At 45.5% G+C, this 128394-nt stretch overlaps 2 protein-coding genes across 5 annotated transcripts; one reads left to right on the forward strand and one right to left on the reverse strand.

The window, feature by feature from the left end:
• Window positions 1-30180: 30180 nt before the first annotated feature.
• Window positions 30181-54210, forward strand: PNOC (prepronociceptin). Its single transcript, XM_004775135.3, has 4 exons — window positions 30181-30267; window positions 39786-39935; window positions 50518-50968; window positions 53805-54210. The coding sequence occupies exons 2-3, from the start codon at window positions 39810-39812 to the stop codon at window positions 50917-50919; spliced, it is 528 nt and encodes a 175-aa protein (XP_004775192.1). The 5' UTR covers window positions 30181-30267; window positions 39786-39809; the 3' UTR covers window positions 50920-50968; window positions 53805-54210.
• Window positions 54211-55836: 1626 nt separating this feature from the next.
• ZNF395 (zinc finger protein 395) lies at window positions 55837-100287 on the reverse strand. 4 transcript variants are annotated; one of them, XM_004775140.3, is made up of 10 exons: window positions 100267-100287; window positions 71181-71427; window positions 69150-69382; window positions 67210-67319; window positions 63561-63796; window positions 62996-63096; window positions 62016-62295; window positions 60550-60642; window positions 59639-59742; window positions 55837-59414 (listed from the first exon to the last, which is right to left on the reverse strand). In XM_004775140.3, the coding sequence occupies exons 2-10, from the start codon at window positions 71412-71414 to the stop codon at window positions 59303-59305; spliced, it is 1503 nt and encodes a 500-aa protein (XP_004775197.1). In that variant the 5' UTR covers window positions 71415-71427; window positions 100267-100287; the 3' UTR covers window positions 55837-59302. The 4 variants fall into 4 exon arrangements, with proteins under 4 accessions (XP_004775197.1, XP_004775195.1, XP_044934309.1 ...); XM_004775138.3 differs by lacking the exon at window positions 100267-100287 and adding an exon at window positions 100019-100116; XM_045078374.1 differs by lacking the exon at window positions 100267-100287 and adding an exon at window positions 99856-100086 and having other exon boundaries at window positions 62241-62295.
• Window positions 100288-128394: the final 28107 nt, after the last annotated feature.

Below are 128394 nucleotides of genomic sequence, written 5' to 3' on the forward strand. Positions count from 1 at the left end.
GTGCTATGGTGGGTGCTGTGACGTGTGTAAACTAGGCAATTCACAAACCTGTACCCCTGGGGCTAATAATACATTATATGTTTATTAAAAGTTTTTTAATATTTTAAAAATAAATAAATAAATAAATAAATAAAATGGAGTCAAGAGGGCAGGAAGGGGAGCTCTCACACCTTTCCACACGTTGCAGCCCTTTGCAGACTCAACAGGAAGAAGTCTATGTTTTACTATCCCACTGGAGGAAGGAAGATTTTCTCCTTGCCTGCCAATAGCCCAGCCAATGAAGAACTTTCACAACTCAGCCAATGAGAAGCTGCTATACTTCAAGCTCCTAGTTTATGCCAAAGAATTTTTTTGTTTGTAGCAGCCCCTCCCAACATCCCCATTTCCTCTATAGAAGAACATCCTCTTTTGTTCTTTGGACTTGCCCATGGCTTTTGCTATAGCTTGCTTTTCCTGAATTGCAGTTCCTCTGCTATTCCCAAATAAACCCATTTTGCTGGTAAAACAGCTGGATGTTTTGCTTTTACCAAATAATGGTATCAGAGCCTCCAGAAAAGATCCCCCCAACAACTCTGAGGCCAGTGAGCAAACAGATGGCAGTATCCACTGAGCCCACTGAGTTCACTTCCTTCTCATAGACTCTTGAATTTGAGGATAATTTTTCTTCTGAATTCAAGCCCTGACCTCTTCGCATCTAAGCTCTCCAGGCTTTATTTTGGGACCTGTTTTGGGGCTAGAGGAGGGTGGGAAATTAAGGGTGTTGTCTCTTTTGTGAGTACTCATTTCACACTGTCCTGACTCCTTTGGAATCAGGCTGTTCCCACTGGAACTGTGCTTGCATTTGGCCCAAATGCTTTGGAATCAGGCTGTTCCTATTGGAACTATGCTGATATTTGGCTTCACTCCCTCAGAACCAGGCTGTTTAGTTTTTCTTTTGCTCTAGAGAAAAACCCTGGGAAACCCTAGAGAAAATCCCAGTCATCTAAATGCTCTGAGGGCATACCCCTTCAGGGACATTTGACCAGCTTTATGTTTGTAAACAATGGTATCTCCTCATGTTCATACTTAACTAAATGGACCAAGTTGGCTAAAGATGATTTAGAACTTAAATGACCATTATGGGGAACTTTTGATCTTCCCAAACTTGTTTTTCTCAAAATTAAATTAGAAAGCTCCAAAATTAAACACACACACACACACACACACACACATTGAAAGGGATGCCTATTTTTATTGGTACATTGGTACATGCCTATTTTATTGGTGCAAATATTTTCAGGATTCTAAATTGCCTCTTTTCAAAATACTATTTCTAAATTAACTGAGACAAATAAATAATCAAAAGAAGTCAAGGGGGACCTGGATGACTCAGTTGGTTAAACAGCTGACTCTTGATTTTGGCTCCAGTCATGATCTCAGGGCCCTGAGATAGAGCCCTGTGTTGGGCTCCATATTCAATGCATAGTCTGCTTGAGATTCTCTCTCTTCCTCTCCCTTCGCCACTACTCCTGTTCTCTCTATATATAAAATAAATAAATAAATAAATAAATAAATAAATGCTAAGAAGAGGAAGAAGAAGGAGGAGGAGGAGAAAGATGGGGATGAGGAGGAGGGAGAGGAGAAGAAGTAGTCATCAACAAAATGGCTCCTGAGGCCTTCCCCCTTCCCTTGCAGCAGTCATCCTGTACTCACACCCCATCTCTGATGCCACTTTCTCTGTCTCCTCTGCACTGTCCCACTTCTTCTATAACTCCACTCCTTCATTCTAATCCTTTCACCAAACTTCCCTTTTCCTCCAAAATTCACCCGGCTTCCTCTTTTCCTGAACCCATTAAAACATTGTTCCTTTAGAGTTAAGTCTTCTGAGGATCCAAATAAATCCCGAACTTGTGCTCCCTAGACTAAAGCTGAACTATAAGTCATCAAGAGTGTCCAAAAGTAACTAAGGACTCCCACAGGTCTGCTGAAGAATTCAGCATAGTCAAACTTACCAACATGGTTTCTTAGAGTATATTAATTAGTCCACGTGCTTGTTTGTAAGGGTCAGGTCAAACATCAGATGAAATTAGCCCCAGTGGGAATATCCTCAAAGGGATTTAAAGAAAATGACCCCTACCTTTTGGCAAGATACTAGAACACTTGCCAGAAATCTCCAGCAAGCAATTAACATTACCTTGCCCTAAGCCTTGATTGAAACAAATTCAGGCTTGGACACAAAAGCCTGATGAAGCTTTCATGACAATTACAAATCTAGTCTTCCTTTCAATGTTGAATTCCCTGTGGTAGCTTAGGTCTCTGTGTATTGAGAGGCTAAATCAGGATCTTTGTCTTTTAGTTAAAAGGATCAGGATAGAATAGGAAATTATATCCACTCCAGATTTAGTTAATTTGACAAATCACCCTACCCACACCCTAGATGATTCAACTAAAAGGGAGACCCCAAAATTCTTAATTTTCAATTCTGGCAAATGGAGACCCCAAATAAAGCCAAAAACCTCATGGTCTCCACCATTATTGCAAAAACCACCAGGACAATGGGGAAAAGATTTTTTTTTTAAAGGGAAATTTTAATTTTTAATTTTTTTTAATTTTTTATTTTTTATAAACATATATTTTTATCCCCAGGGGTATAGGTCTGTGAATCACCAGGTTTACACACTTCACAGCACTCACTAAAGCACATACCCTCCCCAATGTCCATAATCCCACCCCCTTCTCCCAAACCCCCTCCCCCCAGCAACCCTCAGTTTGTTTTGTGAGATTAAGAGTCACTTATGGTTAAGTGCTCCAGGAGCCTTCAACCCTCTAACCAGCCTTTGCAACATCCTCCTAATTCCCAATGATGAAGTTTGAGGAACAACAAGAGCTTTTCCCAATCTTCCATCTTAATCAACTTGGAGAAACAACTCTCCAGATTGGGAACTAATCTCTCTCCTATCTCTTGGTGTCTTACTGACACTGGAGCTATACTCTTGGTGCTCAACCTAACTTCTCAAAGCAACCCCTGCATTACAGTACTAAAATGGCCCAAAAACTGGAGTTCTCTAATAAACCTCAACAGGTCCCTGTCTCTGAACTATTCCCTTTGGTTTATGCCCTTTGAGAGATATCCATCTTCTTCCCCTTAGTTCCTCTGCCACTATTCATTTCTTGGGTCCAGATTTCTTAGAAAAATATTGTGCTGTAACTTCTTTCTCCCAAAGGGAGGTAACAGTTCTAGAATTTGACAGTAATAATCAAAATAGCCAACCAGGTGAGTTAAATGACCCCTTGACATCTTTTATTTGCTCCATCTCTGACAGCATTATGGCTGAGTCTGGAAGTACTGGTCATTTGTCCCTATTAGATCAGCTACTATCCTCTTTCTGGGCAAAATCTTCAACCAATATTCAGCTGCTACTTTACTACCCCAGCAGAAGGAAAGAAGACTTTTCCTTGCCCAGTAAAAGCCCAGGCACTGAGAAACTGTCACAACTCAGCCAAAGAAAAGTCACTACATTTCAAACTTCTAGTCTATCCCAATGGACTTTTTGTTTATAATTACCCCTCCCAATTCCCTGCTTTTACTATAGATTGTCCCAAATTGCAATTCCTCTACTAGTCCCAAATAAGCCCATTTTCCTGATAAAATAAGTGGCTGTTTTACTTTTAAGGTCCACAGTACCAATGTTAATTCCTTACTTTGGGCAAATGTACCATGATTATATAAAATGTGAAAGTTGGGAGAAATTTGAGTGAGGAGACTGCAGGAACACTACCACCTCTGCAACTTTTCTGTAAATCTAAAATTATTCCAAAATTAAGTTACATTAGAAAGAAAAGGCTTGGGTAAGAAGTTTTCAGTTTAAAAAAAAAAAAAAAACTCCCAAGAGAGTTCTGTATGCTTCCTTCTTTTCTAACAATAAGTAACCACAAGTTATTGTCCTTTTGTTTTTACTTTTGCTGTTCAGATGCCCAGAGCCAAATTCTATGCTGGATTACATCAGCTGCTTTAGTCCTTAGAGCTCTCGTATTGTTTTCTTCATTTCCTTTTTTCCTGATTTCCCTTTAATATAAGGAATAAAACCTAACCTTATAACATCTTTTGACTGATGTCATCACAAACCACTTCTAATCCTTTTAGGAAGGAGGCTTTCCATTAATTAGGGACCTAAAAATTGTCCAAAGGCAGGGAAGGAAGAGTGTGAAGGCTCAGGAAGTCATGGGTCACGATGAACAACTGAAGGGATCAGCCTCCTTTAGGCAGAAAAAAGACTCAGAGGAAAGATGATGGTTGTCGCCAAATAACTGAAAGATTGCCCTTGAAGAAAGCAGGGAAGACCATGTTTGTGTGGCACCAAAAGGCCAAACCCTAACCAATGGGGTACACATCACTAGAGGAAGACTTAGACTCAGCATAAGGAGGAACTAACAAAGCCAACCAGTGGGGGAGTAGTTAGAACCACTGCCCTACTCAAGGGTGTCTAGATTGTTTTAACAGGATCTCCTATTTTAGAAATCCTACTAAAATGCAATAGGTCTGATTCAATGGATAGCAAGACTCGAGTCTAGACTATTTGCTAGGAATTCCTCTTTGAATAGGTTAAACTATACCCCTGGGGATAAAAATGTATGTTTATAAAAAATAAAAAATTATATTAAAAAAAAATGAATAGGTTAAACTAGATCTCAAAAGTTTCTTCCAGCTCCATATTCTGAGGTGATAGAAAAGTAGTTCACACTACAGTTCTGTAATGTGGAGTGAAAAAACAGAACAGTGGGTGACATTCATTAAATGCTTACTCTGTGCTCGGAGCTAATGAGTGCATTTCGAACCCACTACCTCTTAACCTTTCAACAACTCTTCAAGCGGGCAACAGGAGAGCTTATGTCTTCCTGGCCATGCCTTTTCACACTGCTGTCATCTGTAGCAGCAGCATTTGTAAGCTAGCTGCATCATGATACCCCAAAGGCTGAGTCTAAATAGTTGTGTCAGTTGGAGAGAGGTACAGGTGAGTCAAGTGACCCATTTAATCAATAGCCATGGCCTCAGCAATCAGCTTAATAACCTGTTGAGAAGATGCCAGATCTAACTGTTCAGGAAGGAAATCTTGATGTTAGCACAGCTAGCTTCAATCATAACTTCCTTCTTTCTGTATTTGGGTTAATATTGTGTATATATATATATATATATATATATATATATATAGTGCAACACCCACTAGCTCTGTGACTCTGCGCCAGTCCCCTAACTTCTGTCCACCCCTCACACTCTCCAGAGGGGGGTCAGACAATTCTTCCTAGGATCCTGAATTCTAACATTATAGATGATAAATGGAGGTGAATACTTTCAATAGCACCCAAAAATCAAACGATGAGCCAAGGATCATCTAAATGTTTTATCTTGAGGTTTAAACTTTTATTTGTAAGTGCTTGTTTGCCCATAATTTTATTGTTATCCTTAATACCCACTGAGAAGCAGTTACCAATGTCCATTTTTAACATCTGCATATTGGGGATAGGGTCCTTGTCCAGTGATTCATCCCTTCTGACCCTGGTGGGTTACCACGTGGAACTAAAGATATCATCTCTTATCATACATACAAGGGAACACTGGAAACACAGTAGCATTGGCCCTGTGGAGAATCAGGACTTTGCGAAGGGACCTTGGTCCCCAAGATGAATAGCATGTAGGACAAAAATAAATGATGCTAAAGTTTCAAGGCAGAGAGTAGTAACAGTTATAATGATTTGTCCCAGAGACCCCAGATACTGTGTGCATACAGAGATCAATCAGATACCAACCCTGTCCTCAATTACCAGCACTTCGTGAAGGAGAGAGAATAGAACCAATAAACAAAGCAAACTGGGCTACATGCAAAAATAGTGCTATGGCAGCAGAGGAGCGAAAAAAGAAAACGAATTCTGCCCAAAGAAGTTGGTCAGCTTTTTGAATAAAGTATCATAAGAACTTGCCCTTAGGGATGGTAAGAGTTCTATAGCTGAGGTTGGAGGGAGGGAGGAAAAAGGGGGTTCTAATCTAGAGGACAAGCTATAAATTAGGACACAGAAGCAGCAAAATTAAAATTGTGACTTTCTGTAAGACCAGGGAGAGAAAGCATACAGGACCTATGAAGGAAAAAGTAATCTGGAGGGCTTAGTGCTTGCTAAGGAAATCAGCCACACTTGAAGGGGTTGGGGAAATGTGAAGAGGTTGTCAGCCAGAGGGGAGAAATCACAACTGTATTTTAGGAAGACTGCTCCAGACACTGTGAAGAAGTCATAATCAGAAGAAGGAACTGAGGCAGGAAGCCCATAGAAGAGTCCAAATCACATTATTAATGGACTCAATTAGAGGCAAGGCAGTGAAATTGGATATGGTTCATTATGGAGCTCTTTGGGATATTACCAGGGTTTGAGGTCCAGCTTTGAAGGTATTGATGACATTAAGCAAGAGTGGACACGTTCATGCAGCACCTCCCCTTCCCTTTTCTCCTAGCTATGTTCCACCACTTTCCCTCGTGTGCCACTCCCCTACCCATCAATCTTTTCCACATGTGGTCCATTCCCAAGAGGCTGCTAGAGCCACACTTCAAATGCATGTTCCCACTGGTTCAAGAACCTCAAGTGGTTCTCACTTCAACCTCTCAGATTCCTGGCAGAAAATGGAGAGGAAGGACTTCTGATTACAGTCAGAAGGGCTGTCCTATTTCATCCATGTTCTGTGCCCCCTTGGCTTTGCTGACCGCTAAGGTACATTTTCCAACATATATGAATGACTGGCTGGGTCCTGCAACTGGTATTTCTTTATGTCATTTGCCTGACTCCCTTTTATTAGTCTACATTCCTCTTCCTCAAAATCCAGCCTGCAACTCACCTCCAGGAAACCTAGGATTAACATACAGATGACAATTATCAACTGGACATGCCCCCACTTTTGGCTTCCTTTCTCCCCTCCCATCACTGAAGACCAGCAGCACTAGAGATTGCCCTTCCACCAAGAGAGACTTGTTCTACTCTCCCCAACCCGGCAGGAATCTCAGCTCCCTGAATCTCTCCCCAGCAGAACTCCGCATGCTACAGAGGCTTCCATTTCTCAAAGTCCCTGGTTTCCCCTTTATCTTCCACCTGTTCTCAGGGGCGACAGGAGACAGAATGTTCTAGGACGCCAGCCAAGGCTCCCACCTCAACTTCATTTCAACCTGACTGCCCAGAGAACTCGCAGGTCCCAGGATGACCTGCCATCCTTCCCACCAGCAACCTGCCAAAAATAGTGACGATGCCAAAGTTTCTTCAGCTAGAGGAAAGAGGATATTCAGCCACACAGAGAAAGATAAAAACTGTAGATAAAGGGATGAAGCGCTTGAAATCACTCAATGGCACAGCCATCTTTTAATTACCTCGGGAACAGGAGATAAGAATAATGGAAAGCTACAGATAATCCATTCAGTTAAAAAAAAAAACCTTCCACATCAAATGTGCAATTTAAAGTTGATGCTTACAAGACACAAAAGAGGCCAGTGACAGGTTTTCAGGAAGTAAGTAAAATCCAAAGGACAGGAAAGACACAAAAACATTGTCAGTAAATGCTAAGGACGGGACACTGCAGTTATTAACCACAACTCTACACCCTTTCCCATTAATGGAAAGGCTAAATCTTTTCCAAGTGTGACAAGTGGCGTCTGATCACTCCCTAGGGATTCTCTGTTCTTTAGCCACTTAACAGTCAGAGTAAATTTTCTGTGGTTCCATTTAAAACATTATTCTCCAGGGGGTATTCTAGTTTACTTTGAACAGCCAGTGACAAATATCCCCAACCAAAAGCAAAAATGCTTAATTCAACCCACCATAGGAGGCAGAAAAGTCTGCCTAGCCCAGGTAACTTTGAGCTGGGAGTGCCTTGCTTGGAGGCTGGCTCCAACTCCTACTGGGCTCTCTCACTTTTGCAGGTGGGAAGGATGAGTCTGAGGAGAGGCAAAGACGTGCCCGGGGTCACACAACTAATGAGCAGCAAGTCTGCACCAGGATCTGCACCAGATCTGGGTCTCTTAAATCTGAAATCACACCTAATTTAATATAGAAGTTTCCCCTTCATTTTCTGTTCCTCCTACAATAGCCAAGGATAGTCATGGACATGCACACCCAGACTCCCTTTCAGAAAAGACTGCTGGTCCAGTTGTGGGAAGCATGGTCAGCACACAGCCTACAGTTCTCAGTGCCTTCAGGGTCTGCCTCAGAGGTAGAAGTCCATGCCACCCAAGGTCACACCCTTCCCAGGGCAGCCTGAATCCACTAAATGAGGCAGGGTATAAAGACCAAGACATTTCTGCCTAACAGGGCCAATGCTGGTGGACAGGATTCACTCCAGAACTTCCAGTGAGCTTGTTAGGGTTTTATCAGACCTGCATCACACTGTGACTTCTTCCTCTGCCCAATCTGGCTTTCTTCCTTCTCTTTCACAGATGCTGGTTCCTAATAAATATCTCACACCCCGGACTCCTCTTCAGCCTCTCCTTCTGAAGCAGCCAAGCTGCCCCACCTGCTTCTCCCCGCAATGCCACACCCACACTCAACTGGCAACCACCTTGTCCTTGACTTTTATTCATCCCTGACTTGCCCACCCTAATTCTTGGCATGAGCTATAGGCCACCCATTCAGGGCAGGATTTCTTTTCCCACCCTTACCTCATGTCACTCCCTTCACCTTCAACTCCAGCTCTCGAGATTATGGTCTTCCTGCTTCCCCAGCCCACAATGCAGCACAAAAGAGAAGCCTAGGACAACTGGACAGTCTCTCTATAGGCCTCTGCCCATTGACCCAAACCCATTCTGGGGCTTCCACTCACATGGGATGAGCCAGGCTCTGGGAGATGATCAGGTAGTTGTGTGTAAGTAGGCAGGTGCCCCTGTGCCTTATGGTGAGAAGCTGTAGATCACTCATATGCTGATGGTTCTTTTAGCAGTTGTGGGGTTCACTTTAAGAGATGAGAAGTTTAAAAATTAAGCCAGGATGTTGGTGGAAAAACATAGGACTCTTGGGGTGCCAATGAAGTTTGACTATGTGGATAGGGTGACCATATACCCTGATTACCGGGAACATTTCTGATCTACGCCTGTCATCACAGTATAATTATTAGTAGTATTGTTTTTCCACTCCCAAGTGTTTCTTTTTGGTGTTGCCTTTCGGTCTCAAGTGTCCCATAATGTGGTCACCCAGTACATAGGACATGTTGACTTCAGAGCAAGTCTGTCTGGCAGTCTGCCCCCTTCCCCAATGTTAGACACACTGGGAGAAAGGGATATGGTGGTGGTGTGGGTGGTAAGGGGAAAGAACATTGTCCCAGAGCAGACTTGGGTTTGAATGACCTCTGGGCCAGGCACCAGCTAGGGACCCTATGGATGAGTTCCTTACTCTGTTGCTTTCTCTGAAAAAACTGAAGTAATAAAATATGCTCAGTGTATTATACTTGGCTGTTGAGAGTACCAAGTGAAAAAATAGATAATGCTTTGAAACAATAAGGCCCCATTGGGATGTCAAAAATGGACAAAATACCAACACAATAAATATTTGGTGAATGAATGATCGATTGACTGGCAAGAGAGAAATGTTAAGTATAATGATTATCAATATGTGGTAATGTAAAGCAGCATTTTTTTAAGTCAGTGAGCCTCCTGTCAAGAGGTAGAGTCTACTTCCCCTGTCCTGGAATTGGGCTGGACTTAGGGACCCACTTCTAATGAAGAGATGGGCAAATGTGGCATTGTATGACTTCCAAGGCTAGGTCATAAAAAGTGCTTTAGCCTGGCTCTTCCTCTCTTGGGGTGCTCTTCAAGCCCAGCCACGATAATGGGAGAAAACCCAAGCAAAATTGAAGAGGCCAAGTCCTCAGCCCCAGTCTCGGTCCTAACAGAGAACATTAACATCCTTTGAGATAACTCCAGCTCCAGTCACTATCTGATGGCAACCTTGTGAGGTACCCCAAGTAGGAACCACCTCCGAAGTCCAGTTAACAATAAATGATTGTTTGGGGGAGGAAGGGAGCGAGGGAGGCAGGGAGGATAAGTGGGAGGGAGGGAGAGATATGAGAAAGAAAAGAAAAAGAGAAGAAGAAACGAAAAGGGAAAAAGAAAGAGAGGGAGGAAGAACAGGAGGGAGGGAGAAAGAAAGAAATGGGCCTGCGTTCTGAGTTGCCCCTCTTGAGGCAGACTGCCTCCCAAGAATGTGAGAAGGGCCACTGTAGGCTTGACTCTGCCTAAGCAGCTGGAAATTCTGGCCCAGACAATAGCTTCTAGGGGAGTGCCACTCAAGGCACTTGGTTTTCTGTAAGAGCCAATTATGACTGTCATCTCCACATTTATCTTAATCTTTGAAATTACTTTGTCAGGCACTACCACCTCTTGGGATAATGGTTCCATAAGCTTCTTCCCTATGAAACTCTTCCAGAACTGGAAAACAAATGCATATTCAATTGATCTACCACTCCTACCATTTCAGAACTTAAAATCACATTCACTCTTTTTTTTTAATTAAATTAATTTATTTATTTTCAGAAACACAGTATTCATTATTTTTTTTTACCACACCCAGTGCTCCATGCAATCTGTGCCCTCTATAATACCCACCACCTGGTCCCCCAACCTCCCACCCCCCTCCCCCCGCCACTTCAGACCCCTCAGTTGTTTTTCAGAGTCCATAGTCTCTCATGATTCACCTCCCCTTCCAATTCATTCACTCTTAAGCTTCACCTTTGCAAGTTAAAGAGTCTAGAATCTCTCATCACATCCCCTACTGGCAAAACAATTTGGCACCTGAAACATTCAAGGCCTGTGGAGTCCGTGCAAATTCCCAAAGAAATGGGGTATAACTTAGAAATGGATTTGTTAGTATGTGTATGGTTTTAAATGGCTTTGAAGACAGCATGTGGGTTTTTACTTTATTGAAAAGAATGAAATACAGGGACGTCTGGGTGGCTCAGTCATTAAGCCTTCAGCTCAGGTCATGATCCCAGGTGCTGGGATTGAGCCCCGCAACAGGCTCTGCTACCCACTCAATGGGGAGTCTGCTTTTCTGTCTCCCACTCTCCCTCCTACTCCCCCTGCTTGTGTTCCCTCTCTTGCTAACTCTCTGCCAAATAAATAAATAAAATCTTAAAAAAAAAAAAAAAGAATGAAACACATATTGAAGGACTAGAAAATAAATACATAATTCTCTGAACTCAATATTAAGATTCTTAGGTGCAATTTTTATTACATGTCAAAAACTAATTTTGTTCCTTGGGAATACAGCTTCACAATTATAATAGAAAGCACCCAGGGACTGTTTGCACGCCATCATGCCACCCCTGCTCAAAACCTTTTGGAATTACTGTGTCATGACTTATAGGATAGAGCCCACATTACTCAAGTGGCTGGTAGCCATCATCAGCCCCCTATTTTCTAACAAAACGTCAGTTGTGATAAATCCGATCTACTCACCAACTCCCATTATGCAGCACTGTGTTGCCTTTCCCTGTTGTGTTTCCTAGCCCTGACCCACACAGCTGGAAATCCCCTTTCGTGTTTTTCTGAATTCTAACTATTTATGAGGATTGGTACTTTATGACTGCCTTCTTTCCTAGAGGTCTTCCAAAGATTAAAAATGGGATTTACATATTTTTTAATTACACAAAACTTATTCTAGCTTGCAATTACCATATGAAGTGTTTTATCCAAGAGCTATGTGTGTCAGATCAAATGTGGGATCTTAATGATCTTATTTTTTCCTGTATTTTTGAACACATTACTATTCCATTACCTGGAATTATTGTTACTCATCATCCCTCATCATTACTCATAACTGTTCCCAACTATACTAAAAATAATCATAATTTTTACATGGGCAAATGATGGAATTGTCAAGAAAGATGAACCAGTAGTGAGGAAATCACCATCCTTCAGTTTTTCTTACTGCTAAAAGAAATGTATTATCTTTCAAAGGGCATAAAAGTAGGCAGTACATACCATCTTTGTAGTCTGCATTTAGCCTTCACTGAAAACAAATGACAATTCAAATTTTTTCATTTTCTACTCTTAAAGGCAAAGAAAAGAAAATGCACAGGGGAAGACACTTCAAATAGACAACCAGAAGATGAAATGAAAAGAGACAGTAGCACTCTAGACTCTAATAATGATAGTAAAATTTATCCTTTAAGTGAAATCTCAGACAGCGAGTCCTCAGATGGCAGTATTCTAATTCTAATGATCTTTCTCAAATTTAAGAATCAACATATGAAAATGTATTTTTTTTAAGATTTCTTTATTTGAGATAGAAAGTGAGTGGAGGGAGGGGCAGAGGGGAGAGAAAGAATTTCCAGCAGATTCCCTGCTGAGCACAGAACCCAACATGTGTCTCCATCCTAGACCCCAAGATCATGACCCGAGCCAAAATCAAGAGTCCAATGCTTAACCAACTGAGCCACCCAGGCACCCCTGAATGATGTATTTTTAAAGACATGATGGGAATACAGTATTTTCATCCAGTTAGTCAATCATAGGAAGGACTTCTTCATGCAATAATTTGTGACAAGAATCTGGCCTATCCCATTTTGCTAAAAGGATATGTAATAGCATTGTTTCGTTTTCAATGACGTTTGTGCCTCAAAATTTACTTGCTATGAAGAGGTTTACCATGTTTTGATTCTTTTTAAAAATCTAATAAAGCTGTTTCTCACTATCCCTTTATTGTCACTTCTGTATTCACAGAATGACTTAAAAGATAAATAAGCCATTGAGCCTTCTTGATGATGACTATTTTTCCTTGTGTCTTGAGAGTTCAGGTCCTGCTAGAGCTCCACCTACCTTCTGAAACCTTCCCTTCTGTTCCAGCCCACCCTGAACTTTCCCTCTCCAGAATTAATGTTCCAAGAAGCTCCTCCATTGATCGAAGGAGAGTGCAGTGAAAAAAAGTCATAGCTTCAGGGTGCAACAGAATTGGATTTGAATTCTTGCTCTCACTACTTCCTATTTGTAGGAACTTAGGGAAGTTTCTTTGTGCCTCTGAACCTTGTTCTCTGAGTCTGAAAAGTAGAGGTTCTATTGCCTTCCTTGAATAGGTCTGCATTAGCTTGCTAGGGTTGCCGTAACAAAAATACCACAGACTGGCTACCTTAAAAAAGAGAAATTCATTGTCTCACAGTTCTGGAGGCTGAAAGTACAAGAGCAAGGTGGCAGCAAGGTTGGTTTCTCCTGAGGCCTCTCTCCTTGCCTTGTGTCTTCTCCCTGGGTCCTCACATGGCCTTTACTCCAAGGGCACGCAACTCCAATGTCTTTTCTTCTTCTTATGGGGACACCAGTCATGTTAGATCAAGGCTCCACCCTTACAACCTCATTTAACTTTAACTACCTCTTTAAAGGCCCTACCTCTAAATACGGTTACATTGTGGGTTAAGGTTTCGACATATAAACTCTGGAAAGACACACCCCATCCAGAGCAGGGTGCCATGAGAATTAGGGAATATGCCATATATTACATACCTGTTTGTAGTGTAAGCCCTGACCATTGGCTTTTCTTTTTTTTGTAAGCTTTGACTTTGGAAGCATCTTCAGAAGATGGCTATCTCGAATAAACACATCGCCAGCCGCATGAGTAGAGGAAGAGCCAGGCCACCTCCTGCAAATGAGGCTACTTTGTTTTAGATATCTAGGTTGCTTTCAATAACTGATCATTTAGGCCACTTGCTTTTTTCTCTTCTCTCACTTTAAATTCCCACTCATACTTTAAAATCACCAATAGACGTGAACCTGTAAAACCCTAGGCCCCCACCCTTTACCCCAATGAAAGCTGAACCCCAGGCCCCACTCTCTCTACCTATGACCTCATTTTGTGGCCCTGGGTATGCTATGAAATTTCCAGGTCCTATAAATAATAAACATCTGTTTTGGGTTTTTTTTTTTTTAAGTTTCCTGATGGTTATTGCTAAAGGGCATCTTGCAATCATAATAAGAACCACAAGGGCTGGTCCAGCCACAACAGTGGTTATTGATAGGCTCAGATTAGCACACAACACTGGTACACAGAAGATGCTCGATTTAAAAGTATCTAAAAATAAATAAGTAAGCAAATAAATAAATAAAGTATCTAATTTATATACAACATTTTCTTTACCCATTCTTCTAAGGATGGACATTTGGAGGGGTGTTATTTGCAATAGACAATATGGAGGTAACCTAAGTGTCCACCAATACATGAATGGGTTAAAAAAAGATGTTGTATATATAAAGCAGAATGTTACTTAGCCATAAAAAAAAAAGAATGCCATTTGTGGCAATATGGAGGACCTATAAAGTATTAATCTAAGTGAAATAAGTCAAACAGAGAAAGACTAATACCATATGATTTCACTTATAAATGGGACCTTTAAAAAAAATCAAATGAATGAAAAAAACACAAACACACACACACAAAATTGAACAAACAACAAAAAATACAGAAAACAAATTGGAGGTTGTCGGAGAAATGATTGGGGGATGAGCAAAATAGATAAAGAGGGTTAAGAGGTATAAACTTTCACTTACAAAATAAGTAAGTCACAGAGATGAAAGATAGAGAAAGGAAATAGAGTCAATAATATTATAATAACATTGCATGGTGACTACACTTATCATGGTGAGCAGTGAGTAGTATATAGAATTGCCAAACCAATATGGTGTGCACCTGAAGCTAGCATTACATGGTATGTTAATTATATTTCAATTAAAAAGAGGGGAGTATCTAATTATCATTAAAGTCTTTTGGCTCATAGGTCAATAAATTTTTTTCAAAATCTTCAAACAAGTTGAAGTTGTAATAACCATGGTTATTACAGAATCTATTTGTTAGACATTCTTGTGACACATTTTTCCCATTAACCTGCACTTGTTTCCTTATACGAATCTTTCCATGTTTGTCTCTCCTCACTCCCAGTGAGGAGAGTATAAAGTTCTGAATAGTGGGAATCATGCCTTCCACTCATTTGCTATATTAATGAATTTAACACTCTGCACACACTCAGTGCCTAATAAATGATATATCCTTGAACATGCCTGATACATGGGTAAACACCTAGTAGGTACTCAGAACATACTTGGTGATTGACTTTATCAGGGCATCAGGTTGTTTTCACATACAGGGTTCCAAGATACAGGAGACCCCCACATTTGGGGTCTGAAGAATGGGTTTAAGTCTGGACTTTGCTACTTACTAGCAAGTGACTTTAAGCATGTTACTTAACCTGACACTCCTTTGCTCACATGTAAAATGACAACAACAGTATGTATTTGGCATGGTTGCTTTCAAGTCTAAATGAGATAATGTCTATGAAATCACCCATCAAGGGATGCAGTGGGAGATCAGCAAATACTAGTCTAGTTTCTGAGAGCCTGTCTGAATGTGGATCCCTACGGAGGTGAGGGGCCCAAATAAATAAAACTATTGTGCTCCCATCAGCATTTTCAAACAGGTAAAACACAGTTCAGATGAAATTCAAAAGTAGGTTTGACATGGAAAGATGGGTTGGAGATGTCCCAAAAAGGTAACAAGAGGAACACTTGGGCTAGGCACTGGCCTCAATCTTGGTGTCCTGGAATGTTAAACCTTCAGATTTTTCCAGCACTCAAGGGTATCCCTATTCCCACCAGAGAGACCCACACACACCCATGCACACTTACATACACATACATATACACACTCAACACACTCATATACATATAGGCAGGAAGATTTGTTCTATGGGGCCCTTACTCCATTTCCCATGCCCTCCATAGCCACTGGGGCCAAAGATGAGGGGTAACAGATTCATGTAAAGTCATTTAGATTCTCTCTTTTGGTTGATTCCTGATCTGGGGCAAGGAACTGCAAATAGTTCTGGAACATTTTGTGCCAGACCACACAGTGTTCAAAGATTAACAGCATTGGCTCAGAACATGAAGGACTCTCACTGGCCAAATTTGGAAGAAATCTGAGTATCCAAAAAGAAAAATTAATGTGAGTGTTTACAATACTTTGAGGTTGGGTTTGTTTGTTTTTTTTAAGATATACATTCTAAAACACTCTTAAAGAAGAGGCAGGCGGTGTGTAAGAGAAGGAAAATAGCGGACAGCTCTTCAATAAGAATGCCATTTTAAAATAAAGAAGGAATGATAGACGGGCGCCTGGGTGGCTCAGTGGGTTAAGCCGCTGCCTTCGGCTCAGGTCATGATCTCAGAGTCCTGGGATCGAGTCCCACATCGGGCTCTCTGCTCAGTGGAGAGCCTGCTTCCCTCTCTCTCTCTCTGCCTGCCTCTCCATCTACTTGTGATTTCTCTCTGTCAAATAAATAAATAAATAAAAATCTTTAAAAAAAAAAAAAGATTCTTTAAAAAAAAAAAAAAGAAGGAATGATGGAAAATTATTATTTTGCAACCTCCAAAATAATAACTGATTCAGGCAAATATCATCAAAAAATATCTGCTAAAACTTGTAAGGACACAGTCTCAAAGTTATCACCCCACATATTTCTTATTGATTTGAAGGTCAAAATGTATCATTACAATGGAAAGGCTTCACCAAGCCTTATTACTTATATTACTTATTATTACTTAGTACTTATTACTTATATATTACTTATGTTACTTATTACTATATTAACCCTGTAATCAAACTTGGTATCACCAGAAGTTGCCTCCTGATGTGATAAAATAAGAAGTGCACAGTATCACCTAGATAGCTATTCTACCAAAAAAAATATGTTTAATCTGGATCTAATCATGAAGAAACACCAGTCAAAACCGGAATCCAGGATATTGTATATGACAACTGGACACAATGTTTCAAAGCAATCGATATCAAGAAACACAAGAAGGCAGGATGACTGTTCTAAATTTTTAAATGACCAAAATATACAATATAAAAACTTTTATTGGATCCTTGATTTAAAAAAAAAAAAAATTGTAGGGGCACCTGGATAGCTCAGTCAGTTAAGTATCCAACTCTCGATTTTGGCTCGGATCCTCATCTCAGGTCCTGGGATTGAGCCCCGTATCAGACTCTGTGCTTAGCATGGAGTCTGCTTCAGGATTCTCTCTACCTCTGCCCCTTCCCCTGCTCTCTCTTTCTCTATCTAAAATAAATAAATATTTTTTAAAATTACAAAGGAAAATGTTTGACTCTTGGGAAATTTTTAAATCTTTTTTTTTAATTTATTTATTTGACAGATAGATCACAAGTAGGCAGAGAGATAGGCAGAGAGAGGAAGGGAAGCAGGCTCCCTGCTGAACAGAGAGCCCAATGCGGGGCTCGATCCCAGGACGCCAGGACCATGACCCGAGCCGAAGGCAGAGGCCCCAACCCACTGAGCCACCCAGGCGCCCCGACTCTTGGGAAATTTTTAACATATGCCAGACTTCAAATGACGTTGTTTAATTACTGTTAATTTTCTTAGGTGCAATAAAGATATAGTTCAAAAGACCATCTCTCCCTTAGGAGATCATGCTGAAGGATTCAGGGGAGAAGTGTCATGGTATCTACAACATACTCTCAAATGGTTCAGCCAGCCACAGACCTCTCTGGCCAGACCACCTTGAATGTACCTGATTATAAATGTTTCACCCAAAAAGCAGTGTGTTTGTGTTTGGGGAAAGAGAAAGCACATGAACATGGAAAAATGCTAACAATTGATTAATTTGATAGAAGGCTTATTGTTCTGTTCTTTCCAATTTTCTATGGGTTTGAAATTTTTTTTTAATAATAAACGAGATCAATAACCTCTTTCTTGGGTATTTGTAATTGGGATTTAGAAATGTTAAGTCATTCTAGGTTGGTCACTTAAACCTAAAAATTGAGTTTTTGTTTTTGTTGTTGTTGTTGTTGTTGTTTTTAAGAAAAAAAAATTATAGGGGCAGCTGGGTGGCTCAGTGAGTAAAGCCTCTACCTTCATGGTCTCAGGGTACTGGGATTGAGCCCCGCATCAGGCTCTCTGCTCAGCTGGGAGCCTGCTTCTCCCTCTCTCTCTGCCTGCCTTTCTGCCTACTTGTGATCTCTCTCTCAAATAAATAAATAAAATCTTTTAAAAATAAAAAAAGAAAAAAGATTTAAAGGACAAGTCAACCCAGAAGCTGAGGGCAGCCACCTTCTACCACATGCTTGGAAAATCAGAGAAAACAAGCCCCAATCAAAAGATGAAAGAAAGAGATACCCAGAATGATGCTGAAAAGAGAGAGACCATGTAATCCCAAATGTAGAAAAGACAAAGATCCCTAGAGAGTTGCTCCTTGTTTCTGAAGCTTTGGTTCTTGGTCTCTGTACCCTAGAAAGCTAGTGGCAGTCCTTCCATCAGGTTCTTGGAAGTGTTTCTGTATCCGAAGTCCTCCTCTTTGTTAAAACCAATTTGAGTGAGGTTTTCTGGCATTTGTAACCAAGGTGTGTGTGTGTGTGTGTTTGTGTGTGTGTGTGGTGGGGAGGATGTGGTACAGTTTTATTTTAATTGAACATATTTTTTTGTTGTGATGGTAAAATACACATAACATGAATTTTACCACATACATAGCCTCCCCCACTATCAACATCCCCTACCAGAGTGATACCTTTGGCATAATCAATGAACCTACTACTCTGACACATCATAATTGTCCAAATTCCACAGTTGACTTTGAAGTTCGCTCTTGGTGTTGTATATTCTATGGGGTTAGACACATGTAAATGCTGTGCATCTGTTATTTTAGTATCATACAGAGTATCTTCACTGTCCTGAAATCCTTTGTGCTCCACCTGTTCATGCCTCCTCCTCCATCCCAACCCCTAACAACCACTGATCTTTTCACAGTCCCCACAGTTTTGCCTTTTCCAAAATGTCTTGTAGTTGAACTCATAAAGTAAATAGTTTTTTCAGATTGGCTTCTTACACTTAGTATTAGGCATTTAAGCTTCCTCCGTATCTTTTCATGGCTTGAATGCTTTTTTTTTTTTTAAGCACTGAGTAATATTCTGTAATATTGTCTGGATGTGCCACATCCATTCACCTACTGAAGGGCATCTTGGCTGCTTCAGGTTTTGGCAATTACGAATAAACTTGCTATAACCATCTGTATGCAGGTTTTTGTAAGGACAGGTGTTTTCTTTTTTTTTTTTTTTAAAGATTTTATTTATTTGACAGAGAGAGATCACAAGTAGGCAGAGGCAGGCAGAGAGAGAGGAAGTGAAGCAGGCTCCCCACCAAGGAGAGAGCCCGATGCGGGGCTCGATCCCAGGACTCTGGGATCATGACCTGAGCTGAAAGCAGAGGCTTTAACCCACTGAGCCACACAGGCGCCCCGGGACAGATGTTTTCAGTTGCTTTGGAGAAATACCAAAGAACACGACTGTTGCATTATATGGTAAAAGTATATCTAGTTTTGTAAGAAACCGCCAACCTGTCTTCCAAATTGGCTGTATCATTTTGCATTCCCACCAGCAATGAATGAGAGTTCCTGTTGCTCCATGTCCTCACCAGCATTTGGTGATGTCAGTGTTCTGGATTTTGACCATTCCAGGAAGAATGTAGTGGCATCTCATTGTTGTTTTAGTCTGCATTTCATTGATGACATATGGTGTGGAACATCTTTTCATGTGCTTGTTTGCCATCTATATATCTTGGTGAGGTATCTATTGAAGTCTTTGGCTCATATTGTAATCAGGTTGTTTGTTACCTTATTGTTGAGTTTTAAGAGTTCTTCGTATGTTACAGGTAGTAGTCCTTTATCAAATGTGTCTTTTGCAAATATTTTCTTCCAGTCTGTTGCTTTTTTTCTCATTCTTGACATTGTCTTTTGCAGAAAAGAAACTTTTAGTTGTAATGAAGTCCAGCTTACCAGTTCTTTCTTTCATGGACTGTTCCTTTGTACCATAGCTAAAATGTCATCTACATATTGAAGGTCATCAAAGTTTTCTCCTTTGTTATTTTCTTGGAGTTTTATGGCTTTGTGTTTTACATTTAGGTCTACGATGGATTTTGAGTTAATTTTTGTGATGGGTGTAAGGTCTATGTCTGCATTTATTTTTTGCATGCAAATGTCAAGTTATTCCAACACCGTTTGTTGAAAAGACTATCTTTGTTCCATTGTATTGCCTTTGCTTCCTTGTCAAAGATCAGTTGACTTATATCTATGTGGGTTTCCGGATGTATTTTTACTTTTGTTTTTATGCTTTTTTGGGGTATAGTCTATTTTTTTTTAGCATACTTTCCTTATGGAGTCAGAAAAATGACAGTGTTCATTTTGGGGGAAAATACCACTTTCTATTTCATAAGTTGTCTTTCCATCTCTGGAAATGATTGAGATAATTGTTTGTGTGATGAAACATTCATTTAGCAAATATTTCAGTATGAGAGGATACTATGTTGCTTGCAAAGACTCTGGATAGATCTTGAAGGTCTTCTCACCTAACCTTAAGTATTTTCTTCCCATTTTACTATGTAAATGTTACTGTAGCAGCATGAAACAAAATTGTAAAAGGAAGGAAAAATTACTATATCAATGATTTCCTTCTTCTTTCCTCCAATCGGTAACTATATCATTTATCCAGTTGTAATCATCTGGCCTTCCTTTGACTTCTCTCCTCAGAATATTGTTTATTAAGTTAAAACCCTCTGCAATCTATGAATATTTGGCACATATACTGCTTTGCATTAATCCTAAATGCCTTTTTCAAGCTTCAAGGGATCCTGCAGCCAGGATCCCATCTCAGTCTCCTCAGTGCCCAGCTCCTAGCATAGCGCCTGCCCCTGAGTCCATGCTTGTTGAATGAATGAACCAGAATATGTACAGTTATGTTGGCAGGGAGGGAATGGTCCATGTATGTTTAAACTGTGCATACACACAAAGCTATGGGATGCAAATAAGCATGTTTCCACCCCAACCCTGAGCCCTGACTCAGAGCCCTCTGGTGCCTTTTGTCTCCAAGCAGCAAGGAATCCAAGCAGAAAATTCACTATTAATGCCTCAATAAAACATTCAGGTCCTGGATGCAGCCCCATGGAGGCCGTGTGGCAGCCTGGAATACAGATGTGCTACCTCAGGGGGGAGTCCCATTCTCATTTAGTCTTATCTGTCATTAGGATAGGAGCCTGAACTCCTGGGGCCTTGGCCTGGATAACTCTCACATTGGTGGGCAACGTGACAAAAGAAGGCAGAGTCAAGGTTTGGCAAGCACCAGTTAGCTTCTGAAAAATTTCCTCTCCTGGCGATCTGCTCTCAGTTATGTTATTATGTGACACAAGAGGTTAATCACCTACCTTTCCCTCAGAGAAACAATTTCATTATCCTAAGCGACCAAGGGGCTTTGGATTTTTTTTAGGCACTGTGCTCTTGTGATTCAACAAGATATAATTTGCAAGCAATTCTAATGGCACCCGCTCATGTGAATGCTGGCAAAAGCTCTTTGATTGTAATGATGGCAGACAGAGATGGAAGTACCAGCTGTGTGTGTGTGTGTGAGTGTGTGGCCAGCAGAGACCCTGGGTGGGCAGAGGGCATGCAGGAGGGAGAGGTTACAACAAGGTTCTTAGGAAATGTCTTTTAACTGATGCAGAAAAATTGGACTTGGAGATCCATTATTTTATTTTACAAAGGACTAAAATAATTTTCTTTCTCAAAAAAAAAAAAACTATTTTGTGTTTTCCCCTTCCAGAGCCATGTAATGGCTTTGGAAAGATAGTCATCTTGCCTGAACAACAACACAATTTCATGAAATGGCATTCTACAATCCTTAAGCCAGGAACTGTTTGGAGAGAGGGAGGAAGGCCCTTCTCCAGTAGGCACAGGCTCAGACTGTGCCTGACTCTTAGGGCTCTGATAGTGGTGGTGAAGAGAGAGGTAAGTTGGTCTAGAAACTGGAAATGTCAAGAGATTAGGAGATTTTCATGTGGCATTATTTGCTTAAAAAAAAATAGAAAGCTTTCAGTGTGATTGCTTGACTATTTCAATGGGGATTCTGAGGCTGCAGTCATCCACACAGAACCAGCCACATGGAGATGGACGAACACCTACTCAGAAAGACATTCTCCTGCTTTCTCCGATCACAAAGTATTTAGTTCCATACTCCCAAAAGACTGCCCTGAGCATATCACCCCTTGTGCAAAAATCTTCAATCTTTTCTGATTGTCAAGGTACCAGTTATTGAGGCCACCATTCAAGGCCTTCTGCTGTCTCTCCCAGTCTGCATGTGCAGCCCCTTCCCCTGCTTCTACAAAGACTCCCCAGCTCAGTCCCCCCAGCCTGCCCACCGTCTCCTATATTCCCCCGTCTTCACCTATCCGGATGTCAGCCATCTTTCAAGGCGCAGCTCAAATCTTCCCTGGTGGCCAGAGCTCTTGTGCCATTCCAGCCAGCGGGGTGTTCATCACCCTTCAATGCCCACGTGGCTTTTGCCGACACTGTTACAGCCTTATACAGTTCACCCTGGAACAATACAGATTTGAACTGTTCAGGTCCACTCATACATAGGTCCACTTATATGCAGGGTTTTTTTTTACAGTACAGTACCATAAGTATATTTCTCTCTTCTTTATGATTTTCTTAAAAATAGTTCCTTTTCCTATAGCTTACTCTATTGAAAGGAATACCGTATGTAATCCATATCACACATAAAATATGAGCTGTTTATGCTATTAGTAAGGCTTCTGGTCAACAGGAGGCGATCAGTAGTTTTGAGAGAGTTGGAAGTTACACGTGGATTTTCAATTCCATGAAGGGGGACAGTTGGCATCCCCACCCCCCATGTTGTTCAACGGTCAACTCTATATCCTTTTTAGTTCTTGCAGCTCATCTTCCAAGCTGGACTGTGAGCTCTCTGAGTGCTGGGATTTTTACTCTCTGTCATTCAGTCTCTTGTCTAAGACCCTGTGCCTTGTGTGTATCAACAAGGAACTGGTGCTCAACCAATGGTGTGTGGGACGGGTTGAGCTCAGAGTGCTTGGCACTGTGCTCAATCGGAGAGAAATAGAAGAGAATATAACTTGCTTCCCTTGGGTGGTTTACAGTCCTCCTGGACAGGCAAGATGTGACCCACCACCCCCAACCCTCCAACCTCACCTCACCAGAGAACTGTGGTGGCAGGGGGAGTCACAACACAAACAGCAAATCTGAATATAAGCAACTGTCCAGAAAAACGCCATGTAAGTGAAGTTCAGGAAAGGAAAAGGCCAATTTTTTTTAAGATTTTATTTATTTATTTGACAGAGAGAGATCACAAGTAGGCAGAGAGGCAGGCAGAGAGAGAGGAGGAGGCAGGCTCCCTGCTAAGCAGAGAGCCCGATGCCAGGCTCCATCCCAGGACCCTGGGATCATGACCTGAGCCAAAGGCAGAGGCTTTAACCCACTGAGCCACCCAGGTGTCCCGAAAAGGCCAATTTTTAACTAGTTATAAAAGCTAGTGGTATTTGAGGGGTGCCTGGGTGGCTCATTGGTTGCGTGTCCAGTGGCTGGCTCTTGGTTTTGGCTCAGGTCACGAACTCAGTGTCCTAGGATTGAACTGGAGTTGGGGGATTTGGCTCTGCACTCAGTGGGGACTTGGTTTGAGGATTCTCTCTCTGCTCCCTTCCCTGCTCACACACACCCTCTCTCTCTCTCTCTCTCAGATAAATTAACAAAACTTTTTTTAAAAAAAGAGGTAGTTGTACTTGAGACAGTCTGGAGGGGTAATCATTATATTTTGTATTTGTGAGGTAACTTAGAGTTTTCAAAGTCTCTTCATTTCAATTAACTGTATAAATTTCACAGCACTGTTGTTAGGTATCACTATGCCCATTTTAAACACCCCCCCCCCACCGTTAGAGGTTGAATCAGGCTCTCCCCACAAAAAAAAAAAAAAATCATATGTTGAAATCCTAACCCCCAGTATTCAGAATGTGACCGTATTTGGAGATCAGGTTTTTCTAGGGGTGATTAAAGTTAAAGTCGCTAGGATGGGCCCTGATCCAATAGGGTTAGTGCCCTTGTAAGAAGAGGACATTAGGACACAGACACACACAGAGGGAAGACCATGGGGGACACAGGGAGAAAACAGCCACCTGCAAGCTGAAGAGAGAGGCCTCAGGAGGAACCAACCCTGAGGACACCTTGATTTTAGATTTCCAGCTTCCAGAACTGTGAAAAAATAAATGCCCCCACCCCCACTCCAGTCCGTAGCACTTTGCAGTGACAGCTCTAGCGACAGCTCTCCCCCCTAATGCTCATACTCAGTCTTATTGAAGCCCTGCTGTCACTTTCCTGCCCACTCAGATCCTACTAGGAACCCTTGACATCTTAATTAACATTTCCTTCAAAACAGAAGATAAACAACACAGGCATCTTCTCCTTTTCACTGAGCGTCTATTTAACTTCCAATCTAATCTACAATTAGTACCGTATTGTGCGCTTTCTAATTCCTAAGTTGTCTGGATTACAATCGTAGATGCTGTCCAGGCCACCATTCATTAGCCTGTCTTGTCCTCCAGGACACCTCTCCAGGGCAAGGACATCCAGGCCCTTCCCTCACTCTCACCTCACCTAGCACAGCACTCAGCTGGACATTCTGAGTAGTTCAACCTATGCCAGTGAAGTATAATTGGTTGTTTGCCTTGAAATTATATTTGATTAACTCTTCATTTAAAACTTATCTCTTACTGATCACTAAAATTCAACTTTCCCTCAATAGCTCAAAAGCCCATTCATGATTGGAAGCAAAGTTGTGGAGAAATAGGAGTGCTTCTTCATTTTAAAAATCCATTTGTCCAGGGGTACCTGGACACCTGGTGCAGTCGGTGAAGCATCCAACTCTTGGTTTTGGCTCAGGTTGTGACCTCAGGGTCGTGAGACTGAGCCCCGTGTTGGGCTCCATGCTCAGCACGGAGTCTGCTTGAGTTTCTCTCTCCCTCTCCTTCTACTCCTCCCACCCCTCTCTCAAATAAATAAATTTTAAAAATCCATTTGTCCATTATGGACATTGGGGAGGGTATGAAGTGTGTAAACCTGGCGATTCAGAGACCTGTACCCCTGGGGCTAAAAATACATTATATGTTTATAAAAAATATATATATATTAATGAATCAAATCCAACTATGTATAAAATGCCCACTATGTATTACATAAATACATAAACAAACAAAATCCATTTGTCCATAGCAACATTTTTCTAGATATGTCTCCAAAGAGAAAAGAAACAAAAGCAAATATAAACCACCCCCAAAAAATACACCAAAATACAAAGCTTTTGCACAACAGAAGAAATCATCAACAAATGAAAAGGCAACCTATTGAATGAATTGCTCAAGTATATTCAATAAGGGGTTAGTATCCAAAGTATATAAAGAACTTACACAACTCAACGCCAATAATAATAATAATAATAATAATCCAATTAAAAATAGAGAACCTGAATAGACAGTTTCCAAAGAAGGCTGATGGCCAACAGACACATGAAAAGACGCTCACTATCACTAATCATCAGGGAAATGCATTCAAAATCACAATGAGATAATACCTTACACTTATGAGAGTGTAAAAAGAGAATCAAAAAGAGAAATAACAAGGGTTAGTGAGGATGTGAAGAAAAAGGAACCCACATTGTTGGGAATGTAAACTGGTGTAGCCACTATGGAGAAGAGTACAGAGTTTCCTCAGAAAATTAAAGATAGAGTTACCCTATGATCCAGTAATTCCAGTACTGGGTATTTTACCCAAAAAAAAAAAAACAAAAACACTAATTAAAAATACATATGCACCCTATGTTTGTTGCAGCATTATTTGCCATAGCCAAGATATGGAAGCAACCCAAGTGTCCATCCACAGATGAATGGTTAAAGAAGATGTGGGATTTATATACAATAGAATATTACCCAGCCACAAAAAAACGATGAGATCTTGCCATTTGCAACAACGTGGCTGGAACTAGAGGGCATTATGCTAAGTGAAATAAGCCAGACAAAGACAAATACTATATGATTTCACTTATAAGTGGAATCTAAAAAAAACAAAGGAATAGACTTTAAAAAAGCAGAAACCTACCTATAAATACAGGGAACAAACTGGTGGTTGCCAGAGGGGTGTGGGGTTTATGGGGGATTGGCAAAATGGGTGAAGGGGAGTGGGAGGCACAAGCTTCCAGTTACACTATTGACTATTGTCAATGGTGTTGTAATAGCGCGGTGCGGTGACAGATGCCAGCGACACTTGTGAGCACAGCGTAACCTACAGAGCTGTCCAACCACATGTTGTACAGGTGAAACTAATGTAACATTGTGTGTCCACTGTCCTTTAGAAAAAAGAAAACGTAAATACTTGAAAGTTCTCTGTAGCAATGAGGACACTGTTTTTCTCTTTAGAAAAAAGTAATTAATTAACTAAAAGTCTGTTTGTGTTCAGATTGGCGGGGTTTTAAAATGTGAAGAGGGAAATAAGATGCCGGTTTCCCAGCTGGGACCCTGCTCGCGTGGTTACTAAGGAGACCAACTGGCTACAGGTACTATAATTAATCAGGGGATTCTGAGCAGCCAAACACCTGATGGTGAGAGGCTCTTTACTTTGAGAGGGGAGACTTGCTGGGTGGGTGGAGGTTCCAGGAGTTCAGCTTGGGAGCCTAGCTACGACCGCCGTCTTGCCCTTATACTCCCTCTACTGAAATTTTCAGGTGGCTGTTTTAAAAGCCCCTAAAGCAGCCTCAAAACTTACCCATCTGAATGGAATGGAGTCTAATTCTTGCAGCCACCTTAGCTTGGGTGTCTCTCCTGCAAGAGGACAGCAAGCCGGCATGAGCAGAAGGGAATGACCGTGGCCTCCTGATCACTAGAGATAGGCTTACATCACCTTTCCTCTCCAACAATTTTAATGCATGTATACTGTCAGAAGAACAGAGGGCAGCTTGCTTCTCTAGGACCAGTTATCACACCCAAGGGAAGCCCATGGACCTGGAGGGGCCATGATCTGGGGGCAAAGTGCCCAGGCGAAAACCTTTACCTGACTGTGAGGACCATGTGGTTTGCACCCTTTCTACTTTGCTCTGGCTTTTCTGAGAGGCAAGGTTCTTATGCCCCCCACACAGCAATGGTTGTAAAGTCTCTTCCTAGACTCGTCCCTGCCCTTCCCCTGCATGCCTTATACAAGACAGCCTATCAGAATATGTGGCTTCATTTAACCCAAAGAGAACTCCCAAGTCATTTGGCAAATGACGAAAGAAAAGTTCAGAGAAGTGGTGGCTTTTAGCCCTTACTTTTCCTTTCCCGTAGCTGCACGGGGGAGAAAAGCACTTGGCTACCAAAACTGTGGGAATGACAAGGTGCTCAAAGGCAGGTATGTCATTTAAGATGATTTTCTTACTGGATGTAACAAAAAATCAAAATCAGTGGCTTAAACAAAAACATGGTAGATTAAAGATCAATGGCTCAGGGGCACCTGGGTGGCTCAATCATTTAAGCATCTGCCTGGCTCAGGTCTTGACCCCAGGGTCCTGGGATGGAGCCCCCGTGTCAGGCTCCCTGCTCAGCAGAGAGTCTGCTTCTCCCTCTCCCTCTGCCTCTCCCCCCAGCTCATGCCCGCTCTCTCTCACTCTCTCTCTCAAATAAATAAAATCTTGAAAACAATAGGAAAGTTATCAATTGCTCCAGCGAACAGCCCCTGTGTAGCCACCCCCTCGGTTCTGTAACTCTGTAGTCTCCACCCAGTTTGGGTCTGGACTGTCCTTGGGACCACCTTGAGCCAGTAAATGCAGCAAAAGCAATGGGGTGCCAGCTCTGAGCTTGAGTCTTAAGGGATACTACCTTGTCTCCTTGCCTGATTGTGCTTGCTTTGGTTTGCACCTCGGCCTGGCTATGAGACCATGCCAGACCAGCCTGTTGAAGAGATACGAGAGACACCTGAAGGTGAAGGATAAGACACATGGAGATCAAAGTGCCCCCAGCTGACTGCAGGTTCTCGGGGAAGCCAAATGGAGCCAAAAGAATCAGCCTGCTGACCCCGGCCTAAATTGCCAGTTTGCAATGTCACGAGCCAAATAAAGGATTTGCTGTTCAAGCCCCTGGCTTTGGTGTGACTTGTTAGGAAGCAAAGGTAACTGAACTCTGGCTGATATTTGAAATAGATACCTGAAGTTTCTCTCTTTAAAAAAAAAAAAAGTTGGAGGTCAGAAATCCAGGATTGGCGTGGCATCTGCAGACTTATGAGGGACCCAGAATCACCCTGTCTTTACTCTTCATTATCTTTCGTTCATGGCTTTCATCCTCAAAGTTGTCTCATGACCAAGAGAGCTACTAGAGCTCCAGCCATCACATTCTTAATCTCAGCAAGCAGGTCGGAGGACAAAGAAGGGGCTCCTTCTAATGGAATTGGCCCCCTTTAGAAGAGCTTTCCTGGAAGCCCCACCCAATGACTAGCAGCTTGATTCTCACTGGCTACCTTGAGCTGGGAGGAAGGCTGAGACATGGAGCCTTTTAGCAGAACACGTTGCCCCCTAGAATAAAATCAAGGGTGCTGTTTAGTAAGGAAGGATAGAGGAATGAGTACCAGGAAGGCAATCAGGAATATCTGCCCCAGTATGCATGAAATCAAGCTCCAAGCCTCAGATCCCCCCCACCCATACACCAGGATGTAAAACTGACTACAAGTCATGCTAATTTCTGAGTTCATAGTGATGGCTTTGACCTGTAATAATAAAGTGTAAGCTTTGGGCAATCAAGGTCTAAGTGGAAAATCACGGGTGTGTTGGTCTCCCGGACCCTTTTGCTGTGAATCCAGATGGCAGAGAAATGTTATTCTTAGAACTTGTTGCTCTTCCCTTAAAGCAGGTGCTTTCTTACTTGCTTACTTTCTATTTTTTTCTTTTTTTTTGATCGAGATGTAATTTACATAGCATTAAATTCACTATTTTAAAGGCCATAATTCAGTAGTTTTTAGTACATCCCCTACATTGTGCAACTCTCAGCACTATCTAATTCCAGAGCATTTCCACCACCCCCCTCCTAGAAAAACAACAACAACAACAAAAATCAACCCAATATTGGGTTAGCAGTCAAGCAGTCAAAGCAGATGAATTCTTTCATCCTTCCCCGCTGATCTCAGGTCCATGAAAGAGCCAGACTTGCGCCACAAGAGGGTACCTGAGCTCCTTGTACAACATGGGCTCAAATCTTGGGATTCTGTAATATTTTTGCATCTTTTTGGGAGGGCCGAGGAGAAAGTCATGTTGCAATTTTCCTGGGACAAAGAGAAGCACAGCATAACCTGGGGACGCTGGGGACCTAAGCATCGCCTTCCTGGGCTAACCGTGATCTACCTCCCCACGGGGAAGGGAAGGGGGATCGGTCCTGAGAGGTGCGGGCATCTTCAACAGCATCTGAGACTCCAAGGGAGATGACAGCAGCTTTTAAAGTACTCTGTTGTGACACTAGATGTTGACAGGGGATTTTTAGATTTGGTGGGTATTATTTAATGTGAAAAGGGTGAAGGGGGTGCAGAACTCATTTATTAAAGGTCTCATATGTTCCAAATACTAATAGAATCTCATTTTTCTCCCCACAATGGTCCTGGGAGGTATCACACCCATTTTACAGAAGGAGGACCCGAGGTTCCCCAAGAGAAGTAACTTGTTCTGACAGTAGAGACAGAATTTCAGACACTTCCTTCTGAGTGTAAAGGCTCAGAGTTTTACATTGTGTCATGCTGTGAGCACCTGCGAAAGTGCCTCCTGGCATGACCCATGGCAGGTAAGATCCTCTCCCCTGAGTGGCCTAGTTGCTGCCGCCTGGGTAGGGACAGTGGAAGGGGCTTGGCTTAGCTCAGTTCTGGGCTTCCCTGTGCCGGGGGGAGCTTGGCGTGAGATTCCTCTCCTTCTGCCCTGTCCCTCTTCTTTACTCCTCAGTCTAAAAGGTTGTTCAAGGAGACTCCAGGATTGGGGTCCACCTCGTCACTTTCACCAGGAGCCTTTTTTTCTGACTGACTTGCCAGAGCTCCCCATCAGTCCTCACCGTGCCTCTGGAAGCAAAGGGAAAGCAGCTGGGGGATCCTGGCAGAAGAGAGTCCAGGTAAAGCAGGCTTGAGAATGGATGGGGGGGGCAGTCACAGGTCTGAGCACAGAGCCAGGGTTGGGGTGGGGGGAGCAGGGAGCAGCCAGGAAGGATTGTAGGTTCTGCTGCTCGCTTGATTAAGGGGGTCAGCGTGTGTATGTGTCATCGAGGTGGGCAGGGAAGGGGAGGGCTGTGCGTGGGGTGGGGGGAGGATATATATACGCTGGTGTGGCTGATACGGCAGAAACGAGCCTCCCAGCCGAAGGAGCCAGGCTACCCACAGCTCTCAGGTAGGCAGCTGCATGCGAACCCCAGCCCCAAGACAAACAGCTGGGAGCCCCGGGAAGGAGCACAGCAGCCAGTGGCTCTTTCCTCACCCTCTCTCCTTTGTCCAGGGTGGATGCTGCTGGCCTCCTGGAAAATTATTTCTCCATTCCTCTTACTTTCAGTGCTCAGCCAAGGGGTGGGAGGGGGGACGGCTGAGGTTTTTATCCTGAAGAGAGAGATGCAGAAGAGCTGAACTTGGAGATGAGAAAAAGTTTTGATTCCCCGGTTGTGGCCCTGACTATGTCGTTGTTATCTGCTGGGAAAAGGTGGATGCAGGAGTGAGATGAGGGGAGGAGCAGGCACTGGGGCAGGGGGCTTGTGCGTGGTTCCTGTGCGTGGCTGACTTCCTTTCTTCCCTTGCCTCGGAGTGCAGAGTGCGTTCAGGCTGGTTTTCAGCATACCCCTGAACTTGATTTGGAGTGGGATTTTTCCGTCCTACGGGAACCCTTCTCCCTTACGCACTGAATAGAAATTGCTGGTAATGCTGTGGGGGAAGTGGGACCCGGGGCGTCACGCTCGACCGGTACAGCGCGGAACGCGGCCACTGTGTGTGAGACCCATGTAGATTTCCGCAGGGATGACCTTGGACGTCCAGACCCTGAATTATGTGGTGGTTTCTTCTTTTTCTTTGCATGTTTCTCCTCCTGCCCATCTCTCCCACTTAAAGGTCTCTGCTGAGTCCTGCTGAATATGACGCTCAGAAGTCATCCAAACTCTCGCTCTTTCTCAGCCTCCTTTTCTGTCTCCTTTGTGCGTCTCTCTCCCTCTCTCTCTCTCATACACACACACACACACAAATACTCTCTCACTCTCTCTCTCTATCTCTCTGCATATCTTGCTTCCCCTCCCTTCATTACCCATGCTTTCCTCCCCACATTTCACTCTGAACACGGGTAAGTTCTGGGGGAATTTCAAGTGAAGCAGGATGTTTCGGGAGATGGACTATTTAAAGCAAGCTGCTTTGGACTTGAATACCCTGATCCTAGGCTTAAACATCTGTGTTTCGCTTCCTCGAGCAGCCCATAATTGCCCCAATTATAACCAATAACATTGTTCGGCAGACTAACAAAAGATGAGCTTTGCATGGCATTCGCCAGCAAGCCTAAACCGGAGTTTTCAACATAGATGGGGGGGGGGGGAGAGTAACTGCCTGGCTTCTTATCAAAACCTCCCAAAGAAATTGCTGCTCTTTCTCACTGCCTGTGGGTAGCTGCCGCACGCACACTCCTTTTTCCCATTTATAAAGTGAGGCAGGGAAATAGTCAATACACTTCCACTGATGCTGTGATACCTTGAACAGAAAAGATCAGTGTTCCTCTGGGCTTGCTGAGTCCTCTGCAGGCGAGGGTGCCTGGAGAGACCGTTCTCAACCACCATCTCAGTAAAAGGAGCAGCTTCCACCCGCCCATGTGTGCTGCCCCGTCGAGGGTCCTATGCTGCAGCCTGGGGTCTAGGGATGCAGTTCTGTTCTCCGTGCCCCTGCTTCAGCAGCTGAAGGCTGAAGGTACTCAGGGATTCAGAGAATGCGGGAGATCTTGCATTGTCAATGAAGGGAGTCATTGCAGGATTAGGCTCAAACCTGTGCTCTCTGGAGCCGATGACAGGAGCTGTCACAAAGCCATTCTGCATTCAATCAATCCGTTATTTATCATCCACACTCCACCAGGCAGGAGAGGCGGGGGGGTGTGTTCTGGTGGATTCAACAGAGGTGATGATAACAACCCTTTATGCTCATGCAACGATTTACGTCTTCGCGCTTTTGCACCCATTATCCCCAGCAAACAGCCCGGTGAGCTGGTGTCATTGTCTCCGCGTTGCAGGTGGTGAAACTGAAGCTGAGAGCTCGGCTCCGCACCGTGTCTGGGAGTCTGAGCCCTGGGAGGACTGAGTCCAGCCTTCCTGGCTTCTGCACACCACCCCCTCTGGGCCAAGGGTGCTCACCAGTTAATGGGGGCGAGGGTCAGACAACACAAACACAGTGAAACAATTAGAGGACAACGCAAGGTTGGGTGTAATTAAGTCCTAAATTGCATGGTCCAGACAGTGAGTGCTGGGGGAATTTGGAAGAAGGGGCACTTGCTCCCGGATTCCGGAGATTCGAACTGGGCAGTCAAGGAGGGTTGAGGCTTTGGGGAGGGAGGTGGCAGCCAGGACAAAGCCACAAAAGGAGGGCAAGGGAATCAGCCTTGATTGAAACCTACTGTGTGCCAGGAAGGGAACTAAACTTGTCCACATGTTTATTTTATGCTAACACCCCCTCCCCAATGCACACACATCCAGGCATGGTAGAGGTGTGAAGGTTACGGTGAGTGTTCTATGCTTTTATCAACAGGGTTCAATGAGCTCCACTCCATAGCCCCACGGCTCCTGAAGCCCAGGACAGAAATTTTGCAACTGCATCTGGGGGGAGCTACTCATCAGACATTGTAGGAAGGGAATGGGCCCTTCTCAGGAAACAGGAGTCCTTCCGACAGCATCTTGGAGCGGTTTCAATGGCTGAGAACTCATTAAGCAAATTGGATTTTCTCGACGCTTTTATTTCAACGCGCATAGGTGCTCCCACTCTCTATTCTGAGGGTTTCTTACTAACCACAGACCTTGAGATCTGGGGCACACCCATTTTGGGGGCAAGCCAATTTTCTGGGCATCTCCCTAGATAGGCTCCAATCACGTTTGGTCTTGACAGTCTGTGATCTTGTGGTTTTTCAACTGTTAGCTGCTCCCTCAGCATTGCAGAAACGAGGCCTGCCCAGCTCTGAAGGGCCTGGTGTGGCAGATGAAGTGAAAGGTTTGCTCCCCAGGAGTCTAAGTCTGGGTGAAAATGTCAGTGAATCATAGAGCCAAGGCTCAGAGCCAAGCTCCGCTCTTCCCACACTCATCCTGTGCTTCCTCCTCACCCCCATCCTCATTCATCATTTCATTCGTTCAGCCAAGAAGCACATGTGACACTCATGATAGGAGGCTTGTAGTGCTAAGTGTCAGAATGTCCTCAGCTTCGTAGGAACTCACATCCCTGCAGCTGAGCGCTAACTGAACGAGTTTAGGCCCACGGTCTCCCAAAGGGGTGTGGATGCCCCCCATGATCCGCTGGGCTTTGGGAAACGGAAGCCTTGTTTTCTGTTATCTTTCCTAATTGGCACTTTAGTGGGTTTTAGAATGTATATAACTTACGAGTCAGTTGGGAATGTGTGCTCACAACTGTTTGATTGCTGGGGGCAGAAGGCTAAAGAAGTCTGGAGAGTGCTGTTCTGGATTCATGGCTCTTTGGCTTATGGGTATTTTCTAATCTTTATGAAAGAACATTCAGTGATTTTAATATAAAAGTAAATGAAAGCTTTTAAACATCCATTTAAATTATTTTGACCGGGGGCACCTGGGTGGCTCAGTGGGTTAAGCCACTGCCTTCAGTTCAGGTCATGATCCCAGGGTCCTGGGATCGAGCCTCGCATCCATCTGGCTCTCTGCTCAGCAGGGAGCCTGTCTCCTCCTCCTCTCTCTCTCTGCCTGCCTCTCTGCCTATTTCTGATCTGTCTGTCAAATAAGTAAAAATCTTTAAAAAAAAAAAGTTATTTTGACCGCCTATGTGGAACCATGGGCCAGAATCAGGAAGATCAAAGTTCAGAGGGACCCCTTTCCAGCTTTGAGGCAGCCCTGACAAGAAATATGTCTGTGGTGCCTCTCTAGGTCCTCACCGGAGCCCGGGCTGCTGCCCTGAGGCCACTTCCTCAGGAAACCCTCATCTTCCCTTCCTCTTCCCTCCCCCCTTCTTGCTTCCCCTTCCCAGGACAGCACACATATCCGGCCACTTAACAAATTAAAAATACTAACCATCTCACCCAACTGCCCCTTTCTGGAGAAGGGGAAGCTGAGGCCCGGAGAAAGAAAGGGCCTTGCTCCAGATCCCACAGGGAAACAGAGAGCAGAGGCTGGAGCCCAGGACTCTCTCGTTTCTAAGCCCAGGGCTCTGGCTCATTCATTGCTCACCAGCACCAACCCTATTTGGTCTGTTGTAGGGGGTGCAGGACACGCTTTGCCCTCCACCTCCTCTATGCTCGCTCCCTCTTCGCAGGTGGAAATTCAGAGCAGAAGGAGGACCTTTTTGAATGTAAGTGAAAGGAGAAAAGGCCACTAAAGAGGCCTCCCTCAGTAACAGCTGGTGAACTAGCAAAATCCCATGTAGGACTCCTGTCTAAGATGAGTCAAAGAAATGAGGCGTGTGGAAGACACACCCCTGTGCCTATGGGCAATAAGAAACTCCTTTGGGAAGGACAGGCAATAATAAGGACGTTGCAATAGGTGAGAGGGAGCCCAGAGCTCAGGATAAAGGGGGATCGTTAGGATGAACTCGCCTACCCAGAAACAGACAGCAGCAGAGATCCTGAGTGGCCTAGTGAGAGCAGGAGCTCGGGGATCAGATGGGCTTGAGGCTCCCCTCTGCCACTCTGAGTCATTACTCCTCTGTCTTCTCAACTGTAAAATGGGGATAATAGCACTTACCCCACAGGATGGAGCTTACAAAGCAATTAGCCCAGCACTGGCTCATCATACATACTCTAAATATGAGAGTAAGGTGATGACGGTTGAAGACAGAGACTGGCCCAGGGAGATCCCTCCAGAACTGGCCAACCGTTCTGAAGCAGAAGCAGTATGTAGAGTTTATGGTTTTCCAGAACACGCCGTTTGACGTCAGCACGTCAGAGTTTGAGTTCTGGCTCTGCTATTTATAAGCTAGATGGTCTTAGCCCAGTTGCTTAACCCCTATGAACTTACGTTCCTCTCAAAAAGAAGTATGGTCTTAACCCTTGGTTCGAGGATTGTAGAAGAATATAAAAATCTTTTGTGACTTGTAAAGAATAATATCTACACACAAGGTTGCTGAAAAGAACAGAGACCACGTACATGCCTCTAGAAGGAAGGCCGTCCCTCCCCCCTTCTCCACTAAAAGCACCAAACTTAAACAGGCTTTCTCAGAGGCCATAAGATGAAACTCAATTAACTTCCAGCTTCATACGTAATCCTCCAAACAGATAAGCAACTAATTATATTGCCCTGGGAAGCAAGATTACATGCAAATAGATTAAGGCTAAAACACAGTGGTATTTTATCTCCATAAGCAACAAGGCACAATTAAATTTATGAGGTGTCGTTACCAAAATAAGAGGTAATTAAACATTTCTTTATTCAATAAGAGATGTCCAGATTATAGCAGCACCACATGAAAGTGTTAGCTGAGTGTATTTCGCTTGGTTCACCAAGTGAAATACAAGCCAGGTGAAATTCATACATATTCTGGGCAGTTCTATTTACTGATGGTCGTTTTCTTGCAATAAACCACCTCCACCGCCTGTCCTGATCCCCATTTTGCAGTTGAGAAGACAAACACTTGCAGGTAAAATAACTCACCCAGAATCACACCGAGGGTAAAGATTAAATGTATATTTATTTATATTTATGAATATATTAATCATGAATCAATTAGCTACCCACCCCTCACCTTACTTGGCATTAACTGATACACAGAGCTACAAGAAAAAGCACATCGATTTCGTGGAGATTTCTTAAAAATGAAAAACTTCTACTGAGCTTCCAGAATTCAACCTAGAACACAATGGTACTCGGTGTTGTGAGGAGTACCAAAAAAACAAAATACAGTCCGCTCTGTGAGGATAATTAGATTTATTTTGAGCTTTCACTTATATTGGCCTCACCAAAATATGACAGCCTTGGAGATAGACCTTGGAGATAGTCCCATTTTAAGGATTCTTGGAATTGCTGAGAATAAAGAGCTTTGTGTATGAATGGGTTTTAAACAAGAGATGGAGTCACTTGTTCAGAGTGAGGGGTGGGGGGACAGAGAGGGTAGGGAGGTTGGAGCCTGAAAGAGAGGTGTCCCATGAACCCGCCGGGAAGGCCAAACTAATGCCAAGTAGATTCAAGAAGGTTTGCCAAGTGCCAGACCAAGGACAGCTCATGTTTTATATGCGGGAAAGCTACCAGACGCATTTTACATGCTAAATGTCCCAGGAGCTCATCTTCTTTCTTCACCTCACCCTAAAAACCCATTTACCCAGAATATGAGATAACAAACATCAGTCAGTCCACTGGGCATTTCCTGAATGTGCAAGTAGCCGCGGTTAATGAGGTTCATGAAAAACCTCAACCGGAGAGCATTTCATTAACAGCTGTCACAACTTATCAGCTCAGCCTATGCAAACATTATGTATTGCAATTGTGTATGAGGAAGAAACCCGTCCCTCTTCTCCTAGCCTTCCCTTTCCTCTGCGACATGCAGACACTGCCACCATGTGCCCAGAGAGGGCACAGCCATGCCATTCTGGACAAACGTTACAAAAATGTCTCCCAAAGAGAAGGATTGAAATTTAGTAGGATAAGAAATGGTAAGGCAAGTCTCAAATTAAACAAAAGACATAGGCAGTCCTCCGTTTAAGACTCGTGTTTATATGGCGGCTGTTTGAAATTCAAGACACATTTTCTCTTCAAAAGGACCTGTGTGATGAGGTTCTATAGCTTGTGTACCGACACCTATTTGACCTGCAAACTTCACATAGGACACTACTCCAACCGTGCCTCACAGCCCTTTGTAACCAGGCTTCTGCTGGAGCGTGCGTGGGGCTCAGGATGAGAATGGCATCTTGCCTCACTCTGGAAGACCCTGTTCCCACCCCAACCCCCTCAAACTCAACACTCACCTAAGAGACATGCTGTCAGCCCCACAGATCCTGAAGCCCCACAGATCCTGTGCCATTAGATTCCTGGGCCCTGTGAGGCCGAGGCTCCTGGACACTCCTCAACTCTCCGTGAGCTAGGGAGAAAAAGAATGCTCCTGAGATACTTAGCAAACATTCTGAGCACATCTTAAGTGCCAGAAATACATGGAACTATAGAACATGGTCTCTGCCCTTCAGAAGTCACCATCCAGTGGGACAGACAGACACAGAAGTCCAAGCTTACAGTACAATGTCACAAGTGCCATGCAAGGGACGATGACAATATCATACAGTGAAGGCTATGCTTTGAGCTCTTCCTTTTATAACTTTTTATTCAGGACTGGTTATGTGCCAAGGGCTGGCACAAACAGCCTATAAACACCAACTGCCTACAAACACCAACACGTTCATGACCGTGTGAGACAAGTACTGTGATTGTGCAAGTTTTACGGATGAGAAGCTGAGGGGTTGAGTTACGATATGGGATCTGGACCCAGTCGGTCTGTAGTGAGGAGCAGATGAGAAAATGCGAATCACAGCTCAGGGACACAGGTCTGTTGTGCCTGGTTGACAGGTCCCTGAGGCTTTCTTCCTTCCCATTGTGATGTGTTGCTTCCCCATGCCTTGAAGCAGAGGAAATTCATTCAACTCCATCCAGGGGTCGGAGCTGGCTTCCCAGAGGGGATAATTCTTGAGGTGTGTACCAATATGAGTGGGAGACAGGTATTCTGGGCAGAAGGAAGAACATGTGCCAAGGTCCAAAGGCATTAAAAACAGGATAGAAATGGGAACTCTCCATGTTTCACTAGGACCAGAGGGGATGCCAGTGTGAACAACAGGAGACAAAGTTAGAAAATTGGGGCAGGAGCAGTACGCAGTCCCAGTGGGGTTTCAGTATGAAGTGACATCATCAGATCTGGAGATGTCTTGGTGGGAGGCCAGATCATTAGCTGGACTAATTAGAAGGTCATCACAATAACCAAGATAGGAAGTCTCAACTAAGGCACTGGCCCTTGGAATAGAGAAGAAAATGCATATGAGAGGTTTCTTTGTATCAGGGTTTGTCTTCATTGTTCATTAGCCCTGGAGCCCCATTATCTGGAGGGTAGAGTCCAAATCCTTTGGATGGCAAACAAGGGCCAGTTCCATCTGAGCGAAACTTCTCTTTCCACAAGGAGCTTCCCTTAGGCCGTGAAGGCAGGTGGCCCTGGGACACCAGCGCACTCACCACCCCCTCACAGGCTGTGGTCCTAACACAGCCTTTCCAAAGGCTGTTTCCTGGTCCTCTCACATGCCCTCTTCTTTCTCCTCTTGGCAAACTGTTACTCATTCAAAACCCATCTCAAATGTCCCCTCATGGACTTAACAAACACGACTGAGTATCTTTTCGTGGACAACCTCTTGTTATGAGCTACTTGGATGACACAGAACAAGGCCAGTGGTGAATTCAACTGCAAGACCCCCTTCCTTCTCTTGACATGCTCCATTCCACGCCCATCTTCCACCGGGGATTCTCAGACTTTAGCATGTATCTGGATGTCCTGAGGATCCTGCTAAAAAAGCAGCTCCAACTTTTCAGGAGTTAGGTCCCGGGTTAGGTTGAGCGTTAGGACCCTACATTCTGGTCCCTTGTGATGCTAAAGCTGGTCTGTAGGCTGCATTTAACAAACAAGGCTTATTTCTCAGTAGAGTCTGATGAAAAAGCAATAAGACAATAATTTTTATTTTTCTAGGCCGGGCTCTTTGTTGGAGGTCAAATTTATGCACAGTGAAATGCACAGGATTTAAATGTACAATTCCATGGGATTCAGCAAATGTACAGACCCCTGTGACCCATACCTCAGTCAAGAACATTCACAACGTTCCCAGAAAGTTCCCTTGCTCCCCTTTCCACTTAATCCTCCAAGTAAAGCTGTTTCTACAGGGACACAAACCGATGCAGTCCAAGGAAATAGCTTTCTGATTCAGGAGGCTTGATCACAGAGTAAATTTAAAGAGAAGCAGGAAAAACTGTACATCTCTCAGGCAATCCCACATAAAGAATGTCAATGACTGATCTAACTAATGATGGTTGGAGCTATTATCTTCATGTCTTGGTTCATTTTTCAATAAAGAACCACACATACCCAGACCTGTGTTTTGCATGGACGAGCGTGGTGAGCACAGAGTCCCTGGGATCAGGAAGCTAGCTCACACCTCGCCCAGGAAACAGACAAAGGGCCCAGAGTGGGGAGGCTTCTGGGAAGAGCAAATTCTGGCACGCCGGTCATCCCTGGCTGAGACAGAAGGCTGGTGGGGGGAGAGACAAACAAAGTACACAAGTCATTCATAAATCTCACTCTCGCATGGCACTTTGCAAACCTTCCCTTACGGATCTCATGTCTTTGCAACCGCCCTGTGCCAAGACAGGTACCGCCATTCCCCTTTCATAGGTATGAAAACTGAAGCTTGGAGAGACCATCTAAGGTCCCACATTGGTAAGTGGCAAAGTGAGGCCTTTAGCTCCCTGGAAACGCTTACGCAGGTTGAAGCCAGCTATGTGGCAAGGATCACAAGGGTGCTCTCCTTAGGGGCCCAGACACTAGCCTCTGCCCCAAGGGGCAGGCTCCCTGTATCCTCCATGACCCATATCCTTCTGGGAGGGGAAACTTGGGCTCTGGTGCTATCTCCTCTGGTGCGTCCCCCCATGTGAGGCCCCCACAGAATAGCTCTTCTAATGGCCGCCCACCCTCCCTTGTGTTTTGGCATTTTAGCCCCCGGCTTCCTGCTCCTGCACCATGAAAATCCTGCTTTGTGACCTCCTGCTGCTCAGCCTCATCTCCAGTGTGTCCAGCAGCTGCCAGAAGGACTGTCTGACCTGCCGAGAGAAGCTCCGCCCGGCTCTCGACAGCTTCAGCCTTGAGGTAGGCCCTGGAGCATCCCCCTCTTCTCCTCTCTCCTTCCTCCAGACCTAGAATGAGAAGTTCCGGCCTTGCCCAGAGGTCACGTGACTCGCCTGGTGTCACGTGGTCAGCAGGCCCCAGAAGCCGGGCCTCCGCATCTTCTAAGTGCACACCCTGACATCTTTCCACTTCTCCACATTCAAATAACGGCCTGCGTGTGCTGCTATTTTGTTCCCATTATTAAAATAATGCACACTCATGTTGGAGGTTTTGGCAAATTCAGAGAAGCCTATAAGAAAGAGAATTACCTTTAATCCCACCTGTCAGAGAAAGAACCCTAGTTTTTTCACTTGCTATATTATACCAGCATAATTTCCCCCACGTTATTTTACTTTAAGTTCTTTCTTACTATGAATACGGCTTAGTTTGTTTAACTCTTCCCCTCCCGTTGAACATGTACGTTGACCTTCATTTTTGGTATTATAGGTAATTCTACAATGAATCCTAAATGTTTCCTCATACTTTAAGGTTTGAATTTGAGATGCTAATCTGGCATTAGATTTCTTTTCACTAAATAAATTGCTTTCTCAATGCTTTCATGTCAGTCTAAATAGTTATTCCTCTATGACATTCAGTATAACTCAATTATTTTTTCTTGGTAGTCAGACTTCTTTCTTTTTTTTTTTTTTTAAAGATTTTTTATTTGTTTATTTGACAGACAGAGATTACAAGTAGACAGAGAAGCAGGCAGAGAGAGAGAGAGGGAAGCAGGCTCCCTGCTGAGCAGAGAGCCCGATGCGGGACTCTATCCCAGGACCCTGGGATCATGACCTGAGCCGAAGGCAGCGGCTTAACCCACTGAGCCACCCAGGCGCCCCAAGTCAGACTTCTTTCAAAAGATGTTGTATTTGGGGGCACCTAGGTGGCTGAGTCTTTAAGCATCTGCATTTGGCTCAGGTCATGATCCCAAGGTCCTGAGATCGAGCCCCGCATCAGGGTCCCTGGTCAGCGGGGTAGCCTGCTTCTCCCTCTCCCTCTCTCCTGCTTGTGTTCCCTCTCTTACTGTTTCTCTGTCAAATAAATAAATAAAATCTTTTTTAAAAAAGATGTCATATTTCAAACGTTTCAATCTTTTTTTACTTTGATTTCTTTATTCATTACTTTTTTAAATTTCTTTTTTATTTATTTTCAGCATAACAGTATTCATTATTTTTGCATCACACCCAGTGCTCCATGCAATCCGTGCCCTCTATAATACCCACCACCTGGTACCCCGACCTCCCACCCCCTGCCCCTTCAAAACCCTCAGATTGTTTTTCAGAGTTCATAGTCTCTCATGGTTCACCTCCCCTTCCAATTTCCCCCAACTCCCTTCTCCTCTCTATCTCCCCATGTCCTCCATGCTATTTGTTATGCTCCACAAATAAGTGAAACCGTATGATAATTGACTCTCTCTGCTTGACTTATTTCACTCAGCATAATCTCTACCAGTCCCGTCCATGTTGCTACAAAAGTTGGGTATTCGTCCTTTCTGATGGAGGCATAATACTCCATAGTGTATATGGACCACATCTTCCTTATCCATTCGTCCGTTGAAGGGCATCTTGGTTCTTTCCACAGTTTGGCGACCGTAGCCATTGCTGCTATAAACATTGGGGTACAGATGGCCCTTCTTTTCACTACATCTGTATCTTTGGGGTAAATATCCAGTAGTGCAATTGCAGGATCATAGGGTAGCTCTATTTTTAATTTCTTAAGGAACCTACACACTGTTTTCCAAACTGGCTGCACCAACTTGCATTCCCACCAGCAGTGTAAGAGGGCTCCCCTATCTCCACATCCTCTCCAACACTTGCTCATTTTGGCCATTCTAACTGGTATAAGGTGGTATCTCAATGTGGTTTTAATTTGAATCTCCCTGAGGGCTAGTGATGATGAACATTTTTTCATGTGTCTGATAGCCATTTGTATGTCTTCATTGGAGAAATGTCTGTTCATATCTTCTGCCCATTTTTTGATATGATTGTCTGTTTTGTGTGTGTTGAGTTTGAGGAATTCTTTATAGATCCTGGATATCAACCTTTTGTCTGTACTGTCATTTGCAAATATCTTCTCTCATTCCGTGGGTTGCCTCTTTGTTTTCTTGACTGTTTTTTTTTTTTTTTTTTTTTTTTTTTTTTTTTTTTTGCTGTGCAGAAACTTTTGATTTTGATGAAGTCCCGAAAGTTCATCTTCACTTTTGTTTCCTTTGCCTTTGGAGACATATCTTGAAAGAAGTTGCTGTGGCTGATATCGAAGAGATTACTGCCTATGTTCTCCTCTAGGATTCTGATGGATTCCTATCTCACATTGAGGTCTTTTATCCATTTTGAGTTTATCTTTGTGTACAGTGTAAGAGAATGGTCGAGTTTCATTCTTCTACAGATAGCTGCCCAGTTTTCCCAGCACCATTTATTGAAGAGACTGTCTTTTTTCCACTGTATATTTTTTCCTGTTTGGTCGAAGATTATTTGACCATAGAGTTGAGGGACCATTATCTGGGCTCTCTACTCTGTTCCACTGGTCTATGTGTCTGTTTTTATGCCAGTACCATGCTGTCTTGGTGATCACAGCTTTGTAGTAAAACTTGAAATCAGGTAACGTGATGCCCCCCATTTTATTTTTGTTTTTCAACATTTCCTTAGCGATTCAGGGTCTCTTCTGATTCCATACAAATTTTTGGATTCTTTGCTCCAGCTCTTTGAAGAATACCGGTGGAATTTTGATCGGAATGGCATTAAAAGTATAGATTGCTCTAGGCAGTATAGACATTTTAACAATGTTTATTCTTCCGATCCAAAAGCATGGAATGGTCTTCCAACTTTTTGTGTCTTCTTCAATTTCTTTCATGAGTGTTCTGTAGTTCCTCGAGTACAGATCCTTTACCTCTTTGGTTAGGTTTATTCCCAGGTATCTTATGGTTCTTGGTGCTATAGTAAATAGAATCAATTCTCTAATTTCCCTTTCTGTATTTTCATTATTAGTGTATAAGAAAGCCATTGATTTCTGTACATTGACTTTGTATCCTGTCACATTGCTGAATTGTATCTATGAAAGACCCACAGCAAATATCATCCTCAATGGGAAAAAACTTGCAGCCTTCCCATTGAGATCAGGAACACGACGAGGATGCCCACTCTCACCACTCTTGTTCAACATAGTATTAGAAGTCCTAGCAACAGCAATCAGACAACAAAGAGAAATAAAAGGTATCCAAATTGGTAATGAAGAAGTCAAACTCTCTCTCTTCACAGGTGACATAATTCTTTATATGGAAAACCCAAAAGACTCCACCCCCAAACTACTAGAACTCATACAACAATCTTTATTTTTTTAAGATTTATTTTTTAAAAGATGTTTTTATTTATTCATTTGAGAGGGAGAGCATGAGTGCAAGCAGGTAGAAGGTCAGAGGGAAAAGCAGAAGCAGACTCCCAGCTGAGCTGGGAGCCCCAGTGCACGGTTCAATCCCAGGACCCCGGGATCAACACCTGAGCCCAAGGCAGCCACTTAACTGATTGAGCCACCGAGGCGTCCCTCAAACTCCTCAGCCTTTAAAAACAACCAAAAGTAATGACAGTCCCTTAAGGCAAGTGTGCAAACATAGACCATACCTTCACATGGGCTAGCTCACCAATAATGAGCAGATGCAGCCCCTACAGACCCAAACACCAAGCTCTTCCCACACCTGCTCTGTGGTTTTTGAGCCTATTTTCTGAACAGTAATAACTACCATGTCATGAAGAGCATCCCCAGATAACCCATCCAAAGTTTATACCTCCTTCTCATTCATCTATTGTGGTTTTTCTGAGCATTTACTGTATGCCGAGACCAGAGCCAGGCCAAGGGATCCAAAGGTAAGCAGATGGATGGAGTTTGCAAGCGGTGGGAAAGAAGATCCCACAATCCCTCCAAGAGGGATTAATTATTGGGTGCAGGGGAAGCACAGAGCAGTAGCCCCCATCCTAGACTTTTGGGACTTTTAGAGGAACAGACATGTCTAAGGAGACCTAAGGAGTGGGAGCAAAGAGGCAGGGGGAGTGCTCCAGGGGGAGGAGGGAGGCAGGGAGCACCCAAGCAAATGCATGCATAGCCCGGAAGCAAGTGGCATGTAAGGAACTGAGAAAACAGTTTGGGGGAACACAGAAGACCCACAGGCCTTTGCTTTGCAGCTCAGAGAGGTTTAAAAGTGCATCTACAAACCACTTTTCTCTGGTCTTAGTAAACAGAGCAGACAATTTACTTCACGTGTAAACCAGTGACCAGTTGATAATCTGATAATCACCACCCTGCTCAATTCTCAATTTGCCATCTAGACGAGACAGGAAGCTATGCACAATTCTGAGTCCTCTTTTTCTACTTCCTGTTGGGCTCCTGTTCTTCTCCCCACTCCGTAAACACAAGTGACCCCCAAGATTCTCTCTCTCCTCCCTCATCCAATACTCCTACTTCAAAACTCAGATTAAACTTCACCTGTGAGAATACTGTGCTGATTCTCCACCTGCCCCCAATACTGCCAGCCCCTTGCTCCTTTGAACCCTCACAGACACCTGTGTCTGCTAGTCTCTCACCAAAAGGTATGAGCGTCCTTTTCTGATTGTGCTGGGGATCCACAGTGCACGGCACAGAGCCTGACACAGAGCCATGGAAATTGTAAGACTACCAGACCCTTAGTCTCCTAATGGGTCAATACCTTGCAGACGCAAGAGAACCTGGAGTGTGTTTCCATCCCTCCCTACCATCTTAAATCTCTGGGGTCCAGACAACACTGATAGATACTTCTTTGAAACAGGCCAGATAATGGCCAGTTAGAGCCTCACGGTGAGGGATAAATCCTTCAAAGTGCCTGCTGACCCTCAGAGGACCTGACTGCCTGATTGTTTTGTTTCTAGTTTGTATTCGCTTTTAACCTACTTTTAAAAGTTTGGTGAGATGCCTAGAATGTTGGCAACCACATCTCATTTCCAAATCTTGCAAGCCTTTTCCAACTCTGTGAATTATGGGGGCTGGGGGCACTTAGATGTTTCAGCAAGGATCACCTTCCCAATCCCTCCACTAAATTATGTAATACTGAGTGATTCCCAGGACCCCTGACATCCTTGGCTTTATCAAGAAGTTCCATGTTTCTCGCTCCAGATCAATGGTCCAAGTATGGCTGGCTTTTTGTTAGACTATCATTCTGGTCAGTAAATGACTCATACACCCAAACCCATTGCAATGTCTTGGGCATCCTTCCTCCTCATTATAAATGGTGCTTACGCCATCAGCTTATGTTGAAACAATTAGACTCGCCGAGTTGTTTTAGAGACAAATGAGAAGGTAACCCTCAAGGTCTGGGAAATTAATTTACAACTTCCTGAAACTTGATTAATAGCAAAAGAAACAAACTTCTAGTGCTTTCTATCCTTCAATACCTGAAAACTCTTACTAGTTGATTTGCAGTGGGAGTTCATAATATGTTTTTCTCTTGCACTATTCATCTGCTTGCCTGCTAGTGTTAGCCCTCAGACATTTTAGCAGAACCTCCTACAGCAAGTGGCTCGCAAATATCTCTTGGTCAGAAGTGATTTGATTCTTTAGGGGCAGAAATTTGGCAATCTCGATGAGCCCCTTCTTTTCCTTCCAATGGGCTCACGTGCCTCTGTTTCCCTAATGTTCGATCCCAGACATCCAATGGCCCTTTGCTCAGTTTCCTCACAAACCCAGCTTTACAGATCAATTTGGCACCAATCTGAGACTTTCCAGATGCTCATCCACGCTCTGGCTTAATATAGCAATGTCATCCATGTGGGCTGGGAAATGTGTCCAGCTCACTTACTAGATCATTAACCAATCTTTGAAAAGAGGCTTGTGGGTCCCTTAGACCTGAGGGTTAGGCATTAAGCTCATTTGTCCATCTGCTGCTACAAATGCTGTTGTGAATTTGGCTTCCTCGCATTTGCCCAAAACCTTCTCCTAAATCAAGAGTTGAGATGATTTTGTTCGCATCTAATTCTTCTAACAGTATGTTGAGTCTCTGTATAGCCCATGCATCTGGTTTGATCATAGATTTGCATTTTCTCTGATTGACACCTAATCTAATTACCATCTGGGCTTAGCAACCCAGGGGCTCACAGAAGATCTAATAGCCTCTAGGCTTAGCAACCTCCAACTGTTCTTGTAAATGGACGGAGCAGAATCATTCCACAAGCATTTGGGGCTCCTATTTTGTGGGCAGTGGACCAAGTCTGCTCAAAGTCCATGTGAGCTCCAAAGTTTTACCCTTCTGCCGGCTTTCCCTGTGCTCCCCGTGCCTTCCTGCTCTCCCCTTGACCCTGTGGAGTAGGACTCCTCCCACTCACCACTGCGGACACTTTAGGCTGTGTAATTACAGGGGGCTGACCCGCACAGTGTAGACTGTTTGCCAGCATCCCCGGCCTCTGCTCGTTGGCTAACAGTAGCATATCCCTTCCCCCACCCACCGTATAACAACCATAAATGTCTCCAGACATTGCCAAATGTCCCCTGGGGACAAAATTGCCCCCACTAGACACCCAGGGCTTTAGAGTAATCAGCCAGTAGGACGATGATCTGAAAGCGTACAAGTTGGTTCTACCTGCTTTTCTTCAAAGTATTTCAGGAGCAAGCTAAATACAGACCCAAGCAACCCTCCCTCTGAAGGAGACTCCGACCACTGTATTGCGGGATGACCCCTTCCTCCTCAGGGCAAGTTCCAAAGTAGGATTTCTCAAAGTACAGTCCAGCCTCAGACTCACCTGGGTGTTTGCTAAAAATGCAGATTCCTGGGCCCCACCCTGGACTTACTAGATGAGCATCTCCAGGAGTATAGGTTAAGGATCTGCGATCTAACAAACCAGCAGCAAGTCTTGAAGAACCCCCAGGTTTGTAGCTACCTTTGTGTTCAGGTCTGCCCTCCCCACCTACGGAAGCTGCTTCCCATTCATTCTTTCGTACCCAGTGACACTGTGGGTGTGAAAAAGGGATTTCTCTACATAACTCTGCTGAGTTGGCACTGATACTAGTTCTGTCAGCACCTCTGAGGAAAGTCGAAATGGAAAAGGCATGCTCACGACTTGTGTCTCAGCAGAGACCACTGTCACTGCCTCTGGCTAGCCAGGGGCGCTCCACAGGGCTGCGCCTTAGAAATCTTATTGGAGAAGAAGAGTGGCACTCCCACTGGCTTCTGTCTCTTTCTCCTCTCTGGTCTGGCAGAAAACGAGCATTTTTCCCATCAGAGCTTTATGTTTTAGTCTTGCAAAAACGTTACTCTTATACTCATGTGCACTGATTTGCCTTGCAAGGGCACAGAGCTCATGGAATAGGAGGTGTCCTGGGTTGGAACTCAAGACATTTGGGTTCTTGTTCAGGTAATATCTTGTCTAACAGTGTAGTTTGGGACACATTACTGAACCTCATCATAACATGAGAACATGGACTATGTCAGTGGTTTCCAAACCTACACAGATAGCCCAGAATTACCTGAGCTTTGTAAAAATAAGTTTTAAACCCTTGTTCTAATTCCTCAGGAATATAACTGGCTCTTGAATTCTGTCTTTTTTTTTTAATTAACACATAATGCATTATTTGCTTCAGGGATACAGGTCTTTGAATCATCCATCTTACACAATTCTCAGCACTCTCCCTAGCACATACTCTCCCCAACGTCCAAAACTCTGAGGGGCACCCTGGTGGCTCAGTTTGTTAAGCATCTGACTCTTGATTTCAGCTCAGGTCATGATCTCAGGGTCATGGGATCAAGCCCCACCTGACATCAGGCTCCACGCTCAGCAGGGAGTCTGCTAGTCTCCCTTTCCTTCTGCCCACCACCACTCCCACTCTCTCTCTCACTCTCAAATAAATAAATTCTGAGAGAATTTGAATTCACACCCAGACCAAGCAGAAGAGCAGACTTAAGGGGGAGACTGTATATCACATAATTAAATTTACCTGCTAGTAAGAAGGACCTAAAGTGACAGTGGCTTAAATAAGACGGAGATTTGGTTCCCCGTGAGGAAGTTGGGAGGTAGACAATTCAGGGCCAGTATGACAGCTCTGCCAAAATGTCCAGGTTCCTTCTCTTTCTACTTTACTTTATATGGGTGCCCCTGTCACAGGGCTTCCATCCCCTGAGTCACTTCATGACATCAAAACAGCCAATTGAGCACCAGCCAAAATGCCCACATTCTAAGCAGGAGCCTGGAGGAAGGGAAAAAAGAAGGAGAAAAGGATGCTCTCCCCAGGTAAGTCAGCCTTCTGCTTTCCCGGAAGCCATGCCTGGTCACTTCCAGGTATATGTCAGCGGTCGCCTCTGGCTACAAAGGTGTTTGAGAAACTTATGTGTGGTCTTCAGGAAGAAAGCAAGCGTTCTGTTAAGAAGGAAGAGGGGAGATGGGTATGGAACAGACAACTGGCAGTCTCTGCCCCAGAAGGGAATTTTTTTAAATTTTTTATTTATTTATTTGACAGACAGAGATCACAAGTAGGCAGATAGGCAAGCAGAGAGAATAGGAAACAGGCTCCCCGCTGAGCAGAGAGCCCAATTTGGGGCTCGATTCCAGGGATCTGGGATCATGACCTGAGCCGAAGGCAGAGGCTTAACCCACTGAGCCACTCAGGTGCCCCCAGAAGGGAATTCTTAACAAATTGCATTTAAAGTGCTAATCAGACACTTTGGTGGACGTACCAGACAGGGATCAGGGAAGTGTCTGGAGTTCAATAGATGTCAGGTGGGCACCTGGGTGGCTCCGTGGGTTAAGCCGTAGCCTTCGGCTCAGGTCATGATCTCAGGGTCCTGGGATCGAGTCCCACATTGGGCTCTCTGCTCAGCAGGGAGCCTGCTTCCCTCTCTCTCTCTGCCTGCCTCTCAGTCTACTTGTGATCTCTCTCTGTAAAATGAATAAATAGATGTCAGGTGCTGGACGTACAGACCTGGGATCCCCTGAAAGAAATGACCAAAATCACAGCAATGAACAGTCACCAAGGGGCAGATTGTAAAGAGAGATGAAAAGGATCTTAAAGATAGAGTCTTAGGAATACAGGAAGAAAGAGCACAAACAGTCTGAGAGGTGAATGCAGTGCAGAGAAATTTCAGCAGGGTATGGTCTGCATTGCCAAAGGCAGCACAGTCTGAGAATGAGGGCTAATTTTATCTGGTGACTGAATTCACTGGTGGTCTTGGAGAAGGAGGTTAGTGGAAGATGAGGGCGGGAGCAGATTGCAAGGAGATGAGGCAAAATGGAAGATGCTGAGAGGGAGGCATGAGTGCAGACCACATCTTGGAGAAGCTTGGCAGGGATGAAAGAGGGTCAGGGTCAGGGGCGGTAAAGAGTTGCAGGAGAAGTAGGACTGGAGGAGCCATTTTGAGGGGTTTGGTGGGACAGTTGTAAGGTGTATGATTTTGCTGCAGGCACATTGCACTCCTTGGTTAGGGATCAGGTTGGAAACTTGGCCCACATTGGCATCTATGCCACTCTGAACACCAGGGTTAGGGTTTCGCTCCCCAGATAGGGGGTACCAGCCACACACACCAGTCCTGATGTCCCACAGCTATCCAGACAGAGTCGTAACTCTTGATGCCCTGTAAGCCAGGTAAGAGCTCCAAGATTTGATGAAGAGCTCCATGGCTGTCCATGACAGCAAGGTCAAGTTGAAGTGGGATTTTTCATCTGGCTGAGAACAGAAACACAGAGAAGCATTTGGGGTGAAGCCAAAACAGCAATATTAAAAGAACTTGGAGGTTAGAGGCTTCCAAAAGACCTAATCAGAGATAGGAATACGGGAGGCAGGGCCGAGGTCAAGACCATTCAGGAGGGGCATGGAAACATCATGGTCAGCCCCTTGGTCTAGACTAGAAGTGGGAGACACTTGCAGAGACAGAGCAGCACTAGAAGTTGCCAGGGGCCAGGCAGGTCCACTTAATAGCATCTGTTGGCCCCCCCCTCCCCAGCTAAACCTTAATGCCAACCTGCCTACCTTCCAAAGTGTCTTGAGCCTCGTTTTCCATAACTGAAACCCAGGTAATGATAACTAGTGTATGTGGGCTGAAAAGTGAACAACACAGGGTTCACCTTAACGTGGTGATCTTAAAATAGCCATGCAGATTTAAGTACATGCTTTGACATCCGCACCTTCTTAAATCAACTGGCCTCTCTCAAGCCTGATAAGAGAACAAAATAAAATCCTTTTTTATGGGTGACCCTTGTGAGTTGTGCTTGGCTCCAAAAACTTAGCTAGGGCTCTAACTGGTGTAGCTGGGGGCACTCATTCTGCATTGACTTTCTGTGTCACCTGGGTAAATTAATCTCACCTCTCTGAGCCCTGAGTTTCTTCATTTGTGAAATGACAGAGCTGAGGCAGATAGTTTTCTGTATCTCTGCAACTCTGAAATTCTATGAACCTAAGTAACGCCATGTGAACGCGCTACACAGTCCTTAATAAAGAGATGCTTCAGAATCACTTGCATTGGTACTGGTGCGGATTTTGTACCCAAAGGAAGGGCTTTATCTCATTGCCTTGGACTAAGAGACATTCCCAATCCTTCTTTCTCCCACCTCTGTCTTTGCAGGTGTGCATCCTTGAGTGTGAAGGGAAGGTCTTCAGAAGCCCTCTCTGGACTCCATGCACCAAGGTCATGGCCAAGGGCTCTTGGCAGCTCAGCCCTGCTGACCCAGAGCACGTGGCAGCTGCCCTTTACCAGCCAAGCGCCTCCGAGATGGAGCTGAAGCGTATGCCTCGCATTAGGAGCCTCATCCCAGCCCAGAAAGAGACAGAGCCCGGCATGGATGAGGCTGGAGACATGGAGCAGAAGCAGCTGCAGAAGAGGTTTGGGGGTTTCACCGGGGCCCGGAAGTCGGCCCGGAAGTTGGCCAACCAGAAGCGGTTCAGTGAGTTTATGAGGCAGTACCTGGTCCTGAGCATGCAGTCCAGCCAGCGCCGGCGCACCCTGAATCAGAATGGTCATGTGTAGCCGGAAGGGGAGCCCCTCCCAGCTGCACCGCGTCCCCTTCAACCCATGAGTGAGTTGGGTGTGAATGAGCTGGGGGTAAAAAGAAACCTTATATACCCAACTGTCTTAGCCTTCCTCCCATGCCTGGAAGCACGTTAGCCCCCAAATACGTACACACACTGCATACTGCCTCAAGGTGTTCGGCTCCTGGGAGGCGGGGGAGGTTTATATTCACCTCCCTCCCCACCGTCCCACCCGCCTCCTACCCACCCCTTCTCTAGGGAGTAAAGATTTCCTTAGCATTGTTCCTTAAGGCTGACCACTGCCATTTAGAGATTGGTTACCATGGGGATAATAGTAGCATGTTAAGATAACTAATTCCTCTATAGCTCTCCAGGAGCTCAGTTACTATGGGGACAGTTAAGTGGACTAATCTGCCTATCCAGTTGCCATAGCAACCATTCAGTTCACCTTTCTTCAGAGACCATCTCTAAGAACCTATCGCTGGACCTACCCCCAGCCATTTGCGGTCTGATTTCTGTGGCCGTGATGTTGCTATTTCACCTTCGAAGACAGATTAGCTTTCTTCTACCCTACCCCCTGTATCTCAAGGGGGCTGGATTCCACGGAATCCACTGCCCTTTCCCACTTTGCACCTGGAAAGGAGTTCTCGTTAGGACGAGGAGTTACACCTTCAGCTTTTCTCTCTTCCACTCCTCATTTGTCCATCCTGCCACCTTGCCAGTGTCCCTGAGGTCAGTGACAACATCACTGAGCAAGGTGTAGAGAATGTGGCCCACCTGACCAAGTAGTTTTAGAACAGAGACTAGGAGATCGTCATCTTTCTTCACTTCACTTCTTCCCCAGGGGCCATTTGTGTTTATTTTTGTTTGCTTCCTGGCTTGCTTTTACTCTTCTCTCCCTCCTGTCCTTCCCCCACCCCACCCCCGCCCCACACCATGGGAATGCTCATACACGCCCTGTATTACAAATCAGATAAAAAACATCAAAACTCCTAATTTATTGCCCAGTCTTACAAACTCCACTTTCCCCAGTCCATCAACCTGTACAGAACGTCAAGTGGCATAGGAAACTAGCTCAGTAGAATTTTCTGAAAAATCTAAGAAAATCCCACCCATCAAACATGTGTGCTTAATTCATATATGGGAATCTGATTATCTACAGAGCCTCATACCTCTTCTTTAACTGTCTAGAAATTACCCTAATGGAAAAAACTAATCAGTTGGTCAAACACATTCCCCAAACATTACCCAAGAGGGACTTTTCCCTGACTCCGGGCATTAAAAAAAAGAAAAAAGCCTACATATGCTGTTTTATTTTGCTTCCCATATGTCAAAGGTAGCCAGATCAATAATACTCTTTAAAGCGTATTAATAAAAATGTTAATCTTTGGCACCCACAATTCAGCATAGGGACAGCCAACATAGCTCTTTGCAGGTAAGTTGGTTTGCAGAAGGCCCATTGCCAAATACAGACATCGGTATTAAGTTGTGAGGAGAAGGCGGCCATGTGTATTTTAGCAGAATGACTAATCTCCAAAGGCCCTGAATTAATCCGCACCGTTTTTGAAGTCATACTCTTGGATCCTTAACAAGCATCCTCTTTCTTCCTAAGCCATATTTGCACAGTACCTAACACAGTATATCCTTCAGAAGGGGCATGGATTGAATTCTATCAAAGCTAAGACATTCTTTCTTCTTAAAGTGGCTCTTAAGGAACACTGAGGCTCTTGTCTAATTCCGAACCACAATTATTTTCTTTACCTAAAGACAGTTTAAAACCAGTCACATTAACAGGAATCAATTTTTTTAAAAAGAGAGAGAGAGAGATTTCAGCTCCTATTCAGACAATTGATTTTGCTAGTTTTCTATTAAACTTCCAGCTGAGAGGCAGTGAAACGTAACTGGTAACTAGCTTTTGTCTGCTGCTTTGCTAAAGATACAAAGTTCTTGATGGAACCATTGGAAACGTTAACCAGCTCATCTGGGTCTATCATTGATTTCTCTCCTTCTTCTTTCTGCAACCGTCTCTCTGTTTCCTTTTTTTGCACACATTCATGGTGGCTGAGTTCCAATAGGAATATGTACTTACGAGTCCACACCAGGCAGCTTAAACCCTGTTTTCATTCACCTACACACACACCCCAACCAGCCCTACACATGCCCAAGATCACGCACACCCCAACCAGCCCTACACATGACCAAGATGTCTCCTTCGTGGGGGATCCTGATGCTGGGCTATTCTGGACTTCTGAGATAACCCAACGCCAATCTATACTTGGAAGGCTGCAGGAAGTGGGGCCTCCTAACACCGAAATGGGATAAAGAACCCTACTCAGAGGGTGTAATGATGTGTTAGGAAGAAGGGACATTGACATGCAGGTCCAGTCCTAGACAGAACTGTGCAAGGGGGTGTCTAGTTCCTGTCCCTTTCCCTGTCCCTTTTCTACTCTATCCTCTGCCCCACACCGTGGCCCTTCCTGACAGTGGAAAGTGAGCAAATTCATTCACAGTGAGGAACTGGTGAAATCTGGTTTACAGAGACAGGTAAGAGCTATAAATGAGGACACTATTTAGCCTCAAGAAATGAAATTACTGCACATGGATTCCAAAAACCAGGGATCAGAGAGCTGTTTCTGGACATAGGGCCTCTGCTATGCCTTTCAAGTCCCAGCTCACAGAGCTTCTTTGTGAGTCCTGCCTGTACACTTGAGGCCAGAAAAATCAGGTATATAGAGGAAGTTAGGGAACCCTACTTGCTGCTTTGAAAGCTCTTTATTTGGTTGATAAGCTTTTCATTGCCTCCTTGCTATTGCTCAGGCAAATAGTATTGAAAGGTCAGAGAAACTACTGGGTTTGTCATTTTAATCATTTCTGTCTCCCCAGGTGTCCAAGTGATCCCCAAAACAGCATGTCTCCAGCCCCAGACCTGCCAGTTGGGAATCAGGACTCCTTTCCCAAGGCACTGAGGCAGGCTTTGCCTCCTGGTCCCCATTCCCGCCCCCAGGGCGGAGAACCTCCACATCCAACCCCCTACTCCCCCGCCCCCGCCCATGGCATGTTTCATGACAACCTTGTTGTTACATCAGAGTGTATTTTTGTAATTCCTCCAGCTAACATATAAATGACCCCATCTTTCCTTCTCACTCCCCTTTCTTCTTCTAGGGGTGGATCAAAGGAATAGGAAATCAAGCCTGGGGTTTTGACTTGTCACTGCCATAACTTGTTTGTAAAAGAGTTGTTCTTTTGGACGGTTTGTTTTAAACAGATATTTCTCCATTAAACTTCTACTGAGCAAATGGTTAATAAACTGGCTGGCTGTTTTTAAGTGAGGTAACTGAGAAGCCCAGACTCCAAACACGCCATCAGAGCTGCCTCTCTTGGGAAAGAGAGGCAAAAAGTACATGGCCCTGCTTGATATAAAGCATGATGGGGCAAGAACACAGGAGCCTAAACGCCCTGACTGCTCTGCGTCTCGGGATCCAAGTGCGGGATCGGCACCACTGATGGGGCAGCACCCCATTTCTGACTCAGGAGGGATTTGCATTTTTAACAAGTACCAGGTGATGCAGATCTTGCTGGTTTGGGGCCACTGGGTGGAGACACAAGGAAAGAGGCAGAGCTTAGAAGAGCTTGCTGGTATCATTTTTATCTCCCAACATGTTAAGGTATTGTCAGGCGAAGAAACACACACAGACAGGGTAAGCAAGGAGAGTCAAACGTCTACCGTGTAGACCAAGCGATGGGAAACCAGTAAGGGAGAGTAAGGAGCTCTTCCAGGAAGCTGGGGAGTCCTGATAAGGGGGGTTACTACTGGAACCGAGGGAGAACAGTAGCTCCATCCCCCCACACCGGGCCCTGTGGCCATTCAGACACTGTGTGCTGCAGGAATGGCCTGGAGATGCAATACCCCAACTTCTCTCTCCCCTGGCCCTTCAAACTCCAGTCTGGTCTCACCTGTTGGTCAAACCCAACTGGAAGCTGGCAAGTTTAGAGTGAGTGCATGCAGCCATCAAGGTGAGCCTGGGAGGTGCCAATGCAGCATGTGCAGCAGGAAGTCACAACCGATGTACAGGGGCTTGGGCAAACTGCAGCTCAGTAATGGATTCTACTGGGACTTTTCTGGGCAGTGGTAGGGCAAGGAAAAGGGGGCAGAAAGAAGCCCTCTGCTCTACCACAAGGTAAGGGGGAAAAGGCCAGAAGAGCACCCCCATACCAGGTTTACCAGCTGCTGGGGCTTGAGTGACATAATCCAGCGCTAGGGTCCGGGGGCACATCACTCTCACCGTCAGGCCCTGTTAAGGGTCCCTAGGTCCCACTCCCAGAAACGCTTGGGTCCTGGAAGCTACATACAGCCGTCCCCGTACAGCAAGAATGGGATGTTACTTTCTGCTTCCCACCCAGACCAGCTTTATTTAGCCCTTTGGGCCATCACTGGACACGGGATCGATGAACTTAGGGAGTGCCCCGTGTTGCTCCCTGTGGTTAGAACCCATCCCATAAGCAGAATATGACTTTTTCCAAAGTCATCAACAAGCTCAGGAACACAACACAGCCAAGAACATATTCTCCACTGTCCTGTAGTACAAGCAGTACAGAAAAAGGACTACTGCCTGAGCTTCCAATCTTTGTGCCTTTATTTCCCAGTCTATGACCTTGGGTAAGTTCTTTAGCCTCTGTGCCTTCCTCTTCTCATCTGTAAAATGGAAATAATGGAAGCACCTCTTTCATTGGGCTATTCAGGTAAGCACTTGGTTATTCACACAAGCACTTGGCCTGGTCCCCTCCCCGGTAATGGTCCCTGTTATTGTGAGCTAATGAATGTGTACGCTTGGTCCAAATGCCATCATTTGTTTACCACCAACAGAATTCTTATCCTTTATAGAGGGAGGGGGCAGAGGGACAGGCACACATTAAATCAGACAATGTACCATTTTATTCCTTATAAAATATATTTCATATTGTTGCTGTAAAAACATTACATTTCACATTTTTTTAAAAAATTTTTTTAACAGTAAAAATAATACTTGGAAGACAGCTGGGGGAAAAGGCGCCAATAAGACAAATTCACAGATGGGATTTATCTCCCTCTTCTTTTTTTTTTTCTCTTTTGGCCCCTGGTAAGGTCAGAACCTGGGAGGACCCGAAGGTAACAGGACAGATTTCTTCAAACAAATGAAAGTTTTCCAAATCGAAATTAATAATGTCCTCCAAGGCGTCACACTACAGGCCTACTACCACAATGTGGATATAGCACAAGAACGCACTCTGAAATTACAAAACTGCTTTCACAGCCAGCTTAAAAGCCACGTAATTAAATCCAAGCTATTTTCCTCACCAGTCAGGCCATGAGCTTTGCCCCTGTGATCTTCACTGGACCACAGACATCGTCCACGGGACTCAGCACTGAATGAGTACAGTGCAGCTTCCGTATCATTAAGGCTGTCCAAAGCAGGCACCACAGACTCCAAAAGTAATTCCAAGAAATACTCGGAAGAGGGGTAACATCCCTGGAATAAATGGTTTCCCCAAATCACTTCTTTGGAAATCAGTCCTGTCAGTTCCAACTGCACATCTGTGGAACCTTCCCTCCTGTCAGAGTCTGCGGCCCCCAGGTGGGCTGGGAAGTAGGGAGAAACACAGAGATGAAGAAAACAGGCATAGTCGCTGATCGGCTCACAAGCCACCCCCAACCTCTGGGAAGAAACAGCTGGGGCAACCCCAAGGACAGACCCCATGCCAAGGACCAACACCACAGCCACAAGATGGAGGAGTGGGAGGACAGAGGCTGGAGGCGGCCACCACCACCGAAAAGGAGAGAGGAGATGACAGGGACAGGAAAGGCTACACCAAAAGAAAACGTTAAAACACAAATATCAAACAAACAAACAAAAAACCCTCAGTTTTTAAACTGTTTCATCCATTTTTTTTCTTTCTCTCTTCCTTTGCTGCCTCGGGTACCCACGTCAGGAGAAGCCTACCTTACTTAGAGGAAATCTTTACATCCAGTTATAGCTCCACGATCCAAACTGAGGGGGAAAAGGAAAACAGCTTTTCTAAAGACTCAGCAAGAGCTGTGATGAAGGACGGGAGGGGGGGGCGGGGAGACTGCTCCGGCAGAGTCCTCGAGTGTCAAACGCTCCCTCCCCTCACTGGTAAGATCTGAAGATGGACACCGAGGGGAGGGAATGGAAGCGAGGGGTCAGGACAAGCAACAACCTGCTGTCAGCTTTTAATTCTCAGGGAGGTGGAAGGGACAGGAAGGAGAACCCTGGGCCGCCTCTTGCTGGCCTGGTCTCGGGCTTTAGGGATAGATTCCACATACCTTTTTTTTTTTTTTTAAACTAAATTATAAAAACATACCCCATCACCACCAAAGACATCCCATAGATGTCTTTCCCTCCATCACCAAAGCCGGGCCACTCTCACTCATCACACCATCCTGCCTCTAAAGGTTGGTGTGTTTGCTAACACTCAGGGTGTCACAGATTGTCAAGTGCCCGCACAATTCCCACACGAAGTGGCCCAAGGAGCCTCGAAAGCCAGGGAGTTGCACCTGGGAGAAGAGGACAGCCTCATGACACCCAGGGGATGGACGCTGCTGCCGAGCCACGGGACAGGGGCCTTGGTGGGATTCCTGAGCCCCTCACCTCTGGGATGCAGGAGCAGCGCTGATGCCCCGGGGCAGGTGGCACCAGGTGGCCTGCTCTTGCAGGCCTGAGGAACTCCCAAACAAATCTTCAAAGAAAGTGGAACTCCCAAACAAAACGTACCCTCCCCTGAGGGCTAAGCATGTCTGATCTCAATTAAGCACAGGTGGGAGGGCACTGAACTCCTCACCTACATCTCCCTTCACATCAACCACAATAGCTTTGCTAATTTGCAAACCCCAATGCAGGCTCCTCTCAGTCCCTCAGGGCTCCAGAAACCGCAAGTGCTAAAGCCCAGAAGCTGCTAATCTGACCCCATCTCACCAGAGTTCCTCAGGGCTCCTTCCCTCTCCCCAGTGCAGGCAAGAATTGGTGCTCAGCAGATAACCGGAGGTGGTTACTCGGGATCAAACCTACCTTCCCATCATCACAGGGATTAGAAGGACATAGATAAAAATCCAGAAGCTGCGGTCACTGATGGGAGAGATGTCCTTCCTATTTGTCACTTCACGAGGGAAACTGGATTCTCCTGGAAGAATGATCTGGAACCTGCCAACTCCCTCTCCATCTCTGGGATAAGCCGCCGCCTACCTTTCTAGCTCTTCTTGTCTCTTCCCTCTCCCCCCACACCACCCCTAACCGCAGCCTTGGGAGGAAACAGGACAATCCCTGGGAAAACCAGACAGAGGAACCTGTGCAGGGCATGCCAAAGGGGGACTCCTCCCCCAGCGGAAGGGAACTTTAATCAGATAAAAGGCTCTGAATGCACGGGGCAAAGAACACAAAGTGTTTCAGAGGTGTCATGTCCATAACTGGAGGCAGGAACGTCAAGAGGGAGTTCATTTACTCAGGTAACAGCAGAGGGCATTCACAGATCCTGCAACCCTCCAGCTCTTCCTCAAGGAAAGAGGGGGAAATGGTCAAGGTAGTTAGTGTTTAACTGCCACATTTTCGAAAAGTGAATTCATATAGCCTTTTGGCTCAGCTATCTGGGGACAGTCTTTAAAAACCTACTAGTCTGGGCTTTGAGAAGAAGCCATACAGTATCTGTTGGGAAACAACCCAACAGCTGAGGGACCCCAGGTTCAAATCGTTGTCATCAAGAAAGGGTTTTCCTTTTACTTCCATGGAAGCCACTCGGTGAGAACAGGCTCTCCCTTCTCCCAGATTTGGGGGGAGAAGAGGGGCCAGCTGCACCTTAAAAAGTGCACAGATTCCCCCCCACCCCCATTCTCCCCACCCTACCCATGACAGGTCCTGCTCTTGGACTCATCAGCCAGAACTTTTTTTTAAGACAAGTAAATCCATCTTGCTCACAGTCCCTTCAGGAAGAGTTGAGAAAGCAGAGACTTCACCAACTCAGCAGGAAATGGAATGAGCTGTTCTGTCTTTTGAGACATGCAAACTAATCCCCTAGAGAGAGACGTGGAAAGAAAGGGTAATTAATTCTTTGGTCTCTGGTTCACTGCAGAATACCCTTGGTCAGTTTTGGCTCTCTCCTATTTTGGCGTGGGGGTTATTTTCCTTTCTTCTTTTAAAAACGAAAATGTTCCCAAAAAGGGTGAGGGGGGTGGGAAATGTTTTAACAACTGAACCTTAGCCAACAGAGCCCAAACTCCCAATGTCCACTCTTCATCTTTTAGGTTTCCGCCGAGGGCTTGTGACGCAGCTGTCTTTTGTCATCTGGCTGCCATTTGGGGCAGGGCACGAAGAGGACAGGCCGGTGGGACAGGTTCAGTCCAGGAAGCGCTGGCAGGCCTTCTTCCAGCGGCAGGCGGTGCACCACTGGTCCCGGTGCTCGATGCCATACACTTTCCGGCACTTCTTAGCCTCCCCGCGGGCTTTCCTGTCACAAAAGAGTCAGGAGGGTATAGACACGCCCTCCTGGTTAAGACCTGGGGCACAGCTGGAGGAGCAAAAGCCTCTCCCCACCCAAGTGCGTCCCTGGGCCACCTCCCCCACTGCAGGGAATAAACCCCGAACCTCAGAGACTCAGGCGGTGGGCTTGCAGCAGGCAGGGTGGGGACGGATGCCAGGAGGGTGGCCTCGGGAGCCAACGGGCTCACTCACCTGGCACTGCTCGGGGCCCGGGGTGGAGAAGTAACAATCAGGTGAGATTTCACTGCCGGTGGTGGCTGCTGGGGCTCGCTGAAGCTTAGCGACCGGCTCCGGACCTGGGCGCAGAAGAGAGAGGCCGTCAGCACAGGCCGGGACAGGAGGGCAGGACTGAAAGGGGAGAGAACCATGCCACTGGGCCATCCGTCACACCTGCCGAGCCCTTCTTGAATGCCTTCTCTGGTAAGATACTCTAGGTGGAGGTGGACAGGGGCCTGGCAGGGAGGAGTGCAGGCAGAGTGAGGGGTGGGCCTTCAAGCCACGCTTTCCACACAGCAGGCACCTTGGACAGGCAAGTCCCCTGACCTGGCCACCCGGTGGGCTGCTCCTGAGCTGACTTCCATGGAGTCACATGTGGAGAACAAAGGAGGGCCCAGAATGCCTCTGGACCTTCAGGCACTCAGGTTCCACAGTGTCTCCGAGGAGACACTGTAGACTACGACCCACCAGGGGTGGCTCAGAAGGACTTCGGGTTGATTTTAATTCAGCAACCTAAGGCCATGGCCCACCGCATGCAGGGCCCCAACGAGCTCCCATCTTCTGTCTTGCCTACCCTCATCCTCTCCAGCTTCTCCACATTCTCTACCTCCTTCTCCTCTGCCCACTAAAACCTTAACACGCACCCACAGATTCCCAAGGCTCAGCAGGGCACTGACCCCAGACTGCTTAATCTGGGTTCTCTGCACACACCCGCCTTGCGCCTCCTAAGAGGGGCTGTGAGCCACTGGGGAGTGCAAAGCAAGGGGAGAGTGCATGAAGGCCTTCAAGAAGTTTGGGTGCTGGAGGCTCATGGTGGAGGGAATGGCCTCAGGCTTGCTCTGGGGTCCCCAGGGGGTGCCCATGGGCTCAGAGACAAGCATACTCACCGGAGAGAGGGAGGAGGCCGTGGAGGGAGCGGCAGCCCAGCTAATACTGGTGTAGATGTGTGGCGACACAGGGATCTGGAAGGACGGCAGGGCCTATTGGAGACAAGAACGGGTCAGGCTTGGGCCACCTGGGCAGAGCTCGAGTCCACCTGCACTCCCTGTAACCTCCCGGGCCACAGCAGAGCATGGGCCTCCAAGCGGACAATACCAGGATGCACCTTGAACCCTCTGCCCAAGAAACAGGGAGAGCGCGCGCGCAACAAGCCCAAGTCTGCGAGCTATTCTCCTTAGTCCCAGGCTCCAAGTGTTTTGTTGGACTTGTTCTCTCAGAGTGGGTCTTTGTCCAGCCTCGGACTGAATCATCAGCGTGAACTAGCGTCTCCGCCTGCTCACCTCTCAAGAACATGGTACAGGCAGGCGCCCAGAAGAAGTCCGCACGCCTCCTGACTCCATGTGGTAGTGCCACACTAAGCTTATGGTGTCCCTGGGCAGCCACTGGAAGGAGCAACACGCTGCCAGGCGCCCAGGTTTAGGTCTGCTCGTAAAAGCCCCAGCCACCCTCTCAAGGTCCCAGCTCGACGGTCAGCCAGCTGTGCAAAGGGCCCCCTGACCTTGGCCACATGTGAACTAGCCCAGCAGCCACTCGTTCTAATGAGGAGAGCTGGCCCATCGTGTAAAGGCTTTCTGATTGAAAGCATGGCTTTTTAACTACTAACTTGTAAGTCAGCCTAGAGTCTGATAAAACCAAGCTGTAGGCAGAAAAGAATTTTTTTAGTGGCACAAAGCAAGCTGTGCATTCACCTAGTACCAGCTATGTGTTGTAAAGGTCACCATACGTGTCACCTCTCTGTGACAACGTGCCCACCCACATAGGCACAACAGCTTGGTTCTTCCTGAACCCAGGAATCTCTCCTGCCTCTCATAAGGTACTCTATTTATTATAATTAATTAGACTTATCATTTCTCTCTCCAGCTAAACCATGCACTTCATAAGGTCTGGGACAATGTTATTCTTTTTGAAAAACTAAGCCCAATGCTTGACACACAGCAGGTATTCAAAAAAAAAAAAAAATGGAATCCAGACCGTTTGTTAACATCATGCCATTTTAGGAGCTAGGGATTTACTACAGGAAGTCCAACTACATGACTCCATCCCCTTGTATAACTAGTGATATAACAACTCCCCAATTCAAGTCCATCGACCTGGCTACTCAGGCATTCAGCCAGATTTCGGGTCATAGTCACGAGAGCCACCAATGGAGAGCTCTGGAATTCCCACATTTACTGAGTGTGAAGTCATTTTCCTTTGCTTCTTTGTAGTAGCTAGAGATTGGCCATTTAGACAAAGGCCTCTGCCTTCGACCCTGGTGGTCAGTGTTCTGTGATCAGACTGGCCAGTGACAAGTCAGACACAGAACAGCTTCCCAGCCACGAGGCCGAGCTCCCCGTGTGCCCCAGCCCCACACCTGGTACGCATGGTCAGCCTGAATGTGCCAGAAGGAGCCAGGAGCTGACTTGCTGAGAGCACCAGAGGGCAGGTAAGACTCCAGGCCTGGGTGTTCTGGGCCTGAGGACTGGGTTTTTACAGGAGGTGGTGGAAGGAGTGCGAGGGGTGGGCTGGTCATGCCAGGGGTGGGAGCTGGCTCGGCTGTGGTGGCACCAGCAGCAGCAGCTTCCTCCTTCATCTGCACCTCTGTGTAGTAGAAATCTTCCTCCCGCTTGAACTGGTCTGAGTCCACGGTGTCTCTGTGAGGGAGGGAGACATGGGGATGGTCACTTCAGACACAGCAGCCCAAGAGGGAGGAATGCCTGCTCAGGCAGACCCAACCAAGTCAGGGAAGGAGCCCCACTGCTGATGGGGCATCCCAGAGGAGTGTGTCCTGTTCTTCCTGACACATAAGGCTCCCCCTCTTGCAGAACACGTAGACACCTCTCGTCCTGCAACAGTCAGTCATCTGGCTCTGCCAGGGGCCTCTCTGGGCCCCTGGCCCCTGCATGTGGTCACACTCTGTCCTCAAAGGAAGGGCTATGGGTCTGCTTCCACTGCTATGAGCAGGCCAGGCTTCTGAAAGTCAGAGCTAAGGGAACCCTGGCTCCCTGGCGGGAAGCAGTTGTGGAGCCCACAGTGAAGTCTCACCAAATTACCCAATCTCTACCCAGACCTAAAACTGCCTGCTTCCTAAGGTGAGGCAGGAAGACACGTCCACGAGATGGACAGAGCTCCCTCCCCAGAAGAGCATCACCATTCACTGTGAGAGGAGGGCCTTTCCTTCCCGGCCAAGATCTCTTTCCATCAGGCTATTCTGCCAGACAGAAGGGCGAGGTACAGGCACCAGGTGCTGTTCTCAGCAATGGTCTTGGAACTATTATTGGCTGTGGGTCATGGGGAACTGGAAAGGCAGAGGAATCCCTGAGTGCGTCCCCAAGCAAGCAGGCCAACACCTACCCCAGGTGGAGGGCCTTGACATGTCGTTTGATGCCCACGATCGAGCGCAGAACTTTGCCACAGTTTGGCCATAGGCACTTGTACATCACCTTCACGGAGTTCTAGGAGAAAGGGAGATGGGAGCGTCGGGAGAGGCCCCTCATCCTCAGCCTGTGGGGATGTCGGCCGCCCTCAAACAGAACCCAGCAAAAGGCTTTAGGGAAGGGATTCTCTGGTACCAGAGACCGGACAGGCAGAGGCAGACAGCCAGGAGGCAGTAGATGGTCCTGGGGTCAGCAGCAGCACTGAGTCTGGGGGGTTGGGGGGTGGGTAGTGGCAGTAAGACCCCCACTAGTGGCCCGGCACACAAGTCCTGTAGGAGGGCCACGTACAAGGCAGGGATCACAGCTGGGGTGAGAAGGGGTAGGTGTGAAATAGGAGGAGTGTGGCCCTGCGGGCATCACAAGGGAACACAGGAGCAAAGGGAAATGAAAAGGGGCCTGCGCCTGAGACCGGAGGACCTGTGGGGCCCCGCCCCTCCACAGCCAGCCCCCAGCTGCGGTCTGCCCCACGCCCCACCACATACCTTTCTTTTGCGTGGAGCGGGTTCATCCAACAGGAAAGCATCCGGGTCAGTCTCAAACCCATTATCAGTCTGGGGAGAACCAAAGGCATCCCCCAAATACTTGGGGCTGGCCTGGGGGTGGGGAGGCGAGGGAGTAGAAATGCCACTGCCAGCGCTCCAGTGCCCACTGGTGGTGCTGCTGCCGCTGTCAGACACATCGCCACTCTCCTTCCACGGGTCACCGGCAGCTCGCGCAGCTGACCAGAGAGAAGACAGACGGCGGTCACTCGTGATGCCCGGGCCGGGCCTCTGGCCCAGTTCTGTCTATGCCAGATTCCAACCAACAGCCCGTGTCGGAGACCATGAAATTCGAGTCTGGAGTCTGGGTTCCTGAATCCAATTCCAGGCTCTGGCTCTGCCACTCCATGGGGGACAGAGGGGATCCCCCAAAACCTCTCTTTTCTGAGCTTCCATGAAGTTGCCCTGTTCTGTTGCTAGTGTCCATTTCCTACCCAAGCCACACTGGTAATCATTAACCAACAGACACACAGCAACTTTGTTTTACAGATTATTAATAGAAAGATCTAATTAAAATGTCTCACTTTGTATGTGTAAAAAAAAAAAAAAGAAAGAAAGAAAAACAAGCAGGGGAGGAGCAGGAGCTGGGGTGTGGGGAGGGAAATGCCCTCCTGCACTAGGGCCTAGAAGGGTAGGTGACAACTTGCACAGACAAGTGTCCCTCGTCTCCCTGGGGACCCTTTCCCAGCAGCAGAGTCAGATGGAAAGGCCGACTTGAGGGCTCCTTGGCCAGGCTTTCTGGAAAAGCACCTTTTGATTATGAAAATCCAGGCAAGGACATCAAAACCTGCATGTGGAAGACAATCCTGCCAGCTCTTAGAGCCACAGAAGTTCGACATTTACCAAAGGTGGCCACAGCCCTGGGACTCCCCTGCTCACCGGTAAATCCCACAGCTGGAGAAGGGAAAACCAACTCTGAGAGTAACTCAGAATGATCACCAACTCACAGGGAGGCCCTTCCAGCCCACACAACCCCTGCATCTGCCGACCTGCTCCCAGCACTGAGTCTGCCTAGGGACACAGGCGAAATTCTCAGCCTCTACATGGCCTGGAAATCACAAGAGAAGCAGGGGAAAGGCTGGAAAGGCTGTGACATGTGTAGGTACACAGGCCACGTCCCCCAAAGCCCCAGCTGCCAACACAGGCAGGTGTCCTACGGAGCTGCCCAACCTTGGGCTCTGAGATCAACTACCACACCTCCTGGGGCCAGGTCAAAAATCCTACTGCTCTTCGCTCATCCTGCTCCAGATTCTCAAAGGCTTGTAGGCTCATCCAGACATCTGAAATAGACTCTCAGCATTATGTGTTTCCAATACAGGCTCTCCTCCATGTAAGAAGAATCCCACCCAAACAGAATGGGAGGAGGAACTCTTCCTTCCCTAAGTATTGCTGTTAAATCGCAAAGCTAGGACTTCTTAACCCCGGTTTCAACACATACACGTAAGGGCTTAGCACAGAGTAGACCTTCAGGGCGCCTGGGTGGCAATCCATTAAGTGTCTGACTCTCGGTTTCAGCTTAGGTCATGATCTCAGGTTTCAGGGATCAAGCCCCACATCGGGCTTCAGGCTCAACAGGGAGTCTGCCTGAGATTCTCTGTCTCCCTCTTCCTTAGCCCCTCCCCACCCCCAAGCTCACTCTCTTTCTCGCTCTGTAAAATAAGTAAATCATAAGGCAAAGAAAAAAAACAGGGTAGCCCTCTGGGGAAGAACTCAGGAGCCACCAACAGGCCAATGGGTCCAGGGCCCACACATATCTACTCAGGAAACCTACGAAGGAAAGAAGGGTCAGGGAGTGGAACACTACGTTAGGTGAGATCAGAGCTCTAGCGAGAAAGGGTAGGTCCAACAGCCGCCAGCCACACAATACAGCTGCCTTCCCCAGAGGAATCGTTCAAATGGCTCAAATGCTGAAAACTGGCCAACTGACTTACAAAGGAAGAAAAATAAAAAACAAAACATTTAATATCATAAATTGATCTATAAGTTGTAAGACAAACAGAAATGACTCTTCTATAGATCAGTAAGATCTTCTAGGGCAAGGTTAACAGAATATTCTATCCCATAAAAACAAAGTGCTCTGCCGCAAATACACAGTGATGAGGGTTTACAGTGAGTTTCTAAGAGAGAGTTGTCATTTCCTTGGTTCTTCACACACACACACACACACACACACACAGCCAGCTCTAATACAGACAACAGAGAAAATAATACAGACAACAGAGAAAACAGGTGGTTTCTGTGCAAACAGTACCCGTGACCCCAGCAAGGTACAGACCTCACCTTGCAGAAGACAGCAGTATCATTAGCTGCCAAGAAAGCCTTACTTTTCTCCACTAACTTCGACCACAGGATCCAAAATATACTGTCATGGGGAAAAATCTTTAACAGACAATTAAAAATGCTGGTCGAACAGGGACCTAAGAAATGAGGATCAGGTGTATCATCAGTCAGGGGTGCATATGTTGGTGCACCACACACCCTGATGAGACCTGGAGTCACTGATTTTCTTTCCCTTTATGACACTTTCTGACCTTCCTGCAGTTGACAAACCTCCTGGATCTCCTAAGCTTGTACATGTCCTGAACATGTAAAATTGACTCCTTTCCTCCCCATTCTGCTTGTGCAGCAACCAAGCACTAACAGAGCAGGTGTGCAAAGCTGATTTGCGCCACTCGTGCTGGCTGACGGCCACGACTCACTCCGGCAGCCTCAGCACTGACCACAGGCTCCAGATGAAGAATAAGCCAGCCTCGTTGCTCCTTTAAATTTACCTTCATCCAGGGCATTTCCTTATGAGGAACACCTGCAAAGCCCACTTTCCTCCTGGCATGTGCTCCGAGCAAACACGTATGTTCCCCTAAGCTTCTAAGCAGCTCGCAATTCAGTTAGATGTCCCCAATGGAGACAAAGTTATTCCCTGGGAGTAAGTTAGGCCAGCCTTATAATGAATTTCGAAAAGAACTTCAGGTTCACTACCGGTCTTGTCAAACGACTAGCATTCAGCAACCCTTCTTCCTCCCGTGTTACCGATAGTGTATTTTAGGCATCAAGGCAGAAGGTTTTCTTTTAATTGAAAAATTTTTTGCTGTGAAGTCGTACTATTGCTTTGCATTAAGCAATTCGATTAGTTCGACTTCAGCTCGTGCATTCCGGGTCCTTGGCCTATAGGCCCGCACTGATTTACAAGGCTGAAGTAGGCACTTGGAACAGGGGCGTGAATCTTCTGAGGCCACTAGGGGACCATTTGGTAAGCTTCCCCTTCGTGAACTAAATATTCCTCGACTGGCCTTGTTCAGGCCCCCACCAAAGTGCCTCGCTCACTTACTCCCATAGAAGAACTTACTCGAGCGGCCAGTGTGGCTCAGCCTCGGGCTCAATCATCTTCACAATGCACCAGGAAACTCCTCCCCAGCTGAGGAAGCTGAAGAAAAAGAATGGAAGCAGCTAACTCAATATCACTCAGCCAGTCTGAGGAGCCAGTGAGGAGACACCCTGGCAATCCTACTGCCAGGCAATGGGCTGGTCCAAGCAGAGGCAGCGAGGGGTGGGTTTGCGCCACACCCAGTAGCCGCCAGGGGGCCCCCTTCCTCACCTGAGAAGTTGGCCTCAGCCCCAGGAGGGCTCTGCACGACGGGGCTGCAGGACAGGGACGTCAGCACCATGGCCGCCATCATCTCATCCATTTCCACCGCGTCTGACTTCCTGGATTCAAGTGGGTGAGTGCCAAAGGTTACTTCCTGACACAGCAGGGTGCGTGATGGGTTCACACTTCTGGACTGTCCCCTCCATGCCCCCACTCCAATCAGTCAGTGTGCATGCTAAATAAAGCATGAAAGTCTCTCCTCATTCTTCATGAAAAATACCCATGCAGAATTGCATATCTACTGTCAGTCAACCCCGGTGCAAGCAAGTCGGTCCCAGGCCACTGTGGACACTGGGAGGCGTCTGCATTCTCCCCTAAATTCATGTCAGACCTCTCAATGGGACTTAAAGTCGGGAACTTTATTTGGGAGAAAAAAGAGCGGACATCATAAAATCAACCACGGGCATAAAAGATGCCTGCTGGAATTCAAAAGCACCAAAACTACCTTCCTTTCCCCATCTTCTATTTAAATTAAAGAGGGAGCAATTATACTAACCAGTTCCTTTCCCCTCCCCTGAGAAAAATGATGACATTTCTGACAGCTTCTGAACCTAGTACACAAGCCAATGAGCAAGGACACCGGAAACACTAAAATAAATCTCCTGGTGCAAATCTCAATGCTTTTGCCAGTGGAGTTCTGTAAAATTCTACGTACAATTTCTTAAAAACCCATATAAAGTTACATTATGTGGAAGTAAACTCAAGAGTTGTCTATAGATTACTGCTGAAGTATGAAAAGTTACTCTGAAATAAATTTCTAGGTGGCTCAACTATTTCAAAGGTTTGTATGAATTCCTTCTTCACTGTTCAGATCCACAGAAATATGTGACTGGGTCTGAAGCAGTTAAACCAGGACTAGTAATAGATTAAACAAATTAGTGTCCCCTTTTTGTGCGATCTCTGAATATTTATTTCCAAAGAAGAAGAGCAAAACAATTTCTTTGTCAACTGAATTCACAATCCACAACTACTGCTCTGGTCTGGTCTGAGGACCCAGATGTATGGTATCAGTGGTAGCCACAAACACAGAAGGAGGGGTGGAACCGGACCTAACTGCTTGCACAACCTCTAGAGAAGGCAATCTCCACTGGCAGATTTTCCTTCTTGGTCTTAGAAGATCAAATGTGCACTTGAGTTCCTAATACAGAAATTAGAAGCTATACATATAGTCTCAGGGAAAACTGTATCATACAATTCTAAAGCAATACATTCTTCACCCATCAATGGTTTTGAGTATCTAAGCCAGGGGTCAGCAATCAGTGGGCTGTGGGCCAAATGCTCCACTGCCTGTTTTTACGTGGCTCGCAAGCAAAGAATGGCACAATTTTTATATAGCTTCAAAAAATCAAAAGAATTCTCTTGATATGTGACACATGGAAATTACATAAAATGACACTCTGAGTGTCCATAAGTGACGCTTTATTGGGGCATGACCATGCCTCATGTTTACGTATCATCTATGGCCACACTGACACGGCCACAGCAGAGCTGAGCAGGTGGGACCAAGACTATTTAGCTCATTAAGCAACATGATTTTCTGCCTGGCCCACTCAGAACAAGTCTGCAGACTCCTGACCGAAACCATTTTTTCTTGTCTTTCATCATGAAAAACTACTAATTTTAATTTAAGGATGAAAAGGGGCCATAATAGCCCTTAGCCACAACTGAAGATGTACCACCCATACTCGAGTTACAGAAGGAAAAATGCTGTTCTGGAGTTGTTGTTTTTTCAAGGATGCCCCCCTCTCTGTATCCCATTTGTCCCATATCTTGACAACTAGACACCCAAAACTTTCACATTCCTTCTCCATCACAAGCAAGCCCACAACCCCAAACCCCACCACCCACAAAACTTTCAGAGCCCAGAGCCCAGGTGCTCCCACACAAACCTCTTTGGGACATCAATGTTTCTGGAGACAGGCCTATAGGCTGGTACTGGGGTTCCTGGCTCCAGAGGAGGTGCCTGGGGCACAGAGCCCTGGGCCTCGGCCAGCCACACCTCCTCCGCCTTACAGCAGATTTGTAGCTTCTGATCCGAAAGCCAGACCGTCACCTTATCCTCTGCCCAACTATGCTGCTCCACCAGTCCTGTGCACTCTTGCCCCCCATACCACACATAAACCTGCAGGGAAGAAAAAGAGCAACAGGTGGTCAGTATGCAGTGGTTCTGCCACCACTCACCCCCAGTGCTAAGAGCCAGGATCCACCTGCTACAGACTGCATCTCTAACTCATTTTTAATGCAAGCAGCTGTTCCCAGGTAGTTGCTTCCCACCTGAGCACTCAAATGGGCCACAGTGATCAGTTTCTCCCCAAACGGATCCTTATACAAACTCTCTAGAGAGAGCAAATGTGCCAGTTTCTGGACTTTTCTCTGATCTTGGAATATGTTTACAATTAAAGTTAAGATATGAACATCTTGGGATGCCTGGGTGGCTCAGTTGGTTAAGCAGCTGCCTTCGGCTCAGGTCATGATCCCAGGGCGCTGGGAGGAGTCCCATATCGGGCTCCTTGCTCGGCAGGGAGCCTGCTTCTCCCTCTGCCTCTGCCTGCCTCTCTGTCTGCCTGTGCTCACTCGCTCTCTCTCCCTCTATCTCTGACAAATACATAAATAAAATCTTAAAAAAAAAAAAAAGATATTAACATCTTAAAATAGACTCTTACAATCATAACATGTTTTCTGTAAGTTCCATGGTAACCAGAGAGAAAAAACCTCTAGTAGATACACAAAAGAGATAGAGAAAAGAATCAAAGCATAGACTACAAAAAAAACAAAATCAACAACTCACAAGGGAAGACAGCAAGAAAGGACGAAAGAACAATGGAACTAGAAAACAATCAGAGAACAAATAACAAAAGAGGAAGTCCTTACCTATCAAAAATTACTTTAAATGTAAATGGATTAAACTCTTAACCAAATGAACTTTTGGAATATGTATCCATCCTTCTGATGACTTGCTCTGTCTTGCCCTCAAAGTCCTATGGATCTGCTGCCTGTATGTATCCCCAACTATGACCTTGAACTGATCAACCCTGCATTTTTCCCTTCAAAGAATTCTAAGTCTACCTGGGGACAAGTTGGTAGGGATGGAGAAGTGGGCCAACCACTCTCAAGGGATGCCTAGCAGTTGGCAGGTCACCTTCTATCATGGGAAGAGAGCCCTGGACAACACAAGCACCAGCAGGAGAGAGAAGGTAGAGTCTCTATTTCTGGGCCCTTGAGAAGGCAATGCACTCAGACCTAGTGATCACATCAGGCCCTGCCACAAGGTGAGGGACCACCAGAAAAGGAAACACAAACACCGTTCTGACTAAACACATTTGCCTCCTGAAAATGTCTAAAGGGAATTCAAAGATGCAGTATTATCTGTCTCTTACAAGCCTAAGATGCTTGTTTTGTCAAGCTGGAAATGGAGGGAGACTGAGAAAAAGAGCCCTTGCTGTGCTCTGAATTGAGGCTTTGAGTAGGCCTGACTCCAAAACAACAAATGCCAGACAGCACTGTCATGGAGGAGCCCTGGGTCTACTAATGATGGCTCATTCTGGGGCACCTGGGTGGCTCAGTGGGTTAAAGCCTCTGCCTTCGGCTCAGGTCATGATCCCAAGATCCTGGAATTGAGCCCCACATCAGGCTCATTGCTCAGCAGGGTGCCTGCTTCCTCTCTCCTCTCTCTCCTCTCTCTCTCTCTGCCGGCCTCTCTGCTTACTTGTGGTCTCTGCCTGTCAAATAAATAAATAAAATCTTAAAAAAAAAAATGATGGCTCATTCTCTAGGGAAGCCTACTGCCCAGGGGCCCACAGGGCTGCAAGTAAAATGTCTGTGCACGAACTGGTGCCTGGGAGTTTCTGGTCTGCCACTCAGGGCACTACTGGCAGCCCCAAGGAGATCACACACCTGGTCCACCTGGGGGTTCAACCTACCTTCTGCCCAGGCTGAAAGGCCACTTGCCGGAGGCCTGAGGTGCCGGGACCCTTGAGGATTTCCTTGGGCTGCTCCTGGCAGGAAGTGTCCTTGGAGGCCAGGAAGGACTGGGGAGCCGCCCCTTCCAGCAGCTCGGTCTGAGGCTCTGAGGGTGGGGCAGTCCCGGGGGGCCCCAACACGCGGGCTCCCAGGAGGGACCGCTTCCCAAGGCGCCGGGACAGCACACTGGCCATTCTGCTGCCTTTCCTGAGGAGGCAAAGGTGACAGAGGGTCCTTTATTCATTATCTGGAGGAATCAGGAAGCTCTCCGTACAACCCCTTGCATGCAGCAGGCATCTGCAAGCATCTGTTAAAGTAGATGAAACAGTTTAAAGCAGCTTCTCCAGTTCCTTTTCTTTTTACACAAGTAACAGCCATTCCCAGTGGGACATTTAGAAAATACTAATAAGCACAAAGAAAAAGAAATTACTCAAGATGCCGCCTCCCAGAGATCCCCGATCTTCCTACAGAACGTTCCACGCCTTCTTCAATATATACATTTACATTCTTCTATTTCTACAAAAAGGAGATAATCGTTAGGTAAACTGAATTCTCACTAAAAAGCTTCTGTAGGTTTTACCCTATCACTGAACATTATTCAATAAAAACAACAAAAACAAAACCACACTATATTTTCTTAAGCAGGTTCATCACTGCTAACTTAACAAACCCTTTATTGTCCCTGAGGCCTGAGTCCTCTATGCTGCTGTCTCATCTGCTCTGCCTGCAGGAGCATCGTCTGAGCTCAACCTCCGCAGACACACACCAACGATGCTTCCTTAGGTCAGGTTCCTATATACGGCATCGCTAAGTCAGAGCACAAGCACATCTGTCAGACTTGCAGACTCTCCAGCTTAGCTGGCTTCAAAGTTGCAAAGAGCCACAGAAATGAGATGCTAACTCTCCTCCTTTTACACTTGAAGAAACTAACACCGAGAGCTTAAGAGACTTGTTCACAGTAAGAAAAGTGGATGGTACTACATACAGCCTGAAGGAGATCTGGTTTCCTGACTACAATCTGGCTCTCCTCACTGATACAGAGTGGCCTGAAGACTCTCTCCAACAGCACCTGGCGTCAGGCTACTAATGCACTAAGGGGTGACAGAATCGCAGGACCACAGCGCAGATCCAGACCAAGGAAGACTATTCCAGGCTTTGGTGGGTTCATCCCACCATAAACAGGAGCTGTTGTGAAAACCAGCACGTGTCATTTCAGGATACTCTGAGGTACAGGGGTACCCCCAATTATCAAACTGTAGAAAGCGGGGAACTGAGTAGCACTTGCCTTCCACACACTAGAGAGGGAAAAGCTAGGAAGGAGATTGAAACGATATTTCATTAGCCAACACCCTCCTGCCTGAGAGGAGGGGTTCTAAACACCCAGGCACTCAGTCAGCCCCAGGGCTGGGTGGGACCCTCAGGGGTTCTTAGTGCTGGCCACTCCTTCACCTTGATCCATCTATACCACTCCAAAAAACAAGAACTCTAGCTTCCAGATCCCTCAGTGATCTGTATCAGTCAACAGGCTGACTCGGGAAATCCTTCCCCTGACCTGCAGCCTCCTGCTAAGGGAGGGAAAACACAGAGCTGCCCTCAGGCCACCTGGGCAGGACCTACTCGGAGCCTGTGGGTCCTCACCTACAAGTCACAACACTAATGTTCCCCTCACCAGCACCTTGGAGGAGCACATGAGAACACCGCTGTATAAGATCTTTACAACCTGCCAAGTGGGACAGAAATTCAAAGTAATGTTATTAGAACGAAGTCCACTCTAGTTCCAGATTCAGGGAAATGAACATTTTGTTTTTGTTTTTTAAAGATTTTATTTATTTGATAGAGAGATCACAAGTAGGTAGAGAGGCAGGTGGGGTGGGGGGGAAGCAGGCTCCGCGATGAACAGAGAGCCCAACGTGGGGCTCCATCCCAGGACCCTGAGACTGTGACCCGAGCCACCCAGGCGCCCCGAAATGAACATTTTGGACACAGACTTCCACATAATTCTGTAAGAGACTTAACTTTCATATTCTTAAAAAGATGACAAATGGTCCCTTTTTTTCCCACTGGGGGTAACAAGTCCTAACTCCCAGGTCATCTGGACAGCTCATCTCTGAACACCTCTTGTACATAAGACCTTACTTTCACACCTAATGGGGACAGGCAGTTCCAGCTTTGCACTGAGCACAGGGTCTGCTTCGATTCTCTCCCTTCCTCTATCCCTTCCCCTACTCATGCTCTAAATAAATAAATAAATCTTTAATGTAAATATTGAGGGAAAATGTTTGGCTCATTTTTAGAAATATATTTTACAAACTTCAGAGAGCATGGTATCAGAATCAGATGGAATCAGATAGCATGGTATCATCGCCATGATTTCCCTAGAAAGCAAAAAACAAGAAAAGGTTACAGTCACCAGCATCCTATAGAGTTCCTGTTTAGTTGTCTGGTGACTTCACATCCAGGAACACTACTGGGAAGCTTTAACACACAAAAGAAGAAAAATTTAAGGAGAAAATTCTTTACCATTTAAAAAAAAAAATGATATATCCAAGCTCACACAGTTTCAGAGAGCAGTCACCCACCTTCATCCTTGGAGCCTCAAGCCAGAAACAAGAACCTGTCACTTTCAGGTTAATTTCAGAGGGCTCCTAAAAGCTAGAGGCGAACCCGAAACCGCAATGCCACTTGGAGACATCAGATGGCAGCAGCCATCCGGGGAAAGAAAAAAAAAAATACCCAACCCTTTCCTTAACCAAAAAAAAATACAGTGGCCACCCCCACTTTCCACAGCAGGAAGTTTGAGGTTTCTACCACTGAAAATGAAGAAAGGATAGTATTTCCAAAATTCCTGGGCTTCCAGTCTTCAGATGGGGCCTGAAATATTTGGCTAACAGACTCTGACAATGTTTTTCTAAGCCTTTTTCTTTTTAAATTTAAAGAATACTTTTCCCTTGGTTTGTGAACGCTTTGCTGGATCTGTGCAAACTGGTGAACTTGTCCACTCCCAGCTCATCCTCACGTGATTTTGCTTGCATTCTCTGGCCTTTCTCCTTTAACTGGCCCAATTCCACTGAAATGCATTTTATTATCTGATTTATTTATAGGATGCCCACATCTTAATTTTTAAAAGCAGAAGAGAAAAACGGAAGGGAAACTGCCTTTTTAAAGTACCAAGTAGGCACTAGCTTTCACAGACTGTACTTAATTAAATCCTCAGAAATGACTTGAGAGCAACAACAGTCTTCTATTTCTGATGAGGAAACTGAGCGCCAGAGAGGTTAGCTTGGGGAGGCTACACAAACAGGAACCCGTGCTCCGGGTGGGGTATTTCTAGTACGTGTGGGATCTCTTAAAATACAAGTCAATTACACTGCTTTTTACCTACACGGTATTTTTTTTCCTATGTCAATGAACCTCAACAGAAAAAAAAACTAGCTCTCATTCCTACAAGTCTCTCTTTTCCATTCGTTGTGCACTTTCTTTCCTTGAAAATCTCTTCTCCACTTAGCCTCCGACCTACAAAATAAAGGTCAATGCTTTAGTGTGACCCTGTTAAACAGTCCAAGCCACTGTTAATCATTTAGTGTTTCAGAAGACCTTTACACATATACTGCCTCTCGGAGAGCAAAAAGAGATAACATGACAATCCCAAATGTTAAGGAACATTTTACCTGAGTTTATACTGGGGATGGATAGCATGGACGTGAAGAACACAAATCTAGACTAAATACAGACCGGGCAGCATCGCCTGGGGTGAATCGATGCCTCTCTTGGGTTCATCATTATTCTCATTATTTTATGGACATGGCATTTTATGCATACTATAATCAACATAATCCCTCAGGGATTCAGAAATGACCTGAAGCACCTACAGGGGTTTGTCACACAGGTGAGTCAGGGGACCAGGGTAGCTCTGGATCTACACTGACCTGCCAGGATCACCTGTGAATTTCCATCTCCAGGGAAATGGGTCCCACCTTACCTCCCAGTACACTTCTATTCATCTAACTACAGCCTCCTTCAAACCCCTCTCTCCTCATCTCTACTTCTATTCACTCCCTTTGGTTTTTTCCTAGGGAGCAATCAGTCCATATAAACAGCCATGCTATATACTATTTGCTATAGTATTCTAATGTAGCAAAAAGAAACCACTACTTCAGGGTAACAGTAACAGTGTTTCAACACACACCCCAATCCCACTTTATGAAGTTAGTGAAGGAATTCCTTGATGGAAGCATAAACCTATGCTAAAAACGCCTTCCCAGCTGATAGACAGTTTTAAAGGGATCCTGAGCCTTTTTGTGCTTCTCATCCCTGCTGCTTTCATTAATACATGGGGGGCTGCCCTTGTATTTTGGTCAATGTCCAAAAGGGGTTAACCTCAGCAAACACTTCTGATGTACTAATAGCCCTTAATGAGGACATCTGCCATCAGTTAAATGACTGCAACAGACAATAGGAAAACTACCCCTTTCTGTGGTTCTGAGTTGCAAATTGCTATCTGACATGTGACTGTTGCTGGACAACCACCTGTCTCAGCACGTGTGTGTGTGTGTGTGTGTGTGTGTGTGTGTGTACACACGTGCTCATGCACAAAGGCTGCTCTCTCCTCCCACCCAAAGACACTGCAGCAAGCCAGGCAGTCCACTTCCTGGCCTCACAGTCCACTCCTAGCCATACTTCCAGGAGGCAGGTCGTAAGTCAACACGATTCAACACACACCTAATGACGTTTCTTGGGGTGTGCTGTTGTTGCTGAAGGAGAAGGAAGCTTGGAATAAGACTCCCATTTGTTAAATCTCAGGTGCTTGCTGCCTGTCTAATAAACGTGGGGAGGGACACCAACCCTCTGCCAGGAGTTTCGGATTCCCTACTAAACCTCAGCTTTCCATTTTATGATCTTCACTGGTAACTACTACACAGAACAACAGTTTGAGTTTTTCATTCTTTGGCTAATATTTTGTGTATCCTTCTTATTATCTTATCAGAAAGCTAATTTTTTTTCCTTTAAAGCTATAAAGGTTTTTTTTATTTTTTGTTTTTCTTTTTTAATCAGAAAGTGAGCACAAGCAGGGGAGCAGCAGGCAGAGGGAGAAGCAGGATCCAGGCTAAGGAGCCTGATGTGGGATTCAATCCCAGGACCTCAGGATCATGACCTGAGCGAAGGCAGCCGCCCAACTGGCTGAGCCACCCAGGAGTCCCGTAAATCAAGTCAAGTTTTAACTTGAAAATTTTCTTCAAGTGACTATCTAAGCTCATCCAAAGGTCAAAATATTGTAGCAAACCACAGCTATCATTTTACAACAGAACTTATCAGGATATAGGATTCCCAAACAACTCATTTTTCAGCAATGCTTAGCCAGGGATGACCCCTGCTGAGAGATGCCATGTGCATTTACAACATGTTTATGATTATATGCAAATACGTCTATGATCCTCTTAGTCTTCTGGTCACCTTCAGCCCTAGCAAAAGTAAGTTGCCATACCCCTATGCTATCACCATCCAAATGGTGCCTGGTGGTTCTCAGGCTTAATTCCCCACCCCACCCCCCCAATGCCTACTCCAGAAAAAGGAAAAAAATACTCACTTCACTGGGCATATACTGACCTTTCTTTCCAGAAGCTTCTATACAGCCTGGCTTTTCACAGAAACCCCTTTGAGAATAGCCAAGGGCCTCAGTTAAAACTTTTAGACCCCTCAAGTTATGTTATTACACCATTCCAAAATTTTCAATTTTTTACAATACAAGTTTAAGATATAACACACTGAGTATGTTAGTGACTGACTCAATACCAACATTTCTAAATCAACTGTTTGAAAAATGACTCTTTGGATTCTCAGGGCATTCTAATCATCATCTTTTACTGTAGGTTTTTAAAAGCTAGATTACACTCCATTTGTGTATGATGGTTTAGACCATCAGCAAAATTAAAAATTACAGACCAGCAAGGCTGACAGGGACCTTAAAGGTTGCCCAACTCCCATTCAGGGCTGGAATCCTCCCCACAGCATCCCCTCTAAGTGAGCACCCAGCCTTCCATTATTGTTAATAATAGATGTAATAGAATAATGGAAAGAAAAAGTAAAAGTCCCAAATAGCAGTGCTATTTTCATATTCCAGCAGATGGACCATAGAAATAGGTCATCTGATCTGGTTACACCGAATTTTCCCTAGCAAATGCTAAATGACCATGATCAGCAAACACTTTTGTTGGTCTGACTGCACAACCATCATTCAGTCCAAGTCAAGGAGATCTCATTCAGTCCAAGTCAAGGAGATCATTCTGTTTGCACAGCCAGCAGGGAACAAAAGCTGTTCTCACAGTCCTACCCAGGAACAAGTGCACTTCCCCTTCTTTCACACCTAGCTCCCCATTTGCTTTCAAAACCACTGAGGTGCCTTTCATGCACTGCTGTCTCCTGCATACACTGCTGGGTATTAAAACATTCTTGGGCCAGTGCCCAGCACATGGGTGCTGGTCATCAGGAATCTGTAAGAATGTCTACTAGTGCCAGGAGGACTGCATCATCCTTAGACTGTAAGCCCTTTGAGGACACAGACAAAAAAATCCCATCAGATTTAGGATTTTTTTCTTTCTTTTTTTTTAGGTTTAGGGTTTTAAGTGGATGATATCCCTATGGGTAGGGAAAGCCCCAGATTCCAAAAATAATGTGCCCTAAGAAATATACCTGCTGCTTGCCCTAAAATGACGACAGAGTATCAAAAGCAAAGGAGGAGGTTTACTGTTAGAACTCAGTTCTGACACTGTGTTTTCTTGAAAACAGGCAGAGAATTCTATGTAAGGAAGAAGGCACAGGTAAAAACATGCTTGCGAATATGCCGTGTGAGGCAGAGAGTTTGTGTAGCACTGTTTTTGTACATGCATGGGGGGAGGGAGAGCACACATGTGTACGTGTGTGCGTGCACTGTGGTTAAACCTGATCTGAACTGTGCTAAAACTATGTGAGCGTTCCAGAAGGAGGCGGGGAGAGGAGTGATTGCTGACTCGGCATTTTACCCAGAGCCCAGTGGGAGGAAGAAAACCAGGAGCTGAGTATCTCCTAGAGAACTAACCATTCTCTCCAGCAGTTTTTAAAGGAAGCATACAAGAGACCTGCTCATTAACTCAAACCACGAGGTGCTGTCTGAATGGCACTTGGGTTTACACTCCCTTTAACACATACATTTGCAGACTTCCTTTGCCTCCTGACCTCCCGGAAACTCAAGAAAATACGGAGGGACGATACAATCCCCATTTTACAGCTCAAAAAACTGAGATTCCTCAAGGTCATGTTATTTGTCCAAGCTAACAAGCTGTGGCATCTGCAGCTTTCCTGGATCCTCTCTGAAGTAGTTCTGTTTTTTCCACAAGTGGAGACCCAGCAGCAGGACGGGGTCTCAGGATGGAAGGCTCTGGAGTTCACAGCTCCCATACCTTCCCATGGCCTTGCCTGATCCTCCTAAGACTGTGAAGAGGAAAGTGTGAGTTTCATTGGGAAGAAAGGACCTATTAGAACCATTTATGGTAACAAAAAGCACAAGCTGGCAACAAAACAACCACCCCCACAAATATGAAACATGGAGGTGAGAATTTAAAAAGCCTAACAATCCATTAGCATAAGGCCCTGAGTAGCACACATGCCAGAAAGGGAAGTCTTGCAGTAATGATGCCCAAGGTGCCAATCCCAAGACCAAAAAAATAAAAAAAAAAAAAAGCCTTTCTGATGTTCTCCTTTAGGAAGGCAGAGAAATATACTCTCTATGTATTTCTTTTTTCATTTAAGTGGTTGAAGTAGAAACTATTTGGATTTCAATAGTCATTTGAATGAATAATCACATTCTCTAGGGACAACAGACAGAAGAGGGAGAAAAGAATATTTGCAAACCATATACCTGATATGGGGTTAATATCCAAAACATTATCCGAAACATATAAAGAACTCATATAACTGAACAGTGAGCAAACAAACAAAATCCTCAAATCACCTAATCAAAAATGACTAAAGCGGGATGCCTGGGTGGCTCAGTGGGTTAAAGCCTCTGCCTTCGGCTCAGGTCATGATCTCAGGGTCCTGGGATCGAGCCCCGCATCGGGCTCTCTGCTCAGCAGGGAGCCTGCATCCTCTTCTCTCTCTCTCTCTGCATGCTTGTGCTCTCTCTCTCTCAAATAAATGAATAAATAAAAATCTTTAAAAAAAAAAATGAGTAAAGGACCCAAACAGACATTTCTCCAAAGAAGATATATGGAGGTGGGGCACCTGGGTGGCTCAGCGGGTTAAGCCTCTGCCTTTGGCTCAGGTCATGGTCATAGGGTCCTAGGATCGAGCCCCGCATCGGGCTCTGTGCTCGACAGGGAGCCTGCTACCCCCTCTCTCTCTGCCTGCCTCTCTGCCTACTTGTGATCTCTGTTGTCAAATAAATAAATAAAATCTTTAAAAAAAAAAAAAAAGAAGACGACATATGGAAGGCCATGAAAAGATGGAAAGATGGTCAACGTTGCTCATCATCAGAAAACACAAAGTAAAACCACAATGAGATACCACCTCACACCTGTCTGAAGAATCATCTTCCAAAAGACTAGAGGTAACCAACGCTGGCAAGGATGGGGAGAAAAGGGAGCCCTGTGCACTGCTGGTGGGAATGTAAACTTGTACAGCCACTGGGGAACACAGTATGGAGGTTCCTCACAAATTAAAAACAGACCTACCCTATGATCCAGGAATTCCACTGTTAGGAATTTATCCAAAGGTTAAAAAAAAAATTAACCCTTGTGTTCATAGCAGCATTATCTTATAGTAGCTAAGACATGGAAACAACCTAAATGTCCACTGACAGATGAATAAAGAAGATGTATATTATCTACTGTGGGCTATTATTCAGCCATGAAAAATGAGGAAATCCCACCATTTGCAATAACACGGACAGACCCTGAAGGCATTGTGTTAAGTGAAATAAGTCAGAGAAAGACATATAAGGTATGATCTCACTTCCACGTGGAATCTAAAATAAAAACAAGAGCAATACAAGCAAACAAGAACTCAGAGAAAAAGAGATCAGACCCGTGGTTATCAGAGGTAGGGGGATGGTGGGGCGGGGCATCAGAGGAAGGTAGCCAAGAGACACAAGGTCCCAGTGATAAGATAAATAAGTATGGGGGATGTGACGTCCACGCAAAGCCTAGAGCCACCACTGCTGGGTGATCTACAGCAAAGGTGCTAAGAGAGTAGTGTCTGAGAGTACTCATCACACGAACACTTTTCTCCCTTTCTTCTTTCTTTTCACTGAATCAGCATTAAGACAAATGTTAGCTGAATCCCTTGTGATAATTGTTTCACAAAATATGTAAAGCAACCCATCACACTGTACTTCTGCAGTGATGTATCTCAGCTGATCCTCAATAAAACTGGAAAAAATACTAGTCACGACAGTGGGGCCTGTAAGGAGGGGGACAGCCACCTACTGACTTGCCTCGCTGGAACCAGCATCTTAATAAAAGGACAGCAACCCTTTCCTGTGAGGGCTGATCAGAGCACACAGGGCTTCGGGTGCCACCTGGTCTGGGGAGTGCACCACCAGTGTGAGACCCCAAATTAAAGATAAGAAACCATGCACATGCAGACAAGATTGGTCAACTCAGAGACACCTAACCAAGAAAGGTTAATAGGTAAGGAAAGGGACCGGGAATACCTACCCAAATACCTCTCAGGAACCCAAAGGTCATCTGGGAGGCACCAATCTAAAATGTAAGCTAATGGGAAGTAAACTGTAATCTCAGAAATTATAAATCACAAGAAACATGTAATATTGGCACAACAGAATATTGTAGTAGCTGGAAGCACTTAAATCCTGAAATAGGAGCTAACACCAGAATTTGTTCTAAGACCAGAATGGCTGACTGGCCAATGGCTACAGAGCTGTCTGATCAGTAGGGGGAGTGCCAGGCTTCTACAGACCAACTTTTAATCCAACTTTTCCTTTATTCCCACTCCCCCATGAACTATCAGGTTTTCTGTTTCCAGACTGGGGGGCGGGGGGGGGGGGCAGCCCCTCACCCTGTTGCTCTATTATCTTCTCCTGGGAGACTCTGCTCTGCTCTGAGAGGGGAGCACCCTCCAAAACCAGCAGGAACGCTCCCTATCCCCGAGTTGCCATGGCGGAGGGGGAAAGGCTGTAGGATGCTGAGGGGCTGAACACGCCTCACCAAAATGGACAGCCAGCCCGCAGAGGAGCATTCGCTGCAGAGGCACTTCTCCAGGGAGAGAAGAGACGGTAGACAGGATTATGAGAGCCAGTCACCTCCACCTGTGTGACCTGCGACACTCAGCCACCACTCTGGAGCCTCGTTTCCTGCCTCACCTGTAGATAATGAGAAACGTATCCAGAATCTGGAAGTACCCAGCACCCGACAGATGTGTTCCCTTGCCCTATTCCCTTACTCTAGACAGTGTTAGATTAGCTACGTTCATTACGCAATAGACGGCTCAGAAGGCTCAGTGGTCACTGTCGCACTGGCATCTGGGAATCGCACTCAGCAAAGGACCGTAATACCAGAACCATAATACAACTACTGACTCCAAAGGAAATCCAAAAGCAAACTACGGGTGAGCCACTGACTAATGGAAATCACAACAAAACTGATTTCAGCAGGATGAGGGGAACCCAGAAGTCCAACAGATTCCATCTGGAGGCCTGCTGGCTCCAGTCAACCACCCCAGGGATCAGGGCTTAGAGTTCAACACCCAGCCAGACAGCTCTGCCACTGCAGTTCCAAGTCAGGACCCGGGCCACTGCCCCTCGCCCACGTGACCTGCCCCCGCCCCCACCCGCTCACACACAGGCCCAAATCCCGCTCCACTCCCCAGAGCCAAAATCTCTCTTGGTGCCCTGCCCAGGGTGAATCAGGGCCTGCTGCCAAAGCTCCGGGAGGCGGAACCCAACCGGCCTCCCCGAGCACCCTCCAGCGGCAGCCTCCCCAATCTGTACCCCACCCACAGACACTTCAGTCTCGGATTCCAGCTGTCCAAGACCCAGACTCTGCCCACACCAGGGCAGACCCATATGGGAAACAACTCAGCACCAACTCCCCAGAGACCCAGGGAGAGGGGCACCCCAGAACACAAACAACGTTTATAAAAATATGCTGATGCTCCACACAGGTGCCAAACTCTTAACTGACGAACTGCCCAGAATGACGAAGAAGCCCAAGGGTCAGCCCCTGCCTTTAGAGAATGTTGGGCAAACGGAGCTCCCACCTGGACCACACCTCTGCATGTGGATGGTTCCAGAGCAAGTTCCTATCTTTGTGCGGTATAATTAGATGAATGCATCAGAATTTGCTTATTTCAGGAAAAGGCAAAAAACATCCAGCACTCTGACATGGAAGTCTGATTAAAAAAAAAAAAAAATGGTTTTCAGGATGAAGCTCAAAAAGTTAAATGAATGTGCATGTTAAAATTTTAAGTGTTTGACATAAGTTAATTAAGCCGAAAGAAAGTATGCTATGAATATTTAAAAAAAAAAAAAATAGTCTGCTGGGTGACTGGAGGGTGAGGGAGACGGACACACTCCTCCAGAAAAAAGAAAGTCAGTATAAGTGAAGCAAGTAGAGACACCGTCAAGAAGACTGTTTAAATACATGGTGAAAAATGAACACCATCGGGGAGGGGCTTGCCCAGAGCACAACCACTCAGGGAGTACCCTTCTCCAAAGAAGGCTGTTTCGGGAGTCTTCATGCCCCAAAAATTACGTGGCTGAGGCTGGATTCAAAGACAAAACAGAGATGGAGAAACTGGCTGAATGCTGCTTCACCCCGGTCTTGGCTCAGGACACCGGGGTGTCCACTTGTGAATGTCTTCCCTGAAATGGACAGGTTAATGGCATCAGGCAGAGTGCTCACTGGTGAGGATGGTCTAAGCCAAAGTGACAAAATAAATGTGGATCAATCACAGAGACCAGATGGCTCACACTCATGAGTTTTGAGAGAAGTGAAGGATGAAATCAGCACTCAGTAGGCCAAGACACACAAGCCGTGGTTACATGGCGCTGGTGAGCTCCTGCCTGCTTCAAGGACAATCAAGGAGGCCGCCCACGTAGCGGGTAGTTGGGGGGCCACCAGAGGACTAGAGCCTTTGAGGAAAAAGGCACTTCCATGTACACAAGAAACAAAACTGCGTCTAACTACATCATTAGAACTGTTACAGAATAAACCGGAAAGAGAAAAACAGGGGCTCTTCTCTATAACAAACAGCCTTTTGAAGACTGATGCTCCTTCTGGAAGGTTCCAATAGCCATTATTTGCCAAAGGCTTATGTGCCAGTCACTTGCTGAGCATTTCATGTACTGCATCACATTTCACCCTTTGAATAATCCCAAAGAGAAAGACTACTGTCTTCTCCATTTTACAGGTAAGGATACTGAGGTTCACACACGTTGAGTCATGTGCCCAAGGCCACAGAGCACGACGTGACTGAACCAAGACAGGAGCTCAGATATGTGTGGTTCAGATTCTGCTCTTTCTACTCTATTATACGGGAGATCTATGCATCGAGGAAGAGGAGGAAGAGGCTAGACTACATTACCTCTTACAGGCTCCTTGTTAGGAAAAACTTGAGTCACCGAGAGGTTCATGTGGTGGTGGTGGTTCAGTCCGCAGAAGAGGAAATGAAATGGGCATTGTGAGAGCAAAGTGTCAAGCATGGGGCTCACTCAGGGTCAGGACTAAAATTATTATCTAACACTTATTATAAATTTGCCCAAGAGAATGCAGAGCGAAAGAGTCAGGGTTGCAAACAAACTCGAACTTCCCAATGTGTGACCTTGGGCAAATCACCTGCCTCTCTTTGTCTGTTTCCTCACTATAAAAGGAGGAAAACACTGGCTCCTACTCCAAAGATAATTTGGGGCTTTGGAGAAGAAATGCAGCTTTGTTTTCAACAGTCTCTTGGTCTTAAAGGGTCCCCAAGCTCCTCTTTCTGGAAATTCTGATTCACTGGGTCTGACAGAGCAGCCTAGGAAAAAAAGTGAAAAAATGCACCTCAGGTACTAAGCACCATCCCTTCCTTGCAGAGTACGTGATACATGATAGGCAGAAAAAAAAGAGAAGAAAAAAAACACTAAACTCTGAGTAGTGCTAAGCCAAACTTATGGGAAGATTACAAGGGAAACTTTGAACAAATAAGAGGAAAAGCAGCCAGTAAATTATAACAATGACAAGGGAAATGTAATACATATAAGGAAAAAACACTCAAGGCCATGTCAAAGCTCTAGGGCAATCATCAGAACCCCATAAAAGAACCTCAATGTCACTGTAGATCAGACTGTCATACTACTGTGATCACCAAGGCCAAAAGACAGAAAGACAAACCATTTTGTCCACCACCACGGCAAGAATACTAAAAACAAACGTACTACCCACCTACCTCTTCCCCATAAAATTAGAGACTCATCCATACTGAGCACACTGGCTGCTGCCCGCCAAAAAAGACAACCTATAAGACCAGAGGAGAGTCACCTAAATGGGTTGTGTGATGGGGCAGACTTGCTAAGGAGGCCAGAAAGACCAAGGCCAGGAGGGCCCTGAGATAAGGCAGGGTGCCAACTTTGTCAACAAATCCTGAAATGACAGAAGAGGTACCGTCTGCTGATGCTCAAGAGAGACTAGAGGAGCGTATGCCTCAACGCCCCAAAAGAAGACTATGTAAATGCATCACTGGGTTTGGACAGGAGTTTTAACGCAACAGGGGGGGGTCCCCCTGGAATCAGAACCAGAACCATTTGCATTAACGTCTGCATGAAGGATCTGAAGACAAATCCCCGTCTAATACTTATAGCTGCAAAGGGCCCTGCCTCTCATCAGTGAGGTGACCAGCAGCACCAGCATGCAGGTGCCTTCAAGAGAGAGACAGCCAAGTCCTCCCTCGACACACTGCCTCCTACAGGCATGGATTTGGCCTGACATGATGAATTTTCATGATTTCTAGGGAGTTCTCGGAAATCCAGAGATCATGGCAAGAAGTGTAAATACAGAGAGACACACATCATCCTTCTCCAAATAAAATGAAACTGTTAATAAAAGTAATATGACAGCGTTCTAGATTTTTTTTTAAGAACGCTAAAATGCTTCCAAATGTGCCTCGCCCTTGGCTTGAGCATTTAAGCACACTTGGAATTCTAAAGATGTCACCGAGAAGAATTACAGATGCACTGAAGGTCTCCAGTTTGGAAATGAACTGGACTGAGAATTTGCCATCCAGAGTCCTAATGTGCTACGCATCCAACCTGTGATTCCTCTCCACGCAACCACGACCAATATGCAGACCAAAGTCCTCAGGGAGACCGGAAAGAATGAATGATGGGGCTCAGACGGGCTCTTCCCAACACCACCTGTTGTAGCCAAGCAGCCTTGACCTACAGCCGGCGGGGGCGGAGGGGTGGCCAGGGAGCCACACACGTAGCACAACTTAAACCCGGCCCTAGTCTTAGGAAACAACTGTTTCATACTAGCCGTAGCAATCAGACATGGGGCGGGGGGGGGCACCCATATTGGTGAGAAGAAGTAAACTGTGACTTTGCAGATGACATAATACTATACGCAGAAAACCCTAGAACTCTATCAAAACTATTAGAAATTACGAATGAGTTCAATGTTGCAGGATACAAAATTAATACCCAGAAATCAGGTGTATTTCTACACACTAAGAATAAAGTAGCACAGAGAAAAATTAAGAAAACAATTCCGTTTATGTCCACATTAAAAAAGAGTAAAATACCTAGGTAGAAATTCAACCAAGGAAGTGAAAGACCTGCACACTGAAAACTATTAAGATGACACAAACAAATGGAAAAATATTTCATGCTCATGGATGGGAAGAATTAATACTGTTAAAATGCCCATATGCAAACCCCATCAAAACACCAACAGGGGGCGCCTGGGTGGCTCAGTGGGTTAAGCCGCTGCCTTCGGCTCAGGTCATGATCTCAGGGTCCTGGGATCGAGTCCCGCATCGGGCTCTCTGCTCAGCGGGGAGCCTGCTTTCTCTCTCTCTCTCTCTCTCTGCCTGCCTCTCCATCTACTTGTGATTTCTCTCTGTCAAATAAATAAATAAAATCTTTAAAAAAAAACACCAACAGCATTTTTCACAGACCTAAAACAAACAATACTAAAATTTGTATGGAAACATAAAAGGCTGTGAACACCAAAGCAATCTTGAGAAAGAACAAAGCTGGATGTATCATAATCCCAGATTTCAAGATATGCTACAAAGCTGCAATAAACAAAATAGTATGGTACTGACATAGAAATGGACACATAGATCAATAGAACAGAAGATAGGCCAGAAGCAAACCCAGGCTTGTATGGTCAATTCATCTATGACAAAGGAGGCAAGAATACACAATAGGGTGGACACTGAGAAGAAATTTAAAAAATAAATAAAAATTTAAAAAATAATAATACACAATAGGGAAAAGAGAGCTCTTCAATAAATGGTGCTGGGAGGAAGGTACAGCTACCTGTAAAAGAATGACCACTGGCTTACACCAAACACAGACACTCGAAATGCATTCAAGACCTTAATGTGAGACCTGAAGCCATAAAAATCCTAGAAGAGAACATGGGCAGTAATTTATTTGACACTGGCCTCAGCAATATTCTTCTAGATTTGCCTCCTGAGGCAAAGGAAACAAAAGCAAAAACAAACTACTGGGACAACATCAAAATAAATGTTTCTGCACAATGATGGAAACCAATAAAATCTCTACTGAATGGGAGAAGATATTTGCAAATGACATAACCAATTAGGGGTTAGTATCCAAAATACACGAAGAATTTATACAACTCAACACCCCCAAAATAAATAATCTGATTAAAATTGGGCAGAGAAACTGAATAGACATTTCTCCAAGAAGACATACAGCTGACCAACAGATACATGAAAAGATGCTCTGTATCACTCATCATCAGGGAAATGCAAATCAAAACCATCATGAACTATCACCTCACATCTGTCAGAATGGCTAAAATCAGAAAGAAATTTTTTAAAAATTTTTAAAGTATCAAGTAATAGATCACAAGCGTTGGTGAGGACGTAGAGAAAAAGGAACTCTCATGCACTGTTGGCAGGAATGCAAACTGGTGCAGCCGCTGTGAACAGTATGGAGTTTCCTCAAAAAATTAAAAATAGAAATACCATCTGATTCTGCTACTGGGTATTTACCCAAAGAAAATGAAAACACTAATTCGAAAATATATATGCACCCCACGTTTACTGCAGCATTATTTACAGTAGTCAACATATGGACACAGCCCACGTGTCTACAGAAGGATAAAGAAGATGCAGGGTACATATACAGGAGTATTACTCAGCCATTAAAAAAAAAAAAAAAAAAGAGGGACACCTCGGTGTCTCAGTTGGCCAAGTGGCTGCCTTTGGCTCAGGTCATGATCCCAGGGTCCACAGATCGAGTCCCACATCTTAGCTTCTCTGTCTGCCCCCTCTGCCTGCCGTCCCCCCTGCTTGAGCTCTCTCTCTAATAAATAAACAGCTTAAAAAAAAAAAAAAAGAGAGAGAGATCTTGCCATTTGCGACAACAGAGATAGATCTAAATGGTATTATGCTATGTGAGACAAATACCATATGATTTCACTCCTCCATGGAATCTAAGAAACAAAGCAAATAAACAAAAAGCAGAATCAGATTCATAAAAACATAGAACTGATGGGTGCCGGGGGGCAGGGGCAAGGGGACAGGCAAAATGAGTGAAGGGGAATGAGAGATACAGTCTTCCAGCAATGGAACAAGTAAGTCAGGGGATGAAAGGTATGGCAAAGGAAATGAAGTCGATGTATTGTAATGGCATTGTGTGGTGACAGACAGTAGCTACAGTTGCAGTACAGGGTTGTTGAATCACTACGTTATATACCTGAAACTAATACAACGTTGCATGTCAACAGGAAGGGAAGAGGAGAGCAGGAGTGAGTGAGGGAGGGAGGCACAATCGCTTCATGTCCAAATGCACTTCAAGTATGCTCTGGCCTATAATCAGGTCTAAGCTAGGAACTGACCTTGCAATGTATCTTCCTTAAGATTTCAAATCAGAGCACTCTATTACCCAACAACTGCTTTCTCTTAGTATCTACCCTAGATGAACAAAGAGAGGCATGTGCAGCCAAGTTTACTGTAACAGGTTTATAATACGAAAGAGTTTGGAAATAACTTAAATGCCCATCAACTAGGGAAAGGTTCTCAAGACTGCGAGGTAGGAGTTAGACAAAATCAGGAAGTCCTAGATGGGCGGACAGGAAGCAATCACCAAGATGTCCTGCAGTGGGGGACAGGGGAGCCAACATGCTGAACTTGTTTTAACACAAGTACATAAAGCATCTAGTTACCAACAAACTCCTCTAACAGAGGTTAACCTCTGGAGAAGGCCTGCGATTAGGAGTGGTTGTCAAGAAGATTCTGTTTCCTCTGGGAAGTCAGCATTTGTTTTTGTTTTGTTTTGTTTTGTTTTGTTTTCTACAGAGAATGTATTCATGCATTCTCTGTGATGAAAACTGCATTTAACTGTTTAAGTTTTTTTTTAAGGGGGGGGAGGGAGGAAGAAACTGACCCTTTTCAATACATTTCAGTAAAGTGTTGAGAGCAATTTGTATCTGAATCTGACACATGCTTTCCAGGAGGCTGAGAGCTCAGCAGTGCAGGGAGTGGGCTTTGCAACACAGACCTTGGACACTATTACAAGCCCAACACTATAACTCCTTGGATCATTAAATTTATATGCTAGTTCAAGGAAGAGGCAGGGAAAGAGAGAAAGCATGTCAGGGGGGCTTCTGGAAACCCAAGGGGATGTCCTAGGAGCAACTGCAGTTCTAGATGAGCATTCTGCCTCTCCAACACAGGCAACTAACACACACTAGCCAATAATGGCAGCCTCTGCCCAACCGCACACATTCCACCCTAGGCCTGGTTGTGTGTGCCTCAGACTCTTATCAGAATTCCTACCATTAATCTGGATCCTGTGGACTAATGAGGAGGACGAATCTGTATGCATGAGCACACGAGTGCCAAAAATTATTTACTTACCAGGGCCACCTAACCATATAAACTACTGATTTTAAAACACACTCTTCGGCCTCTTCAAAGCCCTACTCAAAAAGCCAACATTTTAATATTAAGATCCTAGGAGGCAAAACTAACCAGGGTGACTGAGATCAGAGCTATGGTACTTCTGGGGGGGTGGCGGCGGTAATCTGGAAATGGTCACAGGGAACACGTCTGCAGTGATAGAAATGTTCTGTCTCAAAACGCATTTGTCAAAACTGATTAAACAGCATACTTAAGATCTAAGCATTCCAGTGTATGCAAATTATACCTCAATTAAAAAAAAAAAAAAAAGCTCCTCTGACACTGTTTCTCTGCTGGCTGCAGGAGAACTTTGAGCTGTCCTATCAGACATCTGAAATCTCTGTTGTGCTATGTAAAGAGCTCGAGTACCATGGCGACAGTCACCATAAAAATAGATAACAAGATTAAAATGGATAGAGGACACATGAATTTAAGAATGGCACACCAAGAGCAATTCATTTCCAGCAGAAGAAAAATAGAAAGAGGAGAGGGAGTTTTTCATTCCGCAAGCACCAAAAAAAAAAAAAAAAACCAGCCACTGAAAGTGGTTGTTTTTACTAAAAGAGTTTTATGGCTTCCCTACACTCAAAGGACAAAAAAGGCTGTGAACGGTTATTTCTTATCATACTTTGCTTTAAAAAAAAAAAAAAAGAAAAGCATACGATAGTCTAAGTGTTTCCCATACCTCCAGTAAGCAGCCCAAGGAAGAAGTTCTGAGCGATTCAACAAACCCAGCCGATGGTCCATACTCTGTGAGGCCCCAAAGATACTGAGATAAAGCAGACCTTTATCATTAAGGGCAAAACATTTCCAACTTCAGTTCTAAAAAACCACGTCCTGCCTGTATTTTTTACATATACCCAAAGCTGTCATCCCCTACTTCCTGCACCCCCAAATTGCTTCACTCCATGGAAAGAGAGCACTTTCTTGCCAAATACTGATTTTTCAAGTGCCAAAATGTGAGGCTGGATCACGGGGACATAGAAATCATCTTGTGATATTCTCCAAATTTGAGATAAGCCTCCATTCTCTCTGCAGAGCTGTCTAAGAAATTTCGTTATGGGATTTACCCCTAGCACTGCCCCCCCCAACAAAAAGTAACCCAAAAATATCAGGAAGAGAACCTAAAATTTTTAAATCATCATAGCAGATTCTAAATATGCCCTCTATTTAAGTAAAATTTAGGCAAAATTAAACTAAGTCAAATTTTATAGAAATGAACATTGTATTTTCTATGTGTAAGCTATTAATAAACTGAAAAAGTATGTTTTTTAACTCGAACCACAAACATTATTGTCTGATATAAACCAAAAATGTGCATTCCTGGAAAACCTCACTCCAGATTTCTTTAAATTTGTCCCTTTGTTCTCTTTGTCCCTAAACCTAGAGAGCCATCATGGGGCTCAGCCTGATCCCTGGGGTCAGAACAGTTTTTAATGCGCTACAGCTGGTGACAGAAATCTGCAGTGTGGGAGACGAAACAGGAAGGAGATGATCAAGGGCACTCCCAGGTCCACCACAGCCAAGTGGACAAGCCATCATTCAGTTAAAGGGCCCCATCTTCATTCATTCAGTATACTGAATAAAACTGCCCAATCAACACACTGGTCTTCAACACCATCATCTATTTTATCATTCACCACTTCCAGCCCACCCTCACTCTATGTTTCTGAAAGACCAAATTCAGTTTTCAGCAGTCACAACCCCGACCAACCGTGAAATGGTTCTCCTCATCCTCTCTAGAATGACCCCAGAAGGGTCTCCCAAAAGTGTGGGGACTCACTTATAAATATTTTTTAAAAGAGCTTACGTTCACTCAAATACTATGCAAGCAGAGGTGTATCCCCCTATTCCACATTATCTTTCACCATTGACAAGTCACATAATAACCCTACGAACTGGAAAGGATTTCAGAGGTCAGCCGAATTCCTGTCCTCCTCTTCTACTGCATCCCTAATCAACAGCCCAAATTGAATACCTCTGACGAATGGGAAGTTCACTACTCCATGGGCAGACACTTCCCTTGTTGGACAGCTCTGCCAGCTACCAAACCTACTTTCATAGTGAACGAAGATGGTTCTCCGCTTATTTAGGGTTAAGTACTTCAGAGTAATCATTGCACAGATAAGGAAGCCTGTAATGTATAATCATTCCAGAGATGAGAAATCAGAAACTAGAGAAAATAAAGTAATTGTTCTATCCACTGGTCATATTCCAACACCAGAAGCAAAATTGAGTAAATCTACTCTTTCCTACACCTAATAACCATCAAAGTACATGAAAGCACTATTGTGTACCCACCCCTGAGGGTCCTCACTCCAGTCATTCCTGACCCTACGTCATCCTAGGGTCCCTCCTGAGGATAAAGTCTTGCTTGCTCATGTTTCCTTCAAATCATGCCTCCCCAAACCCATCATGGCCCAAAGGTCAAATGACCATTGAAGTCATTAAAAACAGATCCTGTGATCAATGAATTTCCAATCCAGTTATTAACTAGATTCAATTTTCTAAAAGCCTCACCCCACTCAGGGCTCACATCAAGCCATGAACAATAGAACAATCTCAAAACTTTCTTCCCCCCACATGATCTGCCCCTCTTCTGCATGTCTGGAGTACCAAGAGAGCTACAGTATGCTTGTCTACTCATCTGTTCATCTCCCTCTTTCAATTAGATCACCAGCTTCAGGTCAGGGGCTGAGTCTTACTTTGTGACTCCAGTGCCTAAACCAGGGCCTGACATACAGTAGGGAGGTACTCAAGATCAGTCACTGAATAAACCATCTACCTTTACCCGATCCTGTCCTTGAACAATAACATGTTTTGTTTTAATAGCAGCGATCAAGAGAATGAAAAGATAAATGGGGGGGGGATAGTTGCAAAAGACGTCTGCTAAGGACTATTATCCATAATATACAACTCCTAAAACTCAACAATAAGAGAACCAACAATTTGATTAACAAATGGGCCAAGGAGCTTAACAGACACCTCACTAAAGAAGATACACAGATGGCAAAAAAGCACATGAAAAGACGTCGTCACAGTCATTAGGTAAATGCAAATTAAAATGAGATACCACCATACACCTATGAGAATGCCCAAAATCCAGAGCCATGATGCTACCAAACGCTGGTGAGGGTGTGGAGCGATAGGAACTCTCATTCATTGCCAGGGGAAATGCAAAATGGTACAGCCACTTTAGAGGGCAGTTTGGAAGTTCCTTACAAAACTAAACACGCCCTTATCATATGATCTGGCAATCACACTCCTTGGTATTTACCCAAAGAAGCTCAAAACATACATCCCCATGAAAACCTACAGCAGTTGCAGACGTATATAGCAGCTTTGTTCATAAGAAGCGCCAAAACTTGGAAGCAACCAAGATGCTCTTCAGGAGGTCAACAGATACACAGTAACTGTGGCCCATCCAGACAATGGATTCTTCAGTGCCATAAAGAAATGAGCTATCAAACCATTCAAAGACATGGAGGAAGTTTAAGTGCATGTTACTAAGCAAAACTAGCCTGTCTGAAAAGACTATATGCTATATGATTCCAACTATATGACCTCTCGGTAAAAGAGAAACTGTCCACAGTAAGAAGTAAAAGTGGTTGCCAAGGGTTGGGGGGAGGAAGATAAATGGGCAAAGCACAGAGGATTTTAGGGCATAAAAGTACTCTATATGATACTCAGTTGTAGATACATGTCTTTAATATATTTGTGTAAACTCACAGAATGTACAACAGTAAACCCTAATGTAAACTATGGTCCTTGGGTGATTAGACATGTCAATATGAGCTCATTAATTTCAACAATGTACCACTCTGGTGGGATGTCCATAGTGGGGGAGGTTATGCATGGTTGGGGAGGCAGGGGGTAAATGGGAAATCTCTATACCTTCTCAACTTTGCTATAAACCCAAACCTGCTCTAAAAAATACATTAAAAATATATAGCAGTGTTTTCTCCCCACTGTGCTATTAAATACACATTATAGAAAATACAAATGTAAATTTAAAAATGCAAAAAAAGTCACTCAGCTCCATCTACCCTTCCAGTATTGGTAATTTGCTATTAGAATTAGTATATTTACTTCCAGCCATTTTCTATGTACTTTGTTTCTTTAAGATTTGAAATCATATTGTAGAGGCACCTTAACTTTTAGCAGAAACATTTGCCCATATTATTTTAAAGGTATTCCTAAACATTGTTTTTTTGAAAATTTATTTATTTTAGACAGAGCATGTGAGTGGGAGGGGCAGAAGGAGAGGGAGAGAGTCTCTCAAGAAGACTCTGGACCTTGAGCTCCATCTCATGACCTGACGCCAAAACCAAAAATCAGTCACTTAACCAACTGAGCCACCCGCCACCCAAGCATCCCCTTAACATCACTTTTAATGGCTTCATCATATTCTATTACAAAGACATATCCATCAGAATCATTTATAGGTTACTTCCAGTCCAGTCACACCATTGGACATTTAGGCTGTTTCTAATTTTCCCTAGAGTTAAAAAGAAAAAAAAAGAAAGAAACAAAAAACAAAAAAAACAAGACTGTGAATAATCCCTGTGCATAAACATCATCCACATTTTGGATCTAGTCTTCACTGTGCTTCCAGAAGTAGAATTAACTTACCAGAACATATCAACAATTCAAATTTTAAAAACTACATCACACTTTATATTTATCCCCTACTCAATTTCTTTTTTAATTTGGAACTTCATTCTGGATTCCTATGAACCTTGATCTACCTCCTAAATAAGCAATCCGTCCCACCTCTGCGCCGTCAAAAAGCTGACAAACACAACTTCTGTATTCCCATCCACGACACTGGAAAAAAATGTTGAATAGCTCAAGGCCAAGAATAGAACCCTGTGACGATCCTCTTCAGACCCCCTTCCAGGCTGACTCAGTGCCACTAATTAACAGTTTTTGCATATGACTGTCAAATTAATAACACCATCCAGCCCACATTCCACAGCTTATTTAATATGGACCATCATATCTTAATAAACTGTTAAATACTTTACTAAAGCCAGAGTGCGCCAGAGCTAGTCCCTCATTTCTGTCCTAGCAGCAAACCACCGTGTAAAACAAGAAACGGGTTCAATTTGTTTGATACCATTAGGCTGACTTCTGGTTACCCTGACATCCAACAGCCACACATTTTTAAGCAAAGAGCACATCACCTTTGGCTTCTGTTAATGTCACAACAGCGACATTTTAAGTAATCAGACTGTGCAAGCTGCATAAAGCAGGGCGAACACTGTTCCGTCCCTCTCACCTGGGGAAATGCTCCGGAATCACTGGTGGTTATGGACTTCCAGGGTGCACCAACTATCCCCAAACCACAGAGACCTGAATTTACTCAACTTCAGCTAGTCTCCAAAAAGCTTAGTTTTCCAAGGGTCATCAGCACTAACATCTGGGTTTGAAACAATAATTCCGTGGTCATTTTGAATCCTGGATTATGAATCTCTGGACCACAGAGGCCTGCCCCCAGAGGTATCCTAGGAATAGGGAAATAAGAAATGACACAGCCCTGGGGCGCCTGGGTGGCTCAGTGGGTTAAGCCTCTGCCTTCGGCTCAGGTCATGATCCCAGGGTCCTGGGATCGAGTCCCGCATCGGGCTCTCTGCTCAGCGGGGAGCCTGCTTCCTCCTCTCTCTGCCTACTTGTGATCTCTGTCTGTCCAATGAATAAATAAAATATTAAAAAAAAAAAAAAAAGAAATGACACAGCCCCTCTCTTTACTGTTCCTTTATTACTGACTCATATAACCAAAGATCCTGAGAATCTAATGTCATACGGCATTTGACAGTGGTGACTCACATCTCACCAAATTATTACCCCAACATCATTCTTGGAAGATAAATGCCAGGAGCCACCATCTACCCATGCCAGCCAGAAGCAGAAAGTGGAGGGCTTGAGAGATCTTGGGGTCACTAGAAATTGGCCTCACAATACACAATATAGCCTAAAGCCCTAATTAGTGCCATTCCAATCATCATAAAAATATTTTAAAGTCCTAGCCAGCAGCAACTCGGCAAGTGCCGCTGATTTGCCTAAAACAAATCACTCGCACACAAATATCTCAGATTCCATCATGTCACACTCCTACCCAAATCCCCCACTGGCCACCCAGAACCAGGACAGCCATCCCAAATTCCCTAGGTTGGCATTTAAGTCTCTTGAAAGATCAGATCACAAACCTAAAGGCCTACAGACTAAATAGGGAATGTAAAGAGACTGCACTCATGCAGAAGTGGGTGCTGGGAATATGATAATGGGGAACCACCATGCCTGTCTCCTGTCCACAGGAGGCCACCACTACTCACTGCCTGATCTGATTCTTTTTTTTTTTTTAAGATTTTATTTATTTATTTGACAGAGAGAAATCACAAGTAGATGGAGAGGCAGGCAGAGAGAGAGAGGGAAGCAGGCTCCCTGCTGAGCAGAGAACCCGATGCGGGACTCGATCCCAGGACCCTGAGATTATGACCTGAGCTGAAGGCAGTGGCTTAACCCACTGAGCTACCCAGGCACCCCTAATTCTTTAAGAGAGTCCCCAGTCGAGGTTTTCTGCATCGTCCCAATTTTTTAAAACCTTTGTGTACTCCAAATTATAACCCTTCTGGGCAGAACACATTCTCTGGGTCACTGGTTTATAACCCCTACACGTTGATCCTAACCCACCGTTTCAGACCGGCATCTCCCCACCCTCTAATAAGAACCCTCTTTTATTCACTCTTACACACACTGTGCACATCCTAACTCCAAGCCTTTGTCCATGTTACAGAGCCCCCAAACTGTGCAGCATCATGTGACACACCAAGAGTTCATCCCAGACTTCCTTCCCAATCCCCAAAAGTGTTACCAAGCCACTCCAGCCCAAGCTGCTTGCCCCCTCCTATGAACCCTCCAGGGACTTATTTTTCACTTTGGCATTTAATCATCTTGCCTTGCTCCTTAATCATAGGTATACCTTCTCTCTCCAACTAGCCTGTAAATGTTCGATCTCTTCCTCGTGCTTCCCTCCACTTGCACTACGAACAGGAGCACTGCACACAAGCAGCTTAATAAACACTTACTAGATGTGAAAGTTCTCTATAACTGTGTTTTCCAAACTGGGTTACATCCATGACAGAGTGGGTAAGTCAACTGAGTGGGAGACAGCAAGCATTTTTCAATGAAAAAGAAAAGAATGGGGGCACCTGGGTGGCTCAGTGGGTTAAAGCCTCGGGTCATGATCCCAGAGTCCTGGGATCAAGCCCCACAACAGGCTCTCTACTCAGCAGGGAGCCTGCTTCTCCCTCTCTCTCTGCCTGCCTCTGCCTACTTGTGATCTCTGCCTGTCAAATAAATAAATAAAAATCTTTAAATAAAAGAATGGAAAATAAAAGTACCAAAGGAGATGGCACCAGACAAAAGAAAGGAGTACTTCAGGAACTTAAATTAGATTTTTATATACATGATTTACTGTGCCTAGATCATGATGTAAATTTTATTTCTTAATGTAGGTTACAGATAAAACAGTGAAAAAAAAAACACTACTTTTTAAAGAGTAAATTAGCTCAACCACTGCTCCATGAAATCCTTTTTGACAGTCATATACTCCCGATAAAGAAAAATATCTGATGGACGCCTCTGCCCACACAAGGCAGTTTCCCCTGCTAGCTCACTGATCCTGCATCTCAGAAAAACGAGGCGGCTCAGGAACTCTGAAGTACATTCTCCGCTCCATTCTGCAACTTTTTGCAATCATCCTCTAAATTCGCCAGCCCTCAGATGTTGCAAGTTGAGGCTTGGGGAATTTGCTTGGCAAATCACCCTAAGCCACCCTTGCAACAAGAAAGCGGAATTCAGAGCTCAAGAAAAAACCGGTGCCAGCTCCTCACTGCAGGTTCCTGGGAACCAGCAATGGCAGAGGTTAGAACAGACCTGGCCCTGGGAGACGCAGTCTCCCCAGGCCCCAGATTCCCTCCTTGCTCCTTGCTGATCACCTTGCTGCTCCCCCATCTTATGGCTCCCCCCCCCACACCCACCTACGAAGGGACACCAGGACTAGCCTGAAGGTCTCGGCAGAGAGCATTATTCAACTTGTTTCAAAGCCCGACAATTTCTGTGTTTAGCAAATTCCATTCTTCCCTCCCATCTCCAATCCCAAGCTGCTCTGCCAGCTTCAGGTTCAGGACCTGGCAATGTCATCTGAATGGCAATACAGAACAGAGTATTCCAATTCACTCACAAGCATCCTCCACTAGTAGGACCTACCACCTCTGACCAAGACAACATCCCACTCAGAGTGCCTTCCCTCTCCCAGCTTTGGCAGCGTGGTTTCCCACCAATCTCAGAGCTTCGGTTGCTTGCAGGACACCTGTGTTTGGACGTCTTGGCAAATACGAGAAATCTCTGCAGCCTGTCAATTGCTTCTCTCCAAAACACACATTTCCGATTTCTCCAGTTACCAACGACAGCAGTTCCAAGGTCCTGGCATGTAATCAATTTCCACAAAGAATTAATTTCCATTCATCTCCTTCCTTCACCCTGCCCCTATCAACAGATTATTTCAACAGTAATGCTTTTCTAAAATCCACCCTCTTTTCCATCTCCAGTTATCCCAGTCCAAACTCTGAGCACTCCACAACTGTAACAGTCTACTGATTCGTCTCTGAACACTATTTTAAAAACCTTTCCAAACCACCCTTTCATTACGTCACTCTCTGGCTCAAAAACCTTTCACGTCTCCCCAGTACACACAGGGTAAAGTGCAATTCCCCAGTCTGGCTTTCTAGGACTTTCACAATCTTAACCATTGTTCCTCTCCATCTTTATCTCCTGCTCAGGAAACGTTCCCTTGCCTGGCCAAGCCCATCTCCTGTCTCTCAGGAAAGCCATGTTCAATCGCACCTCATGACTACCTCAAGGGTCTCGTCCTCCAGGAGTACAGTGCTGGTGATTCCTGACCACAGCCCTCTTCTCTGAGCTCCAACAGCATCTCTTCTCTGAGCTCCAACAGCATCTCTTCCACACTTCACATTTTGACAGCTAATTGTGTCTTATCTTAAGGTCTTATTTCACATGCTCAAGGGTTTCTGTCTCCTCCTCAAGATCATAAACTCTGGGAAGGAATCATCTCATCTATCTTTTGTATCCTCCCTCACCGAGATAAACTGTTTGAACCTACTCTCTTCTGGCACCTGTTACCTCTCCCTCTCCTGCCTTTGGGCCTTGGCCAGTCAGTTATCCTCCAACTGCCCAACTTATTTCATAACTCAGTACCCTTAATCCAGTCCCCCAACTCTAACCTGTTCTTTGAAACTCCTCCTCCCCCCAGCATTTATAATAATTTAGGCAGCCATAGCCCATTAATTTGAACTTTAGTTCTGAAATCACTTCCACCTGGTCAGCAGGATTTCTGAGGCCTTAGATTTCTTGTGTGCCTCTTATCATCTCTCCCTGAGAGACTGGCACGGTGCTGAGAACACAGCAGCCCCTCAAAAGTACCTGTGGAGTTGAACTTAATTGCTGTTTCCCTGTGTTTCAAGTTCCTTGAGACCCAGAACCTCTGTTTACACAACACCTCAGGAGGGTGTCAAAAAAGCCTTCAATACCTGTTGATCACTCACTTTCAGGCAAACTGCAGCAGGGACACTTTTCTAGAATAAGAAGTGTAAAGAAGATAGTGGCGGCCTGACATCAAGGAAACGCCTGCCTGAGGGAAACGTTCGAAAGCCACAGAGGACTGCCCAGGACTGCTTGAACTCAAGGAGGCAGTGCCACTCCACCGGAGTGGCAGGTGGGCTTCTTTAGATTTCTGAGTCAATGCTAAAGTGAAGGAGCTGAGCCCTGAACTCCCAGACGGGGTTAGAAAATTCTCTTTGGAATTGTTTGCATATGACAAACTCCCGGGCCAGGCCCCCACCCGAGCACCCCACATGCCCACAGTGCCCCTTCCAAGGGGCGCCAGGGGCCACCGGTGAGGAAAGGCAATGTTAAACCGCCTGGAAGGAAGTGGGGGTGGACAAAAGGGGACAGAAAGGGTGGGGGGCAGCCCCGGAGCTGGAGGGTGTGTCGCGCCGCGCGTCCCGGAGCCCGGCACTCACTCGCTCGCTCGCTCGCTCCGTGGAGTGGGCAGGAACGCGCGGGACGTCGGGAGGGCTGGGCTGGCGGCCCAGCCGGAAAGGGTCAGGGAGGGGGCAGGTCCGTCTCCGTCGGAGCGGCGACTCTGGACAAGCGCTCAAAGTTGGGGAGGGGGCTCCTCTGTGAGAGCCCGCCGCGGGCTAGAAAAACAAGGCGGCGCACGGGAGGGCGGGCGGCCACCCCGCACCCAGCCTGCGCGGGCACTTGCACTGCCGCAGCGCCCCCGCGTCCCGACCGGCCACTAACCCTGCGGCGCCCGCCTCCGTGCCCTCAGGCCGCCGACCCGGCCCCCGCGGGCGTGCAGAGCGTGGGAAGTTCCCGGGCCGCCCCCGTCCCCGGGCTGCAGCGCCGCGAGGTCCCCGCGCAGCTCACCTCGCCCCGCCACGAGCAGCACCGCGGGTCGGGCAGTTCCCGTTCGGACAGCTCGGCTCGGCTCGGGGTTGCAGCTGCAGCTGCCCCCGCCCGCCCACCCGGAGCGGCCCACAGCCCCGCTCCGCTCCGGCCGCCCGCCCGCCGAGGCTCCGTTCGCGCCCACCTGGCCGGCCTGCCCTCCCTCTCCGGGACACTGCGCTCACGTACGCGGCCGCGGCCACAACCCGGCCCGGATTCCCCGCCCGGGAAGGGAGCGGAGAAGCGCGCCAGCCAGCTAGCGAACGAGCGAGCCTCGGGGACACACCCCCCCCCCCCCCGCCCGCCCCCTTCCCCAGCCACAGGCGCCGCGCGCGCACGCGGCCTGCGCGCCCCCGCCCGCCACGCGCGCACGCGGTCTCGCCACACACCCACCGCGCGCCGGGAATACACACTCCCGGCCACCCGTAGACAGTGGGCGCTCAATAAGTGCCCGAGCGACCCCTTACGCACATGCGCACTTGAACCTGACCGACTTGTGACACACCCCCACCCCCACCCCCACCCCAAAATCGGAACCGGCGGCTACAGCCCCAAACCAAACTTGAATGTTTGCCTTTTTTCAGTGAACCGCAAAACGAGCCAAAGTTTTTTTTTGCTGTTGTTTTTCCAGGCCTGGCTCTGGGGTGGGCTTCTCCGAGAGAGGCCGAGCTCGGCCCCAGGGCGGGAAAGGAAACCAGAGAGCTCTGGGCGCCAAGGACGGGAGTTTGGCGAGGGCGACAGAGACCCAGGCCGCGCAGCCGGCACCCGCTCCCAGCGCAAGCGAAAGCGCGAGAGGGAGGGAGCCAGCCTTTCCATTTTCTTTCGGGGTTAATGGTTTCCTCTCCATTTTATGACATTTTATTCGATTTTTACCCGTTCGTAGTTGTAAAGTGAGGTGTTATTTACTCTTTCTGGAATTAAATGAAAAAAGTTAACTATTAGCTTTCAGCCCTTATGTAAACGATACCAGTTGCTTTTGGCACCGTTAGGCTCTGGCTTTTGTATAATTTGTAACGAGGAGAATTGAAGCTGTTCCATTGTGTTGCTCTATGTTTTTGAGAGATAAGACCACAGCATTACAACGGTAGTGAGGGGCCCCAAAGTCTATAGGTACGAGTAATATACATTTATATTCAAGTAAATGTAAACAATAGAAGAAATAATTCCCCTCCCCCAAAAAGTTTTAAATAGTTTTGGACATACTTGCTGCAATTCTTCAACTTGAGGTATGCCGTTTTTCTTGCAGAGAGGCAATGGGGTGTGTACTGGAAACGACTAAACTTTGCAGTCAGACAAGCCTGGTTTGCAATCCTGATTTTACTGCCTTATCTTTATGATAGCAGATTTTTATCTCTCTGAACCTCAGAGGCTTCTTTATCTGTAAGTTGAAATAGAAAGCATAGGTATAGTGCCTAGGTCATACCCAATAAGCAATAAATATTGTTTCCTTTCCCCCTTCTCCCACCAATTACATAGAAAAAAATATCTAAGTAGAATCAAATTCTTATAGGACATACATTTCCAACTGCCGGCGATTGTGCCCCCAGGACACATTAGCAAGGTCTGGATACAATTGGGCTGGGGGAGGAGCGCTACTTGATAGGTACAAACCAACTGTGTGGCTAAGTACCCTGAACACAGGAGAGCCCCCACACAACAAAGAATTACCTGGTCTAAGATGTCAGGAGTACCACTGTTGAGAAATCCTGCTGTAGGAGAGTTCTGCTCTCAAACAGTTCGCCAAAGACTGATTCTACCTTTCAACTCTCATCCTCAAGGAGACATTCTTGTTTTGCATTTAAAAGAACAACAATGGGGGCACCTGGGTGGCTCAGTTGGTTAAGCAGCTGCCTTCCGCTCCGGTCATGATCCCAGCGTCCTGGGATCGAGTCCCCCACATCGGGCTCCTTGCTAGGCAGGGAGCCTGCTTCTCCCTCTGTCTCTGCCTACCACTCTGTCTGCCTGTGCTTGCTCTCCGTCTCTCTCTCTGACAAATAAAAATAAAATCTTAAAAAAAATAAAAAATAAAAGAACAACAATGAAACCACCGTGGGGATCACAGCAATTCCATTAAGGCTCTGAAAACCTTTCCTTAACATGAAAATGCAGATTCGAATTTTACATTTAATTATTAAAAGAGTAGTTTAGTTAATTAACAAGAATGTATACTCCCTTATTCTTAAGGTATTTTATGTATTAGGTATTACTGTGGTTTATAAATAGTTTAATGTTCTTTTTTCCCTTTTCCCTCCAACAGTGGGTGTTCGCTCACTGTATATTCACCTCTCTGCTAAGTTCCTCGCCTACCCTGACGTTTGTAATATAGTCCCTGCCCTCAAGGAACACATAGCCTGGTTGAAAGTGGATTCAGGCACATGAAACAATTAAGGAACAATACAAGATAGCACATAATTAAGCTTTAATTGCAGGACCCAGACTCAGGTGTTCAGATGAAAGGTTAGTGAGGTCAGCAGCAACAGCCCAACACTGCCTACATGGCTGAGGTGTTCTGTGAACGTTTATTGAATAATAGGAAATAGTGAAAGCTTTTTACGCTAGGTAGGACTTCAGCTAGCATATAAACTCCATGACAGTGCTTAAACTGCTAGTTTCTGTAAAGAGATGTTGACGTTGGGCTGAGTTTATTTTTCTTAAAACATCGAGTTCAAACTTGTAACCAAACCTCTGTTATTTCCCCAGATGACTGAGCTTTTAATAAAACGGAAACAATCATTTATTTGACAAATATGTGAGTTCCTGCTGTGTGCAAAGTGAACCAAAAGAATCTCTTAAGTTTGAACAGAACTCATTGCTTATGCTGTTTGAGATGAGCTTGTGAACCCCGGCCAGCAGAAGGCATGAGCCCTCTCACAGCGTGAACTGCACGCATACTCCTTGCCACTGCAGGTACATACTTGCACAGTATGCATTCCAGAGTTTCTCACATTAACGCAGACTCAGAGTGAATCTCCCATCACAAACAGCCATTACCAAACACACACCCAGCACTCAGCACCCTCACAAAGAATCCAGGCCTTTTGTCTAAAGACACCCTGAATAGCACACATATTACACAAAGCAAACTGTGGGTTTGCTGCCTTGGCTCCCCTATGACTACAGCCTGCCCTTTCTGGAGGCTTTTCCATCCTAGAACTGCCCTTCACCTTGCTTCCTCCCATACTCTAGCCTCCTATTACAATGCAGGCATCTTGTACCTCTTTCCCATTAAATCATTAGCTTCTTGGAAAGCATCTCCCATTAGCTGAGGTTAAGCAAAGCAGACCCAGACTCTGCCTCTTACTATATGGACATGTTTATAAGTGATTTTTAGGGCAGTTTGAGTCTGAGATTGCCACTATCCCCAATCCCCTGATGGAACTGCTCCCAGTCTGGCTGCCACCTCCCCCCACCCTCCCACCCCAACCCCCCCACCCCCGCCACCCCCCACCCCCCAACCCCATTCATTCTTTATTGTGGCCTCTTTCCTCTGCTTGAAACTCTTCAAAGGCTTCCCATAGCTTTTATAATAAAGTCCCGGCAATTCTCATTCAGATCCTTCATGATGAGCCTCCTTATTAATTGTCCACCCACTACCTGCCCCCATGTTTCTGCTCTGTTCACTCTGCACTCTGAACATGCCACACAGAACTTTGGTCCTCTGCCTGAACAGACTTTTTCTTTACTTGATACAAACTCTTTTCTCTGCCTAGACCACTCTCCGCCCCCCTCTCACCTCTTTACCTATCCCTACTCATTCTTCAGGAATCAACTTAGATACCCCTTTCTCAAGCCTCCAAGACAGAAACAGTTGTCTCCCTTTTGTGTCCAACAGCACCCTATACTTTCCCCCATTGCACTCTACTGAGATCTCCTTTCTCTTGTCCTAATACCCTATCAGACTCAACATTCTATGAGGCCAAAGACCAAGTCTTGTTCTCCATTGAATACCCAACATTTGGCACAGTGCCTGGCTTGTAGTAGGCACTTGCTAAACATTGATTAATAGTGAATTGCTAGTTGGACTGGGGGACTGACATGATCTATTCCATCCATGGTCTGGGCAATCCCTGGTTCAAAGCATGCCCCTGATGCTTGTGGATTCCAGGGCTGGTGAAGACTTTGTAACCATTTATTTAGAACAGGATGAGGCCTATGGAATGAACTGAGTCCTCAGGTGCCACTCCCACCAGAGCCTAATTTTATAAATAACTTGGCCTCCTGAGCTCCAGACTCTTGTCACCAATTAATTACCTACATGACATCTCCCATTTGGGTGTCTACTCGTATCTCAAATGTACCATGTCCAAAACCAGACTTCTGATTTCCCTCCAAAATCTCCTTCTCCCCATCTCAGTAAATGCCAATTCCATTTTTGTCCGTCGCTCAGGAAACAAACACACAAAAACTTGGAGTCATCCTTAACTCCTTACTTTTTTCTCATGTTTCACATCTAATCCACCAGAAAATCCTATTGGTTCTGTCTATGAAATATACCCAGAATCTGGTTCTGTCCCCCCATATCCACACTACTCCCCCAGCCAGACCACTACCTCCCTGATCTGGTCTTCCACAAGAGGCTCCTATCTGGTCTCCCTGCCTTTTCTCTCGTCTCTTTATTCAACACCATGGCAGCTAGAGTGATCCTTTTAAGACCTAAGTCAGATTGTATCACTGTTCTGTGCAAAATCTTCAGTGGCTCCCCACCTCCTTCACTATAAGGTCCTAAGGTCCTAAGGTCCTACCTAGTCTTGCCCCCAGTCAACCATCTGGCCCCACTGCCTACCACTCTTCCCTGGCTCACTTGGTGCCAGCTACATTGGCTCTTGCTGTTCTTAGACCCACTTCCAAATCAACCTTTCCAAGGCTATTCCTTTGGGTTGGAATGGATCTTCCTCCAAATCCCCATACAACCTGCTTCATCACTTGATTCAGGTCCCTGCTCAAATGCACCCATCTGAGAAAGACAGTCTCCGGCTAACCTATCTAAAATAGCACCACCCACCCATCCCTTCCACCTGCTTTAGTTTTCTTCCTAGCACTTGTCATCACCTGACAGCCTGTCTCTATCCACTCAGCTATAGGTTTAAGGGCAGCAGAGACTATTTTTTGTTTCCTGCTGTATCCCCCAGCTTCTAGAACAGTGTCTAGCATATAATCAACATTCAGGAAATAGCCATGAAGAACTTTTTAAAAATTTTAAAAATTTAAAAAAAAAAAAAAAGGAATCATGAATTCAGTGTGGTTAGACTAACAAAAAGTTACCCATGAACCAGGTCCCTGTCCACTGCGTTAGTCCCAATCTACGTTAGTCCCAATGAATCCCTCCAGAATTTAGCTGTCCTACAGCAGGGCATCAGGATCCCAATTGCCCAACTTACACTAGGGACTTCTAGTACCTCTACCATACAGGGTTCTAGATCCCCACTGCTTCTCATCTACTTACACTAGAGACTTTAGTACATTTACGATACAGGGTTCTTTTGTTTATTTATTTATTTATTTATTTATTTTTAAGATTTTATTTATTTATTTGACGGAGATTCCAAGTAGGCAGAGAGGCAAGCAGAGAGAGAGGAGGAAGCAGGCTTCCCGCAGAGCAGAGAGCCCGGTGCAGGGCTAGATCCCAGGACCCTGGGATCATGACCCAAGCCGAAGGCAGAAGCTTAACCCACTGAGCCACCCAGGCACCCCTACGATTCAGGGTTCTAAGCACAGCTTGCGTATCACAACCTCAGACCAGGCTATGGGTTCAAATGAAAAGGATAATACTGCTAATTCTGCATTTGTAACAAACTTTATGCATTTCTTTTAAATGAGAAAAAGCATAACACATCCCAGTGGGTAAAAACAGGCCCAGCACCTATTTTTAAAATTTTCATTCAAAAAGGCACAAGCTCAGAAGCTCCAAAGAGAAAGTAGCTTTTGGGTGTGCCTGAGGCAAGTAGTGTCTTCTCTCTGATCTACTCATCAGTAAGGCTTTCCTGGAGAAGGTGGGCTTTGCATTTCATTAAAGAGAGAGGATTGATAGGTTGCAAGGAGGTTGTTCAAAGCTTAAGGGCATCCCAGGAGGAGTTTGCTCAGATTTGCATAGCCACACTTTCCCTGCGAACTGGTCCTCACACGTGTGAAGATACCCCTGCAGATACACCCGCAGCATAAACACCCAGATCCATGCCTACTTCCCCCCAGCTCTAAAACTCTGTGAATATGAGCAAGAGTACATAATCAGAAGGGGGAAAAATGAGCTAGCTTTGGGAATAGGGACCATAAAGCCCTATGACTCTGGGTATGAAAGAATGTGTAAGCCCAGGCCAGCTCTCTGTGCACATCTGGTTTTTCCTTTTATGCTTCTGTGATTTCTATGACACAGGAAATCCATTCTGGAACAACCCTGTCTGCTTTCTAGTGAGTGCATTAAAAATGGGGATTAAAAGTATGTTTATCTCACTGTTCAGAGCAGGAAGATAAAATCCAGAACAGCACCATTTCGAGGGTGGACCAACTCCAGCTTCGTTCTCCACTGCGTCCCTGGGGAGGTGCTAGCAACTGAGACCAGAGGCAGGCAAGTCCAAGGATAAAAGTTTCTGAACAGGCTTAAGACTATCTAGACATGGCTCTCACTGTGAAGCATACCAGGTACAGGAAAATACCACCCGGTGAAAACACCCATTCCGTTCAACTCAACGAATACTATTATACACTAAGTCCAGACAGAGTCCTTCTCTGCCAGGCTTCCACACTATAACCTCTGTAATAAGAGCCTTTTCAGAGAAAGTCCTTAAAATGGGCTGAAGCAGCCAGCTTTTCCCACCCATAGGAGAGATATCAGAGGTATTTAAGAGATAAACAACATTAGATAAGGTGGGAAAGGACAGGAGACCTTAGACTGTGAAAGTCAAGAGGACCAGGTTATACCTTGGAGTTGAGGGAGACTGAAGTCACCTCAACCCCTAGATTACAAATGTTACTAGAAAAACAGATTGGGGACAGTTGAAAGAGAGAGGGGACAGACAGATCAACCAAAGGCAAGACCACCAGTCAGAAACAAAGAACTACAGAAAAAGTATACACTGTGAAGGCCCACCTATGCCATCCTCTATTTCATTTTCTTGGGTTCCAATCAACAACAATAATTACTTTCCTGCCCCAGGGAAGTAATTGTCATGTAACTTTGCCCTTAAGGCTTCTATTCTTAGCCACCCTGTCAAGGCAGTAGAAGGGGCTGCTGGCCTTTTCTCTAGTGAACTTACCAGAGTTTCATTTTAGTCAAGCTGTTAAAACTTCATCCCCTCAAATATAGTCCATTTTGTTCACTAGCCTCACATAAGGATTCTGCCATCCTTCCTTATTTCTCTATAGGACCAAACTCCCACCCAAGGCAGATGTGCCTGCCACAATCCAGACCAGCTAGACCATCAAGAATGGCTCAGAGCCTGTTTAAATTCCCACATGGAGGAGTGACCATGCATGAGTACCATAGTGCTTTATTTTTTTTTTAAGATTTTATTTATTGGACAGAGAGAGACACAGCAAGAGAGGGAACACAAGCACAGGGAGAGAGAGAAGCAGGCTCCCCGCGGAGCAGGGAGCCCCATGCAGGCCTCAATCCCAGGACCCTGAGAGCATGACCTGAGCTGAAGGCAGACACTTAACGACCCAGTACCCCCAGGCGCCCCAGGCATACCATAGTTCTTGACAAGTGAAACACAGTGGGTTTGATTTGCACCCACTCTATATACCATGCAACAGTAGCACCATAAACCCTGGGAAATACCAACAATTTCTACAGGGCCACACCACTGATGAGCTAACTAACCACTTCGCAGGATCTGGGGTTATCAACTGAAGGACTCTCTTTTTAAAAAGATTTTATTTATTTATTTGATAGTGTGAGAGAGCACAAGCAGGAGTAACATCAGAGGGAGAGGGAGAAGCAGACTCCGCCCTGAGCAGAGAGCCCAATGCCAGGCTCAATCCCAGGACCCTGAGATCATGATCTGAACCAAAGGCAGATGCTTCACTGACAGAACCACCCAGGTACCCCCGAAATGACTTTTTGATTAAAAAAAAACACATTTTTTTAAACTCCATAAACCGGGGCACCTGGGTGGCTCAGTGGGTTAAAGCCTCTGCCTTCAGCTTGGGTCATGGTCCCAGGGTCTTGGGATTGAGCCCCGCATCCGCCTCTCTGCTCGGTGGGGAGCCTGCTTCCTCCTCTCTCTCTCTCTCTCTCTCTCTCTGCCTGCCTCTGTGCCTACTTGTGATCTCTGTTTGTCAAATAAATAAATAAATAAATAAAATCTTAAAAAAAAAATAATCAACTCCAGAAACCCACAAGCCAATCAGACAAAAGCCCCAAAAGCCTGTTTCTAAAGGCATTTTAAAGGCTGCTGATTACGTTATGACAATTTCTGGCTCTTCTGAATTGAACATCAGGCACTCTTCCCTGTTTGTACCAAACACCTCCTTGTATTTGCAGTCATCACAATTTCTTAGATTTTTCATAGGTTGGCCTCCATCAACATCCAGTGGGAAATTCAATTTCACAAGACCAGTTTCTAAGACACTAGAAGCAAAGAGGGATTGATACCTATCATTGGATTCCCTCTTGTGTTTTAGTGTAGATAGCAAGGTCTAAAACTTAAGAGTTTCCTTAAACTTTAATTTTTCCAAGTTTAGATCATTTACTGATGAAATTTTCTCTTTCGATAGACCAGCCTAAATTAATTTAGATGAAAAGAATGGGGCTTCCTGATCTTTGGTTTTCTGGAGAAAATCAACCAACCACTTACTCATAATCTTACTTTGATCATGCACCCAGTTCCACCCAGATTTTCTTAAACTACCATTTAGCTAGCTTTAGGCCACATCCTGCGTTAATAATCCGTATTAATACATTGGAGTAGAAATCATGTGGATTAATAAAACCCTGTTCAATTACCTTTTTGCATTATCCACCTGGTAAATGCCAGTTTTCTCATCCTTGTTTTATTCTCTTTAAAGTAGTTCACTCATTGGGGCGCCTGAGTGGCTCAGTGGGTTAAAGCTTCTGCCTTCGGCTCAGTTCATGGTCCCAGGGTCCTGGGATCGAGCCCCGCATTGGGCTCTCCGCTCAGTGGGGAGCCTGCTTCCCTTCCTCTCTCTCTGCCTGCCTCTGCCTACTTGTGATCTCTGGCAAATAAAATAATAATAATAATAATAATAATAATTCACTTATTCATTCATTTATTTATTTATTTGAGAGACAGAGCGGGGGAGGGGCAGAGGGAGAGGGAATCTCAAGCTGACTCTGCACTGAGTACAGAGCCTGGTGCAGGGCTCAATCCCATCATCCAGAGATCACAGCCTCAGCCGAAACCATGAGTGGGACACTCAACTGACCAAGCCACCAGGCTTTTAAATGGGACTAGTCTAATAATCCTCTCATAAACTATTGAATCACCAAATCTCTAACTTCTCCTTCTGACAGTATAACTGATTGCATCTCTGATGACCCCAGCAATCTTACAATGATTCCTGAGGGCAAGACAGTTTTCAGTCACTTACCAACTGGGTTTTCAGTCATTTGGTACCCAAACAGGCAGGTAAAATCTACCATATGTAAAAACCAGATTTCTAACCACGCCCAGACCGTTCTGGGTTGTTATTTCGTGGATATTTCTAAACCTCCCCCCCCCTTTATGGCTTATCTTCTGGTCTACACTAATCAAGATAATCTCTGAAATAACACTAGCCAGTAATTTGCCAGGCTTCTCTGAAATGACTACTGAGAGCCCAAAAATGGCTGGAACTAATTACCATCATGCTCTTTAGCAACCACTGGCACCACTGCCAGGACGCTAACACACGGCCTGATAAATGGAAGTTATTACTGTCACTCTGTTTTCTTCTGTGTCTCAGGAGAAGGAGGTGAGATGCTCTAGCACCTTCAGGTGGCTGGAGGAGTCATGAAATGCTGATGGCAGACCTGTGAAATGGGGTGACAGACCCAGGAGAAAAATAAACTCAATTCAAAAATGCCTTGAAAATAATGCAAGTCTTCGTTGAGCTTCTCTTGAGGCAGAATCCAAAGAAGAATGTCAACTCACCTCACATAACAAAGCTTCGAGAAATCTCTTCTCGAATTTCTGTCCCCTGCCTCCCACCAACAGCTGTTTCTCTTCCCTTCTCTTCCTCTCTTCTCACCTTGTTCTCTTTGCTACCACTTCCACTCTCTCTCTCCTCCCTCCTCAAGTGGAGAAATCAGCCTGCTCCTGACTTCTGTGTCTTAACTTTATCAAAGACCTAGCAGCTGACTGAGCCAGCCAAGAGACCTTCCCCTGGAAGTCAAGGAATGGCAAGTGATCGGTATAATACACGTTTAAATTTTAATTTTTTTCCTTTTTCTTTTTTTTTTTTTCTCATGACAGCAGTATTGGACCAGATCCAGTCTCCCTGCTGAGTTCCCAAGGAACACACACAGGGCCTCTACAGTTTTATCCCAGACCGTTAGAATAGCTGACAAAGGATGGAAGGACCATTCTTTCTGGTGTCTCCTTGGACCGACTGACTAGCTTTTGCTCGGTGACCTAGCTAGCTATCCACCACCAGAAATGTTCGAGAGGAAGAAGAACCATCTGTCAGGGACTCCTTCTGTCTCCAAGATTCTGTGATTCTAAATGCCCCGGCTCCTAGCAGTTCAACGTCCTGTCCTCATTATCTCTTCAAAACTGATTGCTCACCTACCTATCCTTCACTTTAACCAACCGAGGACAGTTGACACTTGAACAACACAGGTTGGAATTGCACGGGTCTACTCATGAGCAGATTTTCCCCCATAAATATATGCATTTTCTCTTCCTTATGATTTTCTTAATAACATTTTCTCTTCTCTGACTTGATTGTCAGAATATACTCTATAATACATATAACATACAAAATATGTGTTAATCAACTGTTTATGTTATCGGTAAGGCTTCCTAAGCCATTAGTTTTCAGGAATTCAAAACTTATACACGGATTTTTAATTTTGAGGGGTACCAGGTGGGGGTGGGGAGGGAGGCCGGCACCCTTAACCCTCATGTTATTCCGAGTCAACTGTAGTTGTTATTGGTCCCTTTTTATTTGCCATTTCACTAAAAGCCTTGTAATAATCTCATCTCAAAAATCTGTCTTATCCTCTTCATGACCCGGACTGTCCCAGTATCCGAAAGTTAAATGTTATCTGTCCAACATCTAATTTGGGTTTGTTGAATTGTGTCCTGTTTATCATACAATAATATTTAGGAAGAATTCTATTTTCTTCTGTCTACCCACATCCATGGGACTCACACTTGGTATGACTCATGGGAACTAGAATACTTAAGAAGTGATAGTTGTGGCAAGCACCCAACTTCCATTATTTTCTGAGGAATAAATAAATAATACTGTGCCAAACTTATTAGACAGGCCTCTCTTTGGAGACAAGTGACAGGAACTCAATTCATGCTAGCTTAAGCAAAAAAATGAATTTGTTGGCTCACTTAACTGGGAAATCCAGGAGTTTGTACTGGCCACAGTCACAGCTAGGCCCCAAATTGAAACGACATTGTTAGGGTTTGCGCTCTAAACCTCTCATTTCTGCTTGCCCCTTCTTATTGGTCCCAGTCTTTCCTATTTCAAAAGAGCTCCCCACAGCATCCACTCTCCCCCCAAAAAGAGCTTCTTTCATAGGCTTGGGAAGATGGTTGCCGGCAGCTCCAACTATGACATCCCAATTTAGCAACAGCAGCAAAGGCAAAATTTCTCCCTTGGTATTCACATACTAGTTCCAGGGAAAGACTAATTGATTCTTGGTTAAAATGCCCACCCTTTGGACCCTGTTGCCAGAGGAATAGGATACTACGGTTTTGAGCCTAAATAAAACCACAGGAAATAGAGGACTTATGTCCCCAAGGAATGAATGCTGGACTGAGAAAAAAGACATCTGTCAACTACGGGAATGGAGAGGGAAGGACACCATTCGGGAGTCAAAGGATTTGTGTTCTTGTGCTCTTTTTTACTAGTCGTGTGATTGCTGACAAACCACCTTGTCTTTTTAAGCCTCAATTCCTCACGTATAAAATGGCTCCATGGCACTTTTCCGTACAATATTAAATTACATGTTACAGTGTCTGATACCGGTACCAACTAAATTTCCAGATAATGAAAAACTGAGTGAGTAGAAAAAGGCATTGCAAGGGGGCCCCCTCTCCTCTATTTTTATGCGGGTACATTTATGGAGCGCTTTACATTTTACGAAAAGCTCTTTCATCTACCACACAAATTGGTAGGAGCCCAAGAAGCTGGAATGCTTAAAATACAGACTAAAATTAACTTATTTGTGTAACTCTAGCCACACGCAGACACGCAAAATGTATGACGATACTGCAACTGAATCATTTCCTGGATTAAGAAAAGTATCCGAGACTCACTCAGGGACAACGCGCGCGCAGGCATGCACCTCATGAGGCCGGGCTCCCTGCGAGCACGTACGCACAGCCCTCTCCTCTGGGCAGCCCACTCAAGGGTTAAGGCATTTCAGGGCCAAAGGACTGCAGGCGAGCTCCCTTTCCAACATGTGTGTGCGAGAGACAGAGACAGAGAAGGGTGGAGGCGGAAGGTGGGAAGAGGAGGGAGCACTGAGCAGGCTAGGAAATTTCAAAAACACACCAAAATACAAGCAAAAACCGTCCAGCGCCTCTGCAGCTGGACCCTTCCAGGAACGCAGCGGCCTCGGCACCTTCTCGGCGGTTCCCTCCTTCCGCCCACTCCTACTCCAGCCGCTCGAAAATCCGGCTCCGGGTTTTCCCTCTCTCCCTCCCGCCCTTCGGGTTAAAGCTCCCCCGCCAGGAGTAAACAAGCAGCCCAAACTGGCAGCCGGTAGGACCGGCCCCTTCTCCCCGTTTCCTGCGCCAGACCCAGCAACAGGCCCCGCCCTTCACGACAGGCCCCGCCCCCGAGCCTCCCGCCTTCCCCTTCGCCGCGGCCGCGGGCCCCGGCCGGGTCCCGGCTCTGGGCCGACGCTTGGGCCGGGTGCCCAGCCCCCGGGCCCGCCCCCGGAGCTTCTTCCCTGGGGACCCCGCGGGCCTGCCTGCCTGCCCGCCCGCGCGCCCCCGGCCCGCGCCGAGGGAGGGTGCGTGGCGCACACGTGATTGGTGTTGTGGGCGGAGCCTGCGCGGGCCGAGCCGCCGGCTGCCGCCCGGGAGAGGGCGGGCGCGGGCCTCGGCTCGCTCCCTCCCCGGAGCCCGCGCAGGCCCTGGGCCCGCCAGCCCCGTCCCTCCTCCGGCCCGGCTGGGGCCCACGTCTGGCCCCTCGCCCGGAGAGCGCTGCGCTAGGCCTCCCGTCGTTTTTGCCGCGGTTGCGGCTCCTCCTCACGCACCCGCCACGCGCAGCCCGGCTTCAGGGCTTGCTCTCAACTCCTCTCCCCCACGGCCCCTGCCGGCCGAGCCTCTTGGCTGAACTTTCAGGCCTCGGTCCGCAGACCCTGCAGATTCACACCCCCACCCCCCCACACACACAGCCTCCCGGCTGCATAAACACACCCCCTTCCTGCCTCCTCCCACGGTGGCATCCTTCTGCGCACACAGACCTCTGTTGTACGCTCTTCCACCCCTCTCCATTCCACGCCCCAGCCGAACGGCGCGGGGACCCGGGAGCTCACCTGGCGCCACTCCCTTCCCTGCCTCTCACTTTTCAAGTTGGGAAACGTGAGGGTTCAGAAAGGTGGAAATGTTGTCTCCATCAGAACCAAGACCAGAACTCGACCTCCTTTTGCCGGGGCCTTCTCTGTAGCCTGATCCTTTCCTGCAATTCAGGGGCCGACCGACGACCCTGAAGCCGGTAACCCCAGTCTTGGTTGTTCAGTTTACACCTTCCAGATCTCCCACCACCCACCAGGGAAAATGCACCGACCTGTTACGACTCCGTCCAACTCAGGGTAGCTCCAGGAAATAACCACAGCTGACAGAAAAGAAAACCTTTCCCGAGGACTGCAGGAGAGGCGAAGTTGGGAGAGCAGCGGGCTAGGTGAGCCAGGCAGCCTCCATTTCAGCCCGAGCTTCTCCACCTACTAGCTATCTGGGCAGTTACTTGCCTTTCTTCTGCCTTGGGTTCCTCATCTGTAAATCGAAGATAATGATAGTAACTACCTTACAGAAATGTTGTGAGGATTGAATGAGTTAATATAAGTAAAGTGTTGAGGACAGCGCTTGGCATGTTAACAATATCATCCAAGAAATCACTCCGGGCTGCCCAGCTTGCTAGGTTTCTTAAATGTTCTTCCTGGTGCCCGATGTGCTTCCTCGGCCCTGCAGTCTCCCACTCTGTGTTGCAGCCAGATTAATCAGGTCAGACCCAGCTTTTTAGAGGACTGCCTTCCGATTCCAGCAGATAGTTATGGAAGGGCAGAGGGCAGGTTAGCCGTGTTGACTGGGAGCATCCCCAAGTGGAAGGCAGCACAGCGGACGTGGAAGCCAAGGGGAGCAGGATGGGTGGCACAGTGAGGACAGAAGTAGGGTGCTTCTGAGAGCTGCTTCTGTAAGGTGAGCATGGTGGGGTGCTGAATGGGAAGAGACATGGGATTCAGAGAATGAGATCAGCCAGGGAGGCAAACAGTGGAGAGGGCGGGCAGAGGCAACTACCAGGCATAGTGTCAGACAGATGATCAACCAGTTCCTGACCTTTTAGCTCCTGACCCTCACTCCCTTGTAAGTTCCTTGAGAGCTAGTCCTCCCTTGTAAGTTCCTTGAGAGCTAACCCTTTATTGTTCACTTCCTATTCATCCTTTAGCCAGTGCTTTGGGAATAAGTGATCAACAAATGTTCTAGTGTTTTTTGAATGAAATTATATATTCATGTCACTGAGCTGGGCCCTGTGGAGAGGGTCCTAATTTTAGAAAAGGAATCTTAGAGTTTCCCTATCCAACCCCCTTACTTCTGAGTTAGAGGAAGCTGTTTGCCTGGGGTTTGTACAGTGAGTTAGAAACAGAAGCCAAGTCTCTGTTTCAATCTGATGTTATTTCCATGACACTGCATTGAACTTACAGTGTAAATTGGAAGGAAAAACAAATTCCCTAAAAGCTGTAGAACAGAATCAGGCAGTGTGCAGTTAAGATCTGAATACACGGCACAAATGGGAGGAGCCATAAGAGATGTTGGGTCTGGAATTCCTAAGGGCTGGGACCTGTCAGAAATTACTGCAAGAGACAGAATTGGTCCTGAAGGATGGGTACGATTCAGGACTGTGGAAGGGAAAAAATTCCTGGTAGGGGAAGTGGCTTGCTGCTGAGGCCATGGTGGATCTTGAAGGGTCACTGGGGAAGCCAGTTGGGTTAGAAGAGGGGTTTGGGTTGGATCATAGTGGGAGAAAATGTTAGATAAAGTTGAGGCCAGACTTTTGAAATTTTCAGACACCAGAATAAGGAGATTTGACCTTAGTCTGTGGATAACAGGGAACCCCTGAAAGTAGACACTGAGCTAGGCACTGAACCAGGACAAGACACCAGGCAAGTATCTGCCAACTTGGTCTGATTTGCATCTTTTGTAGACAGTCACTTGCCATATATGTGCATTTACTTAATTTACCCACACATGAAGGAAATTCTGCCATTTAGCTTGTGTATATTTATTTTGTCTCCAAATACATATGATATCTGTGTGGGAGCAGAGGAAGGAGTGGGAGATTAACAGAGTTTGTGTGCCTGCTGTAGCCACTTTCATTTTTGATAGCTCATTTAATCCTCACAATCTGGTCGGGTGTGGGTACTGCTGCTCCAGTAACACCCAGAGATGGTAAGTAACCTTCCCAGATCACAGAGCTTGGAAGACATAGGGCCAGAGTTCAAACTCAGCTTTGACACCAAAGCCCTTTCCAATCCCCTCTCACAACTGTCCAATGAGAAGATACAGGAATTGAGTTCCCACTCTCAGCTTCCTTCTTGGGAAGAAGGGGCTGTCAAGGGTGGAGATAACCCAGCTAAGCTTACGTTTCTAGGAGTATTTTCACATCCCTGGTTTTCTATTCTTATCTTGAGGGAAAGAAAATTCCTATTTTGTGTCTTTAGAGGCAGATAAAGTGGAGTTTGAATTCCATTTCCACCACTTCCCAGCTGGCGGCCAAGTGGACTGGCTGTGAAGCCAACAAACCTTAAGCTTTAGGACTCTTCACTTGCATAGTTCCCCAGCAAGCTCTCTACCCAAATTTGGAATGAATTGTGCATGATTGTTCTTAAAGAGGACAAGTGTAAAGCTCCAACAATTGTATAAATTTCAGGCCCATAAAGCCTGGATCTGGGGGCTCCTGGCTGGCTCAGTTGGTGAACGGGATTACTCCTGATTTTGGCTTGGGTGGCTTGGATGGCTTCGGTTGTGGTGTCAGGGTCCTGAGATCAAGCTCTGAAGCAATGCAGAGAACTCTGGGAGCTGTGCAAGGTGTCTGCTTGAGATTCTTCCCCTGTCCCTTTGCCCCTCCCCCTGCTCGTGCACTGGCTTTCTCTCTCTCTCAAATAAATAAATCTTCATCTGCCCTACCTGATATTCTCCATCAATTTACTTTCTGAGACTTAGTTACCTCATCTGAGTAAAATCATCCTAAACTCTGGGTCTACCAGCTGGCCATCCAGTTGGCACACAATACTAAAGAAGTTAACTTAAAGAAGTTGATATCACCCAGCCTTACACCTAAGGCAAAGGTCCACTGAGACTCTAGGCCAATGGAAATACCTACCTAATGGGTCTGTTTATCCAGTAGTTGGTCCAAACAATTTAGTGGTTGTTTGCAAAAATTATACACCTAAATGAAAAGAAGTAGATATTTTTATTTTATTCTTAAATAACTACAATTACTGGGGCACCTGCGTGGCTCAGTGGGTTAAGTAAGCCTCTGCCTTCGGCTCAGGTCATGATCTCAGGTTCCTGGGATCAAGTCCCCCATTGGGCTCTCTGCTCAGCAGGGAGCCTGCTTCCCCCTCTGCCTCTGCCTCTCTTTGTATGCCAAATAAATAAATAAAATCTTTAAAAAAAATAACTACAATTACTTTCTAAGGAAATTCATACATCTGCGGAGCGCTATATCACTTCTCAAACCCTGGAATCGGGTTGCACGCAACCATCCCCATTTCCTTTTCCCCCACAATTTTCTTTTTAACACAGCATCCACCAAAACAAAAACAAAAAAACAAAAACCTCCATAAAGGTAGGATGCCGTGCAAAAAAAATGTATGCAGTCTAATGTTGAAACTGTGGGCTTCCTCTAAGTAATAGTTTATGCAGTTTGTGTCAGGTATCACCCTGTTTTCTTCAAAAATGTAAAATATACCGAGGCATCCCTGTGGATTTTCTGAGTCACCTGGGGATGCCTCGGCTCACAATTTGAGTGGTGTGGGATTCAGGACCCTGTTAGCCACCAGAGGGCAGCAGAGTCCTCTCTGGTAAAGTGAAAGAGGGGGACCCATGCTGTGGGCCACAGTGTTATTACTCAGTTCTCCACAGGAAATCTTCCCAGAGTATCTCTTCTGGGTACCTCTCTACTCTCAGCGGTGGCTATTTACATAATATTAACAAGGCAAGAAAAGATGTGGGGAGGCCTCGACTCCAGTTCCTGATTTTTCCCTTGAGAGGCCTGGACCAGAACCCCCTCTTTCCAAAGACTCTTGAAGCTTTATGTATGAATCTATGAATCCACCCTCAAGTTTTCTCCTATGAGGCCAGAGTTCTTTTTTTTTTTTTTTTTAAGATTTTATTTATTTATTTGATAGACAGAAATCACAGGTAGGCAGAGAGGCCGGCGGGGAGCGGTGGGGGAGCAGGCTCACTGCTGAGCAGAGAGCCGATGTGGGGCTGGATCCCATGACCCTGAGATCATGACCTGAGCTGAAGGCAGAGGCCTAATCCACTGAACCACCCAGGCTTCCCAATGCCAGAGTTCTTAATGAACTTGACTTCAAGCTGGCCTCCTAAGAGTAGGAAGGAAAGAAATATTTCTTCTTTTGTACACATTCTCCAGGCTAGGAAGCTGGGAAACGTGCCATCTTTAAATCAAATAAAAATCAATTTGCACATCAGGCAAATTTCTGAAAGGAGAAGAGAAAGAACAATGAAAACTCTATACAGGAGGGCTTCTGGGATGACAGGAATGTTGTTTTTGATCTGAATGCAAGTAACAGTGTGCTCAGTTTGGGAAAATTCGTTACTTTTGATATCTGTCTCTCTCTGTATGCGTACAAAGAGGGAGGAGAGCAAATTACAGAATTGAAACAACATATCAATTACATAACAATACAACACCAACAGTACTATTTTAAAAATCTGACAATGAATTGTAAAGGTGTGCATATACTGCATGTTTGTGGCAATGTTTTCAAATAAACTTTATATCATTTGAAAAACAAAATAAAGCTCTGTCTTGCTTTAAGGAAGCTTTAGGAGTTGGGCCAGGAGGAGGGAACAAGATCTGTAGGATATAGCACGATTTTTGAAAGGTTTTTTTTATACCTGCTCTTCTGCCTGTTACACTACTGAGGGTCAGAAGCTTAGCTGAGGAAGACCCAGAAAAAAAAGTTTATCAGGAAGTTTTGCAGAGTTAACATCGGCAAAATCCACATTGCTCAATAACTCAGGATTGGCTAAGCAACCAGGCTGAGTAGCCAAGAGACAGAGGTCTCTGTTCTACCTAAGGGCACGGGTGGGTTGCCTGCTCTTATCTGTAATGCTGGAAACAGCCAGTGACCCGACACTGCAGGAAAGAGCACTGGGCACCTGTGATCTGAGCACCTCCTCTGTAAAATGATAACTAGACAATGGAGAAAGTCCCTTCTAGATGGAAAATTCAACCATTTTGCAATTTAGTGATAGTAGGAGAATGGTTAATAGTCTTCAGGAAAGCTGAAAGTAGAAGTAAACAACACGCCCACCCTGGAAAGAAGCCTAAAAGCCATCTTCGAGAATATCACAAGGCCAGCGGCCCAGATGGGACATGCCAGGCAAACACATGAACAGTACTGACTTCAAAGATAAGGGTAAAACAGGAGGCTCTGGGTGCAATCCCTGAGCAAGCTGAATTTATGGGGCTGGGGAAGCAGGCCAGCTTAATGGATAGAATATAGTAAAACCATGTGATGATAAATTTGCAGCCAAATAGAAGTAAACATGAAAAGTGGTTGCTGCTGCTATATTTTGATCCCATCAGGGCTGTGCTATGATTGTGTGGGCATACTGTACAAGGGTTTAAAATATAAGCATAGGTCTTATTCAGGTTATGTGCTCTCTCTGCAGGTGCAAAGGTGGTGGAGGGAGGAGTGCGGGGAGGGCAAGAAACAACATGCGTTATAACATGTGCTATTAGTTACAGGGTATCAAGGAATCAGACAAACCACTCTGAGCCACTGTTTCCTCATCTATAAAAAGAGCCACCGTGCCACCGTCCCTCACTGGGTGGCCATGACCTGTTAGAACACTCAGAGTAAGCTAGGGCTCAACAGAGTGGTTATTATTATTCATTCTTCTAATGCAATACCAAAGCTCCAGAAAGCTTCACAGTCCCTTTGGCCAACTAATTTGGGGAATAAATCTTCCTGGATCATGATTTGCCAAAGCATCCTGAGCAAGAAGGCAGTCAGGTTTCGAGGGGATCCCTCCCCCTTCCCCCTTAGCATTTTGCATTTACCTTTTTTTTAAAAAAAAAGATTTTACCTATTTATTTGATAGACAGAGATCACAAGTAGGCCGAGAGGCAGGCAGAGAGAGAGAGAAAGGAGGAAGCAGGCTCCCTGCTGAGCAGAGAGCCCGATGCGGGACTCGATCCTGGGACCCCGAGATCATGACCTGAGCCAAAGGCAGCAGCCTAAACCACTGAGCCACCCAGGCGCCCTGCATTTACCTTTATTACAGCACTTGCCCATTTAAATTTTATTTTATTTAAATGAGGTCATTTGTATGCAGAATATTTCTTATTTATTCTCCAGTTTATTTTATTCTCTAAGGTCCAAGCTATATGGGACCTTTTTATGTATTGAAATATATTTGACATATAACGTTGTGTAAGTTTAAAGTATACATGTTGATTTGATACATCTGTATATTATAAGGATTACTATCGTAGAATTTTCTAGCCCCTCTATCATGCCACCAAATGATCATTTCTTTTCTGTGGTAGGAATCATTAAGATCTAGTTTCTTAGCAAGTTTGATGTCTATAATATAGTATTATTGTCTATAATCACTATGTTGAGCATTAGATCTCTTGGACTTATGTATCCACTAGTTTGTACTCTCTCTCTCTCTCTTTTTAAGATTTTATTTATTTATTTGACAGACAGAGATCACAGGTAGGCAGAGAGGCAGGCAGAGAGAAAGGAGGAAGCAGGCTCCCTGCGGAGCAGAGAGCCCTATGTGGGGCTCCATCCCAGGACCCTGGGATCACGACCCAAGCCGAAGGCAGAGGCTTTAACCCACTGAGCCACCCAGGCGCCCCTGTACTCTCTCTTTTTTTTTTAAGATTTATTTATTTATTTGAGAGAGACTGCAAGTTTGTGGGTTGGGGATGGAGTAACTTAGAGGGAGAAAGAGAGAGAGTCCCAAGCCGACTTCACACCGAGCCTGAAGCCTGACGCAGGGCTCAATCCCATGACCCAGACTTCACAACCTGAAGAGACCAAGAGTCTCTCAACCACTGCACCACCCAGGCATCCCTCCTCTAGTTTGTACTCCTAAACAACATCTGTCCTTACTCCTCTAGCCCCATCGCAGCCCTTGGCAAATGCCATTTCACTCCCCGCCCCCCTCTTTTTATGAGTTTGGCTTTTATTAAATTCACATGTAAGTAATACATATAATATTTGTCTTTCTCTGTCCAACTTACCTCACTTAATTTAATGTTCTCAAGGTCCATCCATTGTTGCCAATAGCAGGATTTCCTTCTTTCTCATGGCCAAATAATATTCCGTGTGTGTGTATACACATATACCACATCTACTTTCCCCATTTATCCTTGATGGACAGTTAGGTTGTTTCTCCAGGGAATTCTTATCTTTTTTCCTTTTCTTTTATTTTCTTTTCAGAGAGAAAAAGAGAGAAAGAGGCAGAGGGAGAGAGAATCTTAAGCAGGCTCCATGCCCCGCACAGAGCCTGATGCAGAACTCGATCTCATTACCCTGAGATTATGACCTGAACTGAAATCAAGAGTCAGAAGCTTAACTGATGAGCCACCTGGGGACCCCTCCAGGGGATTCTTAATAGAAATAATTACTTAACACCTAAGCTTTGGCTTATTGACCTGACCTCATGGGAGCCACTACATCTATTAGCCGATTGAAACTCCTGAGGAAACATACGGAAGGAAGGAGCTTCACCTGGATGCGGGGGGTAGGGGCTGGGGGACTGGGGTTCTAGAAGAGAGAATTCTGATTCCTCTTCCATTGCTAAGACACTGAGTGCATGGTATTATTCATAAGCTTTAGGGGAATAGAAAATGATGGGGAAACTGAAAAACAACAACTGGCCAAAGTCTGCAGTAGTTTGCATGTCTGAATCCCAAAGGCTCTGAATTCTTTTATTTTTTTCAATGGAAGGCAGAAGTTAGAGCAGAGATTTCATGCCCAGAAGGAGAGATGGGATATCTATTCAAGGCCTGGTGTCTTTCTGATTGGTATTCATAGGTATAGTAAGACTGGCCATTCCTTCAGTGAGACGGGAAACATAAATTAGTACAGACATTGTGGAGGAAAATTTAATATGAAGAATCAAGAATTTAAAAAAGTATTTGTATCCTTTGGACCTTTAAAAACTGAAAATGGGGGGCGTCTGGCTGCTTCAGTGGGTTAAAGCCTCTGCCTTTGGCTCAGGTAATAATCTCGGGGTCCTGGGATCCAGCCCCGCATCAGACTCTGCTCAGTGGAGTGCCTGCTTCCTCCTCTTTCTCTGCCTACTTGTGATCTCTGTCAAGTAAATAAATAAGTAAATCTTAAATTTAAAAAAAAAACAGAAAATGGTTACATTTTGGTACAGCTATACAATGTTAATAGAAGCATTAAAAAAAGGATTTGCTCAAGCAAGAAATGTTTGTATTAAGCATAAGAAAGAAGATACCAAGTAACTTGCACAGAATTAGCAGTCATGTAACAATGTATCTACACAGCAACATGCGAAGAACTATTCCAATTTGTACAGTGTTTGCTTGTGGGCAGTGGAATTGTGGGTGTTTTGGTTTGGGGTTTTTGTTTTTTGGTTTGGGTTTTTTGTTTTTGTTTTACTAATTATTTACACTTTTCTGTATTTGCCACAGTTTGGACAGGAAGCACATACTACTTCGATTCTACGGTGGCAGACGGAGGTTGAAACCGACTTCAAATCTCCTCAGTTTCCTTCCCAATTTTTTGAATCAGGTTTATTTCCTCCAACCCCCTCTTAAAAGTTCTGAAGGCTACGCAGGGCCCCCGGGGGAGCGGAGGAGCGCGGGGCTGCCTGCAGGAAGATTCGAGAGGCCGAGGCCGAAGGGGCTGGGGAGGGTCTCGTCTGGCTCGGGCGGGTTTCCGCGAGCCCCCACACCCACCGCCGAGCAGACGGGCTGCTCCGACCCCTCCACCCGCCCAGGAGCCGAGCACCGGGCACCTCCCGGCCGCACTGGGCGCTTCATGGAGAGGCTGCGTGGGGGCTCCGCGCCCTCCACCCCGCGCGCGCTCCGCCCGGCACTGCCCGGGAGCCGAGGCCACGCGCGCCCACAGCGCCGTCCTCTCCGCGGGGCCCAGCGCCCTCACCCTGGCTGCAGCCGGCGGAAGCCGGGGACCGAGAGCGAGGCCCCTCCCCGCCAACTCAGCCTGCCGGGGCGCGAGGCCCGGAGGGCGGCGGCGCGGACGTGCCCAGGCCCACGGAGGCCTCCCGGCGCCAGCCTCGGCGCGCGGCCTGCGGACGGGGAGGGCGGCGGGCCCACTTATGCCGGCCCCAGCCCAGGGCTGGGGGAGGAGCAGCAGGAGGGGGAGGCCGGGCCCGGCCCGCCGCCCTGATGCACGGTCTTGGCTGCTCGTCCAGCCGCGGAGTGGTGTTGGGCTCGCGTTTGCGAATCGCGCCCCGAGCCGCACGCGCACCTTAGCGCTGGTGCGGACTGGCCCGGGAGGCTGCCCCGCCGCTCCCCGCGCGCCCTGCGGTCGAGCGGTGCAGGCTCGCCAGCAGTACCCGCCGAGGTTCCGCGTTGGCGCCTGGCTTGTGCTCTGCTTGCTGGCGCACCTTCCTCGCCTGGGCCGTCGTTCTACCACTTAGTTTCCCTCCAGTTCCGCTGCCTTTCCAAGTCTGGTCTGTCGCACCAAGGGCTTGGAACCTATTTTTCTCCTCTTCTGTAAATCCACCTTCCCTCACCGGGTGGGTCGTCTTACTACCATCCACTACCCTCTCCATCCTCTGCCCTCTGGCAACACGCACGCCCAAGGCTAAATGAAATTTTTACCTCTGCTCTGTCATGGAGGGGCAAGATACTGCCCTCTCACTGTCATCAGCAAATAGTCCCAAAGGAAAAAGTAGTTTACGCTTGCTGCCTCACCCAGGACCAGCTCTGAGATTTGCAGAGGCTGGGGCAAAATGAGAATGCAGGACTTCTTGCTCCAATATTAAGAACTTCAAGAGCATTAAACCAAGCCTGGCACGGTTCTTGATGCCTGATAGTACACCCAGGAAGCCGGCCTTGCCACCACCATTTCTATCCTCAAGCCTATGCCCTAACCTAGAGTCACCAAGTCCGTCACGAAAAGGACAAATGAATAATCTCTTCATCGTGGCTAGGTACTAGAACCGGGGATCTTTTCTCTTGGTCAGTCGTCTCCTTTAACTTCTTCACAGCACTGGCATGGCTGACTACTCTTTTCCTTATAAACTGCCCCCTCCCCTTTCCTTTGGTTTCTGTAACTCGGCACTATGCCTTTTCCTCACTCTCCAGTGCATTCCTCCAAGTCCTTTGCTGGCTTCCCTTTCTCTGGGTCTGCCTCTGTGTGTGTTCCCAAACACACATTTTCATTCTAATGCCCTTGGAGAGATTGCCCTCGTGGTAGTCACCCCCTTTGTGTTCGCAAAGCCCCAGGCATTATCTCCCACCCAGATTTCCCTCCCAAGCCCCAGTCTGGCTTTTCAGGGGTCCAGGCAACTCCAATGGGACAAGGAACAAGTCAAAATTTGAAAGTATGCTTGTTTGCTCTTTCCTTCCTTCCTTCTCTTTGGGAACTGAGCAAAAAATAACCCAAGCCTGGGACCCTTCTAAGTGCAGGACCCAGTGCAACTGTGCAGGTGGTACCCCATGAAGCCATCCTGGTCACCACCTCACAAAATATCTTAGCAATCAGATAGGGAGGTAGTGAGTAACTTGACCACAGAGAAAATTGTCAGGTACCATCTTAATCAAGTCATGGAAGTTAACACCACAAGTCATGAGGTAAATCTGTACAGCTTGATGACGCAACGAGCTCTTGGTCACTTCTGTGGTATTTCCAGTTGAAGATGCACAATCTGGTCTAATTATGAGGAAACACTGGACAAACCCAAACTGAGGGACAGCCTACAAAATGGGCTGTAATATTCAAAAATATCAGGCCATGAAAGGAAAGGGAAGTCAAGGAACTTCTCTAAAATGAAGGAGGTTTGAAAGACAGGACGATTCTGTGTTGGATCCTTCTGCTATAAAGGATGTTATTGAGATGACAGACAAAAGCTGAATGAGTCTCTGAGCAAAGGGAATATAATACTTATTTTGTACTATTCCTTTAGTATAACTTTTCTCAAAGTTTGAAATTATTTTGGGGCACCTGGCTGGCTCAGTCGGGGCTTAAATTCCATGTTGGATATAGAGATTACTTACATAATTACCTTTTTTCTAAAGTCTGAAATTATTTCAAAAGAAAAAGGAAAAACTCCCCTCCCCTCCAAATTAGCTTTTCCTCTAGGTTTCTATTAATAACATTCTCCCCACTTGTCCAAGCTCAAAATCTTTGGGATCATCTTTGATTCCTGTCACCCCCCACCCCCCAACTCCTTTCCCATCACTCTACCATTCACTAAGTCCTGCCAATCATTTTTTAAAGATCTCTCCCATAGACACCTTTTAAATGAAACTTCCAGGTTGTTTTATTTTTGTTTTGTTTTGTTTTGTTTTTAAATGATACTTCCTACCTCACCTAATCATTTTAAGGAGTGTTTGTGAAAAGAATTTGTATAACAAAATACCATGTAAACTTAAAGTCCTATCACTCCCATCTCAAGCCTGGATTACTGCTGCTTGCTGCTAGAATTTTCTAGCCGGTCTTCCTGTATTTGGTTGTTCCCTTCAACAACCCATCCCATATACAGTTACCAGAGTAATCTGCCTAAAAGCACACATTCATCCTTTCGGAGGCCTTGCTTCCCACGGTGCACAGTGGGGCCTAATCCATACTTCCTGGGAAGATTGATGTTGTGAGCTGCACCAAGGTGGTCTGACCTCATATCAAATAACCATGACCTTTGCCCAATTCAGAGGGAAAAGGAAATTTAATGGCTAGAATGTCTTCAACATGTGAGGTTTTTTACCCCTATATATTTTTTTCCATAGGTGTAAGGATCCCAGTTTTTCATCTGCTAGCATTAAGAGATGACAAGCTGAATGAAAGCAGCAAGTAAATAATAACACAGATTTGGCATCAACAGATCACATTTACTTCAACAGCTTGGTTTTCTCACGGTCACGTGTGTTGTTAGCTGTGAATTTTATAATGTATGTCAGTTGTATAGTCATTTCTTAAAAACTGTGTTTTATTTTTTATGACAAAATGAAATATACTAAAAACTTCATCATAAGTAAGTTAGAGAAAACACTGCACTCCCAAATAAATACCTTGACCTATATCACTAGTAATCCCTTTCATGAATTCTTGACTTCAAAGTTGTATCTCTGTTCACCTTTGCTTTTATTTTTTGCTTTTGCTGTGCACAAATCATTACATCTCCCTGGGACTCTGTCCTGGCTCACGCCTGTCCAAAGAAACCTTCTAAAGCCTTAGAGCATCAAATCAACTCTCTACTTGGTGAAAACTTCTAAAATCACGATGATCTCTCCTTCTAACTCGCTATGTTATGTGGGAATGCATGGGAAAGAACACAGTGATGTGTGTCAGTGTTCTTCAAACACCAAAAGTCATTAGAAACACCTGGCAATGTTTTTAAAATGCAAAGGTTTTGGTGTGTTCCCACGAGAACATTTTAAGTTCCATTCTCTTAGCGGATTTCTATTATACAATAGTGTTCTCAACTATAATCCAATGGTTTATATTAGATTCTCAGAACTTTTTCATCTTACAGCTGAAAGTTTGCATCTTTTTACCAACCTGCCGGTATTTTCCCTACCCCGCAGCCCTTGGCAACCACTTTTCTAGGAGTTGGGAAAAGGGAGGGGCTGAGGGAGAAGCCAACTCCCCACTGAGCTGGGAGTTGTTTGTTAGACCTTGGTTGTTGTTTGTTTGTTGTTTGTTTTTAAGAGCCCACATATAAAGTGATACGATGCAGCATTTGTCTGTCTTTGTTTTCCTTATTTCACTTAGCATAATGCTTTCAAGTTCCATCCATGTACTCGTACTCACAAATGTCAGGATTTCTTTCTTTCTTATGACTCGATAATATCTTCTTTATCTGTTCTAATATCTGTTGATGGACACTTAGTTTGTATCCAACATCTTGGCTATTGGGAATAATGCTGCAACCAACATGGGAGTGCAGATGTCTCTTCTGTATCCTGTTTCATTTTCTTTCAATGTGGGATTCCTGGATTATAGGGTGGTTTTATTTTTAATTTTCTGCGGAAGCTCCATACTGTTTTCCACAGGGGCTGCGCCAGTGTGCATTCCCACCAACAGTGCACAAGGGCGCCCTTTTCTCCACATATTGTCAGCATTTGTTACTGCTTGTCTTTTTGAGGATAGCTGAGTGTAAGGTGGTATCTCATTGTGGTTTTGATTTGCATTTCCCTGATGATCATGATGTTGAGTACCTTTTCATGGACCTATTGGCCATGGAGGAAGAATGGAAGAATGTCTCTTCAGTTCTTCTGCCCAATTAATTCATGGACCTATTGGCCATGGAGGAAGAATGGAAGAATGTCTCTTCAGTTCTTCTGCCCAATTAATTCAGACTGCTTTTTTGCTTTTGAGTTGTAGTTCTTTATCTAGTTTGGATTCTAATCCTTTATCAGACAGATGACTTATAAATATTTTCTCTATTCTGGAAGTTGCTTTTTCATTTTGTTGATGGTTTTCTTTGCTGAGCAGAAGCTTTTTAGCTTGGCATAGTCCCAGTTGTTTATTTTTGCTTTTGTTACCTTTGTTTTTGGTGTCAAATCTAAAACATCATTCTCAAGACCCAAGGCCAAGGGACCCTACATTTTCTTTTAGGGGTTTTATGGCTTCAGGTCTTACATTCAAGCTTTTAATCCACTTTGAGGTGGTTTTTGTGCATGGTAGAACACAAAGGTCCAGTTTCATTTGCTTGCATCTGGCTGTCTGGTTTTCCCAACACCATTTATTGAAGAGACTATCCTTTTTCCATTGTATATTTTTAGCTCCTCTGTCATAAATTAATTGACCGCATATGCATGGGTTTATGTTTGGATTCTATTCTACTTCATGAATATCTTTGTTTTATGCCAATACCATACTGTTTTCATTACTATAGCTTTATAATATAGTTTGAAATCAGAAAGCATAATGTCCCCATCTTTGTTCTTTCTCAGGATTGCTTCAGCTATTTGGGGTCTTGTGTGGTTCTATGGAAATTTTAGGATTGGGGTCCCTGGATGGCTCAGTCAGTTAAGCATCTGCCTGGGACACCTGGGTGGCTCAGTTGGTTAAGCAGCTGCCTTCGGCTCAGGTCATGATCCCGGCGTCCTGGGATCGGGTCCCACATCGGGCTCCTTGCTCCGCAGGGAGCCTGCTTCTCCCTCTGCCTCTGCCTTCCACTCTGTCTGCATGTGCTCGCTCTTGCTCACTCTCTCTCTGACAAATAAATAAATAAAATCTTAAAAAAAAAAAAAAGCATCTGCCTTCAGCTCAGGTCATGATCCCAGGGTGCTGGGGTCGAGCCCTGCATTGGGCTCCCTGCTCAGTGGGGAGTTGGCTTCTCCCTCTGCCCCTCCCCCCAACTTGTGTGCATGCATGCACTCTTTCTCTCTCTCTCACTGTTTGATATACATAAATTTTAAAAAATCTTTTTTAAAAAAGAAATTTTAGGATTGTTTGTTCTTTCTCTGTCAAAAGTGCTGTTGGAATTTTGATAGGGATTGCACTGAATCTGTAGATTGCTTTGGGTATTATGGACATTTCAGCAAGATTAATTCTTCCTACCCATGAGCACAGAGTACCTTCCCATTTGTTTGTGTCTCCTTTAATTTCTTTCATTAGTGTCCTGTAGTTTTCAGTGTACAGACCTTTCGCCTCCTTATTCCTAGGTATTTTATTCTTTTTGACGTGATTGTTAATGGGATTTTCTTTACTTTCTCTTCCTGATGGTTTATGAGTGTATAGAAACA

This window comes from Mustela putorius, unplaced genomic scaffold (genome assembly GCF_011764305.1).
Source record: "Mustela putorius furo isolate JIRA1106 unplaced genomic scaffold, ASM1176430v1.1 tig00000242_pilon_pilon_pilon, whole genome shotgun sequence".
Lineage (NCBI taxonomy): Eukaryota > Metazoa > Chordata > Mammalia > Carnivora > Mustelidae > Mustela > Mustela putorius.

Excerpts from the sequence above, each read along its gene's own strand:
- PNOC (XM_004775135.3), top strand. The coding sequence starts at position 39,810 with ATGAAAATCCTGCTTTGTGACCTCCTGCTGCTCAGCCTCATCTCCAGT. Across the intron at positions 39,936-50,517 it reads TCGACAGCTTCAGCCTTGAG|GTGTGCATCCTTGAGTGTGA; the intron begins GTAGGCCCTGGA and ends CTGTCTTTGCAG.
- ZNF395 (XM_004775140.3), bottom strand. The coding sequence starts at position 71,414 with ATGGCCAGTGTGCTGTCCCGGCGCCTTGGGAAGCGGTCCCTCCTGGGA. Across the intron at positions 63,097-63,560 it reads CCGCTCCACGCAAAAGAAAG|AACTCCGTGAAGGTGATGTA; the intron begins GTATGTGGTGGG and ends CCTTTCTCCTAG. Across the intron at positions 60,643-62,015 it reads AGGCTGACCATGCGTACCAG|GCCCTGCCGTCCTTCCAGAT; the intron begins GTGTGGGGCTGG and ends TGTCTCCAATAG.